At 35.7% G+C, this 136540-nt stretch overlaps 20 protein-coding genes, 2 long non-coding RNA genes, 4 other non-coding genes and 4 pseudogenes across 41 annotated transcripts in view; 14 read left to right on the top strand and 16 right to left on the bottom strand.

Moving 5' to 3' along the window:
- LOC147940930 (uncharacterized) overlaps window positions 1–1496 on the top strand; it is a 3683-nt gene extending 2187 nt beyond the window's left edge. For both annotated transcript variants that reach the window (XM_087460009.1, XM_087460008.1), the window contains exons 5-7: window positions 65–317; window positions 441–671; window positions 871–1496. In XM_087460009.1, the coding sequence (XP_087316135.1) occupies window positions 192–317; window positions 441–671; window positions 871–1347 (834 nt within the window). In that variant the 5' untranslated portion in view covers window positions 65–191 and the 3' untranslated portion in view covers window positions 1348–1496. The remainder of the gene's footprint in view (window positions 1–64; window positions 318–440; window positions 672–870) is intronic.
- A 1218-nt stretch (window positions 1497–2714) lies between these two features.
- On the top strand, window positions 2715–4523 carry LOC104700475 (uncharacterized; annotated as a pseudogene).
- Window positions 4524–5695: 1172 nt separating this feature from the next.
- On the top strand, window positions 5696–7693 carry LOC104700474 (UDP-glycosyltransferase 87A1-like). Its single transcript, XM_010415997.3, has 2 exons — window positions 5696–6446; window positions 6596–7693. The coding sequence occupies exons 1-2, from the start codon at window positions 5951–5953 to the stop codon at window positions 7471–7473; spliced, it is 1374 nt and encodes a 457-aa protein (XP_010414299.2). The 5' UTR covers window positions 5696–5950; the 3' UTR covers window positions 7474–7693.
- Window positions 7694–8918: 1225 nt separating this feature from the next.
- LOC147940929 (zinc finger BED domain-containing protein RICESLEEPER 2-like) lies at window positions 8919–10014 on the bottom strand (annotated as a pseudogene).
- Window positions 10015–12138: 2124 nt separating this feature from the next.
- On the top strand, window positions 12139–14011 carry LOC104700473 (uncharacterized). Its single transcript, XR_015562463.1, has 3 exons — window positions 12139–12526; window positions 13496–13558; window positions 13655–14011. It is a non-coding gene; the product is annotated as an uncharacterized LOC104700473 (long non-coding RNA).
- A 2553-nt stretch (window positions 14012–16564) lies between these two features.
- On the bottom strand, window positions 16565–19066 carry LOC147940928 (uncharacterized). Of its 2 annotated transcripts, none has more exons than XR_015562207.1 (3): window positions 18599–19066; window positions 17772–17943; window positions 16565–17630 (listed from the first exon to the last, which is right to left on the bottom strand). It is a non-coding gene; the product is annotated as an uncharacterized LOC147940928 (long non-coding RNA). The 2 variants fall into 2 exon arrangements; XR_015562208.1 differs by having other exon boundaries at window positions 16599–17684; window positions 18599–19003.
- On the top strand, window positions 18980–20867 carry LOC104700472 (UDP-glycosyltransferase 87A1). Its single transcript, XM_087459116.1, has 2 exons — window positions 18980–19650; window positions 19800–20867. Exons 1-2 carry the CDS (start codon window positions 19155–19157, stop codon window positions 20675–20677), a joined length of 1374 nt encoding a protein of 457 aa, XP_087315242.1. The 5' UTR covers window positions 18980–19154; the 3' UTR covers window positions 20678–20867.
- Window positions 20868–21493: 626 nt separating this feature from the next.
- On the top strand, window positions 21494–23609 carry LOC104700470 (uncharacterized). Its single transcript, XM_010415991.3, has 2 exons — window positions 21494–22519; window positions 23140–23609. Exons 1-2 carry the CDS (start codon window positions 21725–21727, stop codon window positions 23344–23346), a joined length of 1002 nt encoding a protein of 333 aa, XP_010414293.1. The 5' UTR covers window positions 21494–21724; the 3' UTR covers window positions 23347–23609.
- A 31-nt stretch (window positions 23610–23640) lies between these two features.
- Window positions 23641–25652, bottom strand: LOC104700471 (putative protein phosphatase 2C 26). 2 transcript variants are annotated; one of them, XM_010415993.3, is made up of 11 exons: window positions 25431–25652; window positions 25278–25329; window positions 25097–25187; window positions 24917–24998; window positions 24778–24848; window positions 24601–24680; window positions 24409–24506; window positions 24207–24330; window positions 24027–24109; window positions 23886–23934; window positions 23641–23802 (listed from the first exon to the last, which is right to left on the bottom strand). In XM_010415993.3, exons 3-11 carry the CDS (start codon window positions 25120–25122, stop codon window positions 23750–23752), a joined length of 666 nt encoding a protein of 221 aa, XP_010414295.1. In that variant the 5' UTR covers window positions 25123–25187; window positions 25278–25329; window positions 25431–25652; the 3' UTR covers window positions 23641–23749. The 2 variants fall into 2 exon arrangements, with proteins under 2 accessions (XP_010414295.1, XP_010414294.1); XM_010415992.3 differs by having other exon boundaries at window positions 25097–25176; window positions 25431–25638.
- A 41-nt stretch (window positions 25653–25693) lies between these two features.
- Window positions 25694–25764, top strand: TRNAG-GCC (transfer RNA glycine (anticodon GCC)). The gene has a single exon. It is a non-coding gene; the product is annotated as a tRNA-Gly (tRNA).
- A 2260-nt stretch (window positions 25765–28024) lies between these two features.
- Window positions 28025–28095, top strand: TRNAG-GCC (transfer RNA glycine (anticodon GCC)). Its single transcript has one exon. It is a non-coding gene; the product is annotated as a tRNA-Gly (tRNA).
- A 3-nt stretch (window positions 28096–28098) lies between these two features.
- LOC147940927 (small nucleolar RNA snoR114) lies at window positions 28099–28185 on the top strand. Its single transcript, XR_015563018.1, has one exon. It is a non-coding gene; the product is annotated as a small nucleolar RNA snoR114 (small nucleolar RNA).
- A 1681-nt stretch (window positions 28186–29866) lies between these two features.
- Window positions 29867–32969, bottom strand: LOC104700469 (uncharacterized). Its single transcript, XM_010415990.3, has 10 exons — window positions 32299–32969; window positions 31925–32010; window positions 31769–31835; window positions 31399–31541; window positions 31070–31118; window positions 30783–30920; window positions 30618–30698; window positions 30353–30529; window positions 30174–30260; window positions 29867–30083 (listed from the first exon to the last, which is right to left on the bottom strand). The coding sequence occupies exons 1-10, from the start codon at window positions 32590–32592 to the stop codon at window positions 30021–30023; spliced, it is 1185 nt and encodes a 394-aa protein (XP_010414292.1). The 5' UTR covers window positions 32593–32969; the 3' UTR covers window positions 29867–30020.
- A 233-nt stretch (window positions 32970–33202) lies between these two features.
- Window positions 33203–35702, bottom strand: LOC104700468 (laccase-3). Its single transcript, XM_019227487.2, has 5 exons — window positions 35489–35702; window positions 35240–35391; window positions 34899–35143; window positions 33713–34804; window positions 33203–33579 (listed from the first exon to the last, which is right to left on the bottom strand). Exons 1-5 carry the CDS (start codon window positions 35585–35587, stop codon window positions 33449–33451), a joined length of 1719 nt encoding a protein of 572 aa, XP_019083032.2. The 5' UTR covers window positions 35588–35702; the 3' UTR covers window positions 33203–33448.
- Window positions 35703–37600: 1898 nt separating this feature from the next.
- On the bottom strand, window positions 37601–39491 carry LOC104700467 (GDSL esterase/lipase At2g30220-like; annotated as a pseudogene). Its single transcript, XR_015562620.1, has 4 exons — window positions 39191–39491; window positions 38430–38799; window positions 38090–38323; window positions 37601–37998 (listed from the first exon to the last, which is right to left on the bottom strand). The product of XR_015562620.1 is annotated as a GDSL esterase/lipase At2g30220-like (transcript).
- Window positions 39492–40259: 768 nt separating this feature from the next.
- Window positions 40260–41887, top strand: LOC104700466 (uncharacterized). 4 transcript variants are annotated; one of them, XR_015562454.1, is made up of 4 exons: window positions 40260–40851; window positions 41111–41198; window positions 41338–41429; window positions 41568–41887. It is a non-coding gene; the product is annotated as an uncharacterized LOC104700466 (transcript). The 4 variants fall into 4 exon arrangements; XR_015562453.1 differs by having other exon boundaries at window positions 40318–40851; window positions 41106–41198; XR_015562456.1 differs by having other exon boundaries at window positions 40445–40851; window positions 41090–41198.
- A 16750-nt stretch (window positions 41888–58637) lies between these two features.
- LOC104700465 (uncharacterized) lies at window positions 58638–59510 on the top strand. Its single transcript, XM_010415986.2, has one exon. It carries the CDS (start codon window positions 58750–58752, stop codon window positions 59296–59298), a length of 549 nt encoding a protein of 182 aa, XP_010414288.1. The 5' UTR covers window positions 58638–58749; the 3' UTR covers window positions 59299–59510.
- A 5003-nt stretch (window positions 59511–64513) lies between these two features.
- Window positions 64514–70413, bottom strand: LOC147940926 (putative F-box protein At1g50870). The gene is made up of 4 exons (XM_087458319.1): window positions 70343–70413; window positions 69769–69888; window positions 69567–69665; window positions 64514–65392 (listed from the first exon to the last, which is right to left on the bottom strand). Exons 1-4 carry the CDS (start codon window positions 70411–70413, stop codon window positions 64633–64635), a joined length of 1050 nt encoding a protein of 349 aa, XP_087314445.1. The 3' UTR covers window positions 64514–64632.
- Window positions 70414–88206: 17793 nt separating this feature from the next.
- Window positions 88207–92001, bottom strand: LOC104704354 (cation/H(+) symporter 13). The gene is made up of 4 exons (XM_010420461.2): window positions 91485–92001; window positions 90389–91393; window positions 89475–89870; window positions 88207–89280 (listed from the first exon to the last, which is right to left on the bottom strand). Exons 1-4 carry the CDS (start codon window positions 91740–91742, stop codon window positions 88444–88446), a joined length of 2496 nt encoding a protein of 831 aa, XP_010418763.2. The 5' UTR covers window positions 91743–92001; the 3' UTR covers window positions 88207–88443.
- A 178-nt stretch (window positions 92002–92179) lies between these two features.
- LOC104700464 (putative WRKY transcription factor 25) lies at window positions 92180–94414 on the bottom strand. Its single transcript, XM_010415985.3, has 5 exons — window positions 93908–94414; window positions 93609–93716; window positions 92967–93499; window positions 92718–92879; window positions 92180–92637 (listed from the first exon to the last, which is right to left on the bottom strand). The coding sequence occupies exons 1-5, from the start codon at window positions 94142–94144 to the stop codon at window positions 92499–92501; spliced, it is 1179 nt and encodes a 392-aa protein (XP_010414287.1). The 5' UTR covers window positions 94145–94414; the 3' UTR covers window positions 92180–92498.
- Window positions 94415–94465: 51 nt separating this feature from the next.
- Window positions 94466–96791, bottom strand: LOC104700463 (U2 small nuclear ribonucleoprotein B''). The gene is made up of 5 exons (XM_010415984.3): window positions 96211–96791; window positions 95699–95871; window positions 95175–95268; window positions 94983–95056; window positions 94466–94883 (listed from the first exon to the last, which is right to left on the bottom strand). Exons 1-5 carry the CDS (start codon window positions 96281–96283, stop codon window positions 94614–94616), a joined length of 684 nt encoding a protein of 227 aa, XP_010414286.2. The 5' UTR covers window positions 96284–96791; the 3' UTR covers window positions 94466–94613.
- A 1735-nt stretch (window positions 96792–98526) lies between these two features.
- LOC104704353 (putative F-box protein At1g47730) lies at window positions 98527–99078 on the top strand. Its single transcript, XM_010420460.2, has one exon. The coding sequence runs from the start codon at window positions 98527–98529 to the stop codon at window positions 99076–99078; it is 552 nt and encodes a 183-aa protein (XP_010418762.2).
- Window positions 99079–99318: 240 nt separating this feature from the next.
- LOC104700461 (protein LURP-one-related 7) lies at window positions 99319–100805 on the bottom strand. Its single transcript, XM_010415983.2, has 3 exons — window positions 100422–100805; window positions 100003–100203; window positions 99319–99700 (listed from the first exon to the last, which is right to left on the bottom strand). The coding sequence occupies exons 1-3, from the start codon at window positions 100644–100646 to the stop codon at window positions 99575–99577; spliced, it is 552 nt and encodes a 183-aa protein (XP_010414285.1). The 5' UTR covers window positions 100647–100805; the 3' UTR covers window positions 99319–99574.
- Window positions 100806–103455: 2650 nt separating this feature from the next.
- LOC104700460 (RNA-directed DNA methylation 4-like) lies at window positions 103456–106293 on the bottom strand. Of its 4 annotated transcripts, none has more exons than XM_087456624.1 (10): window positions 106090–106293; window positions 105380–105544; window positions 105167–105247; window positions 104983–105086; window positions 104813–104887; window positions 104671–104712; window positions 104419–104542; window positions 104119–104310; window positions 103964–104037; window positions 103456–103745 (listed from the first exon to the last, which is right to left on the bottom strand). In XM_087456624.1, the coding sequence occupies exons 8-10, from the start codon at window positions 104283–104285 to the stop codon at window positions 103594–103596; spliced, it is 393 nt and encodes a 130-aa protein (XP_087312750.1). In that variant the 5' UTR covers window positions 104286–104310; window positions 104419–104542; window positions 104671–104712; window positions 104813–104887; window positions 104983–105086; window positions 105167–105247; window positions 105380–105544; window positions 106090–106293; the 3' UTR covers window positions 103456–103593. The 4 variants fall into 4 exon arrangements, with proteins under 4 accessions (XP_087312750.1, XP_087312751.1, XP_087312753.1 ...); XM_087456625.1 differs by having other exon boundaries at window positions 104419–104552; window positions 106090–106263; XM_087456627.1 differs by having other exon boundaries at window positions 104419–104552; window positions 105380–105530; window positions 106090–106218.
- Window positions 104415–105451, bottom strand: LOC147940925 (RNA-directed DNA methylation 4-like). The gene is made up of 6 exons (XM_087458318.1): window positions 105447–105451; window positions 105167–105291; window positions 104983–105086; window positions 104813–104887; window positions 104671–104712; window positions 104415–104552 (listed from the first exon to the last, which is right to left on the bottom strand). Exons 1-6 carry the CDS (start codon window positions 105449–105451, stop codon window positions 104415–104417), a joined length of 489 nt encoding a protein of 162 aa, XP_087314444.1.
- Window positions 106294–106557: 264 nt separating the features above from the next.
- Window positions 106558–109929, bottom strand: LOC104700459 (vacuolar-sorting receptor 2). The gene is made up of 13 exons (XM_087459176.1): window positions 109501–109929; window positions 108968–109379; window positions 108589–108869; window positions 108423–108511; window positions 108262–108331; window positions 108108–108191; window positions 107948–108024; window positions 107787–107868; window positions 107614–107696; window positions 107439–107505; window positions 107238–107366; window positions 107048–107154; window positions 106558–106940 (listed from the first exon to the last, which is right to left on the bottom strand). Exons 1-13 carry the CDS (start codon window positions 109799–109801, stop codon window positions 106845–106847), a joined length of 1878 nt encoding a protein of 625 aa, XP_087315302.1. The 5' UTR covers window positions 109802–109929; the 3' UTR covers window positions 106558–106844.
- Window positions 109930–120214: 10285 nt separating this feature from the next.
- On the top strand, window positions 120215–122542 carry LOC104700458 (protein NUCLEAR FUSION DEFECTIVE 4-like). Its single transcript, XM_010415981.3, has 2 exons — window positions 120215–121528; window positions 121851–122542. The coding sequence occupies exons 1-2, from the start codon at window positions 120690–120692 to the stop codon at window positions 122278–122280; spliced, it is 1269 nt and encodes a 422-aa protein (XP_010414283.2). The 5' UTR covers window positions 120215–120689; the 3' UTR covers window positions 122281–122542.
- A 2201-nt stretch (window positions 122543–124743) lies between these two features.
- Window positions 124744–126017, top strand: LOC104753386 (GDSL esterase/lipase At2g30310-like; annotated as a pseudogene).
- Window positions 126018–127012: 995 nt separating this feature from the next.
- LOC104700457 (putative tRNA pseudouridine synthase) lies at window positions 127013–129660 on the bottom strand. Of its 6 annotated transcripts, none has more exons than XM_087457742.1 (7): window positions 129132–129660; window positions 129023–129058; window positions 128714–128826; window positions 128469–128617; window positions 128182–128326; window positions 127696–128088; window positions 127013–127606 (listed from the first exon to the last, which is right to left on the bottom strand). In XM_087457742.1, exons 1-7 carry the CDS (start codon window positions 129409–129411, stop codon window positions 127145–127147), a joined length of 1578 nt encoding a protein of 525 aa, XP_087313868.1. In that variant the 5' UTR covers window positions 129412–129660; the 3' UTR covers window positions 127013–127144. The 6 variants fall into 6 exon arrangements, with proteins under 6 accessions (XP_087313868.1, XP_087313870.1, XP_087313871.1 ...); XM_087457744.1 differs by having other exon boundaries at window positions 127013–127610; window positions 129132–129556; XM_087457745.1 differs by having other exon boundaries at window positions 129155–129385.
- A 2626-nt stretch (window positions 129661–132286) lies between these two features.
- LOC104700455 (biogenesis of lysosome-related organelles complex 1 subunit 1-like) lies at window positions 132287–133235 on the bottom strand. The gene is made up of 3 exons (XM_010415980.3): window positions 132971–133235; window positions 132681–132886; window positions 132287–132568 (listed from the first exon to the last, which is right to left on the bottom strand). The coding sequence occupies exons 1-3, from the start codon at window positions 133110–133112 to the stop codon at window positions 132476–132478; spliced, it is 441 nt and encodes a 146-aa protein (XP_010414282.1). The 5' UTR covers window positions 133113–133235; the 3' UTR covers window positions 132287–132475.
- Window positions 133236–136540: the final 3305 nt, after the last annotated feature.

Raw genomic sequence — 136540 nt, 5'->3', positions numbered from 1 at the left:
TTTTTTACTCTACATAGCTAAGTTTACTTACTCACAAATACTAATGTTTCTTTTAATGTTGTAGCAAAACTTTTATTGGGAGTCTCGATTTCATAACCTGGTCTACTTCCTCTGGAAACTGCATATGCAGACTACAATCTGTCAACGCATCAGCAAGAAGAAGAGGGAAGGTAAGAAACCTAAGTACATCGATGATGAGGATTGGACTGAACTGCTGGAGCAATGGGCAACATAGGAAGAAATTCAGAGGAGCCAGTCAGCTGCTAATTCCCGTACATCAGATCCTGATGGCAAGGGGATGCACAAGCATTGTGCAGGTCCTCAAAACTTTTTAAAGATTGAGTATGATATGATAATGATAAACTGTTAAACCTCTCTTTTATGTTTCTATCTTAGTATAATCTGTAATAAACATCTGTTTTTTTTCTTTTATTTTGTAGATGGTTGCTTCTGGTCTTGATCAACCACCACCTTTCATGGATCTTGTGCGGAAGACTCACACTCGTAAAGATGGAACTTTCATTGATGAACGAGCTAAGTCCCTTGTACTTGATGTAGAGGAAGCTGTTACATTGATGATGAGTGATGATGGATCTCCGACTTCTGTCAACCAAACTGACCCAAGTGTTGCTACTCCTACCCACATTCTGCTAAACCAAGAATATCTCAAGGTACTCTTGAAATAACTTTCACTTTTGTATTACATGTATGATGTTTTCTATGATGTCTGCACTTTTCATTCTGAATCCATAAGAGAATGTTAATTGTTTTGATTTAGTTTTTGTTGTGACTCGATGTTTTTGACTTCTGGTCTGAATGTTTATCTTTGATTGTTGGTTGATACTCATTTGGTTTTATATCCATTCACAGCGGGGTAAGTCTAGCAAAGGACGCATTTATGGAATAGGCAGTGTTCAATATCGGGATTTCGATCCTTCTGAGACTGTCCCAGCTTCTCTTCAACGCAATCTAGACATAGACTTGCGTATCTCTGGTTTGGAAAAGAACTCTGAAACTGTCAACACCAATGTTGAAACGCTCAAGGCTGACATGAAGACACTGAAAGATGATATGGTTGCCTTGAAGAGTGAGTTTAAGGACGAGATGGCTGCAACACGAGCTTCACTAAATGTGATTCTACAGGCTCTTGGGGTGAATTCTCCTACTCTCCAACAGGTTAATCATACTCAACCTTCTGTTCCTGCTGCAACACCTAGTAATCCCACTGCCATGAATGCCACAATGCCTAATACTGCCTCGACCTCGACTCCACCTTTGACGTCAGCTCAACAAGCTGACTTTGAACAATGGTGTGCTACTCATGACCAAAACTTTACAAGCAATTAGATAAGTGGTGTGCTTGATTGTTTATCTTTTACTTTTAGCTTTGCAAAATATTTGCATCTTTTGTAAGACTTAATCGGCTTTTGTACGTTTTTTGGTATCTCTTGGATCTTTTTGTAAAACTTTGGAAATCTATGGTATTGTATTTTAAATTTTATATTTCATGTTTTCAGTTTTTATAATTTCTATTTCACGTCTCAGATTTATAAATTTAGGGTAAATGTTTCAATTTTTTATTGAATCTGCAATCCACGATTAGTCACATAAATATTTGTGACATAGTAATTTTGTCACAATGGCCATGTCACGATGGTTCGTGGTTAACAAATGCCACTGTTTAGACACAAGTTCTTTGTGTCTACTTTAGTCACTGAATAGACATGAACAAAATCGTGGCTAACTGACCACGAAAATATGCCTGACCATTTCGTGGCAATTGCTCTCACGAAATATGCGTGCCAAAATCGTGGCTAACATACCACGGAAATCTGCCTGGCTATTCCGTGGCAAATATTGTCACGAAACACGCATGCCAAAATCATGGCTATAATGTCACGAAAAGCCACGAAATATTTTAGTCCACGATCATATAGACACGATCTTTTTCCGTATCATGAAAATCTGTTCTTATTCACGGAATATTCCATGGCTATAGACTCTGTTTTTACTAGTGCATAGATTCCGTGAATGTAATAATCGATCCGAACTTAGAATCTTAACCTTTGATTATTTAAAAGATAGCGTAGACTAAACACACAATGAAGAATCATATATAAGGCCATATTTGTTGTATAAGGAATAATGCTAGACATTTGGTGCTAATAAAGTTTTAATAAGCGCAACCAAACTATACATTGAACACAATAAGCGTGGGACGAACTAGTCAAAATATTGTCAAATAAAAATCAACAATATTTTTCCTACGGCGATGTTCCCATAACCACTTAACTTTATATTTTGTAACATCAGGAGAATCTTATAAACTAATTGACCCGTTGTGTTAAATAAAATTAAACACATAATACATAAATATATATTTTTAAGAAACATAAATAAATTTTTCGTTTGTCACATTAATACTATGAACCAAAGATTTATCATAGCTAAAAGAATCATCAATCGACGGGTATGTTTTGTTCTGCTAATTAATCGGGTCGATACAATTCAGGCAAAGAATATGAGAACATATTAAAAAAGAATGAAGGTTGCAATAAAAGAATCTGACTACTTTCCAAACAAGCAACTTAGCACGTCCTCTAATGTATTTGAAAGTGCCACACACGAACCCAAGTTGAGAAGATAATATAACATTTAGACACGAAAAAAAACTATATAAAGGTGTTCATTTTCAAGTATACATCATAACCAAAACAAACACATAAAACGAGCAGTAATGGGTGTGAAGAGATCCTCAAGAACGATGGGTTTAGGGCATTGCATGGTCTATGTTGTGGTCCTCAGTGCCATTGCGGCTACAGTAACATCATACCCTTACTCATCCACCCAAACACCACAATACAATTCTCCAACCCATGAACACAAATCACCTAATCCACCTAAAAAATATTCCCCATACTACTCAGCATCACCACCACCGTCACCACAATATAGAAGACAAGGTCCTAAGTACACGCCACATCCAAAACCTTATGTTTCCAGCTCCCCACCACCATCTTACTATTCTCCTTCTCCTAAGATCACTTACAAATCATCACCTCCATCATACGTTTATAGCTCTCCACCCCCTCCACCTTATTACTCTCCTTCCCCAAAGATTGACTACAAATCCCCACCCCTTCCATACGTCTACAACTCACCACCTCCGCCATACTACACTCCTTCTCCAAAGGTACACTATAAATCCCCACCGTCGTCATACGTCTACAGCTCACCACCTCCGCCATACTACAATCCTTCTCCAAAAGTAGACTACAAATCCCCACCGCCGCCATATGTCTACAACTCACCTCCTCCGGCATACTACTCTCCTTCCCCAAAGATTGACTACAAATCCCCACCTCTTCCATACGTCTACAACTCACCACCTCCGCCATACTACACTCCTTCTCCAAAGGTACATTATAAATCCCCACCGCCGCCATACATCTACCGCTCACCACCTCCGCCATACTACAATCTTTCTCCAAAAGTAGACTACAAATCCCCACCGCCGCCATACGTCTACAACTCACCTCCCCCGGCATACTACTCTCTTTCTCCAAAGGTTGACTACAAATCCCCACCCCCGCCATACGTCTACAGCTCACCACCTCCGGCATACTACTCTCCTTTCCCAAAGGTTGACTACAAATCCCCGCTCCCGCCATACGTCTACAGCTCACCACCTCCGCCATACTACTCTCTTTCCCCAAAGGTTGACTACAAATCCCCGCCCCCGCCATACGTCTACAGCTCACCACCTCCGCCATACTACTCTCCTTCCCCAAAGGTTGACTACAAATCCCTGCCTCCGCCATACGTCTACAGCTCACCACCTCCGTCATACTACTCTCCTTCCCCAAAGGTTGACTACAAATCCCCGCTCCCGCCATATGTCTACAGCTCACCACCTCCACCATACTACTCTTCTTCTCCAAAGGTTGACTACAAATCCCCGCCCCGCCATACGTCTACAGCTCACCACCTCCGCCATACTACTCTTCTTCCCCAAAGGTTGATTACAAATCCCCGCCCCCGCCGTACGTCTACAGCTCACCACCTCCGCCATACTACTCTCCTTCTCCAAAGGTAGACTACAAATCCCCGCCCCCGCCATACGTCTACAGCTCACCACCTCCGCTATACTATTCTCCTTCTCAAAAGGTTGACTACAAATCCCCACCCCCACCATACGTCTATAGGTCACTACCTCCGCCATACTACTCTCCTTCTCCAAAGGTTGACTACAAATCTCCACCACCGCCATACATTTATAGCTCACCACCTCCACCATACTACTCTCCCTCTCCAAAAGTGACATATAAATCTCCTCCACCCCCATACGCCTACAAGACACCCTACTATTGATTTTGATTTTGAATTGTTTCATTAACAAGAAACATGATTGAAGTAATTTTTTTTCATGATTTGTTTTCTTCGAGTCTTCTTATTTTGTTCCTATGTTCAACTATCTCTTGTTAAACTTTTTATTTTATTAATAAAAAAAAATTCTTTCTAAATGTACTTTTTGTATGTTATTTGTTCGAATTAGTGTTAAAATCTCTAATACATCCATTTTACTATCTAATGGATTAAAAATATTTGGGCTAGGTTATGGATGTGTTGGTTTGTTAAAACCATTAATTATTTGTTTGTATATATGAAATTTCTTTAGTTATTTTTCTTGAAGAAAATATTTTTCTTTAATAAAAATAAAATTGAAACTTATACCAGTCCATATACAAATAATGGCATATTTCTTACTACTATTCGCGAAATATGCAAATATCTTTTTTTTAATTTTTTTTCAACTAAATTATTTTTGTCAACTTTTCCAACTAGATTTATATTGTTATTATGTTACTATGTTCAATTGTTAATCAACCATTTTAAATTAAAATTGGTAAATAAAAAGGTAGAAAAGGATAAGAAGAATTTCTTTTCAATTAATCTCTAGACACCTTCACACACATAGAGCTGACACGTTTTTTTGTTTTTGTCCGTTTTCACGTGTTACGTTACTCCTTGATTGGTGGTAAATGGACGACGAATGATAATAAATATATCTTCGTCCTTCATATTTTGTTGGGAATATCCTGGAATCAGTTGTACTTTTTTTTAATCTAATTAAAATTTTAATGTCGAGATGTAGAGATACATATGTATGTTGTTGAGGTGGGATTAGAGGAATAATGTTATAAACTTATAATCCAATTTGAAGTTGGGTTTACTAAAAGGTCAACGGTTTCCTAAACAGTTAAACCTAATTGGACTTTGGTTTGCATAAACCCACGGTTCGAAAAAACGTTTTAGGCGTCCGCCTAGACGGGGCAAAGCTATAGCGCCGCCTAGATGACCGCTTTGACCGCTTAAAATTATAGTATCATTATTTTAATGTATTTTTAAAATTTTAATTGCACAAATTTAAAATTTATAAAGTTTATTACTATAAACATAATTATAAATGTTTAATATATTGTTTAAAATGGATTGAAATAATGTTTTTGTCTATTATTTTGTTTTTAATATTTTTATTATTCTTATACATATTTTGTATAATTATGCATATAATATCAGATATATATTAATTTATAGTGTAAACGCCTAAACCGCCTAGATTTTGATTAGGCGTTATAGGCTCTAGGCGTTGGATCACCCTCTAGTTAACGCCTACCGCTTTCTTAAACATTGCATAAACCTAATGTGATATATAACCGCAACAAATCGTGAGAAGTACATCAGTCACTTCAAGTTTCTAAAAACGTATAAAACAATAAATGTGAGATAGTCAGCTACACAAGTACACAACTACTTGAAAAAGCAACTAACTTGTGTAATCATTTGATCACGTTTGTTATAAAAGTTGGCGTCGAACCAGCCTATATCCTCTGCGTCTTCTCAGTCTCTCACTCACAGACAGTAACCAGAATCACTCGTTTCACATCCAATGAATCCAATCGAACCTCAGCCACTCGGACTCCGCCACGTGGTGGCAATGCCTTGGCCAGGAAGAGGCCACATCAACCCAATGTTAAACCTTTGCAAACGTCTCGTCCGGCGAGACCCGAACCTCATCGTCACAGTCGTCGTCACAGAAGAATGGCTCGGGTTCATTGGATCCGACCCGAAACCTAACCGGATCCACTTCGCCACTCTCCCAAATCTCATCCCTTCGGAACTCGTCCGGGCCAACGACTTCATCGGCTTCGTCGACGCCGTCCTCACCAAATTAGAGAAGCCCTTCGAGCGGCTTCTTGACCGTCTCAGCTCTCCACCTCCTAACGCAATCATCGCCGACACTTACATCATTTGGGCAGTTCGTGTCGGCGCAAAAAGGAATATTCCGGTGGCTTCTTTCTGGACCACGTCTGCCACGATTCTCTCTCTCTTCATTCACTCAGATCTTCTCGCAACTCACGGCCATTTCCCAGTAGAACCATCAGGTATATATACTCTGTTTCAGATAGCAAAGTTCACATTTTTGTTTCAGGTATACTCTGTTTCTGATATACTCTGTTTCAGATAGCAAAGTTCACATTTCTGTTAGATAGAAATCGTAAAGTTCAATCCCTTTTACTCTGTTTGTTTGTAGAATCAAAACTTGACGAGATCGTTGATTACATCCCGGGTTTGTCTCCGACGCGAGTCCGTGATTTGCAGATCTCTCAAGGCTATTGTCATGAGGTCTTCAATGCATTCAAAAAGTCTTTCAGTGAGCTATCCAAAGCTAAGTACCTTCTCTTCCCTTCTGCATATGAGCTCGAACCAAAAGCCATCGACTTTTTCACTTCCAAGTTTGATTTCCCTGTTTACGCCACTGGTCCGTTAATACCCTTTGAAGAACTATCCGTGGGAAATGATGGCAACGAACCCGATTACATCCAATGGCTTGACGAGCAACCAGAAAGCTCTGTGCTTTATATATCTCAAGGGAGTTTTCTTTCGGTCTCTGAAGCTCAGATGGAGGAGATAGTGGTAGGTGTGAGAGAGATTGGAGTCCGGTTTCTTTGGGTGGCTCGTGGGGGTGAGTTGAAGCTTAAAGAGGCTCTTAAAGGTAGCTCGGGTGTTGTGGTGAGCTGGTGCCATCAGCTGCGTGTCCTTTGTCACAAAGCTGTAGGCGGGTTTTGGACGCATTGCGGGTTTAACTCGACATTGGAAGGGATATATTCGGGAGTACCGATGCTTGCGTTTCCCGTTTTTTGGGATCAATTTCTGAATGCGAAGATGATTGTTGACGAGTGGATGGTCGGAATGAGGATCGAGAGGAAGAAGAAGACAGAGCTGTTGATAGTGAGTGATGAGATCAAGGGACTGGTAATAAGGTTTATGGATGGAGAGAGTGAAGATGGGAAAGAGATGAGAAAAAGGGTTTGTGATCTCAGTGAGATATGTCGAGGTTCTGTTGCAGAAAGTGGTTCTTCTGATGCTGACATCCACGCTTTCATTAAAGATATTACCAAGATCGTTTGAGTTCTATTGTTGAAGATTAGGGGCTATTAGTATTTGTTTGAGTTTGTTAAAGATTCAAATTTAAGATTGTTTGTAGAACTCTTATTTGTAAGTTTATTTCTTAGACTCTTTGGTAGAAACTGAACTGTGAGGAGACATATATGGTTTGCCATCTTGCTTAGACGTCAACATGCATTGTTTACATTCAAGTTTAATTTAAATTGATCATTCAGTTTATGCATTTTTCTTTTCTGTTTTAATATCAGTGTTCCTTAGTTACACGATAAGTTGTCGTAAATTTAACACCCAAATATATTGACGTTGTGGAGTTTTTGATGATTTACCTAGGTTTCTTAGAAGGGTGATATAAATTTGTACCATCAACGATAATAAAATCTGTAACCTTCATAATGTCATAATTAGTTCTCTCTATTGGCATAGGGGAAAAAAACAGAATAGTCCCTATAAGCCTAAAATTTATTTGTGTGGCACACAATAAAACATAAAAAGCATAGATAATTAAATTCCCTTGTAGAAATATCTAAGACACCAATAAATTAATAGTAACTTAACCTTGTACTGAAATCATCTAGGATAACAATGTTAGCATTTTATAGTTGGTATGATATAATTTTAACGCGGTAACATAGATGTTAGCAAATAGAAAATGCACATCATCGCAAGTATAAAGTAACATATAGGTTCAATCCAATTTGTAAATAAATACCTCTTCAGAAAGTTAGAAACAACGGGAGCATTGGCCGAGGTGAACTATCAAGTTAATAACCATATTAGCGGATTTTGTCCAATGTTCGCCATGGGCGTTCGGCGAGTTCGGGTTTTTCGGTTATTACAATATTCGGTTATTGAAAATCTCCACCGAATAGATCCGAAATTGAATTCGGTTCGGGTCGGTCGGTAGTCGGGTTACACGGATCGGTTATCTGATTTTATTTGTCTTCCGAGAACAACCGAACCTTGTATCAAATTCGGTTAATTTAACCCGAATAGGACATTTTCCTAAGTACAACCATACATAAGCTGTTAAGTTTTTGTACTGGTAGCTTAAAGCTGTGTTGTGAGCTTAAAGCCACTAGTACAAACCATTACATACCATTACACACAATTACAGAAGCTGCTAAGCTAGTTTAATAACAAACCATTACATCAAGTCATCAACAAAAGGCTGTTACTCTGCATCAAAAGGTTCTCAAAAGGGCGGCTTCAAGGTCAGTATTGTTAAGGCTGCTTTCCGCATCAAAAAGGACAAAACACAGCTTCATAGTATGTACTATCCGATCCATTGTTAAGGCTGCTTTCCGCATCAAAAAGGACAAAAGTGCAGCTTTCTACCTACCTATGAACATCATAAGAAAGACTTGACAATATAAATCAAAAACAGAATCAAAAGTTGACAATATTTAAAGTTTTATTTAACCAAATCATACCTGCCATGATATGAAGAATCATGGAACTGCAACCATTGAATTCCGAGAATCTACATAAGAAAACAAAAGGGAAGAGATTAGTTATATACTTATAGTTATGAAAAGATTTGAAATGATTAATAAAGAGTAAAGAGAGAAGTTAAACTTACCAAGAGATTCAAAAAATTCAACTTCTTCCAACATTTGGGCCAAGTTCGCTACTATTGCTTCAACTTTATAGGAACACTTTAACCATTGTTAGGTGCACAGCAAAACCTCAACCATGTAAGGAGTTAAAGAACTCCGATACGAATCCAATACCCTCCCACTCGTACTAAAAGCTGACTCTGAAGCACCATATGAGGCTTGAATGGCTAGAACATCTCGGACAAGATTGGAAACTTACAGCTATTACGCCTCCACCAATTGAGTACATCGAAATAAATCCCCAACTTGTTTTCTACTCTTGGCTCAGGTTTCTCGGTTAGATACATTTGTAACTCATTGCACCTATCATCACTACTACTCCATCCAACCACCTTATGAAATATTGCTAGCATCCCCTCACAATCATCTTCATCATCAGAAATCCCAAAGTTTTCAGGCCGTACTTGCAAAGCTGTAAAATCTTTGATGTCTTCTGGTTTGCGCAGCTTGAAACTGTAATGATCATACAGTTTCGAGAGCACACTTGAAACTTTGGCATTGAGTTGCCTACTCTCTATGGTGTCCTTACCATACAGCTGGTCAAAGCAAAGGGAAGCAAACTTCATCTTGTTTCGAGGATCGAATACACTGGCCACAATCACTAAGGGTTCATGTTGTTTAGTCCATCCCAATACTTCTCAAACTTATCTCTCATGACATGTGCTTGCTTTCTGATATCCTCATCAGGATTGGTACACTTACTCATCAGATTCCTCTCAATGTCAACAATTTCATTGTAACATAAAGAGGAAGTAACTGAATTAGAAGCATTGAATGTCAGAGTACACCGGTAAAATATCTTCAGGAACTTCACTAACCTTGATATTTCCTCCCAGTTAGAAGAAGTGGGTGGCCCAACTCGTTTCATCTTTGTCTTCTCATCCTCTTCTTCAAAGTAATCGCAATACAACTTATCCTCAGCTTCCATCTTTTCAAAAGCCACCCTCAACTTCAAAGCAGAATTCAACATCAGATATATTGAGTTCCAGCATGTGACAACATCTAATGGCACACTGCCTCTACACAATTTTCTTGTGTCACACCTCAATGCAAAAGATTTAAGCCTAGTGAAGGAAGATCGGACATACTTCACTGCGTTCCTAACAACAACAACATGATGCTTTGCTTTCTTCAAACCATCTCCAACAATCAGATTGAGGATATGTGCACAACAACGCATATGTAAATACTCACCATCTGCAACTAATGATTCTTCTCCTCTCAGCCGTAACACATCCTTAAAAGAATCCAAAGCCTTGTCATTGTTCTTTGCATTATCAACTGTTACCGTAAATACCTTCTTAATTCCCCAATCATCTAAGCAGTCCATCAACTGCCCTGCTATGGTGTCTCCTTTATGATATGTGATTGGTTTGAAGCTAAGGATTCTCTTCTGCAAATCCTACTCAGTATTAATCCAGTGATCTGTGATCACCATGTAGCTGTAGAAAGTTGTAGGACACGTCCATATATTTGTAGTTAGAGAAACCCTTTGTTTCTCTACAGCAAAATAGTGCTTCAACGCTGCCTTCTCTTCCAGATACATCCCAACAATGTCTTTACTGCAAGTCCTTCTAGAAAATGTCTTATACATTGACAAGATATTGAAGCAAAACCGCTTCCAACCCTCAGATTCTACAAATGACAAACGCAACTCATTGACGACTACCATCTCATTAACATATTTCCTAAACAGATGCGGATCATAGTTAATCACCTTCAAGTTCCCCTTATTATCACTACTTAGAACCTTTTGCTTCTCTTTTTCTACCCAATCCTTGTACTGTTTGCATCTATTGATATGACCTATCATCGGGCTAGTACCCACTGTCTTTGAATCACAAGCAATCTCGGCTCCACAATACTTACAGTAACTCTTACTAGCTTCTTCATCTCTTTGAATGAAATGTTCCCAAACTGGAGCTCTCTTTGCATACTTCTTTCGTGGCTTGGGTGGCTTATCAGCACCAGATGGAGGTCTCAGACGTTTCTTCCCAGTTTCAACATTTGTGTCATGTTGTTGGGGTTGAAGTGTAGGTTCCCTCTCGTTGTACTCTTCAGACATCTACAAATTCATTACACAAAACCTTGAATTAGCTCAGAATAAGATTCGACAATTGAAGTTTAAAACCACACTAACATTCGACAATTGAAGTTCTCTTCACATAACATTCGACTCCAAAACAGATTAATAAAGAATCAAACAAATTTCAGGAACCCTAAACAAATTAGAGAAATTGAACGATTTCATATATTTAGGGTTTAGGTTTCAATTTCTCTTCACATAACATTCGACTCCACAACAAATTAATGAACCCTAAACAAATTTCAGGAACCCTAAACAAATTAGAGAAATTGAAACCTAAACCCTAAACTTATGAAATCGAAACATAACACTCGACTCTAAAACAAATTAATAAACAATCAAACAAATCCTAGTAACTAGTAAGAAGAACAGAGAAAGAGGATCGAAAGAGCTGACCTCTATGAACTTTTCAATTGAGGTTGTAATCGACGACGACGAGTATGAGACTGAGAAGATGTAGAATTCAACAAGGAAAAGAGACGCAGTGAGAAAATCGATCGGAAAAGATGGCTGAACTGATGAACTGCTACAACTTTGTCGGAATCGACATTGTCGGGATCGAATGAGGTAGAGGCGAAGGAGACAAAGTGAGATAAAACACGTGTTACTTAGGGTTAGGTTATTTATATATGGCAGCGGTATAGTTGTGGATAACTGATCGGTCCAATTACCGAACCGACCCGAACAGATATCCAAATCACAAAATCAATTGCGTCGTTCGGTTTGACAAGATCACTTTGGTTCTCGCCGATAACCGTAAAAGTCGGGTTAATCGGTTTGGTTTGAACGGTTTCTGCCGTTGTCTCAGGACAAGTTTAAGTATATATTTATTAAGTGATACCACAATATTGTTCTCAATATGTTGGCCTAAAACAGTCACTGAGAGAGTCCAGAGAAGTAAATTACTTTACAGATTTCAAGTATCTTGACATTACCTTATAATTCATTTGTTATAGCAAGCCCATCGGTTATCCCTTTGGAATATCTCTTATTTTTTTAATAATAAAAGTTTTTAAAAATAATGTTTTAATCGTAATTATCCAGAGACTTGTGTCTCTGCCCAAACCGTTTTAGATACCTAGAAACACCGAAACGTGTCAATAATTCATTGGTTACTTTTTGTTTTGTTTTGTTTTCCTTTTCCTTTTCTTCTTCATTTGCTCCTCTCTCCCGATACGAACGAAGAAAAAAATATTAGCATAAACTGATTTATCAAAATCAAGGATCATGGAGTTGGGGTTTTCTGGGAAGTGAAGGATGATCCAGAAAAGAACTTTCAAAGGATTGATTTGAACAAATCATGTGGCTTTCTTTCTTGAGACCTAGAGATCGATTCTCCTTTAGCAGAACACAGGTTTTGTTTGATCGGCTTTTTTTTTTTAATTCTGGGTTTATTATGTATTTATCTCTACTATCCCGCAACCTGTTTCAATTGCGATTAGTTTCTGTTTCGTTTGATTGTGACTTTGATCATTGTAGCGGTTTTGAATTTTGTTATATATGAAATGGCTAGTTTGCTCCATGACTGCCAATTCTCAAGTGAAGGGTATATGAAATGGCTAGTTTGCTTCCAATTATTTAGTAATGTTGTGCTTGGGATATAAACGCTTTGGTATGTCATATTCTGCATATTCAGTTTTCTTCAAGAACTCGATCCTGTATTTTTAGATTGTGTTTTTTTAGAGGTTTAGGAGTATTGTTTTTACATTGTACAAAGCTTAGATAAAACAGTCTTGATTTATCTCTTGTTTTGGTTACGTTGTAAGTCTTGTTGTGATTCTTGTTTGGTTGTTGACAGTGAATTAGTTGTTTTGTCACACTTGAACACAAATAGCTTGGTAGTTGTAAGTCTTGTTTTAATTCTTGTTTGGTTGTCGACATTGAATTAGTTGTTTTGTCAAAACTTAATCACAAACTGCTTGGTAGTTGTAATAGTGGTTGACACAATCAAAATAATTGCTGAATAATTTTTGACACAATCAAAGTAATTGCTGAATAATTTTTGCTTCCTTGTCTGCATACATCTGGGTATTGAGTGAATCTGTTTGTTTCAATAGGTTTTGAGTAGGATCTGTTTTGAGTGAATCTGTTTTGAGTAATATGGGTTTTGAGGAGCTAGTTTTGGGTATTAATCTTTTGATTTGTGAGGAAAAAAAACACCTAACACTTAACCTTTGAGTGAATATGTTTTGAGTGAATCTGTTTGGGATCGTAGTTTCTGAAACTGCTGTTCTGTCTTAGATTTGTATACATAAGTTTTCTCTGTGTGTATTTGGTGTATTCATCTTGCTTATGAGTTTGTAATGTTTTGTTACTCTTACAGGTTATATTGGTCTTGTTCACAGCCTATGGCTCGGCTGCCATGGGGCAGCTTTTCCTCTTCCATGTAGTTCCCATAAGAAAGCTAACTCTTACAGTCTCCTAGCTAGTATTTATCACCAGAAGTAGTTTGGTTTGACAAGTAATGCTCAAATATCTGAAGGGGATAAGAACATATGACTATATATTAGCGATGAGGGAGGAGAATCAATTTGCAGAAGTGGACCCTTTTGATGAATGAGATTCATCTTCAGATGAAAGCTCAGATTTTGATTCACCTGAAAGACCAAGACACACGTTTATCTCCAAATTCATGTTCAAGAAAGCAAGTGAGGTGGTTGTCTAAAAGCTTTTGTTGTTTTCCTTCTCTTGTTATGGCTTTGAAGGATTCTCAAAGATTCTGTTTTAGATAATCTGTTTGTGAATAATTGCAATCTCAATGCACATGAAAATCAGAGACATCCATGTTTAAGGATGACTAATGGGAGAAAAAATAAAAACAATGGATTGAGAATCTAAAGTTAGATTAATATTATTTTTAATCTTATTAAAAGTTTAAGACACTAAGATGAGTATGACAATGGACACGCCCTTACCTGATAAATAAGAAGATATCCACATACTAATTAATTTAACTATTTTTAACAATTTGTCTTCCCACATGCTGCAAACTATTCTCTCACGCAAGAAAAGATGGAAGCTGCAAGGTACTTAATTTGTTATCACACACCTTTCATTATTATTTAGTGTTGTATATGTTTGCTTCATATGGGCTTATTTGGTCTGAACTAGAAACTGGGTCCATATTTGTGTGAAGCCCATACCAGATCCGGGGTGTGTGGCCTGCAGGATTAAACCGACATAAGCTTTAGGGGTTCACTATATAAGGAAAGCTAAGGTTGAAGAAGAACGTGGTAAGTACAAAGACGCCCTAAAGAAGCTGGTGGTATGTTGGTGGCGGCTGTAGGGCACAACGCAGGGCGCTGTGCAGGGCAGATGCAGAGACGCAGGGCGCAGTGCAGAGAGCATGTGCAGGGCGTCGTACATAGAGCTTGAAGCTGTGTGCAGAACTGTTGTAAATGTTTGCTTCATATGGGTTTATTTGGTCTGAACCATGAGTTGGGCCCATATTGGTGTGTAGCCCATATAGGATCCGAGTTGTGTAGTCTGCAAGGATAAACCGACATAAGCTCTAGGGTTTCACTATATAAAGGAAGCTAGGGTTAAAGAAACAGGTAAGCGGTATGCACAAAGACGCACTAAAGAAGCTGGTGGTACATTGGTGGCGGCTGTAAGGCACAGCGTGCAGGGCAGACGCAGAGACGCAGGGCGCAGTGCAAAGAGCATGCACAGAACGTCGTACATGGAGCTTGAAGCTGTGCGCAGAACCATGATAAAGGAGCATAAACTTGGCTGGGGTCGAAGGGCTGAGAGTCGGGCATAACCTTGTCTAGGTTTAAGGTGTTTTCAGGACACTCTGATGAGAAACGAAGGTGGAGGTGTTTCTTTGGGGTTCTGGAGGTGTTTCATGGTTATACATGGAGGGGAGAGCTGAATCAGAGACAGAGAGAGTGGAAGAAGAAAAGCATCTATTATGTGTTTTCTTTTTCAGGTTTCTTTGTAGTTACTCTCTAAGCTTTGTATATGTAACATTGTGTGTATATTTTGGTTGATTAATAGTGGATGTTTGTGGGAGAAAGTTCCCACACAAGATGTACCCTCTGCATGTTTATGTTATGCTGTGAAATATAAGAGCAGTAGGGACAAAATCGTGGTATGCGGTTCACTACAAAGGTGAATCGGAATCTGCGATTCTCAAACATTTAGTTAATTAGTTTGATATCGACTTACAATTTGAATCCATGACATTGGATGACCCCGTGATTTTTTTTAAAAACACTCCCATACATTCGGTTAACATTCACTCATCCAAGTACTACTATACGTTATTAATCTATATGGAAAACTAATTTATTTAATTAAAATAGAAATATATATATTTAAAAACAAACGGACAGCGGATATTGTTCAGGACCAAATTGATTTGAGCTATCTGAATAACTTTGGTTTTGTTTTAGTAACATTACATACTACCAGTGATTCAACTCTTTCAGGATTTTCAGACATCTAATTAATACCAAATTGAGGTGAGTTAGCAGAATAACTCTTGTTTTATTTTATAACATTTTTAACATACTAATCACGCATAGTATAACATTTGAATTTAATTTTGGTTAGTAGTTTTTGGGGAAAAAAAACTTAAAAAATATATATCAGTTGTTTAGTAAACTGACAACCCAAATCTAAAGCCAAAATTCATTGTCTGTTGCATGCACGAGTTATAGAGTTATACAAGTCAAAAATGATAGTACAGTAGTCATGCAACAGTGCAAGGATGTGTCAGTTCATTTCAGAGTCTTTTGAAGGTACTTTTTTTATATACCCTTAGAATCCTTCTATTGGTAAAACCACATTTTAAACTTTCAAAATGTTAGTGAGTAACACTTTAAACATCTAGAAAATTTCACTAACAATATAAGCTAATAAAATATTTATACTATTGTTATTTTGTTAATCAACGGATTTAATAAACCTGGAGATCAACTTTTCCAACTATATTATATTGTTATTATGTTAATCAACAATTTTCAACAAAAGTAAATGGTAAATGAAAACATCCAAAAATGTAGGAAAAATATCTAGACACAGTCACATCATAGAGCTGACACATTTTTAGTTTTTTCACCTTGATTGGTGAAAAATGGACCACCATATTTTGTTTTTTCAAAAGAGTAGACCAGTCACTTCAAGTTTTTGAAAATGATCAAAACAATAGATTTGATATTAGACCATCCCACTCCAGCAACTTTATTAAGTTGCTCAAAATTAAACTAATTATATAATTAATATTAAATTAATCAAAACAACTCACTAATAATTTTAAACAAAATCATTGTTCCACTAGAGAATCCTAAGAAAGGTTGCTCAATCATTAAAATATTATTAATTATCAAATTTTAATAATCTAAAATAACAAAACAGTTATTTATATTATTTATATTACATTAAATAAAAAATAAAATAACAAAACAATTATTATTATTTACTTTTTTGAATAAAATATTAAATTATATTCAAATGAAAAATTGCTTTGTTACATCAAGTGCATCATTGTTCAAAGAAGTTTTTAAATATAATCAGAGCGAAATAATTTAAAATCTTGAGCCAAACCAAACTTGTAGTCCCTCGTCGTATCGGCGATCTCCCGTAAGTCCAATGGCTAACAGTTGGTCGCGTATGTGTCTATCGATCATGCGGATGAGATGTGAAGCAAAGTGCAGGGTCTCACCATGCGTCCGACCATTACGCTCTTGCCAGAGGCAGTAAATCGTAGTTTGCAGAACTGAACGAGCCAAGAAACCCTGAATCCGATTGCCCCAGCTGCCACACGCGGAAGAGAGGACCGAGTGCCAAGTGGTAGAGTACTTTGCCTTATATATATTCAGAGCAGACGCCTTCCAGATCTCTGCACTAAAACTGCAGTTGAAGAATAAATGGTCTCTCGTTTCAGTTGCACTATTGCAGAGAGGACAAGTCCCTCGTGTACCCCTGCTCTACATTCGGTCACCAGTGGAGAGTCTATTTTGGATCGCTAGCCAGCTACAAAAAGCAAACCGCGGCGTTGAGTGAGTGAACCAGACACTCCGATGCCAAGATACCTCTGCAGTCGTGGACCGTATCTGATTCCACGTATCTCTTGTGGAAAATTTGGTTTTGAATTTACCATTAGCAGCTTTCCAAAGCATTACATCCGCGCTAGCATTCCGCATATCCCGTTTCAACCGCAGCTCCGTTTCCATTAAGTTAAAGCTATCGTGTCGATGCCTCCGATGGTGACGTCTATCCCACGCCTCTGCAACAGTCATATGTTTATGAATTCCCATAGAGATAAAACCTTGGTCCCCCACCACATCTACCAACCTGCCCATGGTGGACCAGTCATCAAACTAGAAGGAAGTTCGCTGGCCATTGTTTACTTCCATTTTGCAGAACCGCTTTGCAAGGTCCCGAAATTTGAGGAGCTTCCTCCACATCCATGAACCAAGAGCAGTCGGATTAAGAGACCAGAAATTCCCTCGCTTCATTAAAGTGTGACCCACCCATTTAGTAACCAATGTATGTGTTAAACCAATCTAGAATTACGTATTAACATTTCAGCAGGATATCTTTCGTAGAAATAGTAAGAGAGAGCCTAAACCCTCAAGGAGAAATAGATCTACCAGTCAGTTAATTCTTCGCCTTCTGAAAGCCGGATACGCTCTATACAATCTCAGATTCTCTTTACAACTTTGGGTATATTTGCAGCGTTCCTTGATATTATTTCCTTAAGCCGAATCATTTTCTCTCTAGAGTCTTACTCTTCAGTTCCCACCACCACAAATGCTTGTGCTTCTGCATATAAAAAAAAAAAAGAGAAGCACCTTTGATTGGTTGATTTAGCATACTGATAAGAGAGGAAGAAAACAAGGATCAGTGCAGGCTCTTGTGTTTCTCTAAAATACTATGAACCCTTCTCAAACAAAGTCTCTTAGTGAACTACAATATTATTATGTTCTTTCTGCATTACATAAAACACCGCAGATTGGTTGATATAGCATACAAATTAGAGAAGAATATGACAAGAATCACATCACATCAAGCTCTTATGTTTCTCTACAATACTGTGAACCCTCCACAAGTTCTTCAAAACAAAGTTTCTTATGTACTTGTTTATTGATTCATCATTACACAACTCATTACTCTCACACTTGACTCTGCTGCAAAGATTTTACATTTTGAGCAACAAGGTACACCCAAAATACGAGCCTTACATAAAACATTCTTCTGATTGATATATGACAATGTAAAAACACAGACATAGTGCAGGCAAAATCATAAATTACTATCCGTTTTGAGCTAGAGACAACTGAAGTATGAATCCAAAAGGTGAACCAAAACCCAAACGTGCCCAACTAAGATTTTATCATGAACCCAAAACATACACAATTTCCAAGGAAAAGCCTTAAATTACAACAACATGCAATAAATCAGAGATGAGAAGACTAACCTTCTCTGTCCGATTCGTAAGTCGGTGGACCTCGCCGTCCGCTTTAGGCCATCAAAAAAATCTCCGTCGTCGTTGTTGCAGCAGAAAAAATCTCCGTCGTCGTTGGTCCTGGGAACCAAACCCTCCAGTTTTAGCCGGAAAAATCAAAGATTGGAGGTGAATCGATTGATTTTTCCGGTTTGCTATAAGGGTTTCTCATGTAAAAATATTTATTAAAAAATAATAAAAAGAAGAGAGAAGAAAAAAAAAAAGAATACCGTTTATTGCTAGAGTAGTTTGAGAAACGTTTTTCAACAGGTGTTATTTATTTACTGGCCAGATATTAAAAAAAAAAATTGAAAAGTGTAATAAAACTAGTTTTCTTTAGTTTTCTAAAGAAATGTTTACAGTTCCTGTGATGTAGACAAATATAATTAGATGGTCTTAGCTACAAACTAATTGAAAAAGCAATAAGACAACAGATGCTATAAAAGCTGGATTTATTCAAACATATATATCGTATGCATCTTCTCAAACTCAGTTACAATAACCAGAATCACTCATTTCACATATTCCTATGGATCTTATCAAACCTCAGCCACTCGGACTCCGCCACGTGGTGGCAATGCCTTGGCCAGGAAGAGGCCACATCAACCCAATGTTAAACCTCTGCAAACGCCTCGTCCGGCGAGACCCGAACCTCATCGTCACAGTCGTCGTCACAGAAGAATGGCTCGGGTTCATTGGATCCGACCCGAAACCTAACCGGATCCACTTCGCCACTCTCCCAAATCTCATCCCTTCCGCACTCGTCCGGGCCAACGACTTCATCAGCTTCGTCGACGCCGTCTTCACCAGATTAGAGGAGCCTTTCGAGCAGCTACTTGACCGTCTCAGCTGTCCACCTCCTAACGCAATCATCGCAGACACTCACATCATTTGGGCAGTGCGTGTCGGCACAAAAAGGAATATTCCGGTGGCTTCTTTCTGGACCACGTCCGCCACGATTCTCTCTCTCTTCATTCACTCAGATCTTCTCGCAAGTCACGGCCATTTCCCAGTAGAACCATCAGGTATATATACTCTGTTTCAGATAGCAAAGTTCACATTTTTGTTTCAGGTATACTCTGTTTCTGATATACTCTGTTTCAGATAGCAAAGTTCACATTTCTGTTAGATAGAAATCGTAAAGTTCAATCCCTTTTACTCTGTTTGTTTGTAGAATCAAAACTTGACGAGATCGTTGATTACATCCCGGGTTTGTCTCCGACGCGAGTCCGTGATTTGCAGATCTCTCATGGCTATTGTCATGAGATCTTCAATGCATTCAAAAAGTCTTTCGGTGAGCTATTCAAAGCTAAGTACCTTCTCTTCCCTTCTGCATATGAGCTCGAACCAAAAGCCATCGACTTTTTCACTTCCAAGTTTGATTTCCCTGTTTACGCCACTGGTCCGTTAATACCCTTTGAAGATATATCCGTTGGAAATGATGGCAACGAACCCGATTACATTCAATGGCTTGACGAGCAACCAGAAAGCTCTGTGCTTTATATATCTCAAGGGAGTTTTCTTTCGGTCTCTGAAGCTCAGATGGAGGAGATAGTGGTAGGTGTGAGAGAGGTTGGAGTCCGGTTTCTTTGGGTAGCTCGTGAGAGTGACTTGAAGCTTAAGGAGTCTCTTAAAGGTAGCTCGGGTGTTGTGGTGAGCTGGTGCCATCAGCTGCGTGTGCTTTGTCACAAAGCTGTAGGCGGGTTTTGGACGCATTGCGGGTTTAACTCGACATTGGAAGGGATATATTCGGGTGTACCAATGCTTGCGTTTCCTGTTTCTTGGGATCAGTTTCTGAACGCTAAGTTAATTGTTGACGAGTGGAGGGTCGGAATGAGGATCGAGAGGAAGAAGAAGACAGAGCTGTTGATAGTGAGTGATGAGATCAAGGAATTGGTAAAAAGGTTTATGGATGGAGAGAGTGAAGATGGGAAAGAGATGAGAAAAAGGGTTTGTGATCTCAGTGAGATCTGTCGAGTCGCGGTTGCGGAAAGTGGTTCTTCTGATGCTGACATCGACGCTTTCATTAAAGATATTACCAAGATCGTTTGACTTCTATTGTGAACGATTAGGGTCTAAGTTTGTTAAAGAGTCAAATTTAAGATTGTTTGTAGAACTCTTATTTGTAAGTTTACATTTTAGGCATTTTCGTTTCGTCTTTATATCAGTGTTCGTTTGTTTTACGTTAAATTAAATAAAAAATGCATAAAGCTGTTGGCTTTGTTTTTTCTTTTTTCTCAAATAAGGCAGAGCCCTGAGCACTATCTCTATTACACCAACCAACATGTCTACTATCCTTAAGCATTTTCTCGACTCACAAGAGATCTGAAATGTGAATCTATTCACACGCACCTTCATTACAACAAGAAGCAATGGCACAACCGTTCTACTCTTATTTTGATTCGTAAACGATCTATTCTAATGAAAAGAGTTTCTTCAGGATCATATTTATGCTAGTTTGAACGTTGAAGTCTTTAATTAGTCATTACTCTTTCTTTCAATTGTTGTTCCAATTATCATCTCATTTGTAATATATATTCTAAAGAATCTAGAAATCATTCATCTGATAGAAAAATATAAAGAACCTAAAACTCTTTTATTTATTTATTTTTGTTATTTTTGGAGGACAAACAATTATTTTGTGTCCACAACATATTTGAGTTATTGACTATATAGACGGTTAAATTATTTTTTACTTCAGCTTTTTTTTCCTCTCTCTTTTAGTGAAATTCAAATTTAATATTTTCCTTTTTCTTTTAGGATATTATTTTGGTTCGAATATTCATATCCATAATATTTTGTATTAGGATCCGATAATGGTAAACACGAAACAGGCTAAAAAGGAAGTTTAATAGACAAAAGAATATTTATTACTTGGCGAGAACGGGTGTGTTTTAAAAGCCCACAAGCCAAGACAGAGGTGTTCCTCCTTGTCCTATATGTCTTTAGTTTAACCGCCGCTCCTCTCTCTGGTCGGAGAAATCTCCAGATTTGGTATTTCTCCAACCTTCTCGGAACCCTAATTTTAACAACCTCTCTATCAAATTCATCTTCTACTCCATAAAGCTCGAACCTTTCTATCTCTCAATCCTAAAAACAATGGCGACAGAAGCCACAACTGCATCCAAATTCCCAGAATCCGATCTCCGTCCAATCCCACAACCACCGGATTTTCATCCAGCAATCGTCGTTCCAGCTCAAAACACAACTCTTCGATTCTGGCAGCTCATGGTCGCAGGTTCAATCGCTGGCTCTGTTGAACACATGGCTATGTTTCCAGTAGATACAGTCAAAACCCATATGCAAGCTCTCCGTTCATGTCCCATCAAACCAGTCGGTTTACGTCAAGCTTTCCGTTCAATTATCAAAACCGATGGTCCATCTGCTTTGTATAGAGGTATTTGGGCAATGGGGCTTGGTGCTGGACCAGCTCACGCTGTTTATTTCTCATTCTATGAAGTCTCTAAGAAGTTTTTATCTGGTGGGAACCCTAATAACTCTGCTGCACACGCGATCTCGGGTGTTTTCGCTACTATATCTAGTGATGCTGTGTTTACTCCAATGGATATGGTTAAGCAGAGGTTACAGATTGGGAATGGGACTTATAAAGGTGTTTGGGATTGTATTAGTAGGGTAATGCGTGAGGAAGGGTTTGGTGCGTTTTACGCTTCGTATAGAACTACTGTGTTGATGAATGCTCCGTTTACTGCTGTTCACTTCACTACTTATGAGGCGGTTAAGAAGGGATTGAGGGAGATGTTGCCTGAACACGCTGGTGGAGAAGAGGATGAGGAAGGTTGGTTGGTTTATGCTACTGCTGGAGCTGCTGCTGGTGGGTTAGCGGCTGTTGTAACTACTCCGCTTGATGTTGTTAAGACGCAATTGCAGTGTCAGGTGAGTTGAAATTTCTAAAGCCATTGACTTTACGTTATCTGATAATAGCCAATGTGATTATTGATAAACACATAGGTGTATACTAGATGCTTGATTGCATTAAACGTAGTTACTTTTGTGATCATGTAACTCAACAATTGCGACTAGGATTAGGTTCTTTAGATTAACTTGTTTTGATTTTCGCGGTTTATGCTTTTGTCTACTTAATGCTTGACAATCACATAGTGTTATAACATTCTATTTGGCTGTGGTTATTGTGTAGTTTATATCTTTCTGGTTTGAAATTTGTCTAAGTTTATGAGGTAGGAAAACTATCTAGTCGTGTTGAGCTGTAAGTGTCCTCGGTGTAAAAGTGGGCACGCTTTGAACTTTCGTGGCATAGCTTTAAGCCTTTAACTAATTCTGGTTTGAAACTGGCGACTAAAGGTGTAGAATTTGTGGCGTAGCTTTTGTGGCATAAAATTTACTTAATTTAGGGGATATGTTCTTAACTGTGTGATATCAGTTTTGACTTGAATGATAAAGACACGATCAAGAAAATGTCAGCTCTAAGCTTAGAATCTTTGGCAATACACTTTCTTGGATATTTTTAAAAAATATGTCTCTGGTTATGTTTTCAGGGTGTGTGTGGTTGTGATCGTTTCAAGACCAGTTCAATAAGCGATGTGTTCCGAACAATTGTGAAGAAAGACGGTTATAGAGGACTAGCCAGAGGATGGCTACCAAGAATGCTATTCCACGCTCCAGCAGCTGCTATCTGCTGGTCCACTTATGAAACAGTCAAATCCTTTTTTGGAGATCTCAATGGTGAATCAAACGTAGCTTGAAAAGGGACACAACATGTGTTCGGCTTATTTGCTTGCCTGATTCAGGTGATTGATTCTTCATAGAGCTACAGGTTTGTTAGTGTTAACACTAGCTCTTAGAGAGATATCTGTTTGTATAATGATTCTTTTTTTTACGTAATAATGTTGTCAGATTAGAGTTACAACCCAAGGCCTTTTTCAGATTTGCATTGACAGAGAAGTTTTGTATTTTTATTTGTTTTTCTGAGAAAATACTATAAAGAGATAGATGAGCTTAAAGAGTATTCACAAGGGTGAATTATATTTTCTTCTATAGATTTGAAAACACATTCTTATTGAGAGAAAGGGACAAGTTTCTATAAGGACTTGTACAAAAAGAATAAAGAGAAGTTCATATATAAACTTTATCATGAACAGAGTTGACTCATGAGCTAACAACTTTGGCAACGATCACAGTGACATCATCAAGCTTCCCTCCTGCAAATTTCAGAACCAGAGATCAACTCAGAAACTACCCTTGTTTAGCATATGATGCATCAACATTGTTGTTTATTTACTACCTGTAAGCTTCTTTCCTAGTGCCTTCTTCCAGAGAGGAACATCAAAGCCCTATTATGACAAAACGCATATACATGAATTTTAGATACATGTACTTTGCGTGGACCGGTAAAATTCATTCTTAGCTCAAGTTAAAATCTCACCTTGGCTCTTGCTTCTAATGCATATGGAGATTCAAACTCTGTATCTCTTGAATGGCTACTCGCCACTTCAGCTAATAACCTCGCTGTTAATAGTTGAACAAAACAAACCATGTCACTTCTAAACTTCAGATTAAATATCAAGAGAGATGGTATATACATATATATTATATATATACATACATGATTCTGCAACATCTGCATGCTTTGTCACAATCGAAACGATCTCATGGTCAAACACATTATCGAAAAGCCCATCTGAACCCATCACGATCACGTCCCCCTTCTGTACTTCCACTATGCTAAACTGCTTAAATTGCAAAAACATGTTACAGGAGTACAATACATAGCACAAATCATGAAGAGTTGGTAAAGATTTAGTTACCGATGCATCTAGATAAGTTTGAGCAGAACCCTCAGAGCTAAGTTGGTAAGGACAGTCAAAATAGTGCTCTTGTGGAGTAGTGGCAAAAATAATCTGACCTGAAATGAGAATGAAACAATATCTCTTTGTCAAAAGGCTGAACATGACACGATGCATCTCAGGTTACAGAAGGATAAGAGAAGTAACAAAAACCTTCACGAAGAAGTTTAAGTCCACAGTCTCCAACATTGCCTATTTTGAGAATACCGACTTCCTCAAGCATAGCTAGAATACTGCTTCATCAATAACCTCGACATCAAGCTATCCAAAAAGGAACAAAAACCAAACTTGAAGATAATAACAACTAGGACAAAATCATTCGAATCTCACATTGTGGCAGAACCTCTGGAGGTAGTTGCGGTATGAGCTTTGTCAATGAGAAAACCAGGATCATATCTGACCTGTTTCAGTTCAAAAAAAATCAAAAGATAAACTAAACTAATACTTGAAGTGAGATTTCAAATCTTACATCTTCATCATCAACTAGACGAGAAGCATTCGCCATAAGTTCTTTAGAGAACAAGGAAGGATCAACATCTTGTTCAGCCCAACTGAGACAAAAAAAGATACAAACTTTAACAAAAATAAGATAAACACAGAAACAAACTCAACTCAAAGTTTACGATAAGTACAAAGCTAAAAGCTTTACCCGGAGACACCATCTGCAACAGCCATGACTCCTCCTCTATAACTACTCACAAAGAAAGCATCTTCCCCACCTTTCTCCACCTATTTAGACACTAAAGGTCGATTTTTAATTGCATAAATATCCTTTACGCAAATCCAAATTCATTACATCCATTGAAGAAGACAACAGAGAGTTGATGTACCTTATCTGGATGTGGGATGGCGTGAGTTCCGACAGATAAAGAGAGTTCGGGCCTAAATGAAATATGCAAACATATTTGGACAAATGAGTTCTCAGTTTCGAGCAAAGTAATGAACTTTCAGCAAACTTAGCCAAGGGAAAGAAAGAGCCAGACCGAAGTGGTTGGAGTTCTGATGGAGCACAGCGACAGAGGAAGTTAACACGAGTTGAGTTTGTAAGGTTGGTGTGTGAGAGACGAAGCGATGGTCGTGCGTGAGGAACCATCATTCTCGTCACTGGAATCGCCATTTCCTCCGACTTCTTGCTCTCTCTCTCACTCTCTCTCTTTTCAATCCTGTGGTTGTGACTTCTGCGAAATTGTGAATGTTGTCAGAATAAAAGGTTTAATCATATAATTAGAAGACATAGAAACAACAAGCACCAGTGGTCTAGTGGTAGAATAGTACCCTGCCACGGTACAGACCCGGGTTCGATTCCCGGCTGGTGCATTTTGTGATGTGATGAAATTGGTTTAAGCGTTGGTTGGGTCCTTCGCATTCTCCTGAACTTTCAGTTGAGATTTGCCACACCTCTGAGCTCTTTTTTTTCTTTCATGTTTAACTAACTCTTTTTGTCACACTTTACATTTTCTAAGGTAGGTAATACAGTCCTGTTGTAACACGGATTAATGTTCAACATATAAAAATAATAACTGCACTGCAACTTAAATATTATCATAACAAAAAGATTTCGTTTTTTTTTTCCTTACAAGTTACAACAACACGAGTTTACACACAAAATCCTTTTCTATAAACTCGAAATCAAAAAGAAAAAACTTAAAAAAAAAAAAAATTGTTTGTGATGAGTCTAGTATGTTATGTATCCATTAATGTGGGTTTTTGTAGATGGCAAATGAAGCCTAGTGGCTTGGCGATGTAACAGTTGAATTTCTTTTTATTGTTTCCAACCTCACATGAAATTGGCACTAGGATTTAGTTAAAGATCATTCTTCATATCTCTAATCTTTCGATTTTCAAGGTTATGAAAGAAAATAAATAGTAATTTTCTTATATGTGAGTGAGGGCTAATAACTTTAAGATACACAAGAGATGTGGTAAATGACATGAGAAGTCATGCATAAATAAACACTGTTGAAAACTGCATTGCATGAAGTAGACTAGTAAGTTGTTATTTCTAACTAAAGTCTTCAATATACCATTACTATTAGTCTATTACTATTCTAATTTCCAAATAGTATCCTCAATATTCTTGTTACATAGTTTTCATTAATTGAATAGATGTTTTATTTTTATTTGTGATGTTTAAGATAGTTTTTTGTTTTATTTCAAATTACCTTCATCTTTCTTTCTTTTTTTTTTTGTCAGTCACCTTAATCTTTTTCAAACTGATACTTTGACATTAACAATTACATTATCAAGATTTAAATGTGTTTTTTTTAAGACGGAGATTAATTACTTTTTAATATGAGTAAAATCATTTAAATTTATTTTATTATTTTAAAAACAAAATTCTCATTATTTTATTCTACTAAACAATTGTAACTCTTTAAAATGAATGTTGTAGTATTAAATATAGGGTAAATTTCCTTTTCCTATTTCTATTTATTTGAAAATATTTACATATTATATGTTAAGATAGAGTTATCTGATTTTATATTTATCTAACCTGTATTCACCTTTTTCATATGTTTGTGTTGTATCTTTTTAATTTTTGTTTTTAATGTATGTTTTTTTTTTCTCTAAATTATTGGTTTCATTTATTGACAGATAACAATATAAAATCTAACAATTGATTTTACATCTTTTAATGTTTGTTTTATCAATAAAATGTGATGATATGGCTGCTGATGTGGAGAGCGAGGACCTCTAATTATACATATAGATTCATATGACATGCATGTTCTATGTTTTTAAAAACCCACAATAAAATTGAATGAGAGTGTGACACAGTTGCATTTGCACAAGCTTGAGAAGACATCAATCTCATCTCTATTTTAGTTTTATTTTTTTTTCATATATATTTTACAGTTTAGCCCCGTTATTAAAAATGAATCGTTGGTAAGACCCCAAGTAACGTTTAAAAGTGAGATTCAGCACTCGTATCGCTCCTATATTTTTCTCCCTTTTGATTTGGCTAGCCCGGTGTGTCATGTACGTAAGTTCGAATCATCTATGTTAATTTTGTTGGTCATTATAGATTGTGATTGCAAACACAATAAAGAACAACTGCAAAGTATGAGCAATAGCCAGAAGTTCCAGTTGGGAACACCGGTGCTTTGAGTTTATCCGTAGTGTCTTTTGTCTCGATCGTGATCTGCAACAAAACGCTTATTAGCACCCTTGGTTTCACATTTGGTAATTAAGCTATTACCACTACTACTACTTTGAGCAATGTTACATGCATTTTAACCTCTTAGTTTTACTGAACTTTCTCACTTACTTACAGCAACCACACTGACGAGCTGGCATCTTTTAGTCGCATTTTAAATACATATACATATTTTACCAATTTACATATATACATTTTTATATACAAAATGTAGGATCAGTGTAACTCCATACACCATCATTCCACAGTAAGTTTAGGGAAAGAAAGAGGAGGGAACAGCTTTTTGTTGATCAAATTTATATGTACATATTTGAGCAACTTTGACTTTTATAGATTTTGTTGTATTGAAAAGGCCTTTTGTGGCCAAATTAAAGTGAATTTATTGTTTATAAATAGATTAACCCTTGTTATGGCATGAAAGCACCAGTGGTCTAGTGGTAGAATAGTACCCTGCCACGGTACAGACCCGGGTTCGATTCCCGGCTGGTGCATTTGAGCTGTGATGAAATTGGTTTAAGCGTTGGTTGGGTCCTTCGCATTCTCCTGAACTTTCAGCTGAGATTCGCCACACCTCTGAGCTCCTTTTTATTTTTATTTTTTTTTCCCTGGTGTGTTAACTAAATTTTTAAGTAACATCACTTGCAACTAAATACTGTTCTGTAATAATTTAAAGTTATCAATCAACTCATGTTACATAATATGTAAGAGAATACTTGGGCTAAAATTTTAAACATTGGGTCTGTTCGTTTCGTCGCCGCAAGTACCTGCGACTGCGTCAGCCGCAGCTATTGTTGTTCGTTTGGCTGCCGCAGGTACCTGCGGCAAACGCAGCTCCTGTTTTTGAACGTCGATTAGATGCGACGATTAAAAAAGTTGCGTTTGCCGCTGCCGCTGCCGCAACCGCCAGCGTCAACGAAACGAACAGACCCATTATCATAACATTCCCATTGGTTCTTTACAACACAAATGTTTAAAGAAATATTTTACAAATACTCAAAACAAAAATACCATTTGTTTGACAATTTCTTTTACTACACTGTCATGATTTAAGGTTAAAATGTTAAACACAGAAAAATCAATTCAAGTACCAAATACTAAAGACTGATTATAAGAATGCTTTACATAATATATGTATTTGATTTTCCAAACTAATTATGTCTTTAAAGAGTTCTTCCAGACTAATTATGCATTTACAGAGTTACGGTTGCGGTTTGGGTTGTCTCCAAGGACAAAGAGATAACCTTATTCCTGGCTTGTGCAATAGTTAGAGCTGTGAATGATAATGGGTTTAGCGTTGGCTTCACGTTATTCTAACTTCTCTCTTTTTGTTTTTTTTTTTTTGTTTTCTGATAAGGTTTTAGGATTTTATATTCTCGGAATATATTTTAGGATTTCTTCAAAAAAAAAAAAGATTTCGATTCTATTTTGTAAAATAGTTGAATGAGGCACTGAGGCTACAGAAAGGGACAACTTTTTAGTTACATTCATCAATGTCTTACACCATTACACCAAATATATATGACTAACTCTTGCTACAAAACATGATAAGACGGAGTTAGATGAGTTTCTCATAAAACACTATCTTGGACTACTTATTGATCCTCTAATAAAAGGCTTTTGTTGTCAATGGTTTTTTTTTCCAATGCTATTTGTATTGAAATTCATGTAGTGTCAATGATTCATAAGATCTTGCCCTTTTGGTGAATGACCAAAAAAATGGATGACAAATTTAGTAAATAGTAACCGCTAATGTCTTTTAATAATATGTAAAGCTTACAAAATTCGACATGTAGAAACTAATTTCCATCTTGTATCATTTGGAACTCGGTGAAAGTGAAATTACCATCCAATGATCCATAATTACAATTACAAACAAGATCACGTGACTAGCAAAACCTTCAAAAAGAAATACATGCTTGAAATCGCATTCGATATGTTAGTTTTAAGTTTCAACCTATAAATAAATAAATGTTACCTTACTAGAATAATAAGCACCAGTGGATCTAGTGGTAGAATAGTCCTTTGATTAGCATTGGACCCGGGATCAATTCCCGGCTGGGTGCATTAACATGTGAGCTATGATGAAAGTAAATTGAGCTGTGGTGATGAATCTTCGGATGTGATATAAACCTCGCTTTAACCTGAGCTCACTCTTTCTTTTTTTTTTTCCTTTTTTGTCAACAATTCTCAGTTCTCACAACTTCATAATACAGATGATGTCCATCTAAATCAAAGTGCAACAAAACCCAAAAAAACAGTATATAACACAAACTTGGGATTGTCACTTCTCTTCAACTGAAACTAAAAAGATATCTCAATACATTCCACACAAAACTTTGAATTCCAAACTACTGAAGCACCAGTACATAAATTTTAAAGTAACTTATTACTCAAACACAAAACGCTAGGCAGAGTCTTAAGCACTGATATTTTCAACGCTGGCGCTTTTATCTACTCTCTTGAATATCCCTGCAATTACCTGGTGTTTGAAATGCCACAAAACACATACAACTTAGAAGAAAGAAGAATAAACATCAATCTACAACGGATTACGAGGCTAGAAAAATACCTTTCCAGGTCCCAATTCATAGCTGCTTTGAAGTCCTTTGGATAAGAGAGTCTTTACTGTTGTCTCCCATTGGACTGGAGATGTCACCTGCGGTTCCAACAATTCGAGTCTTCGTTTTATCTTTGCGTGCCAACAAAAAAATGAAGAATACATAGCTTTACTGAGTATTGGTTTCTTACCTGGCGTGCAAGTATCTTCTTGATCGTGTCTGGATCTGCATGAGGCTGTGCATCAACATTCGAGATCACTGGGATCCTCGGACTTCTAATCTCCGTTGCTGCCAATGCAGCTTCTAATCTCGAGACTGCTGGTTCCATAAAACTAGTGTGGAAAGCACCTGCAACAGCTAGACGCACCTACAGAGCAAGGTGCCAACAATCATGTTTCTTATAGCATAAGGAAGGCGGCAAAACATAGGATAAGGGAATGAGTGAGAGCGGATACCGTCATTCGGGCCTTGAATGACTTAGCTTTAGCTTCAACAACTTCAATTCCCTTAAGACCTCCAGATACTGCGTAATTACCCTGTAATAGCAAACCTTAGTATGGAATGTGAAACTGATTTTATAAAAGTCTCGAATGCAAAAGATTCATAGAGGACATATATACCGGACATAAGTAATTTGCAATCTGAACTTTGTCAGCTTCTTCTACTTCTTGATTTGCTGCATCACACAACTGCTGAACCTTTTCTGAGTCCAACCCTATGATACTAACCATGGCACTCTTCGCAGCATCTGCAGCAGCCTGAAAAGGCAATTTATCAAAAACTATGTCAACGCAGCTATTCGAAGTTCGAATGGTAAAATAAGATCACTACAAAGTTCAGCCGTCACAACATCAACTTAAACTTGACACAATCGATGAAGAATATACAGAACAGAGTTCAATCTTACCTGCATGGCTTCTCCTCTAAGTTTTACAAGCTTCAGCCCGTCCTCGAAGCTTGAGAATAAAAGCAGTAACAGAGAAAAGAACAAAAGTACTTCAGGTGATGATGCACATAGGTAAAAGGGAACAAAGTACAGTAACATGTGGTCTTACAATCATATCTGAAAATCCGAGATTTGGAACCACTATCATTCAATTAACTAGCAAATGGATAAACTAAGTCGTAACCTAAGAAAACAGTTCTCATTCTATCACAAACAGCCCGATATTTTTTTGTGTTAATTTATCCTAATTTCGGTATCTTTAACTCCCCTGAGTTGTATAATTAACTAACCTGAAGGCTCCAGCAAATGCCAGAGCAGTATACTCTCCCAAACTCAGACCGCAAGTCACATCAACCGAGTTAATAATTTGTTCTCCACCTTCACGAACACGGAGCAATTCAACTGCTGCTAAACTTGTGACATAAATAGCAGGCTGGAAAAATGATAGACCAAGAACTTAGAAACCATACCAACTCGTACATACTGTACATGAATTTCATAAACTACTAAAAGGAAATATTAAATAAAAAAATTAAGTTCTGCTTGATATAGGTGACACTAACAAGAAAGGAGATCAAAAATCCTAACTTGTTCGGTTGTCCCTAACCAAATGTTGCAAAGACTGAGAGATCGAAAGAGAAACAGGAAACAGAAAGATACCTGGCTTATGACCGTGGAATCAAGCTTCTCTTTTGGTCCACTAACACAAATGTCCAGAAGATCATACCTGAAAGCCACCATTTAGTTTAATCATTCACACTAAGTGAACAAAAAACAAATAAAAAGGTTCCAACTTTTTAACAATAAGGAAAATACCCTAAGATATCATTAGCTTTCTTATACAACTCTCCAGCTGCTGCAACACTCTGAGCCTCTTTACCCATTCCTACTGCTTGAGCTCCCTGAGATATACCAAATTCATCACAAATTCTGAGGGATTAACAAAGCAAGCAATATAGCTACAGATATGGTCAGAAGCCTACATTACAGTTACAGTCAGATCAATCTGTAAAATGTGAATCTAGAACAACAACAAAAAATCACAAATTGGCAAACTTTTCAATTTGGGCACTTCGAAATGTTCTAAATTGAGGCGAAATCAATAAACTTTCTTACATTGTTCAGATAGATAACATTTGCGCTACGAATCAATCAAAGTCCAGTAATCGGAAAATTAGAGACAACGTTACCTGACCGGGAAATAGAAACGCGGTGGTGGGTTTGTAATCGGCGAACAGAGAGTCGTGAACAGTAGTAGTCTGAGATCCAGCGGAGACGCTCATGGAAACCCTAGATCGGCTGAGATTCTTGGCGGGGAAGCAAAAGGAGGCATTTTTAGAGCAGGAGAGATTGTTGAGAGATACGGAAGGGAGGAGCAAGGAAGAGGAAGCGGCGGTGGCCATGGCAGAGAGAGACGTGCGCAGGATAAGAGAATGAGCAGGAGAGGTGCGTAAGATAGTAGTAAGGTGAAGCAGTGAGTGCATTCAGAGAAGGTAACAGTTTTTACACTTTGCTTTTTAAAAAGAAAGCTTCAGCGGAGTTAACGAAGATGATGATGATGGTAGTAGATGGAGGAAGCTGAGTATCAGACCAACCGTTTTTTTTTTTCTCCTTTAAAAAAATAAAACTTTACAGGATTTTTTTTTTTTTTTTTTTTTTTTATCTCATTTGTGGAGTGTTAAACCAGGGTTGTGTAAGAATATTGAAATCTTATTAGATATCAAATATTAGTACTAAAATTTTATTAGTCGAATCGAATAATGAGTACCCCAAAGTGTGTGTGTTTGTTCACTTTGGTGTTTCAACAATTATCAATTATGTATTGTGTTTTCACCGATACCGCTTGTGTCTTCTTGTTCGTATATATCGACTTGTGTTTCAAAATATTAATAAAGAGATCAGTTGGTGTGTGTTTGGATCATTTGGATTATCTCATTAGCCTTTTGTACTTTTTTATATTCTCACGATTCATGTTATGTCCACAACAATTGCAACGACGTTGTTTACTTTTGTTTCTTTAGAATTGTTTTCTCGTAAACTTGAGGATTGGATATGGTGCTATATTGTTTGGGAAAGTCAGCTAGAAGAGGATGATGATCGAAGAAAACACACAGCTTTATTTGGTAAACTTATAATAGGAAAAATCCAAAACACTCTCTCTATTACGAGGAAAATAACAAAAGTACAAAGGTTGAAACCACTTTCAATAGAGCAGTTCACCATCTTTTTAACATATCAATTACCCACAAAGCCTTTTTTCATTTATGAAAAAAAATATAACGAAACAAAACCCCATAAATCCTTTAGATCCAACGGTACAATTACTGTAGAAGGTTTTTATTAGCATCTTGGAAGATCCAACGGTGGAGCCTGAACTGATTGCAACCGTCCACGACCGTTCTCAACTAGGAAAACCATAGCCAAACCCCACCCCAAATGTGAATCAATGTGACAATGCATAAACCATGCTCCTGCATTACATATACCATTTTATATGTCAAAATTTGTTTCTTTTTTTTTTCATTTTTTTTAGTCACTAATAAGAGCATTTAACTTGTGATTAAAAAAGTATCAAATGCTTTTGTGTCAATAAGATCATCTAACCTGGATTATCAGCGACGAACCGGATTGCTACCCAACCACCTGGAGGTGTACCAATGGTGTTCCTCTCTGGTGGGTCAAATAGGTTAAACCTAGCCGGATCTGTTCTCGGGTTGAAATTACCAAAACCTGACCCGACAACGTAGAATTGGTATCCGTGTAGATGCATGGGATGATTTTCAGGCGTGACAATGCTAGTGTCTTGTAACACAATCTGAACATTAGCTCTGTACTTAAGCTTGTATGCTTTGGTTCCTTTTATTGGCTGCCATAGCGCGCGGCTAACGTTACCGGTGTAATCGAATTGCACCGGTGGAACAGGCGGGAAATCAGTAGTGAAGATTCCGGGCATGCCTTGGTAGTAAGCTTGCATGACGGAGTTCCTTCGTGGTAGCACGAAAGACATGTTGTTTATGCTGGCCGCGAATCTGGTCCCGTTAGGACCCTGGCAACGTGGACTGTTTGGGTTGGCGCAGTTGATTAGTCCCAACCCGACGGTGAAAAAGAGGTTCTCATCGATTTGTTGTGGTACTGGAGCTCGTTTCCAGTACCGGAGACGGTTGGTGAAAGCTGTTGCGGTTGCGGTGTCGTTGAACCCGGGAAGAACAGGGAAAACCGGAGCCATCTGACCACGACCACGACCACGGCCACGTCTTGTTGGAGCGTTGACGTACTGTAAGATGGCAGTCGTGGTTGTGTTGTCGAAAGGAGCGTTTGCGCTGTTGTAGGCTCGAGCTGCCATGTAGTAACGGCCAGGTCGTTGGTTTGCAGTGATGAGGACGTTAGTGGTTTGACCAGGACCGAGCATGATGACATTTGTGGTGAATGGTTTTGTGTAGGCGGAATCAGTTTCAACGACTGTGAGCTGGTGGTTGGCGACTGAGAAGAAGAGCTCTTGGTTCATACCAGCGTTGATGACTCGAAGCTGAACCGTCTCGCCAGGGAAAATTGGAAAACGCATGGTCCCAGCCCGGGAACAGCGGTAAAGATCGCCTGGTTGACCATTAATTGTGTAAGCATCAGATACATTAGCTGCTGCTCCCGTGAACTGTGCTTGCCTCAAAACGTCCATTGGGTTTCTATCCCACCATTCCCCTATTTTTCATCACAAGTATTTAGCATTAGCCGTGACAACAAAAATAAACAAAAAATTTGCAATTTGAAGTGGTTAGAAGTTATGTATTCTTACCAAGAAGAATTGGGATGTCACGTTTAGGCATAGAGAAGGGATAAGGAGAACCAAGACGAGGGTAAATAATGAGAGCACCATAGACGGTGGCTCTGAGCCAACGGCTATGAGCGTGCCACCAAAGTGTACCCTCTTGGTCCTCGATTGTGAATTTGTATGTATAACTTTGTCCTGGACGGATCGGACACTGTGTAATGTACTCAGGACCATCAGCCCATGGATTCCGCATCTGTCTAAGTCCATGCCTGTTAAAAAAACAGAGTATTAAAACAGAGCAGAACGTGACAAAACATATGTGAGAATATGTTTGTTAAATATGATGTTCAATTCTATTAAATTACCAGTGGATACTAATGTTGTAACGGGCTCTGTTGATAACAGTGATTGCGACAGAGTCACCGTTCCTGACCTCGAGCGTTGGACCAGGGAACTGACCGTTGACAGTGATACTTTGGTGAGTTCTGCACAGCCTCGTCACTGGTCTCGGCGCAATCTAAAGTCATCGTCGATTACACACTTACATGAATCACATTCGTTTCACGTGAAAACATACCAAAAAGCTTTGATGTAACATGAGTAGCTTAGCTTACCACGAATTGACGGACGTGATGTTCAGCGGAAGCGAGGAATGCGAAGTAGGCTAGAAGGGCGATGCATGATACAAAGGAGAGTCGCCGAAGAGACTCCATTGTTTGCTTCACTGTGAGGAAGCTTTGTGTTGGAGATTTTGTGATGTGAGTTTAGAGAAAGAGGGAAAGAGTGGTATTTATACACACTAAGCGGGAAACAGACGGAGCTTTTCGTGAATTCGTTAGCAATTATGACGAATTATTATTATATTGTACTAAAGTGGAAACTAATATTAGGTTTATAGAGTCAGCGGGAGCGAGAAAAATTTAAAAAAAAAGTTCACAATGAGTTAAGTTGATTTGGTGCACCCACTTGACTAATTTGGTACTAGGATCCTCTATTTATTTGATTATAAATCATGCTGATCAAATTTATCGAAGATTCCTTTTAAATATATTTAAGATCTATTGAATCTCTTCCTAATATAATAATATTATTATTATCTAAATTGTGCGACGGACTTGTATCCAAGTCTACTATACTTATTAGTTTCATGCTACATTTTATTTTGTTGTTCTTTCGAGAATTGATCCCCATACGTAACTCTTACTAATTATAATGTTCTATAAAAATAATGCATAAGGTTGTTTATGCTTAGTCGCATGAGACTATCTAAACGTCCCTAAATCAACTGAGATCAGATGATTATGTTATTGAGTTTAGATGGTCTCATGCGATTCTAGATAACCGTTAGTAATTATCATTTAACATCTAAATTGTGCGACGGACTTGTATCCAAGTCTACTATACTCATTAGTTTCATGCTACATTTTATTTTGTTGTTCTTTCGAGAATTGATCCCCATACGTAACTCTTACTAATTATAATGTTCTATAAAAATAATGCATAAGGTTGTTTATGCTTAGTCGTATGAGACTATCTAAACGTCCCTAAATCAACTGAGATCAGATGATTATGTTATTGAGTTTAGATGGTCTCATGCGATTCTAGATAACCGTTAGTAATTATCATTTAACTAACAAATTTATTCGTTTGATCTTGTTTTATTTTGTGCGCAGAATACAGATTTATGTGTTAATTGCATACGTATTAGACTACAAAACCTAACGAGCGCATCATATAGCGCTTGCAATTGAAAATCACTCAATGAAAATAATAATGTGAAGATAGAAGAAAAATGAAGGAAGTGGTTCGATAGGAGTTGAAATATGTGGTATGGATTTGGTATAGAACTCTATAACTAAGCAACTAACTAACCTTTATTTTAAAATAAAATGTTAGTTGACCTTTTAAGTCGCTCCATGGGCCATGGTCTCACACACATCCTCAATTCTATACTATCCCAATTCGTTTCTAATAGATAGATATGTATGTAGATATTTATTGACGCCTTAATTTGAAACCTCTTTATTGAAATATATACAAAACCCCTACACGTAAACGATACATAAACCTGTGGAGGTGCACTGGGAGATATTTCATATTTGCAACGTTGAAAAAAACCGATGGATTTAACTACAATCAAACTACTAAGTAGTAAGTACTACTAACTAGTATGACTTATTTCATTATTAAAAATATTAACAATGTAATTATCATTTTCAATATTAAAGTCAATGTGTGAATTGGGAGGAAGCAGGATCAAGTATTTTAACTAACTTTAACAGAAATATCCTCGAATTGAAAAAAAAAAACCATTAGCTTACTTAACTCACACCCAACAAAGTTACATCTCGTATTAAATTAGGTTGCCTGTAAATTGACATATTTGGTATTAATTAACTACTAAAGAAATAAAGAATCATGTGGCTTTTATCTCGTTTTGATTATTTTTCTTTATAACCGATGAGTTCCTTTTTTTTTTTTGGCAAAACGAGTTCCTTTTTTTATTGTTCACTTTTTAGAACGTTATAGTTTATACGTAAAAATAATTCATATAGAAGATTTTTGAATAAAATGGAAAACGGGAGCTCATCTTTCACAAACAATTGAGCTCTACACTACAATTTTTACTCTACTATGAGAGATTAGTCGGTCAGTAATTAACTTTCAGGATCTTCACAATTAAATGAATATCAAAAATAAAAAATTTAATAGTCACAACATTGCTATTTTCTTAACTCATGATCAACTTTTGTATTTTTTAATGGCTAATTAACTCATACATATATTTGGGTAACATAGAAAAACTATAAGAATGGTCCGTTATAAAGCACCCATTAGCTAGATCCATAGGGGTAGGGCCATAAACTTGTATGGTGGTTCATTACCTAAAATACATTGTTTAGTTGATTAATTTCGTAAATCATAGTGATTTAAGCCCAAAGCCACTCTTGAATCTGAGCATCTATTAAGTTCCCTAGGTATGTGTAAGCCGCCTCGGAGGGATGGATGGAGTCCCAAAACAAATGATCCGAATGATTGGGACAAGTACGTGAAAATAAATTGCACAAGAAGCTCAATTCCATGTATCCTGTTCCACAACATCCTTTCTTCGTCTCCTTGAACCCTGTTTTCGTTTGTACGACGACGAATGTATATTGCATACGTTACTTAATCATAATTAGATGACTTGTGGAACAAGAAAGAAGGATATGTACCGTATATGCTAGGGTTTTGGATCATGTCCATCACAGGGTCGTAGACGTTGGCGTAAAGGAACTTGCTTCCTGGTAGAGACGTTTCGATCTCAGGCAGTTTCTTTGCTAGTTTCTGATTGTACAAAACCGAGTCTTTGTTCTCTTGTTCCACACAACATCTCTTGATGTTTCTCATTTTCATGGTCATTTGGATCGGTAAACATCCCATCGGAGGCAACCTAAACTATAAAGCTCCTGCAAACCGGATTAATAGATTCGAGAGTCAGCACGACAAATATTTAAAATAAAATAAAATAGCTCAATCTTAGACGACCTAGAGAAACAAAATATGAGATTGTACCCGGAAAAAACCGTCAAGCCTTTTGAGGACAAAATCTTGGTAACCATAGATAGTAGGATACTGGAGACGCCTTGTGAGGATATCGTAAAAGTTCAAGATGAAATCATTAGGTCCTGCGCTTATGACCACTAAAGCGTTGTTAACAATTTCCATAGCTTTCTTGTCTCCTACGATACCTTTGAGACGAGAAATGTAATCCTTGAACATGCTTGGTTGTTGTGAGACCGGGATCGCATGACTGGAGAGCGAGGTTCCGTCATCATAGCCAGCGCCAGCGGATGCGAAACAGACTCCAGTGACAATGTCTTGGTCGGAGATGTTTGGTTGTAGAAACGGAGGAACGAACTCTTTGATGTTGAGTTTGGTGGATGTTGGTGCGGGTATTAGCACCCCGACATACCGATGTAAACCATAAACTAGATAGGTTATCTAAACCCGGGAATTCGATCCAGTCTTGAATTCGACCCATAAACTAAGGTCCAACAGGATCATTCAGGCCTGGTCCAAGAGTAGAAAAGCCGACTTCCCAGATCGCTTCATAGCCGACCTGGAGGAAAGAAGAAACTTTCCTAATCTTAGTCCGATCTATTAAGAAAGTAGATCTATTTTGTAATCTAGGGGAACATATAAATAAAGGGAGACCCCTCCTCTTTGTAATCATCGAGCAATTAATACAATAGTCCTAATTCTTCATTGTTCTTGAGCAAAACCCTAACTTGTCTTCCAAGAGATCTAAATCCCCTTTTGTTTTTACAGTGGAGAGTACGTCAGAGATTAGCTTTCCGTTTGAGAATCTTCCATTAGCTTGGTGTCCGGGAAGATCAACGCCGTAAGGAAGATGTTTAGACTTGAAAACGGCTTGTGGGTAGTAGTTGTTGTTGCCTGTATCTGCAGTAGAGTCGCCGAATATTAGAATCGCCGGGAAAAGCGGCTGCGTTGTGGTGTTTGCAGCCGCATCACAAGACACGAGTTGTGTTACGACAAAGAAGAGACCAAACGCTATGGGTTTAGATATAGACATTGTGTATTTGATCGCTTCGTGTTATTTTTGAGTTTTCTTTAGTGTTGAAATTTGTTTGTGATGCCGTTTTAAATAGATCTTGAAAGTAATGTTCTGTTGGAGTCACTTAATTTTGTACTAGCTTTCTGATTTTATCAGTGTTTGTTTCCTTAAAACAAATGGATACAAATAGAAGCTTTGAATATAATGGTCTAATATATTATCGAGATTGCACAAACAAAGATACCAAATTGGAAACAATTGCCTATATATATATTTTGTAATCTGAAACAATTATACCTCTATCCCAACGAGGGTTTTACTATTTTTTATATTAGTCCACTTTAAATTTATTTAAAACTATAGTGAAATTCAATTAAATTTGGTCTTGAATGGCTTTTAAAGTTGAAAGATGCACAACATATACTAAATTAAGAACACAACGTGAACATAACGTATCATGAATGAAATGTCAAGTAATGTAACATACTAACATGTTGACTTTAACGACTAACTATGATAGTCGATAACTCAGGGAATTTGGGGGCATTAATTTTTATTTCGAACCACGTTATATATAATTTTGTGAAATTATATGTTACTAAATATTAAGGGCTGTGTCAACATCTTAGGGCCCAAACGACAATAATATATCTGTATGTATTTTTCCAAGGAAAAGAAAAGTGAAATTAACGTAAGAACAATAGGAAACGGTTGGCAGATGGAACCCATAATGAGATTATGAAATGACACCAATCGAATGAAAAGATCTGGTGAACTCGAGTTACACACATAATAAATATAGCTTCCCTATTCTTATCATCTTGTACATGTTAAAAATAGTCTGTATCTATGGACTATATATATAAAAAATGATAGACTACAATCATTTCACTATGTTGATGTAAATTGTTAAGATACGGTTTTGTATATGTAGCGAAAACATTTCTTCAGTCAAATAAAGCAATTAATATTACCCTAGTAGTATATAAGGCCATCTTTATAGGGGAACAGCAAGATTGAACAGCGAGATTGTTCTAAGCCCAATTAAAGTAGAAAAATATTGAACAGTGGGTTTAGAACAATTTTTTTGTTTTTGAACGAGAACTGATTTAAATCCAGTTCTTATTGATACGTGTCAGCTTATTGTTCGATGATGTTTTAATACTTAAAAAAAAAATTATATCGACTCATTTTTTTTCGTCCTTCTCTCTTTTTCTCGATAATATCTCTGTGAGATCAACCATCAGAACAACAATCGGAGGAGATGGATGGGTATATGAGGTGATCGGACGTTTTAACATCATCTCCACCGTCGCCGAGTTACAACGTCGACTGTGGTCAGCGAATCGGCCAGTCGATATATGGAAAACGATGAGTCTCCTTCACCAAATCGAAGTTTATACAATTGTCTTTGTCATGGTACGTTTCTATTTCTGTTTGTATGAATTAGTTTTTTAGAGATTTGGGTATTTGATTTTGAAAATTAGGGTTCTTCGATATCCTAATTTATTTATGTGATAGGCATGATTAAACTTAGGATTAATGAAATTATCCATGATTGAAGATGAGTTTAGGCATATATTGTTTGTTTCCATCGGTCTTGTCTATTGTTTGAGAGTAGGAGATTGGAATTAATCTGATCATCATGGCGATTAAGTTTACTGGTTTGTCAGGTTAGTGTTTAATGAAGATCTGAGACAAAAGACCTCAAGAAGACCTCAAGAAGAGACAAAAGAAGCTGAAGCCATCGCTTCTTAGTAGTAGTGGTAACGAGTTCGGTTTTTTTCTTTTTTTTTCTTTTTAAACTTAGCTCTAATAATGCAGTTTGTGATTAAAAGTTTGTTACTCGTTTCTATTTAGTTGGGAGTTACTGTGAGTGACTTTGTGGGTTTTTGTGTAATGCAGTGAGAGCTAACTTTGAGTTCTTGAAGAAACTTGGTGTTGATTGGTGGTGTTTCCATGACATAGATATAGCACCTGATGGCAGTACACTTGAGGTAATAACTCCAGCTTCTTACATTGTGCGATTGTCAAGCAGCAAGTTATCGTAACCAAATAGCCATCAAGTTCCTGAAATTCTTTTGGTTCTGTCTGGCGATTATGGTCTTGCGGATCTCTCTAACAAAAACTTGGAGTTACGCTGCTGCTCAAGTGAAGAAGGCAATGGAGGTGACACATTACTTGGGCGGTGAAAACTACGTTTTCTGCTACTCAGGAAGCTGCGTCTCACTTAGAAGCGTTGGGTTGTGTATTGACAGATGTTTCTCTCTTTCAAATTCCTTTGTCTCTGTTTTTCATTTTGTATGTTTTTTATTGTGTCCTGAGATTTCAGTTGGTAAATTAATAGGTCTCTCTTCCTTCGTTCTCCCTTGAGCTTATGTAACTTCAATATTCATGTATCAAATGTACAATAAAAATTGATTATTATATTACTAAATCTTATAATTTCTTCCAATAACCAATTTCTTAACAAAAGATCTAAAAAGAAAGTATATGATTGGTGTTATATGTGTTACATCTTCACAAAATCTCTCAAAATTGTCATTTCGGATATCGTATCACGTCAACTTTGCTAGTTTTAAGATAGAGCAACGTGCACCACTAAATCACATAAAACAAAAAGGATCTTACTCACGGGATACAAAGCCAAATAAACGCGTATTTATCGACTGGAGATATCTCTAATATCTAAGATAAAGTCTTTATGTTATTCCCTTACTTTGTCGTTATACCATCAGGTTCTTCCCCCTTAACCTTAAGCTATATGCTAATCTTTTTAATTGTAGAATTCAACGTGATTCCAGTTCAGATCTTTATTGACGTTATTCATTTTCCGACAATATTTAAAATTACCATAGCTAATTTGTTGTAGTTCGGATCTTTATTGATGTTATTCATATTCCGACAATATTTAAAATTACAATGTAATCAAATCAAGTACCCACTACCCAAATTGAATTTGTACTTTGGCTACTTTTAAATGTTTTTAGTAGCAAGAGAACCTCAGTTTATATAGGTGGCCAAAATTCGTTTAGATTTCGAATAAACTAAGAAAAATAATAAATAAAGAGATATTTTTAAACTTATCGATGTTATACATAGGTTAACAACATTGAATAGATATATGTCACATAGGTTTGTTGTATCTTTTTTTTTTGATCAAACAGGTTTGTTGTATCTAGTATTCAAAAATCTGTGGTTTTTTTTATCTGAAAACTTATCAACTTTACAAAAACCAGTTTAGTTTCAAAAAAAAAATTCTTCTTTTTGGTATCGATTACAAAACCTTATTATAAAGTCAAAATTGTTTACACATTTTTGGCTTTTACATTAATTTAGGAGAAATTTGTTCATGTAGTAGTTTTCACGTAAAAGAAAAAAAAATTATTCTTTTTGGTATCGATTACAAAACCTTATTATAACGTCAAATTGTTTGAATATACAAAAATTGTAGAACGGCCCGAAATTATCTATTAGGCTATTTTCTAATTGGATAATGCATCTACATTCAAAATAAGTGTTGTGTCATATTATTAGTTTGGTGCAAAATGGATAATTCTAAATTGCTATTTCTTTCTGATTAGTTTTAAAACTAATCATATTACATAGTATATCCATTTCATCAATCAAATCATTACCTGTTATAGTTATTAGAAATTAAAATTACTATGACTCAGACCCCCGCGATATCGCGGGGAAAGTATTTAAAAAAAAAGTAATTTAAATTTAATATTTAAAATTATACATTATGAAATTATTTAAATGTAATAAAATAGTTTGAATACATAAACTGTTAATAAAAACACAATCATCAAAATGAAAACTTATAACAAAAAATATTATGTAGAATAAACGCATATTTGCAAAACATATTGTTTAAAGTATTATAAATATAAGATATTTTTATGAAGAATTATGGTAAAGAGGTACAATTAAAAAAAAATCATTATGACAAATTGATCTTTAATGAAAATATTAAACTAATAGTTATAATAAATAATATAATTTTCTATTGAATAATTATAATTAAAAATATATTTAATAATGAGTGAAGCATTATATCTTTTTACTTTTATTAAATTGAGTAGAATAACATAAATAAAATAGTTTTATATAATGAGCTTTATCATATGGATTAAGAAGGGCTGCTTAAGTTAATCAAAATCAGAAGCAAGGGTGTTTTAGTAATTAAAACATCTATAGGAAATTTAGTCTAAAGTGCCACTTTTGAAACTAAACTTTTATGAAATGTCATATTGTATATTTCTTTTGAACCTTTACTAAATGCCACTTTCACATGTGTTGGCATAGGAGTTAATGACCAAAACACCTTTAAAGAAAAAACAAGAGATTTAAATCATTTGAGAGAGAGAGAGGTACACCAGTGGCAAACTCGTAAATAAATGTCGACAAAAGATTGCGAAGACGGATCCAGCCGGAGGCGAATCAACGCCTGCATAATCATCTTATCTATGATATTAGTTTCAGCCGTCGTATTCCTAGTTGTGAGGTTCATTATACTCAAGCCAACTTCGCCAAGCTTCTTCCTCAAAGACGTCACCATAATGGCCTTCAACCTCCATGAACTAGACAACTTCCTAAACCACCTCACTTCGAAATTTGAGATCACTATCGCGTCTCATAACCCTAGCTCCAAGATCAAATTCTCTTACGAAAGTCTAGAAGTCTACGCCACTTTCTTACGATGAGATCACTCTCCGTTCGTCGATCCTTCCGCCGGATCTACGCCAAAAAGAAGAGATCATCTGGACGTTTTTTCTCAACGGAACTGCCGTTCGTTTACCTCCAGAGCTTTGAGGGAAGGGCAAAGCTTAGGAATGGTAGAGTTGATGATACACGCCGAAGGGCGCGTGAAGGGGTCAGTGTGGATGCTTAGCCTAACTCATCATTTACATGTGCGTTGTCTGACTGTGGTCAGTCTTCCAAAAAAAGCTGCTGGTTTTCTCGATGGTGATAAAAAATCATCATTTAGTATTATTTTGGTTTATGTAGTTTATTGTGCACCGAAATAGTACTATTTATCATGCAATATTTTGTTAATCCATGATGCATCTAATTTAAGTTTAAAGTATATGAACAAACAAGTTTATCTCATATTGAAAATTTAGTTAAATAAATTTATTAATTTCTAAACTATTTAATTTATTTAGTTTGGACTTAGAAATTATTCATTTGACTATTAACACCAATTCAATTGTATTTGATTTAGATTAGACTCATAAATTATTATTTTTTGTGAAAAGAAAAAATATTGAAAATTGCAAAAAAATGTTTATTACAAGTTAAAACTTAAAACATTGTAATTAAAATAAAAAAATAAATATTGAAGAAAAATAATATTAAAAGAAAAGAGAAAATAGAGAAAGAAATGAAAAGGAAAAATAAAAAGTAAAAATAAATATGAAATGATTAATTGGAAAAAGAAAAGAAAAATGAGAAAGAAAGAGAGTTAAAGTTTAGTTAGGAGGTATATTATAATTTTATAAGTAAAAAGTATAGGTGTAGCAAGAGCTGAGTGTAAATGTGATTAAAGTTTGGAAAAATGGGTGCGGATGCTATTTTCTTTTATTAATACTACTATTCTCCTTTTCGTCAGTTTATCTCATATTATACTTGAAAAAAATTGAATAATTGGAACTGAAAGTCGAGGGTTTGTTGTCTTTACGTATGACATTTCTATTTGGGTAAATGGAGGAATTTTGGTGGAAAAAACTATTTGGAATGGCACTCATCATAAGGTTGGTCGCTCCTTAGTAGTCGGTTCGTTTCTGGTGGTTTGAGAGTTTGTTCAGGCATTTTCCAGATCCATATCGCCTTGTCGGCCATTTCTTTCAATGGGATCCTTCTTTACCCTTAGCTTACCTGGTCGGCTCCGTGTGTAAAAAGGCATATGTATGCGCGTTTTTATATCCGTTGTGTATAGGGTGTATAGACTATAGGATTTGAGACCAAATCTATTTGTATATTTATTGTTACATTTACGCTCTTGCCTATTAGTATTTCACTATTTCTTAAGTTTTGGGAAATGGCTTGGCTTTAACTTATGTCCTGTAGTCAATACTTAAAACGATAATCAAAGTGTTTTGTACTTTTGTGATACATATACATTTTTTTTTCTTTTCTGGCTAATGTAGGTAGATAGATTTTGAGAGTTTCTATTAGTGATTATTGGTTAGTTAGTGTATATATACATACACATATACTTGTGTGTTGGACACATAACAATTAAAATAAATAAACATAGACGTTAATACTCAAAATTGTATTTTATGTCTTTAATTTACTTCAACAATCTTTAAATATCAAATCAAAGTATAAAGAAGTCGAATAACACATCGAATATATTGATAAATAAAAAATATTACCTACTCCTACTCTTCTAGTCCTAGCCACCTATACAGTTCTTCGATGGCCAACTTGTCTATAGGACAATTGAATGCAACGTAAAAATCAAACAGATCCATATAATATACCTATCCTAAAAGAAGAACATAATTTCAAACACTCGTTACACTGCCTAACAATTTTATAAAGCTATGAACGGAAGAATGATGTGTATTGTATTGATAGCTTGGTAGAAATATTTATACCTTATATTGATCTTAAACATAAGGAATATACGATAAGATTAAATACTAAGTAAATTACAACAATATGTAGTGATGCTTATCTTTATATTCCCCCCCCCCCACAAGTTGGCTGTGAAAAGTTTTGAATCTCCAACTTGGAAAGAAGATATTCAAATGTTGGAGCAAGAAGAGTTTTAGTGAAGATATCCGCAGGCTGTTCTGTAGTAGTAATGTGATCAATAATAATAAGCTTTGTCTTGGACTGTATCTCGAACAAAGTGACAATCCGATTCAATGTGTTTGGTATGCTCACGGAATTCAGGATTGGTGGCAATGTACAATGCCAATTTACTATCACAAAACAACCACATCAGTTGAGGATGCAAGAGGCCGAAAGAAGAAAACAATTGCTTAAGAAAACAATTGCTTAAACAACTGTACAATGCCAATTTATATAAGAATGTAGATGATTGGTGTTATATGTTTTACATCTTCACAAAATCTCTCAAAATTGTCACTTCGGATTTTCCTATCACATCAACTTTGCTAGTTTTAAGATAGAGCAACGTGCACCACTAAATCACATAAAAAGGATCTTACTCACGGGATACAAATCCAAATCAACGCGTATTCGACTGGAGATATCTCTAATATCTAAAATACAGTTTTATGTTATTCCCTTACTTTGTCGTTATACCATCAGGTTCTTCCACCTTAGCCTTAAGCTATATGCTAATCTTTTTAATTGTAGAATTCAACGTGATTCCAGTTCAGCTTTATTGATGTTATTTCGTTTTCCAACAATTTTTATAGTTACCATAGCTAATTTGTTGTAGTTCGAACATCTATCGTCATCATGAATTAATTACAATTTAGGATCCGAATTGTTATTGGTTTTGGTAAGCTCTATATGTACTGCTCTATACTTTAGTATAAAATTCTCATATATCTTAATGGGTCTGATTGGTTGCATTCAAACGCGGTGGTTGGAAATGAACCGCTCCAGTAACTACCAATCAAAATGTCAATTGAAACAAGCAGTTCATAAGAGTGGTTGGGTTTAGTGATTAGAATGAGTGTTTAACATAGATTTTGGGTGGTTGAAAGAGTGACTGCAAACTCCCTTCTATATGGTACGTTTGTTTTTGGTGGTTGTATAGTAACCTATTTTGTATTATTTTAATATTTGTCTTTTGATTGTTATATCATTAAATATTTAATTGTCTATAAACTTTAAATTTTAATGTACATTACAATATAAATATTTGTAATTTTTGCTATTTCAATAGCTACCTGAATAGTTGTATTTTTATTTTTAAAAATTGCATTTTAATTTAAATCATATACTATATAACCAAAATTTAATAAATTTCAGTATGTTAAGCGTTCATAATTTATACCTTAAAACTTATATATATATATATATATATATATGATATTCATATTGTAACTATATTTTTTTAGGTTTCATTATAATTTATTGGTTTATTAATTTTTCATGTTACAAAATTTTTATCTTCCATATTTTTATTATTGAATCAAATTAATTTTCAACTTTTCATAATTTAATATAATTCGTACTATTCAACCGCTATAATGTTACCAATCAACCAAAATACTCAACCACTCTTCTATACTACACCATATTTTCTATCCACTATTTCTAACCGCTTTCTTTTTAACCGCTTCTTTTACAACCACTCATAATTTTTTAACCGCCTTGTTTAAACGTGGTCACCAATCAGACCCATTAATTTTTATGATTACATTACTTTAAGGGTATAGAGATACACACGAGAAATACACCAACTTGGAACTGCGCCAAGCAAACGCTTCTTATTCAATCTTATACAAAAACTCACGTTTCTTACAAGACTTGAAACTAAGCTCACTCTCCTATCTATCTAGCACAACATCCTGTGTAGATTTAAGGGAAACTAACACACTCGCCTTCTAAGCCTTTTTATGATTGCTTGAAGGTAACAAATCTCACAACTTTTAATCCCGAGTGCTAGCTCGTTTTGTGACTAACCCTCGTCCATTTTATACTTGCACACTCGATTTCTAACCTAAATCTTTGTGCATCCTATCGATAAGGAAATATCCTTGATCCCCAAGAATATTACTTCCTTATTCCCCTATCGAGATATACTCTTAATATCTTCGAGTATATCACGATTGCTTCTTCCTTCCAAATCCCATGGCTCGTCATCTTGTCCAACAATCTTCTTCCACGTCAGCACTCCAAGCCACGTCAGCTAATCAGACCTCTGGGACTCGCCACAGCATCGTGTCACAGACAGAGCTCTGATGCACTTACAATCTCCCCCTTTTTGACTGAATCTTGCCACACAAGCACCCAATGTATTTAGCCTGTCAAAAACAAACAACCAACAACAGCCACAAGCAGATACAACTGTACCAACAGTGCATTACATTTCTCAAAAGCAACAAACGGTTAAGCGATCAACACAGAGGCATTAAGACCAGGCATTAAGACCAAACAAATTATCGGACAAATCCAAAACAAGTCTTAAAAACAACCAACGAGTCTGAAACTTAAAAAATACAAAGAGGAAACAATAAAAACTTAAAAACTTAAAAAGTGCTCAGCTCCCCCACGGCTCAAACTCCCCCACGGCTCAAACTCCCCCTCAAGCATCTGAATCAGACTCATCTCCCCCTACTTGTTTGGCACAGATTAGTCAAAAATACCAAGAAACGAATAAAGCGATCAGTACAAGCTGAGAAGTGACTACTTACCAGCTTCCAAGGCATCTTGCAGAATTTGGATGGCAAACCGAATGGCTTGGCGCTCTGCAGACGAGCCAGCCCGAAGATTAGACTCCGTAGGACGTGAAGCAGTCTTCTTCCCCTTGGTCTTCTTTGTGTCCTGCGACTGAAGAGACGGAACAGGTCGCTGTGCTTCCAAGAGCTGATAGATAAGACTTGGAAAAGGTAGACGGAACCCTGACTGAGCTTGCAGACCCATCTAAATGATCTGATCATAGACCATTCTCCCAAAGTCGAAAGGAATCTGATGCATGATCATTTAGATCACCATTTCCCTGTTTATGGAGATATAACCAGTGGGAGACCAGTTGCTGCAGCAAATCTTATGCAGATCCTTGATGACCGGGTTCTTAATGGATGTTGCCACCAACTGCTTGCAGGATTTGACTTTGCCATCTGACAGGAACAGAGCCAGATCCTCCTCCAGAATAGCAGTTGTCTACAGTCGCTGTTCCCGAACATCAACCGATTGGAGACCAAACAGAGCGTTGATACATCTAGGCGAGAACTCATACACAAAGTCCCGAACAAGAACATCAACCGAATCCCCCTCAACCTTAACTGTGGGAAGGTTAGCCCAGAACTCGTACACCACATCAGAATCATAAGATCCAACTTGAGTGACGGTTTTGAACAGACTAGCGTGATCAATCAGCTCCCTAGCTCGATCATCTACTCCCAGAGTATAGCAAACTTCAGAGGCAAGGGTTCGAGAGGCAAATAAACCATACCTACGAACAACGTCAGAGGATATGAACCGTTTTGAGTCAAGCTCCTTTGAGGAGGCACCACGAGAAGTAGCAACACCCTTGTCCTTCCCAAGAGATGGTCGCTTGTGGTCACGGCTGTCGACATCCGCAGTTGATTGTCGCTTGCGCAGACGAGACGAGATTCCCTTATTTCGACAGAGCAGGCACAGGAATATCACCGGTGAGATCAACCACCGGAAAGCGAGATGACACCCTCCTTGGCGGAGAAGACGAAGAGTTGCACGTGTCGTGATCCACCTCAATGAAAGCAGGCATGGGCAGCGGTATCTCCGGTGTCGGAGCTGCTGGAGACGACCATCGCCGTTGTCGGATCAATTGAAACATGCGGAGACGGCGGAGGTAGGGTTGACGGAGGGGTGTGAAGCTCCTCATCCGAACTAGAATCATAGTGGAAGCCACTAAAAACAGATTTCATGATGATCAAGGGTTAGAGCAGAAAAATCAAGAGATAAAGAAGGTTAGAAGCTTAATCGACAAAGGATTGAAATCGCAAGGATGATAAGGAAAACTCCAAAACCCTAGTCGCTCCTTTTATACACCCTCGTGTGACCTAATGGGATGTAGAACCTCAGCCCATAAAAAATCTCAATCCTGAAAAACACTCAATGAATCTATTAGCGTACATCGAACCCTTTTTTTTTTTTTTTCTTTTCGTCTCAATAGCATTAATCACAAGATCTTAATGAATCACATTCTTCACTCCTTTAAAGGAAACTTAATCTGTTCATGAACCAAAACAATTGATACACACATCCACTAAGACTGAATGTCAAAGCACCCAGATCGAGTAAAAACACATGTGAGCAAAAATAATATTTTAAAAAAAAATAAGACTAATCAAGACAATAACATACCTTTTCTGTGTCAACCACTTGTTCATAACCTTTGCTAGAAACTATCACTACCTCTTGAATTGTGGAAAATCAGAGACTTGTCGCATGTGGGTAGTCTTTCACACTGGCATGCCTTCAGTCTGCAATCCATCCCAACATGTTAAGGCAGCTGGAGATTCTCTCTTTGAATATATATATATATATATATATATATATATATATATATATTTATTTTGTTTCACTCAGCCTTCTGATAGCTGTTTCACCACTATGAACATCAGTGACATCACTTGTTTTTGTCAGTCACTGATTTCAGACTTGTCATCCAATCAGACCATAAATTCAGAGGATGTATGCGCATGTCTCTTCACAGCTCTTTGACTTCCTTAAATCATGACAACATTTGACAGGATGGCTAGACTGGCATGACAAGCAGCTATTTACAACAGTTGCTTTCAGAATGCTGATCTTCTATATATTCTAGGATTTCCATTATCTGTCCTAGCTCAACATTCCTGTCTCAGATCAACACAGCTCAGGAAAATAGGTTAGAATTCACAAACACCAATGGACTTCCTTAGATTCACAAATCTGTTGAAGTCCAAAGGCTTGGTAAATAAATTAGCTAACTGTAAATCAGTGCTCACATGGTCAATCTCGATAAGTTTCGCCTTAAGTAGTTCACGAACAAGGTGGTGACTAATATCAATATGTTTGGTTCGTGAATGTTGAACATGATTTTTGAAATATTTATTGCACTCAAATTATCACAATGAATTAACAAAGTATCAGAATCCATACCATAATCAGAAGCCATTTGCCGCATCCAAAGGAGTTGTGTGCAACAGCTTCCTAAGGCAATGTACTCAGCCTCAGCAGTTGATAGAGAGACACTGTTTTGTTTCTTCCTGTGCCATGATATTAGGTTGTTGCTCATGAAGAAGCATCCACCACTTGTGTTGCGACGATCATCCACAGATCCTGCCCAGTCAGCATCACAATACCCACTCAGACTAGTGTTGGTGTCCTTGGTATAGTAAATACTGAAGTCCAATTTCCCTTTGATGTACTTGATCATCTTCTTTACAGCTAGTAAGTGTGATATCGTGGGCTTGGCTTGATAGCGTGCGCAGATCCCTACTAACAGACATATGTCTGGACGGCTAGCAGTCAAATACAATAGACTTCCAATCATTCCTCTGTATAGTTTCTCATCTACATCCTCCCCTTCTTCGTCCTTGGAGAGTTTGTCATTAGTGCCCATAGGATTCTTTGCCTCGTTACTCTTTTCCAACCCAAAGCGTTGTACAAGTTCTTTAGCATAAGTACTTTGAGATATAAGAATCCCATCAGCCGATTGTTCAACTTGTAGTCCCAAAAAGTACCTTAGCTCTCCCACCATGCTCATCTCAAACTCCTGAGACATGATCTCCACAAACTGTTTAAGTAGAGGTTGACAAGTGGAACCAAAAACAATGTCATCGACATAGATCTGAACAAACATCAGGTCGTTGTTGCTGTTAAGAACAAACAACGTTTTGTCAACACACCCTCGACTGTATCCCTGATCCATTAGAAACGTAGTCAGCCTCTCATACCATGCTCGTGGTGCCTGCTTTAGACCATACAGGGCTTTCTTCAGTCCATAAACATGCTCAGGACGCTGTGAGTTTTCAAAGCCTTTTGGTTGCTCAACATAAACCTCCTCTTGCAGTATTCCATTTAGGAAAGCACTTTTAACATCCATCTGATGCAAGGTGAACTTAAGTTCACATGCCATTCCAAACATAAACCTGATTGATTCAAACCTTGCCACCGAAGCAAAGGTCTCATTAAAGTCAATTCCCTCCAATCTGAGAATAACCTTGAGCTACCAACCTTGCTTTTTTCCTCACAATGCAGCCACTAGCATTACTCTTATTCTTGAATATCCACTTTGTTCCTACTACATTGACGACAACAGGACGCTGAGTGAGTTCCCAAACAGTACTACGCTCAAATTGTTCCAACTCATCTTGCATAGCAGCAACCCAGAACTCATCACGAAGCGCCTCCTTGTGATTCTTGGGCTCAATAGAAGAAACAAAACATGCAAATTGCACTACAGCAGAATCCTGAGAGATAGTGTCAGGAACAACGGCCTCCTGTTCCTTCCCAACAAGATGAAGCTGCTTTCCTCTGGTAACTCTACCCCCTGAATCACACCCATAATATCATTAAAGGAGTGGTTCTGATGAACCTGAGAAGATGGAAGAAGAACATCCGATGAAGACAGGGGCCTGACCGAGTCACCACGGCTTTCAGGTTCTTGCTCTTGCTTCTCATCATATGTTACCAGGTCCTTGTCATTCAGAGTGTAGCAGAGACATCCAAACATATGAAAGTAGCTTATTGTAGGAGACTTCCCTTTCCACAACTCATAGGAAGTCTTGTTGGTTCCTGATTGAACACGCACTCGGTTGAAGATGTAACAAGCTGTATGAACAACTTTATTCCAGAACCGATGAGAGACCTTATTCCCATGCAACATAGCTCGCGCCATCTCCTGCAGTATTCTGTCTTTTCGCTGCACAACCCCACTCTCCTCTAGTGTTCTTGTGACAGAGTATTGATGAATAAGACCCTGATGACCACAGAGTTGACTCACACCTATCCTTTTGAGATTTACCTTCATGATTACTACGGATAGTTAGGATAGAGCACTTTTCACTCTTGTTACAAGGACCACATATAAAGTGTGGATTATCCTTCAACTCAGGAATTCCATACGCAGCTTCTTGATTAGCAAGCCTCATTGTCGTGCGTATATTCCAGCAACCAACTTTCTGATGCCACAAATCAAAGTCCAACCCAGTGATTGTGTTGACACACTGCATTGCAGGTTCCCACATGTAGCAGTTATTACCAGATCTTCTTCCTCTGAGCCGAACAGATCCTTGCTGATCAACTACCTTGCACTCCTTCTTGGTAAAAGTGACAGCCAGACCTTCATCACACAGCTGACTGATGCTTATCAAATTCGCCTCCAAACCAACGACAAAGAAAACATCCTTTAGGCATGGTTGAGAATTACCACCTATTGTGCCTTTTCCTCCATCACCAAAAATAACTCTCCCTCCATCGACTACTTCTATATGGAATAAAGTGTTACGAGCACATGTCATATGCCTGGAGCATCCACTGTCAAAGTACCACCTGGCTTGATCAACTTCTTCTCTTTTGGCTATGTGTGCCACTTGACAATCGAGATCATCTTTCCTGGTTACATCCTCTTCTCCTGACCAGACCTCGTTCTCTTTGATATCTTCCAGGGTTCTCAGTAGGACTAAGGAATTGTTTAAAGACTCACCCTTGCTATCTTCTTTTCTTCCCTGAGGTATGACAATGGCCTGCATAATCTCTATTAACTGATTAAACTTAATCTCCTCTAAGTTTAGAGACTTGACTACAACAGACTTGTGCGATTGAAGCTTATCAGACAAACTCCCGAGAAACTTTTTCACCATTGACTCTTCGCTATATCGTTTTCCCAAACCTACAGCTTTTTGTGCGATTTCATTCAACCTACTGCTGTAGTTAGCAAAAGATTCATTTTCAGCCATGTTTTCTCAAATTCAGATGCAAGATTATCCAACATGGTGCGCCTAACACTGCTTGTGCCTTCAAACAAGATTACCAGACAGTTCCATGCTTCCTTGGCAGTCACACACCCTTGTACTAGAATGAAGATCTCCATTGACAAAGCATTGAAGATGACTAATAATGCTTGGGAATTATATTCTGATTTTGCTTTTTCCTCAGCTGTCCATCTCGTCATCTGCTTGGGAACAAGATCACCTTTCTCGTTCTTGACCAAAGGAGATGACCAGCCATCCTCCACAGTACTCCAAGCTTCCACATCAATGCTCAAAATGGTCTGCTTCACCATGACTTTCTAGTACCCAAAACTCTCAGAGTCAAATTTCAGTAATTTTGGTGACACACCGAAACTCAGTGATTTCTCCATACCCATGTCGCAAGATCTCACCTGTTATATAAGAATATCAGAACTTTTATCAGGTGTCTGCTCTGATACTAATTGTAAGGGTATAGAGATACACACGAGAAATACACCCACTTGGAACTGCGCCAAGCAAACGCTTCTTATACAATCTTATACAAAAACTCACGTTTCTTACAAGACTTGAAACTAAGCTCACTCTCCTATCTATCTAACACAACACCCTGTGTAGATTTAAGGTAAAACTAACACACTCGCCTTCTAAGCCTTTTTATGATTGCTTGAAGGTAACAAATCTCACAACTTTTAATCCCCGAGTGCTAACTCGTTTTGTGACTAGCCCTCGTCCATTTTATACTTGCACACTCGATTTCTAACCTAAATCTTTGTGCATCCTAATGATAAGGAAATATCCTTGATCCCCAAGAAAATTACTTCCTTATTCCCCTATCGAGATATACTCTCAATATCTTCGAGTATATTACGATTGCTTCTTCTTTCCAAATCCCATGGCTCGTCATCTTGTCCAACAATCTTCTTCCACCTCAGCACTCCAAGCCACGTCAGCTAATCAGACCTTTGGGACTCTCCACAACATCGTGTCACAGATAAAGCTCTGATGCACTTACAGTTACATCATTTAAATATGTGAGTGTGGCCTGACCCGGCTCTGAAAAAAGCAGGACTCAAATCTAGATGTTTAAGCTCGAAAGAGTTGGATGTCTCTTTCTTGACCTGTTTGCTCGAGTTTTTTTAGCCTTACTCCAACTAGGACTAGGTTGTCCCCGAAAATTATGAATATTGACATCGTTTTAAATGAAAACTATAATGATTTTTTTGGAACCAAATGTGCGATATAAACTATAAGTTGGAGAAAAATTTGGGTCGAACCGAAGCAAACTCAAATATATGTAAATTTTGCGTTTTAGGATTACACATTTACACCTAACTAACCCGATTCATGCATATTTCTACCTAGCATCGACTCAACGTAATATACTAATATAGGGTCCAAAACAAATAACTTTTGGCAAAAAACAAAAAGAAAAAAACTTTTGCCGTGAAATTTTTGTTGGGAAAATTGGCTATGAGAGTTTGAACTAGACCTAACTAATCTTGGAAGGCTGGAACTGGGACTGCCTATACAAGTAAATAATAATCACATGTCAACAAAAATTATTGTCGAAACCAAGCAACATTTCATAAATAATAGTCTAATTGCAACAACTCGTTTGTAATTCAGATTAAAGTTTGCAAATTTCCCAAGAATTTTCTTTCTAAGAACAAATATCACTCTCGTTACGTATATATAACTTGGGATGGTTCACCAACACAGCTCAAAATCTTCCGTATAAAAAATGTAAAACTGAAGTTTGTAACTGGAGCTTGAAATTAGACTTTGATTCATTGCACCATTTGACCATAAAATGACAGCTATATTTCGTTTCTTTATTTTCGATTCCGGCTTTTTGACTATAAAATAATACAGACAAGCAACCTCAATAAACTAATCGTTTCAATTCTTGTTAGGAAATAATATTATTATGACCATCATAGTTTCACTAACATACATATGTTAAACTCAAACTTTTGCGATGTACATATACTACTGTTGTTCTAATTTCTAAGATTTAAATATATTAAAGATGAAGATCAAGATGACTGCCCGTGAACGAGTAAGTTATTTAAAAATGTTGAAGAAAATTATTTACAGTTGGATTATGTAATGGAACTCTTTTTTTTTCTTTTTTTTTTGAATGCGTACAAAAATTTTAAACAATATCCTGTAGAAATATATTATACTGTCAGCCGTAGTATAATATATTAATGTCAATCAACTGATTCCTACGTTAGAATATTATTCAGATTCTAATATAGAATATTGTTTGCTTGCATAAACTGATTCAAAAGTAACAAACAAACAAAAAGTCTCCCTCAGTTCTGTCTTTGAACGATTATTTAACCCTTTTTCTTCACTAACCTCATTCACCTACATAATTAATTATGTGGTTTATGATCCACCGTGGATACATGTGTTGTCCAATTGAGGGAAAAGACAGACTTGACTCACGTTCTTCAATTAATTGATCGTCTTGTAGTTCCATAGTTAAATTAAGTTTCAATCATAACTATAAACACCAAAAAAAAAAAATCTTGTGGTGCGCACGAGGTTTATTCTTTGATAGTAGAAAAATAATTAAACTCATTTTTCATAATAAATCAGCTTCAGCGCCGCTCGTACGCAATAGTCGGTGCCACAAACCTCCGTGCTACGAAGCTTCCTCTTACGTACTTGATACATTTATTTTATTAGGGCATTAATCATTTGATGAATATATGGGTTTTACCAAAACCTTATGCATCATTAATTTCATACCCATTCAAGGGGAAGTTTAAGGCCTCGAGAGTCTCGAGAGTCCATAATTAATTGATTAACGTCATCCTGAAAATTGGAGAATCATAATCTATTGCTAGATTCCTACTCGTACATTTGGTACATGCATTACTTTTGTATCTGATTTTAACAGCGTCATAATTAACATCGGATATAACATAGTACTATCGGTACAGTTTCAGTCTTAAACTTTTGTCTTTTCCAGTGAGAGATATGTGATAATAAACTTAAAAAAAAAATAATAATAGTATAGACAATGAGGACAAGACACTGTTTTCTCTTAGATTCTTCAATCAATTCGACTATAATGATGTTAATGTCATATATAGATAGTTTTCTGTACTATAATCTACTTAAACTATAGTTATAAATTTGTCTTCTAATGAATGTTATAGGCTTATAACTAGTTCTAGTTGGTGTTCCATCGAAATTTGGTTAGAACTCCACTTATATATACAAATATTTTATGTAGTAATAATCAACGTTAATTTTTTCCTAGTTTACCAAACATTCATTTCTTTTTAAAGTTCGGGATCTTATCTGTTCTGTTATGGTTAAAGATAACAGACAAGAAAAGGCAAAAACATCAGTTAACGTATCTGATTTTGGATCAATATAATTTCTTTTCTAATGACGAAATTTAATTATACATGGATCTCCTTTTGGTATCATAACCCGAACGTAACGGAAGCTCTGACCAAACGGCTCCTTAACTGCTGTTTCCCGTAGTAATTAATTTATAGTATTTAGTTGAGCCTTTAGAGGTAATTAGGTACAAATAGGGTACGACGAATTAAATTCTGATTAATTAAGAACTAAAAAGTATATATATGTGTGTCAATTAGCAGAAAGGTACCAAAAGAATGCAAACACTATAATCAAGTACCCAAATTTATTTTGTACGTTGGCTACCTTTAGATGTTTTTAGTAGCAAGAGAACCTCAGTTTATATAGGCCTCCAAAATTCGTTTAGATTTCGAATAAACTAAGAAAATGAATAAATAAAGAGATATTTTAAACTTATCGATGTTATACATAGGTTAACAACTTTGTATAGGTATATGTCACATAGGTTTGTTGTATCTAGTATTCAAAAATCTGTGCTTTTTTTTTTCATCTGAAAACTTATCAACTTTATAAAAGCCAGATTAGTTTAAAAAAAAATTAGTGTAGTATTTTACACATTTTTGGCTTTTACATTCATTTAGGAGTATTTTGTTTATGTAGTAGTTTTCACGTATAAGAAAAAAAAAATCTTCTTTTTGGTATCGATTACAAAACCTTTATTATAACGTCAAAATTGTTTGAATATACAAAAAGTGTAGGACGGTCCGAAAATATTTATTAAGCAATTTTCTTATTAGATAATGCACCTACATTCAAAATAAGAGTTGTATCATATTATTAGTTTGGTGCAAAACCGATAATTTTAAATTGCTATTTCTTTCTGATTAGTTTTAAAACTAATCATATTACATAATATATCCATTTCATCAATCAAATCATTATCTGTTATAGTTGTTAGAAATTAAAAAAATTAGACGGGTAGATTTCTAGACCAAAAAAATAATAAGTACTGACCAAACAATGGATATCTTTTATCGTTAAAAGTAGATAAATTGAGTAGAATAACAGAAATAAAATAGTTTTGTATAATGAACAGTTGAACACTATCATATGGATTAACAAGGGATGCTTAAGTTAATCACAATCAGAAGGAAGGGCGTTTTAGTAATTAAAACATCCGTATACATTTTGGTCAAGCTCTCTTAATCGTTTTTATTCACTCTCTCTATATATATAAACCTCGTCCATGCCCACAAAGACAACACAACAACAATAACAAAGAACAAACTTAAGAGAAAAAAAAACTTATAAATCCTTTTTTTTTTCTTATTATAGAAAACTTAGAAATCTGTGTTGCAAAGAAGAAGATATGGGAAATAGTTTACGGTGTTGTTTGGCTTGTGTACTTCCATGTGGAGCTTTAGATTTGATCAGAATCGTACATCTAAACGGCCACGTCGACGAGATCACTCGTCCGATGACCGCCGGCGAGGTCCTTCAGGCGAATCCTAACCATGTCTTGAGCAAACCTTGTTCTCAAGGAGTTGTACGTAAGATCTTGATCTTGTCCCCTGAATCTGAGCTTAAGCGTGGAAGCATCTATTTTCTTATCCCGGATACTTCTTTGCCGGAGAAGAAGAAGACAAAGAAGAGAAAAGATCTCCACCGCCGGAAAAACAGCCAAAACAGTGATCATATGAGTGGTAACAAGGATCTTGATACCATAACACCAAAACATAAGGATGATCTTGATGGTCATTGTTTGACGTTGTGTGAGAAATATTTAGAAGATGTTATGTTGTCGGAGAAGATGAGTTCCACCGGTAAAGAGAATCGTCACCGTCGGAGACATAGCCGGTCGGCGTCAGTTTCCACGTGGCGGCCTCACCTCGATAGCATCACTGAGGATCTTAATTAATTAGTAGTTTTTTTTCTTTTCAATCTTTGTTAATTAATTCTGTCTCTATTTTCTTAATTTTTTTTTCTTTTGAATCCGGAAATCGGATTTTTATTTAACATCCCCGGGAAGAAATTTTTCGAATATTTTTATTTGTTATGAAGTTAAAAGCAGAACTATGTAATGTACTCATGTACTCATGTGGATAAGATCTATGTTAAATTTGTGATCTAGTCTCGGAATGTGGCAGTGAGGACAAGAGATTCTAATTAAGTTAAGATCGTATGAGCAATAATAATTAAAAAAAAAACTTGTAAGCATATGTAAATTGGATCTTATAGGACAGGAACCGAATTGTAGTACAATTAGCAACAAAGGTCCAAAATGCAAAAGATTTTTTTTTGTATAACTGAACCAAATATGTATGAATATATGGAAAAAATCGTATGTTGGTAAATACAAATTTACTTCGTTCAAAAAAAAAAAAAAGGTAAATACAAATTTACTAATTCAATATTTGGGTCAAGATCAAGTTAATTATAATAGTTCAGATGTCAAGTAATAATGCGATGACTTCCAATGAAACTGTAAGTCATTATAATATATCATAAGAATCTATTTAGCATAAGAAGAACTGCATGTTCAACTGTAATGCAACGTACTTAGACTTATTTAAGACTGTTAAGTTTCGGTGGTTAAATATAATAAGCAATTTTGATTGTTTATTGGGTAATAATGCGAACTCGATACGGCAGATTAATTAAGGGTCCAAAGAAAGAGTGTCTAGACGTCAGGGCAATCATGTAAGGTCGTCACATGCAGATGTACCCCATGTAGGTGGACCAATCGTAAAGTCTGTGGAGCTGAAAAAACAAACCCATATGTTTGTTCAAATAATATAATAAAACTTTCAATCATATAAAGAGCAAATAAAGTTAATGCTATTTACTATATATGGACAAATAATATAAAGGCCTCAATGATTGATTATACATGAAGGAACCGATAACAAAGACTCTATTTATTATAAATATACAGTACTTAATTTATACTAGTGTTATTGATGTGCTACTGCTACACCATCCATATGTAAATTCGTTAGAATACATGTTGTATATATAAATATTTTTGAAAAACATTAGTATGAGAAATGTAGATGGTTTTTAATAGATTATGTTATTAAATTTCCTATCAAGTATTAATGATCTAATCTGATAAACAAGTAAAATATGATAAAATGTTTGGGTAGTGAACAAACAAACACGTACACTTAGTTGTAACAACATTGTGAAATGATATATTAATGCCTACCATCGATTTTCTAGCTGAAATCAGAGTTATTTTTCCAGGATCAGATAATTGATGCCTTGATGGATATGTAAAAATTTGTGAATTAATTATGAAGACACTTTTAAATTTTCTTACGAACATTATTGGAACTTAAAACTAAAAGGTATGAGATGGAGACATATACAAGTTAAGAAATTTACAAGAAAGAAAGATAGTATAATAAAATAAAATAAAAATGAAAGCTGGCGAAGGCATCTGATTCGGCTGTCCTCACATGGATTCTCATCCCTTCTAGACACCAATCTTTTCGTTCATCACATCTTTTTGGTATTGCTAGGTTTTTTTTTTTTTTTTTTTTTTTGATGTTTAATCCAAAACTATGCAAAAGGAACTACGCAAAAAAAAAAAGAAAGAAAAATAAATAGAAGCGATACCAAGCTCTATTTTTGTATCAGATATAAATTAAATATAAACTTTGATAAAGGAAGAATATAAAATTTTGATTGGTTTCTAGTTGTAAATCGATGATTTCAAGAGTTTTTAATAATCAAAATTTATACAAATGAAACACGATTCTTATCCACGGAAACCATCATTGCATACGAATTGTAAAACATCAAATTGGTTAACCAAATACGAGATTTGATTTGCTCGTTTCTGTACGCCAAAACACACTCCGTTAAATGCACAGTTTATTTTGGCTTGATTGATGCCCACATATCTATGTATTTGGGTATGACTAACTAGATTTATATCTTGATGTGTTCAAAGTACATCTTTCTCTTTTTGGCCCTTGCATGTGCCCATATTAAGTTGTTTTTTTTTTTTTTGTCATGTCTTTAATTATCCTCATACTTGTGGTAGATTGTTTGTCAATACCAAATTTAGAGGTAGAAATTTGGTGAAGATTTCCAAAAACTGCAAAAATGTGTCCAAGAGTTATCTCTGATGTTTATGTGCTAAAGTGAATATTAAGCACATCATAGATTGCCACAGTAGAGGACTAGGTTGTGAAATAGCCCACTTCACATAGTTCATAGGAAATCTATGTGTTTTGTCCCAAAAAAAACATGGATTTATATGTGATTCCAGAAGCCATGGAAACTAAACCTATGTACTCTGCTTCAATAATCTTATATAATATGAGAATTTTTTTTTTTAACTTTGCCTGGCAATGCGACACTTGGCGCTCTATATTTGTGACACATATCTCTCTCACTAATTAATTTTAAATTAAATATTTTTATATACTTTTTTATTTATTTATATCTTATATGGTGGATAGTTTGCTTTCAAAAATAAAATTCACATTGTTACAAAAGTATATTTCTTCCAACATTTTAGTTTTAACATATAATATATTTCCTAATGAAAGCATATACCATATAACTTATGAAAAAGCTACTGATCAAACCAATTAAAACAAAAAAAGTTTTCATACTTTTAAAGTAAAAATTGAAACCAAGTTCATTTCTGATAGACAAATTTAAAAATATAGAATATGTACTAATATATTTTAAAAATTCACATTGTATTCAATAATCATATATATTGTATTAAAGGCAAAACTCAAATAAAATTAAATTGTATTTAATATTCTATAAGTTACTGTTTGACTATCTTTAAAACGTATGTATTAAAAGAAAATAAAAATATCATAATGGTATCATAAGTCATAACATAATCTTTAGTTTTAACATATAATATATTTCCTAATGAAGCATATACCATATAACCTAAAAATAAAACAACTGATCAAACAAATTAAAACAAAAAAAGTTTTAATACTTTTAAAATAAAAATTGAACCCAAATTAATTTATGACAGAATAATTTAAAAATATATATATATATATATATATATATATATATGTTCTAATATATCTAAAAATCACATTGTATCCAGATAAAATTAAATTATATTTAGTATTCTATAAGTTATATTTTGACTCTCATTAAAACATATGCACTAAAAGAAAATAAATTTAACAGAATTGCTTAATCATCCCATGAAATAATAGAAAACAATAGTTTACAAAATAATTTAATGGTAATTATAGTATTGATATTTAAATGATTAGAAAATAGAGATAATATATCGAATCTAAAAAACATTAAATTTGACAGACTTTTCTTTTCATGAATTTAATTCAAAATTTAATGCGAGATATAATCTAAGATATTTCATAAATTTTTATGACTTTAGCCATATTTTAATATGCATTATTCCAATTTTTTGTATTAAGGGTGATTACAAAATTAGAGAGTAAACACTTGAGCATATGATAAATCGTGAGTACACTTATTAATTATTCAAAATAATCATTGGTGATTCTTCTGTTACCTTGTAAAACATATTGTCTAGATTCATAATCTCATTAGTATATTACAAAATTCAGGTTTTAGAATTCATTTATTGATTGGATGAATTTGAGTATGTCTGATTTTTCTTCTCACATATCTTATTTTAAAATTATCAAAATCTGATGGAAAATTCAACATATAGATATTATAAGTTTAAATATAGTTAATTAAAATAAACATTTAGATGTAAGTTAAAATAAATTAGAAATGAAGTTATGTCAGAAAAATAAAGGGAATGTATGTATTGTTGATATCAATTTTTCTGATTTTGTCTTCCCTTCCATGATCTACACCAATTGACATGATGGAGAGTTCATTTTTTTGACAATTAAAAGAACATAACGAATAAGAATAGAGATAAGGACCGAGAAATAACCCTTCATCATAGAAGTACAACACATTTTAAGCATTCATATAGAGTTATTAATTCACAAGATGTTAGGAGGCTAATTGAAGAAAATCAAATATTAAGATTGAGTTAAAGAATATATAAAGTTGTAAAACCACTCGCAAAAAAATAAATATTTATCAATTATTTTTCTTTACAATGGAAACTAAAACATAATTTTTATTTATTTATTTTCATGTTTACTGAGTTTCGATAATAATTTTCATGTTTGTAAACTATTTTCAATAATATATTTTTGTTTCGAGTGTCTAATATATGGTCTCTACACAAACCTCATATGTACTACGACTATCTCCAATATATATTCTATTTTTTACTCAAAAATAGAGCATAGTTTTTTTCAATGTATCAATCTATTGTATACTTTAAAATAGAGTAAGTGTAAAAAATTAAAGTTGCATATAGAGTAATCCTACCATTTATTCTATTTAGAGTAAGATATAGAGTAGGATTAGAGCAACTGTTACTCTATAATAGAGTATTGACTTTAAAATAGAGTGGGGTTGGAGATGCTCTAAGAACCTAACAATTTATCACAAAACAATAAAATCCAAAACAACAAAACTTTGAGGGATTGAATTACTTCAATCAAAAAAAATTCCGGTATGTTTTGTTTATTTTATTTTGCGTCCAAACATTAAAAACCATATATAAAATCCTTTATAATAAAGGAACACATATTAAACATTCTTTTTAAAAAATTCATATAAAAAATTACATTTCAAAAATATATTTCTAAATTTAAGATATATCATAATTAATAAATATATATATATATATATATATATATATTTCGCGAGCCTATTTCTAGTATAAGATATGATGTACCAACCAAGCAGTTGAGGGAGTAGCTCGTGATCGATAATCTTGGATGTGAAAGATTCAAATGAAGGACCGAGAATATATAATCTTGTATACCCCGTTATTATGGTGAGGGAAACAGAGAAAAAGAGAAAGACGTTCAAGTCTCTATGGCATCATATATTATTCTAAGATTACAAAAGTTAAAAACCAAAAATAAATAAGGAAAATATTACAAGTCTTATTAGATTGACATGAGAGTCTCTATGTGATTTGAAGAAGCACATTGGGCATGGAGAGGTTGGTCACCAAATCCATAGCTGCGCCTAAATTGGTCAAGCGCAACACCATCAATCACGACTCTTCTGAAGCTGTTTCCCTTTGGATCAAAATAAATAATATGAAACGAATATTCCAAAGCTAATGTTACAAAAATGAACTCACCAGCATCATTTACACCATACAGGGAAAACCGGGTTCGGGAAATGGGATCTAACCAAGCAAAAGGCAACGATCACCAATACAAGGAGCGGCTAAATAATACAGAACTCCGTTAACGCATCGTGCTCCAAAGAGGAAAGGGGTATGTGGAGAAATACCTTTGATGACTCTCCATCCAGATTCAGCTTCAGCTCCAGCTTCCAGTGTAAGAGCCCGGGGCGGACGAGGACGAGAACGATGCATAGACAAGACTTTATATGTACCATCGATCGGGTCGTATCCTATAAAACTTACGGTTTCGTCTTTCCAGCGACTTGCGGGTTTGGGTAAAATTGAGAAGCGTCTAGTGGTTGGATTCCAGATTTGAGGGTTTCCTGATTTCTCAACGCAGATCAAGCCGTGGACTGACTCAACCTTTAAAAAACAATACTTTTCTTGAATGGGCATCGAATAACTACTGTCCAACACAGCCACAGGAGGAGGGTTGTTCGAGTTCTGTTGTTGTGGTATGGAAAAGACAATCAGATTGCTGTCTTTTTCTAACACGAAGAGCAGACAGGGACTTCGAGAGGATCGAGCTGCGAACGATCTACTGAAACATGGCTGGGTGGTTATGGAGGTGAAGAGCTTCGACACGCATCGAGACTTCACTACAGACTTCGAAGGCAGCCTTAAGAGTACCTCAGAGATTAGATCTAGAGGAAACGACGTTCCTTTACATTTTCTTGCCTCAATCTCTATCTCTTCTTCTCTTGCTCCCCCATCTTCAACGCCGCTCAACCCTAATTTTTCTTTTCTTGTCTCTTTATTACTGCGGTTTCTTTCTTTTTAGTCTATCATCAAAAAACTTTATTTAAAAAAAAAAATCATATAAAAAATATATACTTCTATTCATGGAGATTTGCAAAAGTTCTATTTTCTATACACAAAATGACTAAATTTTAAAACTAAACTCCAAATAATGAACTCTACTTCTCAAAACTATACCTAAATGTAAAATAGAAAAACTAAACCTAATTTTTTTTTTGCATAAGTCAATTAACATATAGTAATTGTGTAAAAAAGAGCAATAATAAAAAATAAGCAAAAAAAAAGGTACTTTTGAAGAGGAGTATCAATAAAAATATATTTCTAACAAATTTTTTTTTTTTTTAAGAAATTTTGTTGTTTATTTTTCTATTAAACTTAGGATAAAACTTTTTTAGTTCAATTCTTCAGTCCATTGTTATTCTCGTCTCTCATAATCATTAACTTCGTATTTTTCTTGTGCTTGATCCTCATTCTGATCCTCCAGTCCTCAACAATCATCATTGCGTTCAGAAATTAATCCCCAAAAATAAATGTCAGCATCTGTATTCCTGAATATATCCCTTCCATTATCAAGTTAAATCCACAATACGTCCAAAACCTGCCTACACCGTGTGACACAACACACGAAGCTGATCACACCAGCTCACCACAAAACCCAAGCTACCTTCATTAGCCTCCTTCAGCTTCGACTCGTCCTCACGAGCCACCCAAAGGAACATACTCTGCTGTCTATCAATCCTCCCACTATTTCTTTCATTTGAGCTCGTGAGACCGAAATAAAACTACATGAGATATATAAATGATGTCTTACAAAAAAGGTTATTTTACCAAATATACTTCTGAATTAATAATAGAGGGAATAATTTACAATTGTATCTATATATACATTTTTAGAGACATTTATAAAATAAATCTTCAAGTTGGCACTTATTTACAGGCATATCATTGGCATTAAATAATTAATTTAATAAACAAATTAACTTTACTTATATTTGATATACTTTATAGAAACTAATTGTTTTAAAAGGTAACAAAACATAATTGTAAATGTATACAGATTTTATTTCTTTATTTTATAAAGAGTTGAGTGAAGAGGTATTGTTCTTTAAAATTTTGAAAGACTTGATTTAATAAAAAGTGACTTTTAGCCTCACATACTATATTTTACTTTCACGGGTTTCGTATGATAAGTTTTTCCGGATTAAAAATCTTTGAACATGTTGCGTGATCCGCCTAGCATGACGGGTCTGGACTATAGAACCAATACTAAAACTATTAGTTTATTTCATATACTATAGATTTGTAGTCATAGTTTGGAAAATTAACTTATAAATAATTTTGTATATAAAATACAAAATATTACACATACTACAGCACATTCTTAATATTCCAAAAAAAAATATTGTATACACATAAAAATGTACACTAACATACCATATATGCATATACCTCTGTTTAATTATAGAAAACAAAATTATGTGTTTTAAAATTTTATATTCTATCTAATAACAAATTTAATGTAATTAGGTTATAAACTCTATAAAACGTAAGAAGAAGAAAAAACATTCTAAACAAAATTATAAATTAATTAGATAAAATTTAATTAATTGGGAATTTGAAATCTAAATAAATTAAAAATATTATTTAAAATACATTAATTTATAATTTAGTCCTACGGTGTACCACAGGTGAAAACCTAGTTATATATATACTAGGATTTAAGTTGTGGTTGATCACCACATAACAATTATTTTTTATATTTTTTGTATAAATAGAGTGAGTTTCTATGATTATTAGTATTTATGTTACAATGTTATATATATTTTAGTGTTTTTGTAATAATTAATAGTATTTGTTATTGAATTTATGTGGGTTGAATTAGAGAGAGCTATAATTATTTGAATATTTACGGCAACAAGATATTTCATATTTAATGGTGGTGTATGATTTTAATTTTTTGCAAAAAAATCTTACCATAAAAGATAATTTTTTCCCACTAAAACATTTAAATCTTTTAATTTAAAAAGAAAACAGAAATTGATTGTAGAGACATATTTTAAAAATAATCAGTTATTGCCAGTTTAGTGTATTTCAATTAAGGTTTATTTGACAAAATTTACAAAACTTTTTTTTTTAATTTGTCAAAATTGCAAAGGATTAAATATATAAATAATTATAACTTAAAGGGTAAAACACCAAATGTACTTCATAAATGTTAATATAAATATATTATATATGATACACTTGCATGGATCAATTAGATTATAAAAGATTTAATATTTGAAATATCAACGAATCCAAAAACTCATGGATCTATTGTATATATAGTTTTGAAGAAGAGGTTGCAACTACAGATTGTGTGGAAATAGAAACCATATGGAAGGTGCAACATGAGTACAATCTAACGACTTTGATGTCATCTTAACACAATGAACATGAATATTTGTCTAAATGATATTACAGCTGAGAGCATGATCACATGGCAAAATATGCACCATAAGAGATATGTCCTTGTGACAATTGTTGTAACATAAGGAATAATTGCTGAAATCACTGAAATATACTGTGGGTGTGGAGTTTAATTTTTCTTTCAATGGAATATATGTTATTAATTTGGAAATTTAAATAAACTATATATGATTACTAAGTTGTTAGAATATTCAATGGATCATATTAAATATTTTATTTTGAAAATGTATTTGATAATTTATTATCATTAAAGAGGTCTAAGATTCGCCTATATAAGCTGGCTCAAGAAATTGAGAAAGCCATTGAGAAATTAGGAAAATAACATCATAATAAGTGTTATTGCTCATATATGGTGCCTACTGCGCATGTTCTGCTTGGCGAACCCAATTTTGTTCTTCATCAGATGAAGAGTGGGTTTATCACTACAAAAGGGTGTGTTACATCGATTAATTTGTATTATAAACAAAAATGATATTAATTTAAATTACTTTATAATAATTGATACAAAATTAAATATTAACATCATCTCATTATAACTGATACAAAATCTAAATCATTTACATCACTTTCAAAATATTGATGCAAATATATAAATTTACTTCACTTAATAATTTATGTATTTATTAATTTATATTAATATCACTTAGAAAATGATACATAATTTATATCATTAAAAAAATGATTTTATTAAAGTTATATGCTAAGTTAATATATTAATTGAACTTAGGTTGTTAAAAGTTAAAATTTATGCAATTATTTTTTAATTTTATATTGATTAAATATTTTATATGTTTAATTTTTAAATTTTATATTTTGGGCAAAGTTATTTAATTTTAATATGTATTGATATATATTAGTGTATTTAATTACTGATAAGCTATAGCTTTTAAAATTTCAGTACTCCAACAAATTGCAATACATATATTTCAAAAGAAAAGTAATGGGATAAACACATGTTATTATTTGATCTTAAGTTATGTCGATTAAAATATATATATATATATATATATATATATATATATATCTAGTGATCTCATACTCACTAGCAACGTAACCCCAACCAAACAACATCGGATAACATAAAACAATTCTAGTAATCCAATAAGGAATAAATGAATAAACATAGTTCCAACATCTTAAACATGTCCTAAAACAATTTATAGAACCAACAACCTAACAAAAGCATAGAGAAAATAACCGAGCCTCTATAACATCCTCCTCTTCATCGCCTTGATTCCAAGATCACGTTTAGGTTTTACCTTCACCACAACACAAATGAGATGCGTGAGTATTATCATAAATACTCCGTGAGGCGATCCTCCCATCTACTGGACTATACACACAAGCGGAAAGACAAACACAAGCAATACACAAAGAAACAAGCAAATCAGTCAATTCTGAACACACGCGTCGAGTTGCGCACTTGCGTCGACTGACACACTCCTTGCGTCGACCGACATACTCCTTGCGTAGACCGACATACTCCTTGCATCGACCGAAACACACCTTGCGTCGACCGACACACTCCTTGCGTCGACCGATGCAACGTCCTTTCATTGACCGATACAATCCTCCAAATCTCGAGATGCGTCGATCGATGCACTCATTGCATCGACCGATGCAATTCCTTGTGTTGCCGTCAAATCCCTAACTGCTTTGATCGAAACACACCTTTCATCGATCGATGCAGTCGCGCAAATCATCACCGAAACGATTTCTCTTGGACTCTCTCAGCTTCAAAAGTCGCCTCAACGTTGATGGTGCTAGTTGCCGTCTCCCACAAGCCACGAACATCACGACAAACACTCACATCAAGCACAAAAGCAATCAAAAACATCAAATCACACATCTAACCGCTTAGATAAATCATGGTCACACACTCACCTTTACAAAACAGAGAGAATGAACCACACATGACCAGAGACAGTACCACAACACGCTCCTAACACGTTCACGTCCTCAGATCTCCAACCACAAAGACAACACAACACACGACCAGAGTCACCAAGTGTGTAGCGACTTAGACCTCTATTAAGGCACAAGTGTCACCAAGACCACTCAATTCCATGATACAAAACGTCACAAAAACCACCATCTAGGAAAACATCTCAAAGGATCATCACAAAGATCTTACACTTTCCAAAAATAGCAAAGTTCTAATTCCCATAAAATTTTCAATTTTTAGAAATTTTATATTTATGGAAACTTTTCATTGATAGAAACCCTGAGCTATTTCATTTTTCCAGGACAACACAATTCCAATAAATAAATACTCATCTTATTAATCATATAATGTCATAATCGTTACAACTTCAACGAAAATACATAATAAAAAATAAGATACAACGACACTAAGCCAATACACGCATCTTGAACACCACCTCATTTTGGTACTTAATTGCACATCCAACTACCCCTAAGCGACCAAGTATCAATAGAGATGAGCTGGAATACTCCATCCGCTCCAGCCACGGAGGTTCACCTCACAACAACCTCATCGACACTGGGACCGAGGTTAGACAAGCTCAAGCCTCGACCTGCTTCTCGAACCATTTCCTGAACCTTTCCTTCATCCTCGCCTCTGGCTCCCAAGTCTCCTCCAACACTCCATCACAATCCCACTGGAGTCTCATCATAGGAATCTTCTTCCGCCGAAGTTCCTTGATCCGTGATATATCATGGTTTTTACGGTTTTTAACCATGATATAAGTGTGCTTTTTGAATCTTTTGATTTTTTTTCTAGGATGTTTTAGAGTCATTACACGTTTTCTAGGATTTTGGCACAGAATGAGCGAAATGGAGCAATTTGGATCATTTAGGAGCATTAATCCGGAGGAAATCTGATATGTCTATATTTTGTCTCTCCTTAGCATATATTTATCATTCATTTAGCTAGGATAACTCATTGGTTTGCATCATTTTCTAGTCCTTTCTATACACTTTGCATGTCTAGGTAGTTCTTGCATCATTCTTGCATACATTGTGCATTTCGGAGTATTTCAGGTATTTAGGAGACGTTGGAAGCACATCTGATCGAGCCACGCACCCCAGAGGTCCGACCGAGCCACTCTCACTCGCCACGCTCTCCAGAGGTCCGACCGAGCCACTCTAACTCGCCACGCTCTCCAGAGGTCCGAACGAGCCACTCTCACTCGCCACACAACCCAGAGATCCGACCGAGCCACTCTCACTCGCCACGCACCCCAGAGGTCCAACCGAGCCAATCTCACAACACTCCTGGAACCCTCTCTCTAGCCAATCTCACAACACTCCCGGAACCCTCTCTCGAGTCAATATCACAACACTCCCGGAACCCTCTCTCGAGCCAATCTCACAACACTCCAGGAACCCTCTCTCGATCCAATCTCACAACACTCCCAGAACCCTCTCTCGAGCCAATCTCATAACACTCCCAGAACCGTCTCTCGAGCCACCCCCTTCGAGCCGTTCCACTCGATTGGGATTTAGCTTTCGACAGATTCATCAAAGTTGTAGGTAATTTAGTCATCTTTCCAACGCCGTTTATTTCAAGCCAATCGGAGGTGTGGTTTAAGAGTTATCATCGTTTTAGTGGATGCATATACACCCAGCTCGAGCCACTTTCACCGACCACGCTCGAGCCACTTTCACCGACCACACTCGGGCCACTTTCATCGACCACGCTCAAGCCACTTTCACCAACCACGCTCGAGACATTTTCACTCACACCACTCGAGCCACTTTCATATACCAATCGAACCACTAGACGCACACCGACTCGATCACACATGTCAGGAAGACGCTCCGTCTTACACGCTTCAGGGGATTCCCAAACCGACTCCTTACCTTGTCGTTTTAAGTTTTAGGGCTTTCCATGTTGGACTACTATATTTTTTTTTGTTAAGTCTTTGCCCATACATATTATCTTTTATCTCGATTGTTTTCTATTCCTGAAGGTTAACCTAGCCACCAAATACGTTCTGAGACTTTGTATTCCGATATCTTTGAGATTATTCAGTTTTTGCATTGGATTCCTTCTACAAAGTTGTTCATCTTATTTTTATCTACGTAATAATGCTTGTTTCAATGTTTTCTATGTTTGCATCCTTGATGATGATTTTCGGATCTGAGTAGTGTGGTAGTTCTTGAGGATGGGATAGATTAGGAGGAGGATCTTAGGATGTAGAGTGTTTAAGCTTTGATTGTATGATTCCCTTCTGGACTAGAGTTAGAAATACTAGTTTCTCTTTGATCAATTGGAACTGGGTTTTTAGATATTTCCGCATCCAAAAGGTGTTCGATGAAATGTCTGACCAACTAGTGCCAGAGACTTACGTTCCTAGCCTAAGAGATTAGTTGTCTAGGATGTATGTTGACGTTAATGAACTTGTTTTTCATGCCATTCTTGTCCATGTTTCTCTAGCGAGAGCTAGGTTTGGAAGTGGTTGAGTTTGAGTAGCTTCTTTCAAGAGATTGGATTAGCTAAAAAGTGATGTTCACTGTTTAGGGATGGTTTGCTTGTGGCATGTTAAATACTCTATAGACTAGGATACTCCACCGACATCAATTACTCCCATCCTTAGGACCTTTTTCTCTCTAATTTTTATTACATTCCTGAGACTGTTTCGTTTCTTGCCTTTTAGTTCATGCTTAGACTCGTTTATGTTTTATTCATTTTCGTTTCTTGTCCTGCATTCTCGTTTCTAGTTCTGTGATTCATTTTCGTTTTGTATTGTCATCATTCTAGGACTGTTAGATAAACACTCTCTTTGAATTGGCTTGACTTGTGATTTCTTGATTGCATCTTGAGTGAAAGCAAAGATTCCCAACTGGATTGACACCTTAAGTATTACAATTGCATAAGGTTAATTGAACCTGCTAGGATAGACACAAAAAATCCTAGTAACAATTTGGCAGTGTTGCCGGGGACATACTAACCTACAAATCCTAGTTCATATGTCTATATTTTGTCTCTCCTTAGCATATATTTATCATTCATTTAGCTAGGATAACTCATTGGTTTGCATCATTTTCTAGTCCTTTCTATACACTTTGCATGTCTAGGTAGTTCTTGCATCATTCTTGCATACATTGTGCATTTCAGAGTATTTCAGGTATTTAGGAGATGTTGGAAGGGCATCTGATCAAGCCATGCACCCCAGAGGTCCGACCGAGCCACTCTCATTTGCCACGCTCTCCAGAGGTCTGACCGAGCCACTCTCACTCGCCATGCTCTCCAGAGGACCGATCGAGCCAATCTCACTCCGCACACGCTCCAACTACCCTGCTCGAGCCACTCACGCCAACACCCGATCAAGCCTCTCTCTCGAGCCACACACGAAGTCTCCATCGAGCCAACTCGTCAGAGAACACTCTCTCCGGTTCCCTTCCCAGCACGTTGATGGTGCTAGTTGCCGTCTCCCACAAGCCACGAACATCACGACAAACACTCACATCAAGCACAAAAGCAATCAAAAACATCAAATCACACATCTAACCGCTTAGATAAATCATGGTCACACACTCACCTTTACAAAACAGAGAGAATGAACCACACATGACCAGAGACAGTACCACAACACGCTCCTAACACGTTCACGTCCTCAGATCTCCAACCACAAAGACAACACAACACACGACCAGAGTCACCAAGTGTGTAGCGACTTAGACCTCTATTAAGGCACAAGTGTCACCAAGACCACTCAATTCCATGATACAAAACGTCACAAAAACCACCATCTAGGAAAACATCTCAAAGGATCATCACAAAGATCTTACACTTTCCAAAAATAGCAAAGTTCTAATTCCCATAAAATTTTCAATTTTTAGAAATTTTATATTTATGGAAACTTTTCATTGATAGAAACCCTGAGCTATTTCATTTTTCCAGGACAACACAATTCCAATAAATAAATACTCATCTTATTAATCATATAATGTCATAATCGTTACAACTTCAACGAAAATACATAATAAAAAATAAGATACAACGACACTAAGCCAATACACGCATCTTGAACACCACCTCATTTTGGTACTTAATTGCACATCCAACTACCCCTAAGCGACCAAGTATCAATAGAGATGAGCTGGAATACTCCATCCGCTCCAGCCACGGAGGTTCACCTCACAACAACCTCATCGACACTGGGACCGAGGTTAGACAAGCTCAAGCCTCGACCTGCTTCTCGAACCATTTCCTGAACCTTTCCTTCATCCTCGCCTCTGGCTCCCAAGTCTCCTCCAACACTCCATCACAATCCCACTGGAGTCTCATCATAGGAATCTTCTTCCGCCGAAGTTCCTTGATCCGTGATATATCATGGTTTTTACGGTTTTTAACCATGATATAAGTGTGCTTTTTGAATCTTTTGATTTTTTTTCTAGGATGTTTTAGAGTCATTACAAGTTTTCTAGGATTTTGGCACAGAATGAGCGAAATGGAGCAATTTGGATCATTTAGGAGCATTAATCCGGAGGAAATCTGATATGTCTATATTTTGTCTCTCCTTAGCATATATTTATCATTCATTTAGCTAGGATAACTCATTGGTTTGCATCATTTTCTAGTCCTTTCTATACACTTTGCATGTCTAGGTAGTTCTTGCATCATTCTTGCATACATTGTGCATTTCGGAGTATTTCAAGTATTTAGGAGACGTTGGAAGCGCCTCTGATCGAGCCACGCACCCCAGAGGTCCGACCGAGCCACTCTAACTCGCCATGCTCTCCAGAGGTCCGACCGAGCCACTCTCACTCGCTACACACCCCAGAGGTCCGACCGAGCCACTCTCACTCGAGCCAATCTCACAACACTCATGGAACCCTCTCTCGAGCCAATCTCACAATACTCCCAAAACCCTCTCTCGAGCCAATCTCAAAACACTCCCGGAACCCTCTATCGAGCTAATCTCACAACACTCCAGGAACCCTCTCTCGATCCAATCTCACAACACTCCCAGAACCCTCTCTCGAGCCAATCTCATAACACTCTCGGAACCGTCTCTCGAGCCACCCCCTTCGAGCCGTTCCACTCGATTGGGATTTAGCTTTCGACAGATTCATCAAAGTTGTAGGTAATTTAGTCATCTTTCCAACGCCGTTTATTTCAAGCCAATCGGAGGTGTGGTTTAAGAGTTATCATCGTTTTAGTGGATGCATATACACCCAGCTCGAGCCACTTTCACCGACCACGCTCGAGCCACTTTCACCGACCACGCTTGAGACATTTTCACTCACACCACTCGAGCCACTTTCATACACCAATCGAGCCACTGGACGCACACCGTCTTACACGCTTCAGGGGATTCCCAAACCGACTCTTTACCTTGTTGTTTTAAGTTTTAGGGCTTTCCATGTTGGACTACTATATATATTTTTTTTGTTAAGTCTTTGTCGGGACATCTTATATTTTATCTCGATTGTTTTCTTTTCCTGAAGGTTAACCTAGCCACCAAATACGTTCTGAGACTTTGTATTCCAATATCTTTAAAATTATTCAGTTTTTGCATTGGATTCCTTCTACAAAGTTGTTCATCTTATTTTTATCTACGTAATAATGCTTGTTTCAATGTTTTCTATGTTTGCATCCTTGATGATGATTTTCGGATCTGAGTAGTGTGGTAGTTCTTGAGGATGAGATAGATTAGGAGGAGGATCTTAGGATGTAGAGTGTTTAAGCTTTGATTGTATGATTCCCTTCTGGACTAGAGTTAGAAATACTAGTTTCTTTTTGATCAATTGGAACTGGGTTTTTAGATATTTCCGCATCCAAAAGGTGTTCGATGAAATGTCTGACCAACTAGTGCCAGAGACTTACGTTCCTAGCCTAAGAGATTAGTTGTCTAGGATATATGTTGACGTTAATGAACTTGTTTTTCATGCCATTCTTGTCCATGTTTCTCTAGCGAGAGCTAGGTTTGGAAGTGGTTGAGTTTGAGTAGCTTCTTTCAAGAGATTGGATTAGCTAAAAAGTGATGTTCACTGTTTAGGGATGGTTTGCTTGTGGCATGTTAAATACTCTATAGACTAGGATACTCCACCGACATCAATTACTCCCATCCTTAGGACCTTTTTCTCTCTAATTTTTATTACATTCCTGAGACTGTTTCGTTTCTTGCCTTTTAGTTCATGCTTAGACTCGTTTATGTTTTATTCATTTTCGTTTCTTGTCCTGCATTCTCGTTTCTAGTTCTGTGATTCATTTTCGTTTTGTATTGTCATCATTCTAGGACTGTTAGATAAACACTCTCTTTGAATTGGCTTGACTTGTGATTTCTTGATTGCATCTTGAGTGAAAGCAAAGATTCCCAACTGGATTGACACCTTAAGTATTACAATTGCATAAGGTTAATTGAACCTGCTAGGATAGACACAAAAAATCCTAGTAACAAAATCAATTTGGAGTCTGATTATACGAACAACGTCGACCAACACCACATGAGTGGAGGTCGACACCAATACAATCCGACACAAGTCTTCAAATTTGGAAGATTTACAAACTTTGCCCAAAGTTTTCCACAATTGCAACACCAGTCCATGACGTGTTTAAGGACATATATAGTGTTTGTAGGTTTTAGAAACCCAGATGTTTTATAAAAAGCAGCTTTTCGAGAGAGAGATATTGAGAGCTTTTGGGAGAGACGAATCTGAATTCTTTTGTAGAGAGAAGATTTCAAAACTCTCTCTTTTACTTTTGATATCTATTGCATGTTATTCAGAATTATGTCTTGTTCTTCATTAAACATGTGAGAGTAGTTTGCTTGTTAGGTTCAGGGTTTTTCACAGGGTTTTTATGGCTTATTGAATCTGTTATTTTTAGGGTTCATATCTTTTATAATCTTTATCTTTGGTTGTTCTTCACATTAGTTCTTGATTGATTACCTAGAATTAATAACTTAGTAAAATAAATTGATATAAGAATATAATTGATTTTTCTGATTAAACCATTGGTGAGCAAAATTACTTCTTGCAAAGAGATTTGATTTAGTAATTTTGTGAACTAATATAAACCTGTTTTTAAAGCTGATTTTTAACATAGAATTTTAAAAAAAGATTTGGATTTTCTAGTTTTAAATTTAGATAATATTTGCAGTGAGAACTGATTTATTTTACAAAAGAGTTTAGAGTTCTAGATCTAATTTTTATTTGCTTGAACCTTAATTAATTTATTGATTTGATAATTCATAATTACCTGAGAAATTCCCTACACCTAGCTTTTTAATCTTTTGAATTTACAACACTTTTAAATAATATTTTGCATTGCTTTTTTAATATAAATTAACTTGTTTAGCTTAATCAAAAAACTCTACAATTTATTGTGTTTGATCTTGAGTCTCTGTGGATTCGACCCCTAAATATTAAAGTGATATCTTATTTGAGAGGGTAGCTCTAGGGTTTAATTTGAGCTTATCAATCCGCCTCTCAAGAACCCTCACCGTTCTCGCCTCAAGATTCAGGCTCTGAAGGACTTGCGAAGGATGTGTGTGCTGGACTGGGGTGGTCACTAGGCTGATCACCTGAACTTGGTAGAGGTTGCTTACAACAACAGCTATCAAGCGAGTATTGGTATGACTTCTTATGAGACATTTTATGGGAGGCCAAGTCGCACACCCTTATGTTGGACTCAGGTGGGAGAGAGGAGCATATTGGATGCGAGTTTTGTTTAGGAGACCACGGAGAAGATCCGGGTGCTCAATCTGAACATGAGGGAGGCTCAGGATCGGCAGACGAGTTATGTTGATCAAAGAAGGAAGGACATTGAGTTCCAAGTGGATGATAGAGTGTACCTCAAGATAGTCATGTTAAGGTGTTCGAACAGGTTTATCTTAGAGAGTAAGTTGAGTATAAGGTACATGGGTTCTTTCAAGATTGTGGAGCGGGTGGGGATGGTTGAATACAGACTGGAGTTGTCTGAGGTTATGCATGCATTTCACAAGGTCATCCATGTGTCGATGCTGAGGAAGTGTCTTCACAAGGATGACGATGCTTAGCCAACAACTCACATATATCTTAGCCAAAACTGTTGCTCTATTAGTCTTCTTAATCGCCAGAAAATTTGCAGACTTGGTCAGACGATCCACAATCACCCAGTTATCATCCATAGTCCGCAAAACAGACAAAAATAACCACGAAGTCCATCGTGATCATATCCACTTCCACTCTGGGATGGGTAAAGTCTGCAACAAGCCACTCGACACCTGTTGCTCAGCCTTCACTAGCTGGTATATATCACACTTCACGACCCAGCTAGCGATATCCCTCTTTATCCGGACCCAATGATAATACCTTTTATAGTCAAGATACATCTTAGTCGCTCTTGGATGAATAGAGAACTTGCTCGAATGAGCCTTTCTTAGAATCTCCTGTTTGACCCTCATCCTTGGGCATGCAAACCGGACCATGCACAAAAGTAGTCCCATTAGCAGAGACATGATACTCTGAACCTGCAGCCCTAAAGGCATTCACCAGCCCCATATCACTTTCTTGAGCCAATCGAACCCTACTCAGGAGATCTACTCTATAAACTGCCTCCAAACCTAATGGCTTTTGCGAGATAGCATATAACCTCAAAGTACTAATCTCACTCACCAAGAACTTCGTAACTTGCTCCTAAGCAGAAGCTGCCCGCTTCATGCTCAGAGCATCTGCCACCAAGTTAGCTTACCGGGGTGATTAGCTATATCCACATCATAATCTGCTACTTACTCCATCCACCGCCTCTGTCTCAAATTCAGCTCTTGCTGAGTGAAAATATACTTCAGGCTCTTATAATCTGTGTATACATGTACCTTCCCGCCATAAAGATAAGATATGTATATCTTTAAGGCGGAAACTACAGTTGCCATCTCTATATCATGAGTAGGATAGTTGCCATCATGCTTCCGCAACTACCGCGAAGCATAGGGAATAACCCTCCCCTCCTGCATCAACACACATCCCAAACAAACTCTAGAAGTATCTGTAACACCATGTACGGCTTATCCTGCTCTGGCAATGCCAATATTGGTGTACTCGTCAACATCTGCTTCAAGCTTGCAAAAACTGCCTCATACTCCGGTGACCACACAAAAGGAACGTCCTTCCTTGTGAGCTTAGTCATCGGCTGCGCGAAACTCGCAAAACCTCTCAAAAACTTCTTGTAGTTTCCTGCCAATCCATGAAAACTCCTGATCTCTGTAGCATTACTCGGCGTAGACCAATCCCTGATAACCTCAATCTTCTCTAGATCAATAGAGACTCCCTCTGCAAAAATAATGTGATCCAGAAAACCCATCTCTCTCTGCCAGAAACTGCACTTGCTCAGCTTAGCGAAAAGCTTCTGCTCCTATAGCTTCTTCAAAACTGCCCTCAAATGGATCTTATGCTCCTTAAGATGTCTTTGATGAAAAAATGACAAACTCATCTAGAAATTCCTGGAACACGCTGTTCATCAACCTCATAAAAGCAACTGGCGCATTAGTCAAACCAAATGGCATCACCACAAACTCATAGTCCCTGTAACTTGTCCTGAAAGATGTCTTCCTGAACTCCATCTCGTCTATCAGAATCTAATAGTATCCAAACCCCAATAATCTATACACAAACGGAAACTCTAATCCTTCTTCTTAACAAACAACACCGGCTTGCCCCATGGTGAAGTGCTAGGACGAATGAATCCCTTGCCCAACAAGTTCTCGAACTGCTTCTTCAGCTCTTCCATCTCTGCTGGAGCCATCCTATAGGTGTTTTTGACAGTGGCGTCGTCCCTGGTTCCAACTCAATCGCGAAGGGATCAGACCGAGATAGAAATAGTAGCCAAGTACGCTTCCCGACCCTTACTAATCATCTTCTCTGCCTGCACAGCAGAGATAACCAGACTCCCTGAAGTCAGCCTCACTCCTTGATACACCAAGCTTCTCGCTCTAGGCCTCTCAAATACAACTCTGCACTGATATCAATCCAAATGGACTCTATACCGATGCAACCAATCCATGCCCAATATAATATCATAGAAATCCACTGGACTGATAAACATATATACCGACATCAACTCCCCAGCAACCTGAATATCCACACCCCTCCCATGTACATGGACTTGAATCATCCCGCCTTCAGCAAACTTAACGTTCCTAAACCGCTTTCTGGGATCTCCATGAATGTTCCCCCTCTCGGCACATTCTTGGATAACGAAGCAATGAGTTGCTCTATAATCAAACAACACATGAGACGGAAGTCCTCCCACCAATAAGGTCTCTACACAAACCTTATGCTCTTATAATCCTAGCGTTCATCAATCCAACAGTCATAAACATAAAACCAGCAACCTAGCAATATTCTACTGACTCAACTCTAACAACCTAACAGAAGCCAGACAACACTCAATCGAGCCACTAGAACATCCTCCTCTTCATTATAACATCCGCGAACCAGAATCCTGGTTTGGGAGGTGCATCTACGATGCACTATGTGCATCTGTCGATGCAAGGTCAGTTTTTGCGAACGAGTTTAAATTAAATATTGCGTTTTGGGTTAGGAAAAACCCTGAAATCGTGTATAAAAGGAGGAACTCGAGGGTTTAGCCGAGTTTGGAGAAAAAGAAAGAGAGAAAGAAGTTCTTAAGCGTTCCTGAGAATTTTCTTGGCAAAGGTGACTGCATGACCATGGCTTATCTAAGCTTGAGATTTCTCTGATTTGCTTTTTTTATGTGCTATTTGGCTTGTTAGAACGTTGTTGAGTCGTAAGAGGCTTTGGGAAGCTTCTTTGCGGCATTGGATTGTGTTTTGGTGGTTTAGGAGCGGAGATCCGACGAGGAGCTTCGGGGAAGATGATGCTCGGCATGTGCGTCGATCAATGCACTTTGTGCGTCGGTCGATGCAATGCGAGGACAGCGCGATTTGACTTAGTAGCGTCGGTCGATGCAATGCAAGGATAGCGCGATTTGACCTAGGGATTTTCGTAAAATATCTAGCATGAATCAGTCGATGTAGTGTTAGTGTTGTTCGATGCAGGTGAACCTCGTATTGGTCGATACAAGCTTGTGTCGGTCGATGCAACCACAGTTGGTGTTGGTCGATTCATTGGTTGGGGTCGGTCGATGCAGTTGTCCTGGTTTGTTGTTTGTTTGTTGATTGTTGCTTAATGGTTAGAGATATCTCAATTGGTTGTATGTATAACCTAGTAGATGGGAGGATCACCTTGATTCCATGATCACATTTTGCCTTTACCTGCACCACAACACATATGAGATACTTGTGTATTTTATAAACACTCAGTGAGGCAATCCTCCCATATACTGGGCTATACACACAAGCAATTGAGATAACTCTAACCATCAAACAACAATCAACAAACAAACCAGGACAACTGCATCGACCGACACCAACTAGGATTGCATCGGCCGACACCAACTAGGATTGCATCGACCGACACATGCCTACATCGACCAACAATAACACTGCATCGACCGACGCAATTGCATCGACCGAAACCTCCATTTGGCATCGACCAATGCTCCTAGGTCAAATCACGCTGTACAAGCATTGCATCGATCGACACACATGCCGAGCATCGATTTTCCCCAAAGCTTCTCGCTGAATCTTCGTTCCTAAACCATCAAAACAAGATCCAAAGCCACAAAGACGCCTCACAAAGCCTCCAACGACTCATAAATATTCTAACAAACCAAGGAATCAACCACATAACACATGAACACGAAGATCAGAGAAATCTCAAGCTTAGATAAGCCATAGTCCTGCACTCACCTTTGCCAAGAAGATTATGACCCTTAAACAAGCGGATCCACACTCCTAGCAAGCTCCTACAACGATTCCAGCTACAGATCTCCCCAAGAACACCCACCAATCCTCAAAAACTCACCAACACCTCAAAAACACCTTCACTCTTTCTTTTCTCTCTAAAAACGGCTAAACTCGGCTAAAACCACGAAATTTTCTTTAAATACGCGACATAAGGGTTTTCTAACCCAAAACACTGCGTTTAACTTACTCGCTTTGCGACCAAACCCGCTTTGCATCGATCAATGCAGAAAACTGGGATTCCGGTTCGCGGATGAAATACGGTGTCGGTGGTAATGACAACATCGTCTACCCCACCTGCTACACCACAACACAAATGAGATGCGTGAGTATTATGATAAAGACTCTCTGAGGCAATCCTCCCATCTATTGGGCTATACACACAAGCAGAAAGACAAACACAACCAATACACAAGGAAACAAGCAAACCAGATAACTCTGAACACACACGTCGAGTCTGCGCACTTGAGTCGACCGACGCACTCCTTGCATCGACCGATCCAATGTCCATGAGTCGAACGATGCAATCCTCCAAATCTTTAGATGCCTCGATCGATGCAATTTCTTGCGTGGTCATCAAATCCCTAACTGTGTCGACCAATGCACACCTTGCATCGATCGATGCAGTTACGTGGATCATCGCCGAAACAATTTCTCTCAGACTCTCTCGGCTCCAAACATCGCCTTAACGTCGGTGGTGCCAAAATCCGCCTCACACAAGCCACAGACGTCACGAAAAACACTCACATAGGGCACAAAAGCAATCAAACACACTAAAACACACAAATCACACATCTAACCGTTTAGATAAGCTATGGCCACACACTCATTTTTGCAAAACAAATAGAATGGACCGCACATGACCAGAGATAGCACCACAACATGCTCCTAACACGTTCACGGCCTCAGATCTCCAACCACAGGAACAGATCTCTCAAGAACAAACACATATCTCACATGAAACTCTCTGGAAGCTTTTTTCTCTTTTGCAAAAGGGAAAAACGGCTAAAATAAGTCAAGAACATCGACAATAAGCCTAGAGATTCCAAACCCTAAACGCAACCAAAAGGAGATTAATGAAAGACTAATTTAGAGCTTACATCTAATTTTATTAATTATATATTTCGTCTTGTGGGTAAAATTATAGTCAATACCATTAGTATATATTAAGTCACCAAAATTGTTCGAACAGTATGTATAAAGGGTAAAATATTCCACTTTAATAAAGGGTAAAATATGTATTTTCTTCTCTTTTTCCCCTTTAACTGCGCAGCCATAACCCTAAACCAGAGACTAGTTTGGTTTTTATCAATTTTTCTTCTATTTGCAGTATTTTATACTTAAAATCTACAGATCTAATCATTAATAATCGATTTATCACATAACTTTAACAAAAAAGTGAGATTATTCACATACTGAAATCGCGACAGTTTGGTGCCACCAAGCTTTTGTCATGTGTTAAAGCGGGCCCTTGGCCGATTTTTTAAACAGGCGTCTATACTTATGTTGGTTGTTTTGTCTGCCTTTATAAACTATGTTCATACCACTAATCGTATTATTCTTCCTTAAAATCTACAGATTTCATCATTAATAATCGATTTATAACATAATTTTTTTAAAAAGTGAGATTATCCACATATTTGATTTATTGGCTGAGTATACTAAAATCGCGACAGTTGGATGCCACTGAGCGGTTTTCCTGTCGGGCCTAGGCCAATTTTTTAAACAGAGGTCTATAATTTTGTTTGTTTTTTTTGTCTGCCTTTATAAACAACTAGAAAGTGAAAATTTGAAATGACTAATATTGTTAATTTCACATTTCGAGTAGAAACTTTATGGTAATTATTTAATTGTATAGTATAAAATTCAGAAATAATGACTAAGATGAATCAACCAAATTAATTAAATAAAAAATTTGTTATATATAGAAAAACCAATTCAGTGACAATAAGAGAACAATGTTAAAGATATATGAATCTAGGTTTGCTGAATCTTACTCAGATAATCAATTTTGAAAGATATTCTCATAAAACAACATTTTAATCATTATTCTATCAAAATTTACAAAAAAATATTAAGAGAAGCAATCAACCAAATTAACTAAAAAGATAAATATATGAAAAATTAGATATCACAATCGATTACCTAGATTAATACTTGGAAGAGATGATCGATGCGCGTATAAATGGAAAACGACACAAAACAAAAGTTAGATGAAGGAATCAATACAACAATCCTAATTTTAATGAAGATGAGTGAATCAATGCTGATAAATAAATGAAAAGAAAACAATACTCATAATTTTTATAACTTGGGAGTGTGAAACAATACTCAAAGAACAAAAGTTCTTTTTAAAGTCTATAAAAATCTACATATACATAGAAACAAAGATGTTTGAAATAAAAAGGTGCGAAAACTAACAAGTGCAAACATTGAAAGATGGAGGTACGACGAAGAAACAAAATTAATGGATCAAATTATTACAACTTTTGAGATCATTATTTTTTTGATAGCTCTCGCGTGAACTCTCATATTTAATGGCAATCGAGTGGAGTGTTGTCCCTCATGTCTCACAAACCACTTTCATTTGAATCATGCTTCTTTTGAACGAACATGTTCAGATTTGGGGACCAAACACAATCATCGCTGGTTCCACTACACGCTCTCGTGATTACTTATCCCCACCAACGAACTCACTGCGCTTTTCACTTTCTTTTTCTCGCATGATCGATCTAATAGCTCATGATTGATCTGCCCATGCACACTGGAATTATTATTGCCCATGATTTTGTACTTTGTTCCCTTTTCGGAATTTGGCTCCATAATAACTCGCCAATGCCATGGTCGAACCTTCCAACTGCTTTTGGTCACTAATGATTATACTTTATTCATGCTATTCGTGACATAATGGTCTAAATCCGAGCCACACACTTGGTCCCATGAGTTAGTTTATCATTCGCCTTTAATCCTTTTCGCAATCCATCATTTTCTATAAAATCCCACCAATTAAGAATGGTTCTCAAAGAATCCGTGATAATTGGTCAACTTTTCTCTTGCGGAACCTTCTCCTACTCGAGAGCTTCTATTTCTCAAAGTTTCTCATTTATTGCTCTAGGCTTTTTTGGAGTTTTTCTCGTTGGTCGTTCCTGTTTTTCTTTATGCTTGTGTACGAATTATTACATTGACGGTTGATATGCTCAAATTGTAATATCCTAATGGTACTAACAACCTTGCAGTTGTAATACTTTAGGGATCGAATCCACAGAGACTCCAGATCACACAATAGACTTATTAATCTTTTAATTATGCTAAATCAAAATATTAAATTTAAATAGCAATGCAGAAACAGAAAATAAAAGTGTTGTAAATTCAAAGGATCAAAAAGCTAGGCATAGGGAATTTCTCAGGAAATTATGGAATATCAAATCAATAAATTAATAGGATTCAAGCAATTAAGATCAGATCTAGAACTCTAAACTCTTGGTAAAATAAATCAGTTCTCACTGCAAATATTATATAAATTTAAAACCAGAAAATCCAAATCTCTTTGTAAACTTCAAGGTTAAAAATCAGCTTTAAAACAAGTTTAGATTGTTCACAAAATTATTAAATCAAATCTCTTTGCAGGAAATAATTTTGCTCATCAAAAGGTTTTATCAGGAAAATCAATTATATTCTCATATCAATTTATTTTCCTAAGATATTAATTCTAGGTGATCAATCAAGAATCAATATGAAAAACAATCTAAGATGAAGATCACACAAGATAATAAATCCTAAAAACAACAGATCTAATAAACCATAAAAACCCTATGAAAAACTCTAAAATTAACAAGCAAACTACTCAGACATGAACAAAACATCTTTTATGAATAATAAGCAATTTAAATTAAGAAGTAAGAAGGGAGTTTAAGAATCTTCTCTCTACAGATGAAATCAGACTTATCTCTCCCAAAGCTCTCAATATCTCTTCTCTCAATAAGGTTGCAGAATAAAACTCTCTAGAAAATAACTTAGGTCCTAACAATGACCATAAAAATCCTAAATATACTCTAAAACGCGTCTTGGGCCTTCATTGCAAATAAGAAAAACTTGAGCAAATTTTGTAAATCTTCTAAAGCTTGTGGAGAAAACTTCCGACTCGGCTTTTGGGCACTGCATAGGTAGCATCGGTCGATGCATAGTCTTCAACTCGTCTCCGATCAGCCTTAATGCTTTGATTATGCTCCAAATCACCATTTTTAGCTCCTTTGTGTTCCATCCGTGCCAATGAGTACCTAAACCTATAAAGACTCAAAAACAACCTAGAAAACAAATCAAAAGACTCAATAAGCACACTTATACCATGGTTAAAAACCACAAAAACCATGATATATCAACGGTCGGTTTGCTACGTTTGAGATGTTATTAAAGACTTGTTTACCGTCTCTACAAGTGTGACGATAACAAGTCTTCAAAGCCTCACAGACGGTCACAAGTCTTCAAAACCTCCCGGACGTAGCAAATCGACCGCCGGATATGGATGGGTTCATGGGCCTAGTGAGAAGACATGAAGCCCATTAAGAAAGGTGGGTCCATGGGCTAGGATTGGACATGGGGACCACTAAGAGGTGGAAGTCGGGGCGTTACAAGTGGTATCAGATTCGAACGTAGACGAGTGTAGAGTTGAGTGGGCTCACACCATCGAGGGTGACAGTCTTGGTGCACAACAAGGACGTTGCAATCTGTTGGTGGGGGTGAGTTGTGACACTCCGGTTTGCGGAGAGGTTTAAAAGAATTGATTTGGCCACCTATATCACCAAAGAGCACTTATCTTTTCGGTCAAAGATCTTGAGAGAACTCCAGAGTTACGGGTGCTTGAGATGGATTAGTCTTAGGATGGGGACCTTCCAGGAAGTGACTGTCGGAACTGTGTGAGTGAGGACAAAACACAGAGAAAGATCATGTGGTGATTTGTAGAGATGGTAAACAAGTCTTTAAAAACCTCCCGGACATAACAAAGCAATCGTCGGATATGGATGGGCTCACGGGCCTAGTGAAAGGATGTGAGGCCCATTAAGGAAGGTGGGCCCATGGACTGGGACTGGACATGGGACGCACTAAGAGGTTGGCGATCGGGACGTTACAGTGTGTATAGTCTAGTAGATGGGAGGATTACCTCACAAAGTATTTGTGATAATAATCATGCATCTCTTTTTTGTTGTGATGTAGGTAAAGTGTGATGTGGAATCATGGCGATGAGAAGGAGGATGATCTAGGGTTTTGGCTATATGGTATGGTTATTTTTATGTTGTTAGAAACTGGTTTAGAAACTTTTTTGATTGTGGGTTTTGACTCGTTATAATTGATAATGTAGTTACAACAAATTGGAGTTGGTTTGCTATGTCTTCCGGTGTGCATGTTGGTTTATCGTTAGTTTGTTGGTTGGTTTAAGTATTATGGAGTACTTGATTATGTCATTTTTTTAAAAAAAAAGGGGGCAGGTAGTAACTAATTGGTATCATAACTCTTACGGTTTAGAGCGGATGAAAGGACTGGTTAGAACGGTTTAGGAAATCTAATTTGGATTAATTATTTTTTCATGTTGTGTGGTGCATGTGTTTAATCGTTGTTGTATACTAAAATTGATTATGAGTTGATAGTCAATTTGAATGAGCATGTAATATTAAAATCATCATATTCGAGCCTTCAATGAGATTCTACAATAAATACCATGTGTTTGCTATAAGTTGTTTTTTTGTTCTGTTAGTCGTGTACTATTTTTAGCTTATGTTCGGGGAGGTGCATATGGCTATTGGAAAGATGTTGGAAAGTGGTGGATCACACAAGTATCGGAAAATACCGTTAGCAGTGATTCATGAAAGTGGATATGTTGGAAATGGATTTCCAAGAAATTAAATAATATGTTCCATTGAGATAATGACTCCTCTAGTCATAGATCTCAGAATGTTTGTGCATGAATCGATGACCCAACTATTGGACCGGGGCTGATTGTAGATTGGGTTGAGCATGTGCAAATCGAGCTCTGATACCATATTAGATTGTGGACTTCTAAAATAATTAACAATGAGTATAAAGACATATATCTTAAATAGACCACTTAAGATCATACTCAACTTCCAATATGAGATATTGTATCCCTAATAAAAACTGTCTTCTGCCACTTTAATTTTGCAAATACAAAAAATATATTTGTGTAAATGCAAACAAAAAAAACAAATATTGTTTGTTTTATTATAAGAGAGAGAAAATATAGTAATAACATAATACTCAGGTCATGTAAATTATTAAAATAAAGTGAAGAGAGAATATGAAATAAAAAATATAACATACTATAAGATTTCTAAAACATTTTATTTAATATTTTAATCTTAATTAGTTTTATCTCTTTTTTTTTTTTGGGTCACCATCCTAGTTTTATCTTAAATGGTGAAATGAAGAGAGTGAAAATATAGAAATACTTCTTGAGCATTTAATGATAAAGAAAAAGGGGTCACATATCCCAAAAATAAAGAGTCAAATGTCAAGATAATAGAGATTGTTGGAATATTTTTGATTACCTACCCACATATTTTTACCAAATTATTTTTTTATTTACTATGTTGATCTCTTAGTAATATATATAAATGAAGACAAAAATAGCGAACTACAACTATAACATGATGACATCCTGAGACTCAATTCGATACCAAATGCATCTACCTCTTAGATACATCATACATCTATGTATAAATATCTCTAATCATGAACATATAAAAAAAAAAGAAAAAAAAACTTACTAAATGAAGATTTAAGACAGTTGGCTACTCTAGTATTTACCGAGATCAATGGTAGTGAAACCTTCTTCAGCAGAGAAACGTGGTTGCATTACCGTATCAGCAATCTTCTGATGATGCTCGACCTTAGGCAATTTATAACTTTCGTCCATGGCCAGTGAGTCTCCTTGCTGCTGATGAACAACAAGCACCGAGAAATGAAAATCCGGCGACGTCAACATATCTCCTATCACACCTAACTCAGGGCACTCACTCCAGTCCGTCAGTCCATACAAGACCGAAGACTCTAGGTCGTGGTCTCGGCCAACTAATACCATGTCATAGGCATCTCCCAGTGAGCTAATCGCTTGCGTCGTCTCCACGCCATCTCTCACTATCTCTTCTACGTAGTGAATTTTCCCTTTATTCGCTGCGTGGCTCTTAAAATCGCTTATTAGATTGTACTCGGACATGTCGCTGTAATCCTCATCGTGAAGAGAGCTCTTGTGACGGAAATGTATCATAGTGACGTTAAGATCAGGCTTTTCAGCCATCCTCATGCATAACGCAAGCGCCTCCGCGTCATCCTTGCCTCCGATGAAGAGCACCGCCACGTTTTGCCACGTATTAGTCATCAAGACAGAGCGACGTCCCTCAGTCTCTCCTCGGTCTATGAATATTGCGACTGAACAAGGTGCAGCTTCCAACACGTTAAGGTTTATGCTGCGGACGGGCCCGTTGACTTGTCCGACTGTCCCGTCAATTGCGTACTGCTTGTGGAACGGAATCACGATTAACGTCGCCTTCTTGTCGAGTGCGAGCGTGCATACGTCGTTGTTTATGCTCGAATAAGGCGCTGCTGCGGTAAAGTGTTGCGCCATGAGTGCTCCCTACATAAGATTAATAATTATGATTATCAAACTATATATTTCTTCTTCTTATAATTTTTTATTTGTTTTTTTTGCGCTTACATTGACGTAGCCTACATTGACGTGTATGCTCTCATGATCATGTTATAATGATTATATTATGTTATACACTTATAAGATGAAAAAAAAAAAAAACGTTTAGTTGTTTTATATACCTGGTACTTTTGCTCGAAACGCTGGAAGGCGTTTACGATGTGTGTGGACTGAGCCGTGTTAGGGTCAAGTTTGTTCATCTGGTGGTGCGGCGTGAGAACTGCGTGTGCTCGACCTTTAAGCTCGACCAGGTGTAACGTGAAGAATGAGATCGGGTTAAACCGTGTCGGGTAAGTAGCTTCTAGAAGATTAACCATGGAAGGAACGTTTTCAACATTGTAGAGGCCAAGGAGAAGACGGAGCTGAAGATTGTGTTGTCTTGTGTTGAGGATTGTTCGTTTGCTTTTGCTTTTGTAGCGTTTCGAAGGGTCGTAGAGGTACACAACGAGGAACCGCGATATCCCAGTTACCATCAACAGCGTGATGATCACCAGATTAAAGCATTCTGTGTCAACAACCTGGAAAGCACATTCAATTTTTTACCTTAAGTTAAAAGAAATTATACGAAGAAACTAAGTTCACCTCATACACCGTTATTGTTAAAATGAGTTTCTAACACATTATAGAAACATCTAAGATCAAATTAATAAATTGTTGACAAAAAAAAAATATTAAGAAAATATAAATTCAACTCACATATATATGGCTAGTAATTAAACAAAAAAAAAATATATGGCTAGTATCAAAATGAGCTTACTGGCTCAATTCAACTCACATTGCCATTGTCCAAATAGATTTGAACTTGTATCGGAAAAACCTAAATTAAACTTGTATCACATTGCCATTGTCCAATTTATCTTTCTTCATCATCCAAACAAACCTACTTATCTCTTTAAATCCTAATCAAAACCAAAACGGTAACAAAAGAAACCACAATTTTTTTCAGTTTTCTTGATATATATATTTTATAAAACAAGAAAATCTGAACCAAAAACCAAACTGAAAAGACAAATCAGTTAAGACTATTTATATTCACCTGAGCGTCTTTCCAGACGATAGTAGTGTAGACTTCGATGATACCTTGACAACACATCAACAAGGCCAAACAAAGCGCGTCTCCGATCTGCGTATTGCAGTAAGCAGACGCAGCCGCGGTACCAAGGAACTTGCACCCGTAAGTGATCAAGAGAATGACCTCAACCAATACCACATGGTGCTCATGGCTCTCTGTGATCTCAAAGAAATTAGTTTGCAACCCACTAATAGCGATGAAACATGGGAGGAACAAATTCGAAGCAAATATCTCGAGTTTGGCAGCAAGTTCCGTGCCTAAAGGCGGACCATCAGGTAGCGAAACACCAAACCAAAACGCTCCAAACGCAGCGTGGACCCCCATAGCCTCTCCGCTAAGGCTAGCCACGGCTAAAAGCAAGAGGACCGGGTAGAACGGAACAACGTCTTTATTATTCATGGTTTTGGTTTTCCTCTCGGTGAGCCATACTAGAAAAGGTCTAAAGAGGAAATGAATCACCAGAAGAAGAAGAACGATCATCAAAAGCGCGCAAAAGCTATTCATAGTCCGCTCACGCGTGTAGATATTAAACGCGAGAGCGACGAACCAGCTACAAACTTCGCAGACCATTGAGCAGTGGGTGGCTAACCGTCCTAACTCGGAGTTAAGGATGTTAAGTTCCGCTAAGACCGTGGTTGTAACCGGGAATGAAGTCATCGAGCTCAAGGAGATGGCGCTGCTTGTACAGCTAACCACGTCGCTGGGAAGTCCCAAAGTTTTACTAAAGAACATTACCGTGAGGCTGCCAAGGGAGAAAGGGAAGGCGTAAGAGGCTGTACCGATGAGGATGGCTTTAGAACCAGCTTTTCTGATAATACTCCCATCAATTTTGAGCCCGAGGAGGAAGAGATGGATGACGAAACCGACGTTTGAAAGCGTTTGTATTATGATCTTGCCTTCAGCGGGAAGAAACATGTTCATGTATGTTACATTATGTCCTAGAAAAGACGGTCCTAAAACAACACCTGTCTATACATTACACACACAATAATAAGTTTCAGAACACTTTTTGCTTTGCAATAAGAGTACAGTGAATATATTATTCATTCGAAAGTTATACCAAGACTTGAGCAGTGATAATTCCTTGTTTCAAAGGTTGAAGAATGCGGAAGATAAGCCTAGAGGTAACGATGATGACTGACATTTGTAGCATGAGAAGAGGCATTGCGAATTTGAGAGGGTCATTGTTCATGAAAATGCCTCTTGAGGTCATCATGTTTTGTGCTTGGCACACAAGCTCTTCCTTCATGAATGGACCGTGCACTTCACCCCAATGCGACGAGTTGGCCTCCTCTCTGAAAAACGTCAACAACTCCATGGTGTTTTCTTTATCTGTAAAAGGAAGAAAGAGTAGAGAAGAGAGACAGGGAGAGAGACTAGGTTTGGGAAACTATCAAGGTTATGTAATGGAAAATGAGAGATGCAGCTTTGTGCAATGTCAAATGTTAATGGTATAGAGAAGAAAACAGAGGACTCTGTTTTTACTTGTGGTAAATGGTTCTATGACTATGGTGAGGTCAAAGAAAGAAGACTCAGAGACAGAGAGAGGAAGAGAGAGAGAGATTGGTATGTGAGAGAAGGAAAAAGAAAGATGAGCCTGTATTTGTTGTTTCTATTTATTGTTTCTTTCTATTTTTACGTTTGGTTAATCTTCTTTCCGCATAATCTCCACCATTCTAAATTTGTGGTTTTGGTTTTATATCTTAGTTCTAATAATATATAATATACTAGATTTGTTGCACCAATCAAGCAAAGTGGGATTACATACCATTATTATTAGCTTATGAAGCTTGAATGTATAATGTACACAAATCAAGAAAAAGACCAAGACTCAAGAAAATAAAATGGACTCTCAAGTGTTTAAAGTCACACAGATGAGAAAGGGGTTCTGTAAGGCCCATGATAAAAAAAAACTACTAAACACCACTCTGTACAAAACAAAGTATTGACTGTGTAACAAACAAATAAACAAACTGTATTGAGCACAAAAGATAAGCCATAGTAAGAGTGTTTTTTCTTTCTGATCCAAATCCTATATGAGATTACTAATGACTAAGTCCCAAGAATGTTGTTATTATGAGCGACGTAGCGCGGTTGGGATATCATGATTGTGTCTTCCTTCATAGGTAGTGAGAACCGCTCTCTCGTCAGCTGCGGATCTTTCCACTTGCTTCCTCACTCCACAACCTTGGTATGTGCACTTGTAGTAGCTCCTGTTATAAGAAAGAAACTAATTAGAAAACATGAAACAAGTTTATAATTTGAAAATTAAATCAAGGTTTGTATAACCAACCTTGGATTAGTATTTCCCTTGACAACTTTTTGACCATACTTCCTCCATCTAAAGCCATCTACAAGAATATCAATGTCACTTATTGTTTGAACCACAACTCTTGGTTCTTTCACTCCTCTGCTCACTTCAATAGACATGCCTTCATCTTCACCTTCTCTTTTCCTGTTACACAACATAAAACAAAGTCATTTCCAAACCCAAGTAAAACAAACCTTTTTGCTTCCACTACTAATTCAAGAAACTACTTACATTCTCTTAATCGCAGGCTGTTCATCATCATCCTCTATCTCACCATGTTCTGATTTAAAGCTTTTCTGCTCAAGATCACTATATTCAAACGAAATCGAAGAGTTCTCTGATTGATCATGTGGTTCACTAACAACAGACGCAGGATTAAACAAACGCCTCCCATTAACCGATGATGGTAATGAAGATTGTGATGGTCTCTTGGTGAACTCAGGCTTAGGATGATTATGACCACCTTTGTAAATGATCTCAGTGATCTGTCCATCAAAAGCAGTCTCAACAATCTTCTTGGAAACACAATTGGGATATGTACACTTGAAGTAACTCCTCGGGTTCTCGCTCTTCTTCACTTGTTTCTGACCGTACTTTCTCCAACCATAACCATCATTAGAGTTCCTACTCACCATGTACGATGGTACCTTGACCTGACGATCTGATCCAAAACTTTGGTTGTTGTTTTGTGTTCCAATCTCACGAGGAATCAGCTCCTGCTTCTTCTTCTGGTGATCTTGAACACCATACGTTTCTTGCAAAGCCTGGAAAAATAAAAACGAAGAAGGGAAAAGTTTGATTCAGATTCAGTAACAAGAAAGTGAAGTTGCTTGACTTGATGTATCAAAAAAGCTATATAAGGGAAACACTTACGGAAGAAGCGTTTGATGGTTGCGGTTGTGGTTGTAGCTGCCATGGAAACTCTGAGTGATTGTTTGAGCCTTGAAATGGGAACGCTCCTGTTGTTGGAGATATCAAACTCTGCAAGTAAACAAGACACAACACACAAAGCCAAACACACCTTTAGATAAGTTTTAGTTTGAAGACAGAACATCATAGATTATAAAGATTTGATTTTTTTTTGTTTTCCATTTGTACTAAAAAAAAATAGATGAGAAAAAGATGAAAGCTTTGTTAAAAAAAAAAAAAAAAAGAAAAGATGAAAGCTTTACGTGTGAGGAGCTGAGGAGGAGAGGAGAATCAAGGAAATCGGAAAAGGTGAAATTATGAGAAGATGGTGAAATCGGAAGAGGAGGTGGTTGAGCCGTCTTAAACTTGGGTAAACCCGACCCAGTTCTCTCCGGGTAATACCCACCAAAACTCGACCCGGGAACTCGCAAGTCTTCATCATCTTCGTAACAGTCAACGCCGGAACAGGCAAGCAGGTCGGTGAAAGAAGTCGAAGACATGATGGTTTTAATTAAAGGAGACAACTTTAAAGCTTTCAGAAACAGAGGATTCGCTAAAAACGGAAACTTTTTATTTTTATTTTTATGAAATGATCTCTGAGATGAAAAGATATTGAATTGAGGATTTTAGATTGGGTTAAAGACGACGACGGTGGCGTATCGAGCAAGGTTTTTTTGGTTTTCTCTCTCTCTCTCTTCTTGTCCTTTTCTACTTGGCCTAAAAATTTCATTTTTATAAAAATGGTTGACTAGTAAAGATATTCTTTTTTTTTCGATGGGTCGTCTCCTAAATTGTGATAAATCGTCAAGTGTGAAACCGCGTTTCAGGGGTCTCTATCAATGGATTAAACCAAACCGGAACAATCCGTTAAAACAATAGAACCGTTGGTTATACACACCAGGTTGGTTGGTACAGTACAGTATTGTCATCTCATCAAAAAGACTGATAAACAAAAGAAACCAAAACTCATCATTTCTTGGCAAAAGAGATGACCATTGGATTCTGGGGATTGATTTTGAAACCTTGTAATGCTTGCATAGCCATGGAAGACTGAACATCGTCTTCAAACTCTACAAAGGCGATTCCTGGCTTTGCTTCGGTCATTCTTATCTCTTTGAATCCAGGGTACTGTTCGAAGAGAAGCTGAAGCATGATGCTTGTTGTCTCGTGCGAGAGGTTTTGAATGAAGAGTAAGTTGTTTGGTGGCATCGCATCTTGCCCACTCGGCTGGAACGAAGGCTGCATTATAAGACACAGAGATAATGAACGTTATTTCCAGATACAATAGAATTTAACCAGAAGGTTGTTCTGAAGAAGGTGGTGAACAAGAACACTTACCGGAGGGACTCCGTTATTGGCACTTGGGCCATTAGCCATGTTTGGTCGTTGAGTTTCTTCACGCTTTCTTTCAACTGAATGTAAGAAATGTAGTTTAGTTAACTTCAGATGCAATTGAAAATTCCATAAATTATCATTGAACCAACATCTAAACAACAAAAAAACGCGAAAAGAAAACACAAAGTTTGAAACCTTTCTCTTCTTGCTTCCTCTTCTTATCTTTTGCAACGAAAGTTCCTTCAGCTTTAGTAATACAATCTGCCTTTGCTTTTGCGTATTGTAAGCGCTGCAACCAAAAAAGATCACATAAAAAGTATGAAAAATAAATCTCAACCTAAACGGATGTAATTGAATAGTTTACAAACACCCCGAAAGAAGTAAGATTTAGCAAGTAGTATATGTTAAAACAGATCAAACATTTTGGCAGTAGGCATCACGAGAGAATGTGATTGAGAAGGTCTCTAAGCATAAAAAGCAACAGAATCTAGACACACAGATGACTAACGATTAGATTGGTGATAAAAAAAAGGTCGAAGGTTCCACTGTAAATTACTAGTAACCACATATAGACAAGCAAAACATTTATGCTTTAGCACTTCAATCAATCTAACACAACACACAAGAAGAATCCTTTCATGGAAACTATAACAGGATTGACATACTCAGAGATAAGAAAAAAAAAAGTGATGAAAGTGGATGGATACTGAGTTACTGACCATAGGCTTATCATAGAAGGGGAAATTTTGCATCTGACGAACGGCATTACTAGCAGCAGTGACTTCACTAAAGGTAACCCAAGCTTGTCCACGGAGCTTAGGAGTCTTCAAAGCAACCACATCAAGTATCCTCCCAAACTGAGAGAACAAACAGTAAATAGATCTCTTCAATTCTGAGGAAACACACAAAAACCAGGTTAGCCACATACATCAAAATTGATACTTCCCTGAGCCAACCAACACTAGTCCTCGCCTAAACCAACAAAATTATCCATAGAATTGACAACATCAAGATATATGTCAATTAGATTCAATACACGATTCCGAAACCCTAGAAGCTAGATACGAGCACTCCAAACAACAGCTAAAATCAAACGAAAACCTAACTCTAAGGCATTGTAGAAGCTCGATTAAGATGGAATTATTGGTAGATACAGCTCAATGCGGTTTTGAACTTCTACGAGTTTTTTTGAGATTTAGTATTACGAATTAGATAGAAGAGAGAGTTTTACCTTCTTTCTTGATCTTTTCGTTGAGGTTTTTGATGTAGACAGACTGATTCGGTGGTATATCTGCTGTTAACATCTTCGAGTTTGAGCTCCGCGAAGACGATGCCGATACGAGACTTTGAAATTGAGAGAGAGAGAGAGAGAGAGAGAGAGAGAGAGAGCCCTAATGGTGAGGAATGAGTAGAGAAGCCGACGAAGCAGATTCGAGGGGTTAAGATTTAAGAATTTGAGTTACAGAAGAGAAAACGACGCCGTTCTTGTTCGATCCCCAAATTTTTGTACCAACGATAATGAGCGTACCGGACGGACCGGATTCTGGATTAAATTCGACCGGATTGACCGAATTGAATCCGACCGGAAATCAGATGAGTGGTGGTAGGATTGGACTTTTATTGTAAAATTGAGCAAAATTCGACCAAGAGACTTGTGAAGCATTTTGGTTCAAAAGAACATGTTTCGACTAATGTTTTAAAATACTACTAGATTTCTAACCCGCGTTACACAGCAATATATATTTTTATTATTATTTTAGTTATTTTTAATTTATAATTTATGTTTTGTTAGTTTTTGAAAAAGTTTTTTTTGATAGAAATGTGTTATATTCATTGGCGTATTATAGGTTAATTTCAATATTGATTTAAAATTTGCCTAATCTCTAGATTATTATTATATGGTAATAATTTTTTTGTGTGGAAAACACATTTATAATAAAATTTTGTGGATTATAAATAAAATGAACATATATATATATATATAACATTAGGAAAGAAATTTTGTTACTGATAATTGTTAAATATTTAATTAAAATCTAAATAATCTTATTTTGGTCGATTTACCATATTTAAGTTTTTGTTTTTTTGGCAATTTTCTAAGGAGTAAGATTGTAAATAAAAATTTAAATAACCATAACTAAAAAGGTAGAACATAACATTTAATGCACAAGTTATTTTAATATGATAACAATATGTAAAATTTTAAGTAGTTTTTCAAATGTTAATTTGATATATATATATATATATATATATATATATATTTATATTTTAATATAAAAATCTGAATTTAGAGTTCACATCATCTCGCAATTCAGTTTAACAGTTTATGACATCATAATAAGATAAAATTTACTTCTATGCACTAATCCAAAAAGGTAAGACTTATAGTTATCATATTAAAATAACTTGTGCATTATATCAATATCAAAAATTAGTACAAAATAATTCTCAAAGAAAAAAATGAAAACTAATATTATCTCATATTTAAAAAACTAACATTATCTTAAATTCATATGTTCTTTTTCGTCTACACTCGTCTTGTGACGAGGGAAATCACAGTTTCTTCCCTATTTATATGTTTTGTATGTTGTAATCTCATACGAAATAATTTTAATACTTTTCCAACTAATTTTAAATAAAACTATACTAAGATTATCATAAATTAATCAAAACTTCATATAAGTACATTATTTTTTGTCAAATTTTTATGCAATCCTGAAAATGAGAAGAATAATAATGAGGTAAATTTAATTATCCCAAATTAATGAAAACAGAATATATGCATAATAGGTAAACATATGTTTTAAGTTATATAAACATATTAACTTTTTGAAAAAAGCTTTGCCTCATAATTAAATTCTGACCTTAAAATTAGAGAAAATATGAGATAGTTTACGTAATTTTCGTGTATCTTTACTTTACAATATGAAACATCTTCATGAAAACACCTCATATTTTTCACACAAAAAAATCTTTACCAATAGAACAAATTTTAATTAATGCTTGTGTATTTAAAGAAACCATATTTTGCTATCAGACAATTTAGTTATAGAGGTGAGTGTTTACAATCTTTTTCTTTTAGGATAATTAACTGTATAATTATTTTCGTGTAACTTTTTATTATAAATTTCACTTGGTTGGGATACATATTAGAGTTACGATTTTACATTTTAATTTTTTTTTAGATTTATAGTTTTATTATAATTATAGTTTTAATTTTTAAAACTTTAATTTTCTTATATATATTAGAATTAAATTTTAACATTTTAAAATTTTTCCTCGTATACTTATCCTCAAAACACTAACCATTCATATCCGCTGACAAAGAGCATGAGATACCATGTGGGTTAAATTGCCATTTATATTGATATGTCAATGTGTTAATCTGTTGTTGGTCAAGCTCGAACCATTTTGCGATATATACAACCCTACCACGCCACAATCTATTTTATTACCCAAAGTCGTATGCGATGGAGTGGCCTCTATTGATGGATTCTTTGGGTATGATCGAGTTGAGAATCAATACAAAGTGTTGTCCTTGATTAAAATGTATAATGTAGAGCTGGAATATACTTGTCAAATTTTCACATTGGGAGGTCCAAAGGAGAAGCAATGGAGAAACATTAACATCAAAGACAAATTCACTCTAAGGTGTGATAGTGAACGTAGTGTATGCATCAATGGGATTATCTATTACAGATCAATAAATAATGTATTAGGGACGTTTGACGTTAGATTCGAGAGATTTGATCGTATCCAGATGTCGATGAATCAGTTTTGGGGTTCGATCACACCAGTAAACTACCAAGGGAAACTAGGATGCATACATATACGTTACGGAAATAACGCTAGTGCAGAGATGTGGATTATGGAAGATCATATGGGGAAACAAAAATGGTCAAAGATTACATTGTCCATTACTCCTTCTCGACTAAATTACGTCGCTGGTGTCACTCGTAAAGGTGAGATTGTCATAATTCCCGAGACCAAGTGGGTTCATCGTTATTCTGATCAAACGTTATGGGCAGACTATTATGATGTTAAGAAAAACAAGACTAGAAGAGTTGTAATCGAAAAGAACTTCAAGGGGGGGGAATAAGATATCAATACGAACACCAAGTTCGTATCTTTTGTGAGCCAGATCACATGGAGAATATTATGGCCTTGACGTCGTCGGGTCGGGACTCGGGAGCACCTTTTCCAAAGAAACTAGCAACTACACTGAAACTATTATTTTATTATGTCTTTGTTAGATTCGTTCCATTAGTTTAGATATATATATATTTTTTTCATAAACGTTCCATAAATGTTTTTTGATGACTATTTTTTTACAACAAAATGGTAGAATAAGATGATTAATTAAGCAAAGGAAGTTTCCAACAACCATAAACTAATCATAAGGATTAGAGCATTTGATGTTTGACTAGCGAGATGGTAAACTAGTCAGTACATAATACCGAAATCTTTGAGAAAGGACAAACTCCTCGTATCTACATTTCACGTGTGAACCGATTGAATCAAAACAAAAGGCAATAAGGATGCAATGTCACATTTTACCTTTACAGTAATAATAAAAATTGAGGAGATTTTCATATTCAACCTTGAAGAAACATGGCTACCATTGCGACTACTAGAGAATGATCGATGGATCCCGGAAATATAGTTAGCCGGAACTTGCTTCTCCCTACGTAAATCTGTCTCAGCTTGTACATCAAACTCGTCTGCCAGTGCCACCAAAATATAAGGAACATAATCAAATTTTAGGAAAAAATTTCAAGCACAAATACAAACACACATATCTTTATGACAATTTTTCAGAATCCACATTACACCAAATGAGGCCAATGCTTTACCATAACTACATATCACAAACATCATCACGCATGATCCAAACGTTACTTCTAAACCCAGTAATCAAACAGTATAACATGCTATTGTCTAGTAACTCAAAATCTCTTAGCATTTTTTCACTAGAGATCACAGTTGATGTCAATAAGAAGATGGCGTTTTTTTTTTTTGTTACCTGCGCGACAATGGAGTCTTGATTGTAGATGGTACATGATTTTTGAAAAGGGCAACCTTTGATAACAAGATGTTCCGAAGATTCACCAGCAAAAGAGACCTCTAACTCTGTCTTACTGAATCTTTTCGATGTCCGCTTCACCGATAAAACCAAGTCCTTACGCTTGTCCACATCTCCTTTATGTAATTCCCACATTCCATTCTACATTCCACAACACACATACACATATGACTAAGTTTATTTGTAAACACTAACCAAAGTTATCAAACTAACTAAACCCTAAACCCAAACAACCCAAACTGAAAAAAAAATGAAAAATTGTAGAGATGCTATTGGTGTTTCAAAACAAGTAGCTATAAGAATTTGCAAAATTCGATGAAATTTTTGGGATCAAAATTGCGGATTCTAAGGAGGCTTACATGGAGACGAGAGATGGTGAAAAGAGAAACTCCGGAGGAATCAAGGAGAGATTTCAAAGAGGAAGAAGATTTGCGGAGGACGAAGACGAGGTTTTCGGAAGAATCGGCAAATCCGAGATCTCCGGAGGAAAGACCGGGAAGTTTCTTGGAAGCGAAGAGATCGACTGGTATACGCCGGAGATCCTCAAGGTCAGGATGATAATAAGGAGTCTCTAAATCAGCCATTTACTTAATAGACTTTTAATAACAGTCAGAAGCGATATAGAGGTTGACGAAGAAGAAGAAGAAGACGACGACCAAGCTAAGGCCTTTGCTTGCTTCAGTTCAACGCCATTTTTTTTTTTTTTTTTTTTTTTTTACATAAAAACTGAAATATCAAAGTCTAATAATATTATTACATTAATAATAATTTTAGGGGAAATTAGAAATAATTGAATTATTCTCGCATTATTTAACTAAATGTCAATTATTTATAAATTTCCTTACCATTCATTTAGCCAATAATTTTTAAAAAGTTTTAGATATTTTTTGGGGGAACTGACGGAGAAACATTATAATCCTTATAAAATAAAATAAAAAGTAGAACATCTATAAATTAATACTCGGTAAATTAATAATCTTTATAAATTAATAAATTTATTCGGTCCCAAATTGGACTAATGTAATTTTGGACATAATTCGATAATATAATAAAATAATATTTTTTTTGAAAATCTTTTGTTAATATATAGTCCCATCAATAATATGAATTAATAATTATATAAAATTATCTAAATATATGTATATATGTACACATTCATTTTTATTAGAATTTATTTTTAATATTTTTACTATATAAAAATCTTAGAGTACTATCTTCAAAACATGATAATTTTTATTTTTATTTTAATTGATTTTCTAAAAATATTAATTATAACGATTAAATTTTATTTTTAAACTTTTTTTTACCAAATTAGGAAAGTATCTTTATAAATTAATAATTATTAATTTATCGAGAAATGAAGACCTCTATAAATTAATAGAATTTCATAGTCCCAACATTATTAATTTATAGAGGTTTTATTGTATGTATTTTTGTTGCCGTTTTGAATGGATAATATATAATCTACAAAGTTTAGAATACATATTCTGATTTTTTTTTTCACATCCTGAATTTAGAATGTGTATTATACATTGTATATGTTCTACAAAAACTTGAAAAGTATTCTACACAATCTACATGTTCTACAAAATTTAGAAATTATTTATGCTCTACGGATATTAGAATACTAATTTCTATGAAATTTAGAATACATTTTCTATAGTTTGCTCTTTATTCTATAAAAACTATAACATATTTTCTAACATTTACTCATGTTCTAAAATTGTTCGAAAGCCTTTTGATTTCCTATATATTCTACAAAAGAATAGAAAACAAATTATGTGTTATTTAGAATTATATAACATTTATGAAAGAAAAATATAAAACAAAGATTTTGAAGAATAATATGAAAAACGTTATTTGGTTTGGAGTTATTTAAGAAGAGGATATAACAGTTATGAAAGATCAACTTTTATGAGCAAGAGAATCGGAAAACAAATTGTTTTGTTATTTTCAAACTATAATGTTGTAGTATACTCTATAACATGACATAAAAAAACCAAAAAACTCTATAAGTTTTCAATTTCCAAAAAATATGCATAATTTTAGTTTTGAAAATCTTATAGATTGTTAAAATACGACTATTAATGTCATTAAATCATTTATATAAGCGAATTTATCTATTATACTTGTAATTTTCATCAATAAAGTTTTCTATATATTAAAATTTTAGTTCTGAAACTATAAAATTATAACAACCAAATACTAACTTATTGTTTATAAAATTGTCTCAGTCATATTTTTCAAGAATTTTTAACAATTAAAAGTACTTTATAACAATTATTTTATAGTATAAATTGAGATAATTTATTATAAAATACCAGATATTAATAAATTTTCACTATAAATTAATAAACTACCATGGTCCCAACATTATCAATTTATAGAGGTTTCTGTTAAGTGTATTTTTTTTTTTGCTTTATATATTCTCCAAATTGTTTTTAGAAATAAATGATTTTTTTTTTGAAAAATCTTAATAGTTCCGCAAGATTTTCAAAAATATGAGGATATAATGGAGTTTCAATGATATTAAAACATATATGACCAAATATAAATATAGAATGCATAGATGGATAATAATTCAATTATTTATCTTTTCCAAATTTTCCATAAATTTATTACATTTTTGTTATTTTTGTTAAACGGTGTGGTGGAGGCACGCGTTAAATCTTCAAAGCCTCTGATTCAGAATGTAAGACGAACTTTATCTTGATTTGGTGCACAAAAGATTCACCGGTAAGACACGTTAATCTTTGTTTTATATTTTTTAACATTTACTCATTTTCTAAAATTGTTAGAAAGCATTTTCTTTTGATTTCCTATATATTCTACAAAAAATAGTAAGCAAATTCTGTGTAATTTAGAATTAGAGAACATTTATGAAAGAATATAAAACAAAGATTTGAGGAATAATATGAAAAAAATTATTTGGTTTGGAGTTATTTAAGACGATAGAACAGTTATGAAAGATCAACTTTTATGAGCAAGAGAATCGAAAAACAAATTGTTTTGTTATTTTCAAACTATAATGTTGTAGTATACTCTATAACATGTCATTAAAAAACCCAAAAAAACTCTATAAGTTTTTCAATTTCTAAAAAATATGCATAATATTCATTTTGAAAATTTTATAGATTGTTAAAATACAACAATTAATGTCATTAAATCATTTATATAAGTGAATTTATCTATTATACTTGTAATTTTCATCAATAAAGTTTTCTATATATTAAAATTTTAGTTCCGAAACTATAAAATTTAGAACAACCAAATACTAATCTTATTGTTTATAAAATTGTCTAAGTTAATATTTTTCAAGAATTTTAACAATTAAAAATACATTTGTAAATTATTAATAATTATTTTATAGTATAAATTGAGATAATTTAGTAATTTATTATAAAATAGTAGATATTAATAAATTATCACTAATAAAATGCCATGGTCCCAACATTATCAATTTATAAAGGTTTTACTTAAAGTGTATTACTAACTTTTACTCACATCCATTACATTACACAATCAAACTCGTTAGTCACCAAGGACTTTTCTCACATCTCTTTCTGAAGTCTCTTCGTCTGATTCATCAGAGGCTTCTTCACTCTTTTCTTCTTCTTCCTCCTCTTCATCCTCCTCGTCTTCAGAGATCTCTTTTGCGTAATCGTTCCTTGGATGATATTCAGCTGAGAGTCACACAAATACACATCAATAAAAATATTAAGTATTCCTTCTTTCTTGACTTTTGGTTTCTACAACACAGAGTGAAACCATGAATCAACAATGCCAATCATACTTGTTTTCAATGTTATTATAGAAAAAGTAAATGCCACATAACCAGAACTACGAATGTCTACGAAGTTAAAGAAGAGTGGAGATAAGTATATGGATGATAAAAGTGTACCATTTGAATCATCAGAGTCGTAGTCTGATTCATCAGGTCCATCGCAGAAGTCTTCTTCATCCTCGACTATAACACTGTTAAGAAAAAAAACATCAACCCAAATCCGCAGGTGACTGACACAAAAGACAGACGGAATAAAGTGAAGAAATACGCACATAGGAAACTGGTTCTTGGAATTATCTACGCTGATATCCATCTCTTCGTTCACAGCATAATAATCATAAACGTATTCTTCAGTGTGACTACAATGTATATCAGCTTCAATCTCTTCAGCTGCTGTTGGAATACACTCTCTAAGGAGAGGCAAGAAACTAGCAAGCATTTTCTGGTCCTCCAAGGAGGTAAACCTAGATGAAGAGAGTCGCACTTTCAAATACTGTGTTTCTTCAACCACAGCTAAACTAGTTCTGACTATGAGGATCTTAATTACAAACACATATTACTAGAGAACTTACTCTGGTGCATTGTCTCGTCTTTCTTCAGCATCAACACGAATGACGTCAAAGAAATGACACCTATCATGGATGCCTTCATTGTTTCCCTTCCTACTCCTCCATATTTGCTGAAACCGAGCATTCTCTGCAGCAATCTAACATACATTAGAACTTTTGATTAAATGATTACCCAAGTCTCAAGTTAGCTATGTAAAAATGGTATTACATCTTCTCCTAAGATGTTAATCTCAGAGAAACTGTTAAAGAATGTACCTGTTGATGTTGTACAGCTTTGGTCAGGAGTTGTTCTTTTCTCTACAGGCAAGAAAGAAAAGGAATTTAAACCATCATTCGAGCATCAGTCAAGAGATATAGAATCTGGAATCAGGACTAAATCAAAATGAAACCAAGATACATTGTATTTCTTGAACGCAATTCTCCGCTCCTCAAACTTCCCTTTACCGCAACTTTTCTCATTAAGATCAGACTCCTGCAGACACAAAATGATAGACTATAAGAACATACAAACAACAACAATAACGTGAAGGGTTTTGTAGTTTAACAAGACTAAGAAAGTTCGCTCACAAAGAAAGAGTGGATAATGTCAACCGTGGTTTTAGAGTCCGTGACTGTCTCCAAATGCTGCACTAGCACCTTCTTCGGTTTCACTTCTTCTGCCACAGAAGAACCTATAAAACAATACTGAAGCTTCAGCGAGTCCAAACCATAATCATACAAGTACAAAAATCCAGATATAAAATAGGGTTACCTCTCTTGCTTGAATTTGAAATAGATAGCTTTGAAAAATCCAGAGTCGGCCGTTTGAGTGGTCTTTCATTTATCTCCAACCCTAAACACCAAAACAATATTAGTTTTTCCCTGTCCGCACAAAAGCTACAGACAAAGATCCAAGAGAATTACTACCAAAGACCAAGGGAAACAAACAGAGCACATAGAGCAAAGAGAGAGAGAAGAAACTTACAGAAAGCATCTAGCAGAGACTGTCCCACTTTTCTCTTAACTCTAACAATTACAGGCTTTTCTCCTACCTCATTTTTTTAATTAGAAGAAGAGCTTTCCCCGGCCGCATCCATGGTGAAAAACCGGTGCTACTTGGATAAATCCTCAGCCCACTAAATGGTTCGTTCTAAACATTAAAAGAAAACAAATATAGACAACTGAATATCATTCGTTTAAATAGGAGTCTGGAGATTCATAAACTAAAATCAAAGAGCAACAACAATCCACACTCAGGTTAAACCAAGAACAATATCACTTTGGTTACTGACTTACATTCACAATTTGGATCAGTCAGAGAGTGATGAAACTTGAGAGAGAACAAGCAAATGAAAATGAAACACATAAACAAACCATTGAATCAGTTTATAGTTAAGAACACTGAACACATATAGCCCACTCAACTACAAAAGTATATGCATTTTCTTATTTAAAAAAAAGGCGAAACAAAGTCTATGCTCTACTATGGAAACCAAAAAAAAAAATAGTGTAAAACCCACAAGATTATTTCACAGGACACCATAGCACAGGTGAAATGTAAAAAAGTGACAATTTTGCAGACATAAATCAAGAACCCTCTTCGTAGAGATTTCTCAAAGACAATTTACTTGAGTCCATAGCCGCCCCCCGAGGAATTAATGTGTCATAAGGAAGAAACAAGGGAAGAAACTGTACCTTTCGATTTCAAGGAACTGGGTGTTCGGAGATGTCCAAACTATAGAGATTAAGACGTTGTCGGAGAAGAGATCACTCGAGATTACACCACTCGATTTCAGTGAGAGATTTGTTGAGTGCAGAGGAAACGATTCGGGAGTGTTGTCAAAAAAAAAAAAAAAAAAAAAAAAAAAAAAAAACGATTTGGAAGAAGAAACAAAACGTGGTCGTTTCTTGTTTTGAAACGACGTCGTTTTAGATTCCCGATCATTCGACCAAAAAAATATTAAGGATAAAAAAATTCAGAAATCTCACTTGTAATAAAATTTGGTTCAATCCGCATAATTTACAAGGGATTAATACAATTTTTTTTTTTTTGTTATAAAGTTTTAGACTTTTTTCTATTTGAACTTCATGAAAAGAAGGAAAAAAAAAATCTTGCTCAATCCAAATATTTACAACTTACAAGGATAACTATAAATCTTTAGCTTTGTTTTAATTAAGCAGGATGCATTGTTAACTGTTAAGTACGCACTTACTTAATTTTGTGTGTACATGATGTTTTTATTAATAAATGAATAATTAACACCAAAAGTATAACAAAATTATAAAACCGGTCCATCTCATGTTATCAGATGGACTTGACTAATATGGTTTTATAGTGCGTGATCTATGATATATAAAGAGAGAAAAATAAAGACTTGTAATCAAAACGTAGCAACTCTCTATATAAGTTTGTGATGTTGATCAGAGCGAAGACTTTTGTGTTTTTGTTCTTACAACTCAAGTTGAGAAGAAGGTTGACCGTTAGGATTATTATCAAGAGGCATGTATTGCGCCATTATCGCTCTTATCTCCGAGTCCATATATGTCTGCACATATACACACACCAATCAGTTAATTAAAACATATATAACATAATCCAAATCCAATATTAATGAAAAAGTATTATAACGTCTCGAGATATATATAAAAATACCCGGATTCTGTATTTATAAATAGTATAAGCTCCTAGAGCAGCTGCACTAAGTCCCATGAATATTATCCATATCACTCCCCAGCTTACATCTCCTCTTGCATCCTTGTCTGTACACAGTTTTAATGATTAAGGGATGATGATTTATTTATTGCAAATGAATGATGGATGTGTAAAATTAAAATATATGTACTTATGCAAATGTCGTGCTCTCTTATGTAAAGTAAGCTTCCACTGCAGCTACATTCATAGCTTCCCCATGTGTTTTTGCATTTGCAATCGCGACATTGACACGCTGTTTTCTCCTCACACTCATTCACATCTGCATTTCCGTACGTCAACATAATTTGATTCCAAATCTCTTTGTGTTTCCATAGTTTAATCTAATTATTACCTTGACAGTCTTTTAGCCCATCTCCTTTGAATCCAGGAGGACACTTGCATCCTTTCGAATGATCATCCTAGCAACAACATAAAATAATAATAATGATAATAATAAATCATATTTCTATAAGTAGGAAATGTCAAAACAGAATTATGATAATTAGTCGAGAGATTTGAAAGATTACACGGCAAGCAGAATATGTTTTTCCCATTTGAGTTTGTTTCCAACATCCTCCATTGTTTATGCCACAACGTAGTGCTCCCGAAGCTACAATTTTTAAATTTAGACATGTGAAGCTTATAGAATATAGATTGAGATTTAAGAAAATTAGCATATTTATAGTTGACCATTTTTTACCTTCACAATGTGTGTAACCGTCGCCGAGAAACTTAACACCTTGAACAATGGGACATTGACATACTCTTCCTCTAAAGGTGTCCTACAATATTACAGTAAAATATATTCTCATTTTAAGGCTTGAGATAATTGTAACAAAACAAGAGTAATTGTTTTTGTACCCTGCAAGCTGAAATGTTGGTTGTTTTATCCTCCCAACACCCTCCGTTATTTTGTAAACACTCATTGGTTTCTATGTCTGCCCAAAACATACAAGTATCAAATCCAGATGTTAAAAATAATGAACCAAATGGAAAATGTACAATAAGTAAAAAATAAAACCTTCGGTTAAACAAATGGGTGGCTCGGTCGTCTCACGAAATCCTGAGCAAAGGGCCTTAAGCACGGCCGATCTCTGTAACTTCCCTGTAACAATGAGACATAAATTTTTTACTACATTTTGAGTGGGACATTTAAATTTATTCTTTCTCCTAACCTCTATATTGTCTATTGTTTATCACAATGGTTGGTAGTATCGTTACATCTCCTCGTGAGCCTTTTCCAACCTAAAAAAATTACCAATGAATGAAAATGTTTAGACTTTTAATAGTTTGAATGCTTACATCTCTTATAAAAAATAAAAATAAAGAAGCTAACTTGTGCATGTTGTTCTTCTTTAAGAACAGGATTTTCGGTATTTGCTTCAATGTCTCCGATGCACTGATCAATTTTCTTCACATCAACTCCTACTCCAAAAAAAAAACATATAATAAGATCTCAAGACATGAAAAGTAAAATTAAATATGCCAAGATGTTAGGTTACCAAGAGAGTGAATGACTTGATCAGCACATTTCTTGTTGTACTTCTCCTCTTTCATGGGACAACGAATGGCAAAGTCAGTGACATAATCCCACCAAAGCCAAGGCTTCCCACTTTCATTAGTCACTCTAAAGAAGCACGCTTGGCGTAAATTTTGAACAATCACGTCTTTCCCATTGTATCCTCTCGAGAAATCTTGTTCAGGGTCAGGAGCACAATACCTTCCGCCATTAATGCATTGTGATTTACATTGTCTGCTTGCGAGAAATGCTTCAGGACAATACCTAAATTAAATATATAGAACGTTCAAAATTGTAATCTTATCAGTGTGTCGAATCTTAATATATAGGCATATAAGACGAGAGGATAATAAGTGAAATACCAAGTGATGTAGTGGGGAGTGAAGCGAGTATAGCCTCCTTTCTCAAGAATTTGAGCAGCTCCTTTGAACCTTTTTAGAAACTGGATTTGTGCATCACATTTGGGTCCACATTCATCATTGCTGTTGGTCCATAGCTCGTAGGCTACCCGGTCATTCGGATGTGGAAGAGCCTCCCGCCAGTCTAAACTTATATGAACAGGCTCACCGTGAGCTATGGCCGTTTTGATGGCACTCCCTAGAGATCTGCTCACTAGTGCTGAAGGAATTGTGATATTTTGTAGGTAATCTGCATCTGTCGTCTCATCCTCTGGTGCATCCATGGTGATGAGTTGCTCGGGCCTGTTATCTGCCACCAAGATGGTCGCGGCACCTGCTCTTTGTGCATTCCATGCCTTCAAAGTGAAGTAACAGTCTGAGACAACAATATATCAACATTAGGTGTCTTGTCTCAAAAGTAACCTCTTACGAGTTTCTTGTGTAATAAGTTTTGCTTTTAATTGTAATGAAATAATCAAACAGGCAAAGAAAATGACCTCCTCGGTCAACGAGAACGAATGTGGGCAATCCAGCGACTCTAGATCTAAAAGAAATGTCGAAATCGTCGAAGTTCTTGCAAGCCTTTTGGTTAGCTTTGGGATAAAGCACCGCACCAGACATGCTTCCGCCGTACTGAGGGACACCAAAGTTTCCAAGGGCGCATTCGTAGACTCCTCTGATGGACTCTGGCGAAGTCACTCTGAGGTTGTTTTTCTCCACTACGAACCTTCCCATGCACGAACTCCACCCAACTATAATCCATACCATTACAATTAACCTTACTTCTTTCGTCCTCATGATCGCAAGATAATTTTTTTAGGGTTAATTTTTAAACATGAATCAATGGATAGCCACAAAATGATCAAAAATCTTCGTTTTCCTAACCATAAAAATTTGAAACTGTCAAACAGTGAGCAAATATCTCAGCGTTAAAAGGAAGACTTTTATATTCTTTGTGTTTGTTTGTTTTTTTTTAGAATTTTTTCTTTCAGAAATCCTATTAAATTAAGTATTAGTTTTTTGGTTTCTTTGGAGATTCTAAAATATGCATACTAATAATAGGATGAGTTTAGGAAAGTCTGTATATCAGGTTTTAAACTACATCTTTGAGTTACCACATCATTATGTCCACATTTTAGAAAAATTAAATTATCAGTGATATTAATTATTATTTTTTGGTACTATAGAATTATAAGAAATGAACAAACAATATAGATATGGGAGAGTTACTCAAAATAGCTTAGACAAATGTAAAATTTACTAGAAAGGCATGCCATGCGTGGAAAACTCAAACCGTTATGAAAGTTAGAGAAACTCGAAAGATGTATTTTCTTCTTGTTATTCATTATGTTCGATAATCATACATATATATAGTGAAAGATAAAGCCCTAAGTACAATGGGCCTAAACCGACTTAAACTAAAAGAACAAGGCTGATGGGCCTTGTGGACTTGGACATGAATATGGGCTGGTTATGGAGATCCATCCTAAGTGATTTACAACACTCCCCCTTGGATGACATAATCATGCAAATGCTAAGAGATCACCGTAATGCACTTGGGGACGCTGCCTCATTAAAACCTTACCAGGAAAATCCATTGGGACAAAACCATGGTGAAGAAAAAAGAGTACAGCACGCATTACTCCCCCTGTTCCAAGCATCACTAAAAATCCTTAAGTCTCCGCATTCCAATCTGGTGCGTGAGCTTCCTGAATGTCGATGTCGGTAATGATTTGGTGAAGAGATCGGCTGAATTTTCGCATGATGGAACTTGTACCACTAGAACTTTTCCGGCCTTTTGTAGTTCATGTGTGAAGAAGAACTTAGGTAATATGTGCTTTGTCCGATCTCCCTTAATGTACCCTTCCTTGAGCTGTGCGATGCAAGCGGTATTGTCTTCATATATGATAGTCGCTTCTTTGTCATTGACCATGCCACAATCTGACCTGATATGTTGAGTCATCGACCTCAACCAAACACACTCACGGCTGGCTTCATGCATAGCTAAAATCTCTGCATGATTAGATGATGTGGCCACAATGGTCTGCTTCATTGAACGCCACAAAATTGTTGTACCACCGTGCGTAAACACATAGCCGGTTTGAGACCTTGCATTATGTGGATCGGATAGATAACTTGCATCAGCAAAACAACCTAAACCTTCTTTGTTATAGTTAGTATAAAATAACCCCAAATCCAACGTTCCTTGTAGGTAACACAATACATGTTTGATACCGTTCCAGTGCCTTTGGGTCGGACAAGAACTAAATCTTGCTAGGAGGTTCACGACAAAACAAATGTCTGGTCTAGTGTGGCTAGCCAAGAACATTAAAGCTCCTATAGCACTGAGGTATGGCACTTCCGGACCGAAAATCTCTTCATCGTCCTTCTTTAGACCGAATGGATCACTGTCCAAATTAAGGCTTCTCACAACCATTGGGCTAGGCAATAGGTGAGCCTGGTCCATATTAAATCTCTTGAGTACCTTTTCATTATATGCCATTTGATGCACAAGGATTCCATCATTTATGTACTCAAGTTGCAATCCCAAACAGAACTTAGTTTTACCTAGGTCTTTCATTTCAAACTCTTTCTTGAGATATTCAACTGTTTGGGTGATTTCCCCAGAGGTTCCTAGGATATTTAAATCATCCACATATACTGCTATGATTACAAACCCTTTGTTTGCAAACTTCTTTATAAAAATACATGGATTGATGAGATCATTCTTATAGTCTTCTTTGGCTAGGTACTCACTCAATCTATTGTACCACATACGCCCACTTTGTTTGAGTCCATAAAGGGATTTGTTTAGCCTTATGCAGTATTGTTCTCGAGAACCACTCTTATCTTTGAGCTCAATACCCTCTGGTAATCTCATATAAATCTCATTATCCAGTGGACCATATAAATATGCGGTCACTACATCCATTAGCCGCAAATCAAGTTTTTCTCTTATAGCCAGACTTATTAAAAATCTAAAAGTCGTTGCATCCATCACAGGGGAGTATGACTCCTCATAATCTATTCCTGGTCTTTGAGAGAATCCTTGTGCTATAAGCCGTGTCTTATATCTCACGATTTCATTATTCTCATTTCTCTTCCTTACAAAGACCCATTTGTGTCCAACTGGTTTTATATCGAATGGTGTCCTTAAGATCGGACCAAACACATTCCTTTTCCTTAATGAATTCAACTCCACGTCAATGGCTTCTTTCCATTTTAACCAATCTGGTCTTTGAGTGCACTCTACTATGGACGTGGGTTCATGATCCTCATTTATTTCAAGTGCTACCTTGTATGCAAATATTTCATCGATGTCGACATCTTTTCGGTTCCATTTAATTCCAGACATGATATAATTTAATGAGATCTCATTATTATCAATACCTTCAGGACCTTGAGGTTCAGCGTCCCAAACCTCATTCGGTACCTTAGGATTTTCCGCGTCCATGTCTATATTTTCCTTAACCTCGATTTGATTTGCACTTTTCTTTGATTTCCGAGGGTTCTTATCTTTGGAACCTATTGGTCTACCACGTTTCAAACGTGTCTTAACGTGCCTTAGACTCTGTAGCAACTTGATTGTGTTCCTTTTGAACATCAATACGTACTGGTGCATTACAAGCTGATATGTACGATTTCATAACTCTCTTTGGGTCAACAAAGGAATCTGGCAATTGATTAGCTAGCTTTTGTAAATGTATAATCTTTTGGACCTCTGCCTCACATGCTAGAGTCCGAGGATCTTGCCAATTTAAGGATGTTTGATTCCATGATATTTCTTTGACCAGCTTGTTTGTCTCTCCACCCAACATAGGAAATTCGGATTCAACAAACTGATAATCCGCGTATCTAGCCTTAAATAAATCACCCGTAGTTGGCTCTAGATACTTAATAATGGTGGGAGAATCATATCCAACATATATTCCCATCCTCCTTTGAGATCCCATCTTAGTTCTCTGTGATGGTGCAATCGGTACATAAACGGCACACCCGAATGTCTTTAGATAGGATATGTCTGGCTCATGACCCGTTAGTAATTGGGATGGCGAATATTTATGCTCACCAGATGTCCTGATGCGTATAAGTTCTGCTGCATGCAATATTGTGTGTCCCCAAACCGACACAAGAAGCTTCGACCTAAGGAGTAATGGTCGAGCAATAAATTGAATACGTTTAATAAAGGATGCAGCTAATCCATTTTGTGTTTGTACATGTGCCACAGGATGTTCCACACTTACCCCCATGGACATACAATATTCATTAAACGCTTGGGATGTAAATTCACCAGCATTGTCTAGACGTATAGTCTTAAGTGGAAAATCTCTTTAGTTACTTTGACTGGTGATGGCCTTATAATGAGTTTCCCTTGTGTATATGCTACACACGTGAGATTTTTAGTGATAACTCGTCTCTCTTTAAGAGTGTACCCATTTGAATTCATAATTAGCTGACGCATCATGTTAGAACCCGGATGGCCAAGCTGGTCATGCCATAAAGTGAATTGTTCATTGAACATCTTGTTCATTGCCATATTAGCTTCTATCATATTAATCTTAGCATGGTAAAGACCAGTGGGTAATGTGGGTATAGTCTCTAGGATTTTCTTAGATCCTTGGGTGATTTCAGTAATATGTAGGAACTCTTGGTTTCCTTCACCCTTAGTTTCAACATGGAAACCATTCAAACGAATATCTTTGAAACTCAATAAGCTCCTCTTTGAGCTGGGTGAATATAAAGCATCACTTATTTCAAGATGTGTGTCATTAGACTTGCTATACCCGCTATTGTGCTAATATTGACATTTTTCAAAATGAGATTTTGCAAAATATTTCTTATCATTTAAAATTGTGTGGCTTAATCCACTATCCACCACAATTATATTCTTGTCCTCAACCATTTCTCAATATGGACAAGAATTATGTTTTAGACATAAAAGAATAAAACAAACAAAAATATATTGAAGGAAATAAAATAATTGAATTTAAACCAAAATCATAATCCAATAAAATTCAAATCATGAAACATGGAAATTAAATCAAGACAATATTTTAAATTTAATTATCCTCTCCTAGACAATCCGAAGTCTAATAATCCAATTGGCCATCATTCTCATGGTCGAAATCTCTTTCACCATCGAGATGAACCAGATTAGTTTCTGGATTCTTTTTTCAAATTCTCTTGATAGAGATCAACAAGATGCTTAGGTTTTCTGCATGTCTTTACCCAATGATTCTCCATACCACATCTATGGCAAATGGATTTGGTCTTATGTTGCGGTTTGAAAATTCCGCGACCTCTACCTCGACCACGACCGAAGTCTGATCGATTCCCACGGCCATGACCATCATAATTATTTCCATGGTAATTGCCACGACCATCACGTCCTCTTTCACCACGGCCACGGCCGTGATACTTGCTTCTATGGACGTAGTTAGACTCTTTAGTCTCTTTAGGCTCTTTCTTGGTCATATCAACCTTGTGAGCTTCTGGTAATGGAGTTGTACCAGGAGGTCTCATTGCACTGTTCATTAGTAATACTCATTGTTCTGCTCAGCAAGTAGCAAACAAGAGATTAGACTTGCATATGTCTTAAAGTCCTTTTCACGATACTATTGCTGAAGCAATATGTTATTGGTGTGAAAGGTTGAGAATGTTTTCTCTAGCAAGTCTTCCTCAGTAACCTCTTTACCACATAATTTCAAGATCAAGACTATCTTAAATAGCTCTGAATTATACTCATCCACGGATTTATAATCCTGGATCCTTAGATTTTTTCAATCGAATTGAGCCTTTAGTAGGAGCACCGTCTTTTGATGTCCATATCTGTTTTTCAACTCTGTTCAAAGGTCAAGAGGATTCTCAATGGTAAGGTACTGGTTCTTGAGACTCTCAGCAAGATGATGGAGTATTAGCAAAATCGCCTTGTACCTACTCTTTTCAGTACAATCATTATCATCCTCAATGCACTCACATAGGTCCTTTGATTTCAGGGTAATTTTAGTGTCCAATGCCCATTATAAAATACAAAACATGCACCCGATTATTTTCATGCGGTATTTAAGACCGAACCATGCAATCGTTTTGGATTATGCCATGCGGTATTTAAGACCGAACCATGCAATTAATTTCATCTAGGTCATGCGGTATTTAAGACCGAACCATGCCATTAATTTCGTCTAGGCCATGCGGTATTTAAGACCGAAACATGTCATGCCAATTTTAGTAAATAATTTCTTGTCTATTAATACATAATTAATATATGCATGAAACAATCCTAGACAAAAATATAATCTAGTATGAACAAGAAAATATGCAAATAAATTCAGGGTTTTAGAATTTCCTCTTATAAGTTTTCATTTTCTCTAGATAAGATTATTTCCTTTTTTAAGTTTTCTTTTTTAGTTTAGTAAATTTTCCTATTCTGAATAGAATTAGGACAAGAGGTTTTAGGAAAAAAAAATTCTCTATGGTTTCGATTTTAAGTTCTTAGTTTTAGGGTTTCATGCAAGACATAGAACAATTCCGATTTTAAGTTTTCAATTTATGCAAGATATATCACAATCAATCATAACAAACAATCAATCCTAAGCAATTCTAAACCTCATACAATCGGATTTTAATGTTTTAGGGTTTAGAGTTTTAAGCTTTAGGGTTTTCTAGAATTTAGAACTTTAGGGTTTGATTTGTTGATTATGTAATTGTAGATTTTAGGGTTCTAATATATTTAAGAACAGGTTCGATATATGTGTCCGATGAATTCGATTTATTTACCTTACACCGTTTGGGGTTGACTGGAATTGATACGGGAGCTAAAGACCTCGGATATACCTTGAGTTTGATCACGAACCTCGGACTAGTCACGAACAAAACTTGTTCACGAACTTAGAACCGATCGCCGAGCTTGAATAATCACGAACTTGATCCGGTTGATAGCTAGGACGAACAAAGGATGTTGTGCGGCTGCTTTAGGGTTTTAGGGATTTTTCTCAGTTGGAGTTTAGGGCAAACTCGTGGTGATAACGTGTTATGAAAGTTAGAGAAACTCGAAAGATGTATTCTCTTCTTGTTATTCATTATGTTCGATAATCATACATATATATAGTGAAAGATAAAGCCCTAAGTACAATAGGCTTAAACTGACTTAACTAAAAGAACAAAGCTGATGGGCCTTGTAGACTTGGACATGAATATGAGCTGGTTATGGAGATCCATCCTAAGTTATTTAGGACACAAACATCATTTTAAATCATATTTCACCCTTCAAACTAAGTGAAAACGAAAACAAAATTACAAACAATTTCCATTAATAATCGCTGCCACATATGCAGAAAATGCAGAAAGTTGGCGGGAAGCTGATCAACTGATAGGCACCAAATTAACTGTTTACAAATGAATGATGAAAGATTTATTCGTGTGACAGATTCTTAACCGTCTACAACGATTTCGATTCAAAATATTGTTCTAATGGAAAATATTCTATTAGTGTGTGGGAGCGGGTAATTTGAAAGATCTAAATGGATTTTCGGCGTTGATGGTAAAAGAGGAAGTATGATCTTATCTGCTAATGCACAATTTGTATTAACTTGATAATTGTTGGAGTATTTTCTTCTACTGGTTAAATTAATATAAACGGAAAAAAATTATTACTTTTAAATTTTTGTGCTTTTGAGCAAAAAAATTTTTTTTAGCAAACTCATTCAATTTTAGCTGTTTATACCATTGGCACAAAAGTTGTATTGGTTCCCATGCTACACTCAGACGTCGAAAGGAAAGTGTGCATGCGATGCGATTTGTTTTTACATTTTTCAAGTAGTTTAATTAAGTTAGTCAGAATATCGCAAACGAGTTTCTATTTTGTATGTTTAAAAATTAAGGTAGTTGTATTGGTTCCCATGCTACACTCACAAACAATGTTAAATAAATATTAGTCTTCATACAAAGGGTTGAAACATAAGCCGAATTGGCAACTGGAGTAACACTGGATCAGTTGGTGTGTCTTCTGAAATTATTGGAAACTATCTGATGATGAACAGTTGTACTTCAACCAACGAGATACGACTTCTTTCTTAAGTTTGCTGTCTTATAACATTCTTCCTCGTATTCCCCCCCCCCCCCCCCCCTATTATATTCAATCTTTTTGCAATGAGACTCTTATTATCTTAAACTATACTGTATATTGTCCCATGTATAAACCATATGCCAAAGTGACAATTAAAAAGTTGGTCAATGACGGGCGAGAGACGGCTTCGATCCTAAAACCTTTGCTATGCTTGTGCGTTTCCGATAAACAAGGGCATTAATTAACATTACCAACAAAACGAGAAAGAGAATTAAAAGATCATTATTATACTAGTATTGTATAATTATAATGCCAATTTCTTTTGATTAGTGAATTTTTATTAGTATGTTTTTAAGAATTTGAATAATTCTGCCGAACAAATTAATATATTGGTTAGACTTTAATTAAATAGTAGTTGAATATACCCTATCATTGTGTAAAGTACAAATAAATGAGCGAATTGAATTATAGCTCCATATTTATTCTATACAAGTACTTTTTTGGTCACAAAACGTGTTTTGTTGTAAGTATTTCCAATAATGCTTAACTTAGAAAATTTAAATGCATGGTCTTAGTCTATTTTTTGTAAAGTTGATGTTTAATATACAATACTTGTTTTGTTGTAATTCATAAGTTGTCTACTGTTATCGTGTTAACATCCGGATTTAAATTCGATATAGTTTGTGTTTCAAATCATAGAAGAAGATATGGGACAATACATTGTCAAAATCTAAGAGTCCAATGCAGAAATGAAAATTAAAAGCATAATGTTCAGATAAAAGGAGGAGTACACATAGCAGTATACCAAATGTACATATCTAAGCAAACGTAATTAAATATGGTCATAATGTTGATGTTGGTGATCGCTGTCCTTAATATCTTAAAGTTAAAACGAGGCACACATAGCATTATAGAAAATGAACGTATCTTTGCCAAATTAAATATGATCATAATGTTCATTGAGGATGTTGGTGCTCGCGGATCTTATATCCTTAATATCTTTAAATCACACCATTGAATGTAGATTCTGTCAGCAAAATTTGATGTTCTAAATGGAATGGACGAAGACAGTTTACTTAAACTTTTGGTCCTAAGTGACATCACTAATTTCGTTTAAATCCAAGAAAAAATAGATACTCTTACATTTCACTCTTATAATATTACATATTTCATGTCAGAGTTTCTAAGATATACAAAATTTAATCAAGAATGGAAGTTCTTTGGTACCTCAAAAAGGGAAATTATGCTAGGAAAATAATTAAAAACAACTATTAAAAAAACAAACTTCTAATGCAAAAGTAAAACAGATTTCTAACTATCTTCCCTAGTAATTCTCACACCTAAAATATGTTGCCTATCTTGGTTTTCCATCTGACTAAATTCAAGTGCTTTCTGTCTAATTATTTAGTATTTACCCCCCTAACTCTACCATCTTATTTTTCTTTTCATTTACTCATATTATTAATTTTGTTTTTGTGATTGTTATATAGTGGGAGACTAGTTGACTCTCTAATAACAGCCGAAAAAGTTTTCCAAAATTCATGGCTGAAAATGATGATAGATAATTATGTACTAAGCATGTAAGCTTAACAAATTTACCTCCCTGACTCCATATATTACCTATATAGTAAGGACATAATAAGCCCAAATTTCTATGTTAACCTTTCAAACTATATAATTGATACATCTTTCTACATATACTTAGAAAATTCTATTAAAAAAAAAAAAAAACTGATGGCAATGAGTAACCAGGATGATCATATCTCATTGGGATAAACAAATATAGCAAACAATTTTAACTTTACCTTTTTAGAAAATTTGACATCAAATAGGTTTTTTTTTTTACATAACATTCGCCAAGCTTTTTTTCTTTTACAAACCCAAGCTAAAAATTAACTATCATAATTTTCATGTTGAAAAATGCGTATAACACGAATACCCAGGTATTTCAAAGAAATATTAGTTCAAGACAAGACGAATTACAAGCTTTTTATCTTAATTACTTCCCTGACTCTTGCATTGTTTTTCCCTATCACTTGCAAAGTTAAACTTATGTTTCATGTGTTTTACAACAAAATGTTTTTAGCCAAAAGTTTCAATATAAACAGCTTAAATGAATATATCCAATTAGCTTCAGATCAAATCCTCCTTTATCTATTTGTTTTTAAATTGTCACTAGTGATTCACAAAAGTAATTGCCATACATATTTGAAAAGAAAAATCCTTGGCTAACCAAAATTAGTTACTTCAAAATATCAAATGCTAAATTGTACTATTAAATATGAAAAATAAATATATAACTGGAATTTAATGCGTTTAAACCACAGAAAAAAAAAATCTAAAATTAAAATTGATTTCTTGAAAACATAAGTAACTAAAAAAAAATACAGAAAGTCGTTCTTTTTCTAACGATCCAAATTTTCTTAAAAAAATATAACTCTATATAATAAACCAAGTATAACAACTTTGTAGTCATTGACAAAAAAAAAACTTTGTAATCATTAAAATTAAAAATTTGTAATTAATTAATCAAATATATCGATATTAATATATCTAAAATTTACTCAAATTAAATAGCATAAAATTAGTTTCTGCATAGTATGTATATATACATATATATATATATATGTATGTATTTATATCTTGTTTTAACATGATTTGATTTCCTTTACATATATATATTGAGGCATGAATTTCCTCTTTAGAATACATTGATATATGTATATATTGATGTTCAATAATAGTTCAATGTTCTTTATTTTAAAATTCATCTCTTTCTTACGTAATATTATATATACAAATCTATTGCCGACTAAAATAAATATTTGAACCTGTAAAAACATAAATTACCAAAAAAAAATTGCTTCTTAGGGAAGAATATCTGAACTTAATCCAAACTCCAAAGTAATATAGGTAAAGGAAGAATTTGTGTATATTGAGGCATGAATTTCCTCTTTAGTAGAGGTAGTTTTTTTCTTTGTACGAATCTAATCTAAGATTTATTTTGATTTGTATTTATTTATTTTGCAAAGTAGATAATAACGCAAGTAAAAATACAAAAATTTGTTTTTGTAAAAAGGCAACATCAGCATTAAATTAAACGTATAATAAAAAGTTAAAAACCCAACCTCCTCTTTCCTTTTCTTGTATTACTAAACTAACCACATCTTCCTTCTCCTTACCACAACATATCAAAAATCCTATTAAGATCATAAAAACGTAATCTAATCTCATTGATATAAATACAAATCCTCCCCTCAGCCAGTATTGCTCAATTTTTATTTCACAATCTCTTATTCTTTTTTTTCTTTTCTATATCACACTCAAGAAACAATATCTCCGAACGTTCTCCCATGGTTAAGCCTCGTCGCTGTCCTCTGGCTTCAATCTTTCAATGGCACTAACTTGAGTTTCCCAGCTTACTCTTCACAGCTGAAAGAGTTTCTCTCAATCTCTCAGTTTAAGCTAAACTATCTCTCGTTCGCCTCCGACGCCGGGAAAGTACTCGGGTTTATCTCCGGGATCGCCGCCGTTTATCTTCCTCTCCCTCTTGTCCTTCTCGTCGGAGGGTCACTAGGTTTTGCCGGCTACGGTCTCCAGTATCTCTCCATCGCCAAAAAGATGTTTACATTGTCGTTCCCACAGATCTGGTGTCTTAGTTTCTTGGCCGGGAACAGTATCTGTTGGATCAACACGGCTTGTTACATCGTGGCGATCAATAGCTTTCCGATGAACCGTCAAGTCGCCGTGGGGATCACGGCGAGTTACCAAGGTTTGAGCGGGAAGATATACACCGACATGGTCAACTCGTTTTCCAACTCGTCTCCACGCGAAGCAGCTTCGGGATATCTCTTGCTCAACTCTCTCGTACCATTGGTCGCTTGTTTTGTGACGGCTCCTATGTTGATGACACACGGAGGAGACAAGACGACGTCGTCTACTAAAGATGTTAAAGTAGGGTTCATTGTTTTGTTCGTCTTGACTATAGCCACGGGGATCTACGCGGTGGCTACGAGTCTTCTCTCAGCTCCTACGGTTTTAGTACTCGTCGGCATTGCTCTGTTTCTTTTTTCTCCTATCGGTATACCAATTGGAGTTTGGTTCAAAGAGCTTGTGTCCTCTAGGAAAACACAACAAAAGGTGCATGATCTTGAAGCTCCGGAGAAATTCGAATTTGTAGAAGAAGAAGATCGCACGAAAGAAGAAGAAGAATTCGAGAAGGCAATAGTTGGAGTTAAAGAAGAGGTCGAGTGGACACAACTATGGAAGAGGCAAGACTTTTGGATATATTTTGGAATTTATTTATTCGGTCCAACGGTGGGGCTAGTTTTTATGAACAATCTTGGTCAGATCGCTGAGTCTCGCGGCTGCACCGCAACTAGTTCCTTGGTTGCTCTCGCGTCGTCGTTTGGATTTTTTGGCCGCTTGCTTCCTTCGTTACTCGACTACTTCTTCTCTAGGTAAAAATCACTTAAACCCTTTTACCCTTTTGAATTTTGATTAATTAGCAAGATACTACTTATTATAAAACTTAAATCAATTATTTCTTAATAATACAAACTACGTTGACCTAGCACGTACAATTATAACAAATGTTGCATTCCTTGCATCTAACGTGTTCGTTCTCATTCATCGAATAACCTTCGACAAATCGACACTTTCTTTATAATCAATCCCCTAATTTTTCGGTAATTTTTATGCTTATATTCTAATATTTATTTCTTTTTTTAGTTTTTGTCCGAATGCTAATTATTAATCTTTATTTGATTTTATTCATTACAGGAGCAAATACATGCCATCAAGTCCGGTCTCTATGGCGGTTTCATTGGTAGCCATGGTAGCTTCGTTTCTCCTCCTCCTGGTCGACTCCGACATCTCTCTCTTCATCAGCACGGCGGTGATCGGAGTCTTTTCCGGAGCCTTGACTTCACTATCCGTCACAATGACCGCAGAGCTTTTTGGGACGAAGCATTTTGGAGTTAACCACAATATTGTTGTTGGAAGCATTCCCATCGGATCTTTTGCTTTCGGTACGTTAGCCGCTAAAGTTTACCGCGACGGAGCCGCCCTCTACGGGGATGACGGCAAGTGTTTTGGGATGCATTGCTTTCATACCACTTTGGTATATTGGGGAATGCTCTGTTCGATCGCCGCCGTCCTTGCCGCCATTTTGTATGCACGCAACCGCAAGTTCTATTCACACAAGCCGTAGAAGAAGAAGATGGAGTAGAACAAGAAGTTTTTTTATGGCAAAACGTAGCGTTTCCCGTCGTTAGCAGGCCAAGCAATATGTTTTGGTAACATCCATAATTTTGTATTTAACCGATATAAACCGGTTTAAGAGTAACCGATAGTCAGGTTTTTTTGTATATGAGTAAGGATGTAAAAAATTAGATAGAGAGAAACAAAATGATGTATACTGAAATCGAATTTTTTAATAAAGATCCTTTATTTTAACAAAAACATAAAATAAAGATCCTTTATTATCATTGTTGCTGAATTAGTGCTAGATCATTTATGAATACTGAAGAATTTTAAACGACTCTGTTTGATTATTAGTGGAAAAAAAGGACTTGAAGAAATTTTGGGTGAGCCTAATTAATATATGCAAACATAATATTCTGTTGGTACGTAGTTGATGTTCTTGTTGGTTCGAACGTGGGTCCAAGAAATCGAGATCATGCGGCTCTTATTTTAAGTAATTTTATTGGGGACCCTAGCAATAATCAATATGTACTCTCACCTAAATCGAATTATTTGTATTACTCTATGATGTCGTCCAGATATGTTTATTTGGTGTAAGTTATTATTAGACGTCGGTTTGAACATATTGCGAGAGAGAGAGAGAGAGAGAGAGAGAGAGAGAGAGACGACGTGAACGTTCTCACCCACATAAGAGATCTTAACCAATATATATGGTCGAGATCAAGACATGCAATATATTACGCAGAATTTAAGATTTGAGCTTCATACCTATACATAATTTATGCCGCCATAAAACTTTGGCAATTAATGGAGACTTTTTACAGGAATTTTATTTTATATTCACACTAAGTTGTGTAACTAAATGGGACATGTATACTTTAGCATATTTGCACTATATTTTTGTTACCGAGTTAGAACTCATGTTCAAGAATGTGTAACAGTGTAAGTTGTACTATGTGATAAAAAAAAATTAGTACTGACTTTGTTACACACATATATATATATATATATATATATATGTGATATATAGCTGCAATTTCGAGTTGGCATAAGATTTTAACATGATAACAACACGACATATGAATAGTTTTTTTTTCTATCGTATGCTAAAATCCAGGTATCTAAATTGTATGGATTTTAATATGAGCAAGATGAAAGGAAAATAAAATAAACCAGCTTTTAAAATTTTTAAGATGTAATTGTATACAACCAGGTGTAAATAACTTGGAGATAGAAAATGTATCATTCTTTAAAATTTGTTGTCATGATCAATGGTTAAGTCCACGAAACAACTTACAATAGATGATACCATACGTGGCCACTGAGGTGGCCTGTCCAATTTACACTCACGCTTTTAAACAAGCTATCTGATGTGTGTATGTTAATTTTACATAGTCTATAAACTCAGAGTACCATTTAAAAAATTAACCAAATTGCATACGGTCTTTAACATGACTACTAGCATGTAGCATCTTGAGTCTTCGTACTAGTGGGTATTACATAAACATTCTTTTGTCAACATTTTGTAAACATCTTTTATTACATAAACATTCTTTTGTCAATATTTTGTAACATCTCTTATTGTATATTAGTAGATCATAATCATGGGCACGACTATTTTTATCGAGAAGCATATTTTCGGTATTGTTTTTTTCGTAAACCGCCGTAAACATATCACTAGAGATCTGTGTATTTGTCGGTTTTGAATCTATCTGAATTGGATCTTTGTTCATATTTTGTCGGTGTTGGAACTTTAACTCGAACCTTGGAGATCTTCTTCAACTACGGTTCTCGCACGGTTGAGCTCGAGTTTGATCAACCTCCTTCATTAATATGTAACATCCTTGGTGCTTCAAATTCTGCTAGTTGTCCGGTTTCTTCATACTTTGTGTATATAACATTTTTTTTATCAATAACAAATTTAATATCTCATAATCTCAAAAATTAAATAAAAAGAAACTCAAATAGCAATGTCAAAAATTTTGGCCAATTTATAAGATGAATAGCCATTTGCAATCATGTCTCCGTACTATTCGACTCAAAGGAAGTTTATGGCCCATATTATAATAAATGTATTTGTTTTAATTTCCCAATTTTTTGTACAAAAATTATAGTTAATTAAGTTAATAAATAATACATTCATTAGTTTAAATAATAGTACATTGTTGGCTTGTTGCAAAAGATTTTGTATTTTTAATTACACCGACCAACAAATTGTTTTTTACCTTTTGACCAATTTAGTTTCAAGTTCTTCTGTTTTTGACCATACTAGTTATATCTTTAATTAGATACTGTTTTCTTTTTATCTTTTCTTTTTCAGTCTCAAGAAAAACAAACTTACAAAATAAGAGAAACAGCATGGTTCAAAAACTAACTCAGTCCTACAGAGGTCAAAGCTCATTCCCTTATAAATTACTAACCAAACACATTTCAAATTCAACAAAGTAAAATCAACAAAAAAAAATTCACAATGTCTACATCCAAAACTATAGTGTTTGGTCTCTTCGTTGGAACACTTATCGTGTCTTGCAATGCGGCTGCAAATGTCACAACGCAGCCGCTTTTCCCAGCGATTCTAATCTTCGGCGACTCAACCGCAGATACAGGCAACAACAACTACCATTTACGAACCGTTTTCAAGGCTAAGCATCTCCCTTACGGTGTTGATCTCCCTGGCCATGAAGCTAGCGGAAGATTCTCTAACGGCAAACTAATCTCTGATGTCATTGCCTCCAAACTTAACATCAAAGAGTTTGTTCCTCCGTTTCTACAACCGAACATCTCCGACCAAGACATTATCACTGGCGTCTGTTTTGCATCGGCCGGTGCGGGTTACGATGACCGGACTTCGCTCTCGAGCCAGGGAATACCAGTCTCACAACAACCAAGCATGTTCAAGAATTACATTGCTCGCCTCAAAGGTATCGTAGGAGACAAGAAAGCAATGGAGATCATTAACAAGGCTTTAGTGGTCATTAGTGCAGGGCCTAACGATTTCATCTTGAACTTTTATGATATCCCCACGAGACGTCTTGAGTATCCTACTATCTATGGTTACCAAGAGTTTGTCCTCAAGAGGCTTGACGGTTTTGTCCGGGTAAAAATCGCATATATTTTCTTTCTCTAGGTCCGAAACCAGTAGCTGATATTTCTTTTTTGACTCTCGAATCTTTACCTCTTGTGTGTGCAGGAGCTTTATAGTTTAGGTTGCCGTAACATTGTGGTTGGAGGGTTGCCGCCTATGGGATGTTTACCGATCCAAATGACCGCGAAAATGAGAAACATTTAGAGATTTTGTGTGGAACAAGAGAACAAAGACTCCGTTTTGTACAATCAGAAACTAGTAAAGAAACTGCCTGAGATCGAAGCGTCTCTACCGGGAAGCAAGTTCCTTTACGCCAACGTCTACGACCCTGTGATGGACATGGTCCAAAACCCTAGCAAATATGGTATATACATTTTTTCCTTGTTACGCAAGTCATCTAAAACTCTATCTTACTAATTTATGCAATACATACTTAATTACTTATCGTCGTACAAATGAAAACAGGATTCAAGGAAACGAAGAAAGGATGTTGCGGAACAGGATACATGGAAATGTCCTTCATGTGCAACCCCCTTACAAAGACTTGTCCGAATCACTCTGATCACTTGTTTTGGGACTCAATTCATCCCTCGGAGGCTGCTTACAAATACCTTGGCAACTTTGTGGATGCTCAGATAAGTGGGTGGATCAAGGCTTAAATCACTATAATTTACGAAATAATCAATTACAAAATGTATTAATTGTTGTCTTGGCAATGACCACGGTACACGTACGTAATACTGATACATCTATGGCCCTGTGAGGATCTATGTATCTAACGGGTGCTGTATACTGGATTTTCTTATATTTGATATTTGATACTCTCATCATGTTAATCAATACTTTAATCATCAATTTTTTCGTTCCAAAAACAAAGTAATTTCTTTTTTTTTTTTTTTTTTTCTACATGAATGGAAAAAGAATGTTCTACAACATATATCGTATAACGCCAAGAGTCAAAGAGACAATAAATTCCAACAAAATTCAATTTAATGATCCTTGAAGACGACATGTTGAGACGAAGATTGTGCTGCATCGTCAAAACGAAGAGTGTGACCAAGAGAAGCGTTACGAAGCAACGTTAACAAAAAAAAAAAAAAAAAAAAAAAAAAACATTCAATGAATGATTACACGTCTTCATGTAACCCCATCATTTATCTCATTGCTAACTTCCCTACTTAATTGATTGTGATTTTGATATCTTTATGATGCAAATTAACAAGACATATATATCTCTGACGCATCAGTGACATCAGATATGACGCCATAGGGACAAGGTCGCTTTCTCCATTTTTAGGACAACCAAATTTAGCAGTGGATACAAATCGTATGATTTACTTGTGTATTGTGTGTTCGACTTCTTTAGCTTTAAAATAGCCTTTACCGTTTTATGGAATTGTTTCTTTCACTTGTATACACAACCTTGAGAAATCAAGCCACTCAAAAAGGTGCACCCACTATTTGTATAAGAAATCTTGTTTACTTGTTCCAAATGAACCAACAATCTTAAGAGAGCTTGTGTTTGCTTTTACGATTTACAAAAGAAAGAAAAAAGAAAACTGAAAAATGTTCGAAAAGGTAAAATGTCAAAACAACATTTTACCATTGCATTGAAACAGAGAGACCTTAATGCGTGTGTGAATCAAGAACAATGTGAAGTGAAGAAACTTTATATGCTTCTCAAAAAAAAAAAACTTTTATCAGATTCAATGTAAATGAAACATCAACCATATAACAAATTCTATCAAAGGTGCACAAAAAATAGATGTGATTAATGTTAAGACTCTCAAACAGCTTGATGAACAGCTACTGAAACAGAACTAACCTCTTCATCACCATCTTCAGTCTTCTTCTTAGCCATCCATGGTTTCGCGGCTTTCCACTCTTCCCAACCTCTCCTTACATCTTTCAATTCCTCGTCCATCAAACCATCGTTCCTATCCAAATGCTCCACCCACTCTTTCCATGGAGATTTTTCAGAATCCAAGAATATACTCACCTGTGGAACCATCACTGCTCTGTAAAACTCCTCTATATCCTTCTCCACTTCTTTTGATTCATCTGTTGCTTCCACCCCAGGCCTCTCAGGCAGTCTACGCACTTCGAAACTGTTTCCTCTCAGGATCAGTACTTCAGATGGAGCAAGAGGCAAAACGATTCTTGTGAACTTGTTTAGTGATAGTCGTATGATGTCCCTAGGAAGTAGCTCTCTCTTCACTGCCACAGCTGTCCCAATCATCTTCCGTATCTAACTTCCAAACATATTACAAAATTAACAATGATACTGTAATAGTTACACTACTATAAGCAATCCATGTTTTTGTATATATACATTACCTGATGTAACATGAATGATTCTCCCCATATGGAGATTTCTACAAAGCCAAATCCAAGTGAATTCTCCAGCTTTCCACTACTACACCGAAACACTTTTCTGAAATGAGCACCGCTCAGCTTATCTGTCTCATCTGGCTCGTACAACCATCTTGCACGACTGTTCACCTGAGAATTATCAGAATCAGGAGGAAAATGGTCATCAGATTCTTCACCATCCACTTCTTTTTCTTCTTCTTCTTCAAGTTCTCCGTGGTTCTCCTCTGTAAACTCTGTTTCTGATGCTTTGACTGATTTTGGTTTCCTTGGAGGGCGTCCGTTTCTTTGTTTTATTACTTGATCAGATTTCCTTCTGTATCGTGACCGCTGTGTATAGTTATGGAAAGGATACTCACCCTACACAATTAAAAAAAAAAACAGTTTCAATGAAGCAAAAGTATAACAAACTTGAAGTCTCTAATAACCAAAGTAATGATGCAAAGCTGTCACCTCAAATTCTTTTAAAATTTCGTTGAAATCTGTAATGTGATGGTCAATCTCATCGGAAGTAAAGCTGCTCTTGATCCCGATAATATCAACAGGAAGAAGGTACGAATACTTCCTAAGTGTACACTCTCTTCGGGGATCAAACCTCCTGTGAAGATATAGAGCTTATAATTGTAAACGAGTCAAGCATGAGATTGCAACCTATGATATCAAGCTTTTATTCAACTTTTCAAATGCTAGAATCATATAGCACCAAGACCAGGACCATTATAGAAGGTTCTCGCACTCACCTATTTGATGGTAAAACACTGAAAACTCTGATATTATCAGGAAGATGTTTACTAATGCATTTAGCAAGAACAGTTCCCTGAGGATCATCCTTCCACGCTGTCTCAGGGATCTCCATTTTCAACGATATCGATGTCGCCAAAGAATGAACCTAAAACATAACGAAAACCAAAGGCATACATAGACAATATTTGCATTAGAAGACAATCATTAGCTATGGAAACAGAGCAAAAAAAGAAAAGCTTACTCCTTTATCAGTTCGACTACTTCTAGCCCAACCAATCTTATGAAGATCACCATAGTTACTATCTCTAATCCCACCTGCCTTGTATATAGCAACTTCCAACTCACCCTCAATAGCTACAAATTTTCAAATATTTGAGCTTAACTTAGCATACTAGTGAACATCAAAACATAATCTTTACAGAGATGCACAAGGTAAGATAACCACAAATTTTTGAAATTGGAGGAACTAGTAGAAGAATCAGGGTTTAGGGTTTATGCTAAGTATCACTATCAAGTGTAAAAATCCAAACTTTAAGACAAAAACACTTACTTTTGAGAGAAGGGTCGTCTCTTTGAATCTGCAAACCTGAAAATGGAGAGAACAAAGTCACAAACTTTGTACAGAACAGTCAAAATCAGTCTGGAGCTAAAAATCTTACCTCTGTAATCAGTACCCACGTACCCAATTCGAATAACCACCTTCTTCTTCCGATATGATTCCCATTTATCGGAAAGAATTTGGTCGGAGCTTTTTGAACAAGAAGACGGCTGAAATGTGGCGGCGGAGGAAGAGAATCGTACTAAAGCTGGTGTGACCCGGATAAGTCGGGTCGGATACCAGAAGACCCGCGAAGGAATTGGAATTCGTAGAAACGATACTGCCATGACCAAAAAACAAAACTTGGCTAGTTCTGTTGTTTCTAGAACCGGAGCTAACATAAAAAACTCCGGTGAATTTATTCTCCCAAACTGTGTGCCGTTTTGGTGGAGTTAAAAAACGTGTAGGTTTTAGAGATATACATTAAAAACATCAAGACGTTGGAAACTTGTTTTGACGTTTTTTTTGTTTAAAGTTGAAAGCCCTACGTGACTCTCCAAGGGGAAACTATATAAACCCTCACGCCTCACGTCTATCAAACGTTTCATCATTCATCACCTTCGTTTCTTTTCAACGCTTCCTTAGCCCACATCTCATCTTCGGTTTTCAAACTTTGAAGATAGTGAACATTTCAGAAGTGCACTGGTGATAGACGATCCTGATGTAGCAAAGCAAGCCATGCAATATGCATATATATGTATGTATTAGTTTTTCTTCATCTCTGTACGAATTACTCTATTGGGTCTTTTTTTTTCTTTTTTTTGGACTAATAATGCATATGGATCTTGAAAAGCAAAATAAGCTCTTGAGATCAGAGGTCGATCGTGATTGTGGTCCACTTGGTATTATAATGTTGGGACAGTTGTTAGTTTATCAGGCGGAGGCTCATTAGAGTCATAAGGGTAAAATAGTACATATAAAAAAATTTAATAACATAATTGACTCTTTAAAAAAAAAATTGACCCTGATAAACTGATTTCCTAGCTCCTCCAATTATGTATTTTTGTTATGACTGTTTAGAAAAACAGAGTACTTATGTGATCACGAGTGTTATGCTTCCACTGCAGCTATCTATGAAGCTTGTATATGTTTCGATCAGCTCTTGTGTTTGGAGACTTATCTTTCCATTTGCCATGAAAGCTTGAGTATTGAAAGGTTCACGGATTCTTAGGTAAGAATAGCCGATTTCTTTAATAGTGCGTCTTTTAGACATGATACTTAGTAGAAATTTATAAGTATCAACACAATTTACACCGTTATTAGAAAAATACTTACTAGAACTAGATAGTGGTGACTTTAGGAAATAATTTTTATCTTGAATTTGAATTTACTCAAGAATTTCAATGATATAATATAGGGATATATGTGATTCAATTATGTTCTAATCTCGCCACTACTACTTAGTCCGTCCATCACGTTTGTCAAATAACTTTCTGGAATCATATATTTTTCCTTGCAAAAAACTCCAACTACATTCAATAAGGTAGAATCATGTCAAAAAGTCACAACATCAAAATATTTTTTTTTGCAAATTCAATAACAACCAATTGAAGTTGATGAGCAAAACAATGCATATAATATGTAAAATTGCTAAACCTAGCAACCAATGACATAAGTTTATTGAATTCACCTTTTATATTACTTGCTCCATCATAACATTGCCCTCTCACATTTGTCAATATTAATTAACTCATATTTGAGAAACAAACCATCAATAACAAATTTTAGAGATAATGGAGATGTTTTTTTTTTATGAATAATCTCTGAAATCTGTTATTGATGTTTTTTAATTCAAAATATGGGTTAACTTGACAAATGTGAGAGAACAATGTTATGATGGAGCAGTAATATGAATGGTGAATTTAATAAAATTAGATCTTTTGCTAGGGAAAGTAGTTTTGCATATTATATAATGTCCTTTTTTTTGCTCATGAACTTTAGTTGGTCGTCATTTGCAGCTGTACAAAAAAACGTTTTGATATTGATAATCATTTTTACATGATTTTACGTTGTTAAATGTGGTTAAACATTGTTGCAAGAGAAATGATATGATTCGAGAAAAATTTTGGAAAAAAATGCGTGACATAGTTAGTTGTTGTTACTTGTAGAAATTCTCATCATAAAATGTTATTGCATTTGGTCGAGTTGTTTATCGATGACTTTTCAGGAAAGAAAGGATCAAATATTTGAATGTCATGTCACTGGTTTAATTAAGTGAGAATTACGTTAGCTCCGGGATGATGGACATTTCTCATTTATGTTTCTTATTTTTGTGAGAAACATAGTCTTGAAGTGATCAAGACGGAAGAACACTTTGTTGATTAAAAAAAAAAGTAAGAAAAATAACCAATACAACGAGTAATAGTATGCATCACTATTACGTTAATTGGAGCTATTTTGATAATATATGCGAAGATTCAAGAATTTGAATATATTGAGCATATTTTACAGATGCTTTATCGGATGGCTATGGAAGAAAATAAGGTGAACGAACTCGTATCACTTTCGTGCCTTCATGGATTGCGCTTACTTTCTGTGCATCAACGTGCAACTCTTCCCGCACTACTGGAGTTTGGGGCTTGGCTCATAACATGGAACTGTAACGGATTGAGTATACTACATTGAAACTGAAAGATTTGTTCAATGGTCCTATTTGGTGAATGAATTCAAAATATTTTGGTTATTGGGCCCATTATTTTATTGACTACTTTAAACTGTTCTGTTAGATGCATTCTGGTCTGTGGGATAGGTTCTTATAGACGAATTCGATGATTTTTTTTGAATTTGTACATAAACATGAAAAGCGAGTCCATTAAAAATTACGTCTGATATATAAAGACTTGATGAAGCCTACTCAAGCTAAAGAAAATGACAAAAGCAGACAAGGAACTCGCTGAGATATACAACCTGTGGCCAGACAGAAATAACTCTCAGAGATGATCTTCCCAACACAAGGTCATGATCGATCAATCCAAAACATAACAGCCAACATTTTACGGTGTTTAACCGAGAAATCGTTGAGGCAACAAGCTTAGCTGATGTGCAACTGACTATAGAGCAGAGCAGTTTAACGAGTTGTAGAAACAAGTTAGGTTGCCTCAGCAGAAAGCTGAGAAAAGAAAGATAAAGATATTAACCACCACAAAGAGGGTGGCCGCAATTGAAACCATAGCTAACCAAAGGAAGATATGATCTCTGTGCATTTGAGAGAGAATCTGTTCAAGAAACAACAGTAGATGCCATATTCTCACAAGGAACCAGTGAATTCAATTAAGTCCCAAACTCTTTGATCCAATCTGTTGCACTACACTCAAAACAGAGAAACACTAAAGAAGTGGTTCTTCTATTAAGATCAATGCCTATAAAAGAACAACTCTGTATCAATGAGTCACAAACAAGTTGCTCCTAATGATCATCATGAATATTGCGAATTGCAGCAGTGATCTTCTTACAATCAAACTCCATAGTCTTCATCCAATTCTCAAAATCTCCAATCTCCTATCAAAATCAACCAACACAGACCCATACATTGAACAAAAAAAAAAAAAAAAAAAAAAAAAAACAAAGAAGACGAAGACTCGTTCGTAATAGAGATGATGATGAGAAAAACCTTAACGGCGCTATTAACGGCGTGAGTTGCAGCAAGCCATTGATCCGTTTGTTTCCCGAATCGCGCCACCGTAACCGCGAGATTCCTAATCTCAGACTCAATCCGTTTCTCGTTCACGAAACACTCCTCAACTCCTCCGTTCACCGCCTTCACTAGCAGATCCGCCGTCCTCGCCGCGTTTCTGAACGCTTCCTTCCTCGATCTCTCTGTTTTTTTTTTTTCCAATTTGTGAATCTCACTTTCTATTCTCGTCTCGATTTTGATTCGGGAATGAGTTCGGTTTTACGTACCGGTTTTTTCCCGGAGATGTAACGACGATCTACGATTGTCATCGATTAGCTGTAAGAGACTCGATTCCAGTGTTCCGGACTCCTCTTCCGTTTTCTCCTTCTCCGAGAACGGTAGCACGCGCCCACGCGCCGGCGTATTCATCTCTCTTTCTCCGGTGACAATATTAATTTATGCTTCAACTATTTCGTGTCGTATCATACATTACACAACAAATACTTGTTGCACTACGCGCCGTTTAGGTCTCATGGAAACGGCACGTATTTCATTCTAAACCAACACGGTTTTTTTTTAACGTCTTAAAAAGTACACAAATATTATCAATGAGATTACAGTTACAATCATACCACCAAAGATTGTATTGAATGGTGAACCGCTGACCGAACAAAGAGGAAAAAAAAAAAAAAAAAAAAAAGGAGATTCTCAAAAATAGCACCAAAATAAGTTTTTGTTCCAAATTTAGCACAATATCTCTAAATTCCAAAAATAACATTAATTAATCTTTTAAAATTAAATCCTAATTTCAAAATATTAAACCCTACTCATCAAAACTATACACTAAATGTGAAATTGAGAACCCAAACATAAAAAACTATTTTTTTTTTCAAAAAAAAAAAAAAAATGTGTGCTATAGTTGTTCATTCTTTTATAGAATTTTAAACATTTTAATATATTAAATAATGCTATTTTTGGAAATTTATGGAATGTGTGCTATAGTTGTCCATAAAACTTGGTTTAGTGCTATTTTAAGGTATTTCTCAAAAAAAATACAATAGCTTGAAGTAGTGATGTTAAAACGAACTGGCTCTGCCGTTTAAGACCCTGCCCATTAAATAATATACCCGTTTAGATCCATTTAATATTATACATGTTTAGACCCTGCCCATTTATTATTGATATTGTTACTGAGGCCCGTTTAGGATTTTTTTACCTGTTTTGTGTTTGGGTTTTGTTGTATAATTAAAGCCTACAAGATGCAAATCTTTACAACACAAGTCTTTACCAAACACAAACACAACACAAGTCTTTACACATTTCCGTTTCAAGTTCATTGGATCTTTAGTCTTTTTACTATTCTTCAATTTCCGTTTCTTCCTCATTTATCCCCAATGTTCTGCAAAACCCTGCAAACACAAACACAAAACACAATAGTGTCAAAGGTTCTCAAAGACTAGAAAAACAAATATAACATCTGTCGAAATGAGAAATTAAAATGCTAATTTTGGCATAACATCTGTCGAAATGAGAAATTAACAAGTAAACTTACAATTACTCTTATTAGCATTATCATTATCACAAAACGTATTCATGAAAAACCTCAAACAAAACTCAAACATCATAGTCCTCAAACACTTACACGAAAGGATGATGTGTTACCTGATCTTTAGTGAGATAATGGTTGCAAACTCAAGCAAATATGAAACACCAAGGAGGCGCACTTAACATCACACTCAAAGAAAGAAACACAATAGTATATACTACATTGAACATTGGCTGAAAAATCAAATTCAAACCAGAAACACAACAATTACAAACCTGATGAATAACTTCGAACTTCTCCAAAGCAACAAAGCAACAAAGGGTTGAAACACACACTCAAAGCAACAAAGAGGTAATGATACTGAGAATACTGAGAATCAAACATTCTCTAGTCCACTAAACAAACAACAAAGCAACAAAGGGTTGAAACAAATCACAAATACTGAGAATCAACACAACAAAGGGTATACCCATCAATCAATAATCATAAATTGTAAAACCCACGAAGCAAATATGAATCATACAAGTATACAACACAGAACAAGACCAACACCAAATAATCAATTGAACTGAAGGATTAGAGGGAGACCTTGTGAATCCTCTAATGGTGGCGTGACGATGGCATGATGGTGGAGAAAAAGGTTGTGTATGCTCGGAGCCTCCGAGTCGGAACGTGACGGTGGCGAAAAGATTCGCCGGGATCAGAGAGCAAAAGATGATGGAGGTGGGTTTCTGCTTCGCGATTGTGAGTTGTGACATTAGCCCTAACCTCCTACCACTAAACGACTAAACGTTGTCGTTTACATCAAAATTCAAAAAAAAAAACTATCGGATACCCATTTAAAATTAAATAAGACCCGTTAATAAAAAGGCTTAAACGGGTGCACCCAATTAAAATTGTTGGTTTTCTAAACGGATTCAGGTCTAAAAACACTGTACATAGCCCTATAAAATCCGCGGGCCTTAAGCCCATTTTAACATCACTAGCTTGAAGTATGAAAAGCTAGGAACATACCAAATCAAAACCAACGAATCGGACCGGATTGACCCACTCCACTCGTATATTCGAAATTGTCGTGATGAAATGATGTTATAAAGAAAGCAATTTAATTGAACGACTCTTTAATTTGTTATGAAGAGAAGACATTGGTCGCCGTGTGGTGTGGCTGCATCCATTAATAGGTCCTTGAGAAGTGGACATACGACTGTGCGTGTATTACCAATACCCTTCTTCAAAATACGAGTTTAGAGTTCATAAATTGCTTATTAAAATGCATTTCTTCGCATGTATGCTGTTAGACCATAGACCATGAAAATTTAATTAACTAGTATTCCCACGAATTGAAGAGTGTCATTTTAGAATTTTTTTTGGTTGTTTCACAAAAAATGTCATTTTACATTTCTAATATATTTTTACACTAAATTTTCTAATTTTATCCTTAATCTAAAATTAATTAAACCATAAACAACTTATTAAACAGGGGCATATACAAATATAATTTAATGTTTTATTCATTTGTGTAAAATATGTCAAAATGACACTGCTTGTAAAATGGAGAGAGTGTTGCTTTAACAAATTATTTCAGTTTAGTTTTACAATATAGAATCATAATTTGATCATTTTGATAAAAAAAAAAAGAAGAATTACAATTTGATCATTTTAAATCCAGTACTCAAACAGACAAAGAAGGCTGTAGAGGTTTAACCGAAGAGTTATACTGTAACAAGCAAATAAAGTTCTAAATGTTTCATTTTAACATAGAAAACATTAATTATATATATAAATTTTTATTTAAATGAAAACAAATCTAGTTACACTGTGATAGATATTTTATACTTCTAAATATGGGAAAAAATACAAAACAATTTTTTAAAAAATATTCTCCGTGAACACATTGTGTATGTTAACAAGCAAAACATGCTCTGTAGCCTGTAGGCAATGGCTGGAGATAAGAAAACATTAATGTTATGATTAAGAGCTTGTGTGTGGGACATTGTGTAATCAAGAAATCAGATAATACTAGTAGTACTATATTACTATGAATGTAATTGCGTCATGTGATAACTCTGGAACTCTGTTAGGGATATTAATAGATTCTGTTCGGTTATGATTAATTAATTGATATCAATTAATCCCTTTAATTAACTCAACCACATTGAATTCGTATAAATTAATTAGTAGTGTACATGGGAATGCTCGTTGCTAAATTTATATAGTAGTCAACGCCTCCATTTAATGTTAAATCTGAGTTAACTAAATAATTTAACTAGCTCATAACTTAATTACTTCCCTCTTCAATAGTTTCAATTTC

This window comes from Camelina sativa, chromosome 7 (assembly GCF_030686135.1).
Source record: "Camelina sativa cultivar CO46 ecotype springtype chromosome 7, ASM3068613v1".
Classification (NCBI taxonomy): domain Eukaryota; kingdom Viridiplantae; phylum Streptophyta; class Magnoliopsida; order Brassicales; family Brassicaceae; genus Camelina; species Camelina sativa.
Note: the sequence above shows the minus strand (reverse complement) of the source record. Positions and strands in the feature narration are given on the sequence as shown.

Excerpts from the sequence above, each read along its gene's own strand:
- LOC104704354 (XM_010420461.2), bottom strand. The coding sequence starts at position 91,742 with ATGGAGTTGTTGACGTTTTTCAGAGAGGAGGCCAACTCGTCGCATTGG. Across the intron at positions 91,394-91,484 it reads TTATCACTGCTCAAGTCTTG|ACAGGTGTTGTTTTAGGACC; the intron begins GTATAACTTTCG and ends TGTAATGTATAG. Across the intron at positions 89,281-89,474 it reads GTTTCGAGCAAAAGTACCAG|GGAGCACTCATGGCGCAACA; the intron begins GTATATAAAACA and ends AATCTTATGTAG.
- LOC147940926 (XM_087458319.1), bottom strand. The coding sequence starts at position 70,413 with ATGGTTCGAGAAGCAGGTCGAGGCTTGAGCTTGTCTAACCTCGGTCCC. Across the intron at positions 69,666-69,768 it reads ACTGTCTCTGGTCATGTGTG|TGTTTGTCGTGATGTTCGTG; the intron begins GTTCATTCTCTC and ends GCTTGATGTGAG. Across the intron at positions 65,393-69,566 it reads GTCCAAGAGAAATCGTTTCG|TAATAAAGAGACAAGAAAAG; the intron begins GTGATGATTTGC and ends AAGAAACCGCAG.
- LOC104700460 (XM_087456624.1), bottom strand. The coding sequence starts at position 104,285 with ATGCTTGCTAGTTTCTTGCCTCTCCTTAGAGAGTGTATTCCAACAGCA. Across the intron at positions 104,038-104,118 it reads TCCAAGAACCAGTTTCCTAT|TGTTATAGTCGAGGATGAAG; the intron begins GTGCGTATTTCT and ends TTTTCTTAACAG. Across the intron at positions 103,746-103,963 it reads CGACTCTGATGATTCAAATG|CTGAATATCATCCAAGGAAC; the intron begins GTACACTTTTAT and ends TGTGACTCTCAG.
- LOC104700465 (XM_010415986.2), top strand. The coding sequence starts at position 58,750 with ATGGGAAATAGTTTACGGTGTTGTTTGGCTTGTGTACTTCCATGTGGA.
- LOC104700474 (XM_010415997.3), top strand. The coding sequence starts at position 5,951 with ATGAATCCAATCGAACCTCAGCCACTCGGACTCCGCCACGTGGTGGCA. Across the intron at positions 6,447-6,595 it reads TTTCCCAGTAGAACCATCAG|AATCAAAACTTGACGAGATC; the intron begins GTATATATACTC and ends GTTTGTTTGTAG.
- LOC147940925 (XM_087458318.1), bottom strand. Across the intron at positions 105,087-105,166 it reads TTCAAATTCAAGCAAGAGAG|GTTCTTCTGTGGCAGAAGAA; the intron begins GTAACCCTATTT and ends ATTGTTTTATAG. Across the intron at positions 104,888-104,982 it reads ACATTATCCACTCTTTCTTT|GAGTCTGATCTTAATGAGAA; the intron begins GTGAGCGAACTT and ends TTGTGTCTGCAG.
- LOC104700472 (XM_087459116.1), top strand. The coding sequence starts at position 19,155 with ATGGATCTTATCAAACCTCAGCCACTCGGACTCCGCCACGTGGTGGCA. Across the intron at positions 19,651-19,799 it reads TTTCCCAGTAGAACCATCAG|AATCAAAACTTGACGAGATC; the intron begins GTATATATACTC and ends GTTTGTTTGTAG.
- LOC104700471 (XM_010415992.3), bottom strand. The coding sequence starts at position 25,564 with ATGGCGATTCCAGTGACGAGAATGATGGTTCCTCACGCACGACCATCG. Across the intron at positions 24,507-24,600 it reads ACTTAAACTTCTTCGTGAAG|GTCAGATTATTTTTGCCACT; the intron begins GTTTTTGTTACT and ends TTCTCATTTCAG. Across the intron at positions 23,935-24,026 it reads CATTAGAAGCAAGAGCCAAG|GGCTTTGATGTTCCTCTCTG; the intron begins GTGAGATTTTAA and ends TTGTCATAATAG.
- LOC104700464 (XM_010415985.3), bottom strand. The coding sequence starts at position 94,144 with ATGTCTTCGACTTCTTTCACCGACCTGCTTGCCTGTTCCGGCGTTGAC. Across the intron at positions 93,717-93,907 it reads TCCTCCTCAGCTCCTCACAC|AGTTTGATATCTCCAACAAC; the intron begins GTAAAGCTTTCA and ends GTTTACTTGCAG. Across the intron at positions 92,880-92,966 it reads CAGCCTGCGATTAAGAGAAT|GAAAAGAGAAGGTGAAGATG; the intron begins GTAAGTAGTTTC and ends GTTGTGTAACAG.
- LOC104700470 (XM_010415991.3), top strand. The coding sequence starts at position 21,725 with ATGGCGACAGAAGCCACAACTGCATCCAAATTCCCAGAATCCGATCTC. Across the intron at positions 22,520-23,139 it reads AGACGCAATTGCAGTGTCAG|GGTGTGTGTGGTTGTGATCG; the intron begins GTGAGTTGAAAT and ends TTATGTTTTCAG.
- LOC104700461 (XM_010415983.2), bottom strand. The coding sequence starts at position 100,646 with ATGGCTGATTTAGAGACTCCTTATTATCATCCTGACCTTGAGGATCTC. Across the intron at positions 100,204-100,421 it reads TCACCATCTCTCGTCTCCAT|AATGGAATGTGGGAATTACA; the intron begins GTAAGCCTCCTT and ends TGTGGAATGTAG. Across the intron at positions 99,701-100,002 it reads AAGACTCCATTGTCGCGCAG|ACGAGTTTGATGTACAAGCT; the intron begins GTAACAAAAAAA and ends TGGCACTGGCAG.
- LOC104700459 (XM_087459176.1), bottom strand. The coding sequence starts at position 109,801 with ATGAGGACGAAAGAAGTAAGGTTAATTGTAATGGTATGGATTATAGTT. Across the intron at positions 108,025-108,107 it reads ACCCATTTGTTTAACCGAAG|ACATAGAAACCAATGAGTGT; the intron begins GTTTTATTTTTT and ends TGTTTTGGGCAG. Across the intron at positions 107,367-107,438 it reads TGGGCTAAAAGACTGTCAAG|ATGTGAATGAGTGTGAGGAG; the intron begins GTAATAATTAGA and ends ACGGAAATGCAG.
- LOC104700463 (XM_010415984.3), bottom strand. The coding sequence starts at position 96,283 with ATGTTAACAGCAGATATACCACCGAATCAGTCTGTCTACATCAAAAAC. Across the intron at positions 95,872-96,210 it reads CGAAAAGATCAAGAAAGAAG|AATTGAAGAGATCTATTTAC; the intron begins GTAAAACTCTCT and ends GTGTTTCCTCAG. Across the intron at positions 95,269-95,698 it reads CCTTCTATGATAAGCCTATG|CGCTTACAATACGCAAAAGC; the intron begins GTCAGTAACTCA and ends TTTTGGTTGCAG.
- LOC104700458 (XM_010415981.3), top strand. The coding sequence starts at position 120,690 with ATGTTTACATTGTCGTTCCCACAGATCTGGTGTCTTAGTTTCTTGGCC. Across the intron at positions 121,529-121,850 it reads CTCGACTACTTCTTCTCTAG|GAGCAAATACATGCCATCAA; the intron begins GTAAAAATCACT and ends TATTCATTACAG.
- LOC104700469 (XM_010415990.3), bottom strand. The coding sequence starts at position 32,592 with ATGCACTCACTGCTTCACCTTACTACTATCTTACGCACCTCTCCTGCT. Across the intron at positions 32,011-32,298 it reads CGTTTCTATTTCCCGGTCAG|GGAGCTCAAGCAGTAGGAAT; the intron begins GTAACGTTGTCT and ends GGTATATCTCAG. Across the intron at positions 31,542-31,768 it reads ATTCCACGGTCATAAGCCAG|CCTGCTATTTATGTCACAAG; the intron begins GTATCTTTCTGT and ends TCATTTTTCCAG.
- LOC104700468 (XM_019227487.2), bottom strand. The coding sequence starts at position 35,587 with ATGGAGTCTCTTCGGCGACTCTCCTTTGTATCATGCATCGCCCTTCTA. Across the intron at positions 34,805-34,898 it reads TGACATCCCAATTCTTCTTG|GGGAATGGTGGGATAGAAAC; the intron begins GTAAGAATACAT and ends GATGAAAAATAG. Across the intron at positions 33,580-33,712 it reads GTTCGTCGCTGATAATCCAG|GAGCATGGTTTATGCATTGT; the intron begins GTTAGATGATCT and ends TATGTAATGCAG.
- LOC104704353 (XM_010420460.2), top strand. The coding sequence starts at position 98,527 with ATGTATAATGTAGAGCTGGAATATACTTGTCAAATTTTCACATTGGGA.
- LOC104700455 (XM_010415980.3), bottom strand. The coding sequence starts at position 133,112 with ATGAATACGCCGGCGCGTGGGCGCGTGCTACCGTTCTCGGAGAAGGAG. Across the intron at positions 132,887-132,970 it reads ACATCTCCGGGAAAAAACCG|AGAGATCGAGGAAGGAAGCG; the intron begins GTACGTAAAACC and ends AAAAAAAAACAG. Across the intron at positions 132,569-132,680 it reads CCGTTAATAGCGCCGTTAAG|GAGATTGGAGATTTTGAGAA; the intron begins GTTTTTCTCATC and ends TGATTTTGATAG.
- LOC104700457 (XM_087457742.1), bottom strand. The coding sequence starts at position 129,411 with ATGTTAGCTCCGGTTCTAGAAACAACAGAACTAGCCAAGTTTTGTTTT. Across the intron at positions 129,059-129,131 it reads CGTGGGTACTGATTACAGAG|GTTTGCAGATTCAAAGAGAC; the intron begins GTAAGATTTTTA and ends CTCCATTTTCAG. Across the intron at positions 128,827-129,022 it reads AGACGACCCTTCTCTCAAAA|CTATTGAGGGTGAGTTGGAA; the intron begins GTAAGTGTTTTT and ends GAAAATTTGTAG.